The following is a 144,179-nucleotide window of genomic DNA, read 5'->3' on the forward strand; positions in this document are numbered from 1 at the left end:
TAATAAAGAACCAACGAACAAAACAAAAACAAATCATGAACACAAAACACCCACAAACAAAATAAACACCTAGCTCTGTACGAGCACTAACTAACACACAGGAACACCCTGACTACACGTGGGACAGCTAGGCTGTTTCCCCACTAAAAATACACAAAAACCACACAGGTTGAATACAGCACTTTTATTTTTTTTTCTCTCACGACTGCCAGGACGCAGAGTACCACTTTCTGCTCCCTTCTTCTCAGCAGTCCTGAGCAAACTAACTGCTTCTCTTAAGTACCCTGCACCTGGTCCTAATTTACAATTGTTTCCAGGTGCCGGGAATAACTAACAATTAAACAATAATACAATTAACAAAACCATCAAACAAACAATACCATTTAACAAAACCACACATTCTACTGCAGGGATGATTCCACCCCATCCCCATTGTGCTACAATATATATATATATATATATATATATATATATATATATATATATATATATATATATATATATAATGTACACACACACACACAAGATATTCCATTGGTTTGTATACAATGTCCGTGCTGACATCTTTTGAAAACAAGCCATGACAGCCCCATAAGCATTGTACTCATTGTGTTCCAGGCTTTAGAAAACAGTAAGATCCATAACAAGCATAGAAACACAGTATACAGCATGCAAAGCTTTAAGACAATATGGCAGATCATACTAGCAGCACTTACAATGGCTTATACTTGTCTAGGCTGTTTTGTTTGCTGCTTAGTTTGCATCTTCTCTTATTCCCAGCACACCTCCACTCTGGCACGCACTTACCGATTCTTCCTGAGCAACATCCGAAGAATCCGACCCTTCCTCACCAACTACGCCACCCAGGCCTTGGTACTCTCCCGCCTAGACTACTGCAACTCCCTCCTGGCTGGCCTCCCTGCGTCCGCCACCCGTCCGCTCCAGCTCATCCAGAACTCCGCTGCCCGCCTGGTGTTCTCTCTGCCTCGCTTCTCCCACGCAACTCCACTACTCCGCTCACTCCACTGGCTCCCGATCACCGCTCGCATCCAGTTCAAGACTCTTGTACTAGCCTACAGATGCCTTGACCAGACTGCACCCAGCTACCTCCAGACCCTCATCTCTCCCTACACCCCCACTCGACCTCTCTGCTCCTCCTGCACTAGAAGACTGGCTCTACCTCCTCTACGCTCCCCTGCCTCCAGAGCCCGCTCCTTCTCCACCCTCGCTCCGCAGTGGTGGAATGACCTTCCTACAGATGTCAGGACAGCCCAATCCCTGACCACATTCCGGCGCCTCCTTAAGACTCACCTCTTCAGACAGCACTTGTAGAACTCCTCTGTTTTTCCCCTGGGACACTATCACCCTTCCCTAAATGCGCTTTATTTGCTCTTATCTGCCCCCTATTTTACTGCATTTAATCCTGTACTTCAGAGTACTGTAATTTGCCAAGTGTTTAATCTGTAGTATTTTGTAGTTAATCATATCCTGATATAACTATCACTGTCACTGTTATCTGCTGTATTATTGAATTGTACTGTCACACTTGTACGTGCTTGAACAAAAGTCATTGTATTTATCTTGCTCTTATTGTATTATTACTTGTACTGTAACACTTGAAATGTATTTGCTTACAATTGTAAGTCGCCCTGGATAAGGGCGTCTGCTAAGAAATAAATAATAATAATAATAATAATCTTTGCTTTCATAACCATGACATCACCACAAGACACACTGAAGACCAACACAGCAACAGTGGTAGCCATTCAAAAGTTACAAGTTGCCTACGGGATCCCACACAAGGAGGAAAGTTTAATGCTGTACTGTATCTGGTAAGTGGTGCCACATTTTTTACATTGCAAAGTTCAGACTGCATATTGTTTGCTCTATGAATTGGAATTTTACCCTCTCAGATAAATTAGACAGTTAGGTGATAAGGGGGAAATATTGTAAGAAAGCATAAATCTATAAAAGTGTTCTCCCAAGTGTTAGCTCCCAGATTCCAGTATGGTGAGGGAAGAAGTCTACTTCCGCGTCCTGCAGAGGTACTTTTGACTTCACTCCTTTGTACTCTGAGGTCCTAGTGGGAAGAGCCTTCTGGCCACTGTTGGTCCTGTCATGAATGGGGAGGTCCAGGATTCTGTTCAAGCTGAGCAGTTTCCTCATTTTAAAATCAGGGGTGAGAACTTGTACTGTGTGGTGAGAAGGGCAAGAAGGGAGATTGTATGTCAATTATTGAGGCCCATAGATTTATGGTATTGCAGTGTCCTTGAGAAATACTTGTTTCTACAATTGCAAATTAATGAATACAAAGTGTCTTAGGTTTCAGTATCCCCACTGAAATTCTCAGAACCAGAGTACAAATTTTACTTCCTGGCTGTTCAAGATGTGTAAACTGTTGCAGGTAAAAAACTCAGTGTACCAGCCCGAAACAGACGATCTTTGTAGACTCAAATGGTTGTCTCTGGGACACGTTACTCCCATACCTACTGCTTGCCATCAGAGAAGTACCACAGTCTTCCAGTGGGTTTTCTGTTCCTCGTTAAAGAGGACCTGCAAAGACGCATCAATTTGGTTGGGGCTTTTTCCCAGGAAAATCTGAATGCAGCTCAGCGAAAGCAGGAGCGCCATTACAACAGACACGCTTGTCAGATGGTTTACCAACCCAGTGGCAGGGTGCTGTTGTTGCTTACGACAACTGCAAGCAAAGTATTGGCAACATGGTAGGGACCGTTTGATATCAAGCACAGAGCGGGCAATGTGAATCATGAACTGTTCCATCCTGACAAAAGAAAAGAAACACAAATTTATCGTGTGAACTTAATGAAACCCTGGAACACGAGAGAGACCTTTTTAGTTCACCCTGTCAGTGCCGAGCTAGATTTGGGCCCACGGGTCGCCGGGCCTGACTCAGATGTCCAGCTGCGAATGGAACAGCTCTCTACCTTGCAGAAAAAACAATTAACACAATTGATAGTCCTTTCAGGATGTGTACTCACAGGTTCTGGGCAGAAAACATCTTGTTGAGCACCCGATAATTACAGAACCCAGGTTTGTTATCAGGCAAAAGCCGCACCAGATCCCTGAACACATGCAGGATACTGTCTGGCAAGAGGGAGGGAAGGGAGTTCACTTTTGAAGAACAAAAAAAACAACCCTGCAGCCTAGGGGGGTAGCCATAGCATCTTGCAACATTTTAATGCTAACCACTGTAAATCCCACTTTGTCACACAAATCTTGGTAGTTTATTGACTCATCCTCTTGTCTATAGCAGTGTTTTTCTAAAAGCCTATCCACACAGTTTCTGGTCTGGTGGAACCAGAATTAGATGCCCAGAGTTTTGTAAGTTGAACTGAGTTTCATGATGGCAGATATGCAGTACCTCGCTCATGTTTAAAAGCACTTTCCCCTATCCATATAATAAATTGCATTACTTGTATGCCACTATTTCTAGTACTACTTAAATAGAATGATCAGAATAATGATACAAAATAAATAAACTAGAAAAATTGATGTATTATTTTATCTTAGCTACTACATAAAAGGTTCAGACAGAATATTAAATCCTATCTTACAATTCACTAGCCTGGAGCAATAATTCTGTATCAGTCTAGAGTGGACTTGGTGAGGGGCAGCACAGCAGGACTTCCAAGGCAGGACTTCACCTGCCCCAATAGGGAGACACCATTTCAGAAGTTATGAAGGGAAAGATGGCGAAGCACAGACAAATGTGAATGTTCAAGCCAGGTTTAAATAGGGGCTACCACTGATTGATGGGGAGATATTAAAATAACTCACTGCACCTGTATTGTTTAAGAGATTTTATTAAGGGTAGTAGAAAGGATTGGCTAGTTTTGTTTGGGATTTGTTCACCTCTGTGCAATAAAAGAAGATATTTTTATTTTTATTTTACAGGACCACATTTTAATGTGTTTAATTAAGAATCAGAAATGCATTGTTGATATGTCATGTATGTACTGCACAGTGTTTTATATAAAGGTGAATGAAAAGTAATACAGTTGCTGTTCCCTTTGGTTGCAGATGCCATAGCAAAGGGATTAGGCTATCAATAGCCAGTTGTTATGTCATTAATTTATTATGAAACACAGCTGAAGCTTTAAAGGTCGTTTCTGTTTGTTTAAATATGAAGGTACTCCAGTGTGCCTTTAATGAATTTCTAAGCAAAGACAAATGGTACAATGATATAGACTGTAACTCTTTGTGTGCCTGTATCAAAGATTCACAGCCTTGTTATGGATGAAATAGGATTTAAATCAACAGGACTAATTTACGAAGAAATTAGCTTATGGTTTGCATACTTTATAATGTAAGACTCGTTTAGTCTTTGCACTCTGTTGGTAATGTTGTCTGTCATGACAAATGTTTAAGTTTAAGAGGTTCAGTACACAATCAAATTCTCATTGTACATAAAAATGGTAATCACATTGGATGCAATAAAATGATAGGAAATGGATTTTTAATAAAGTTGTGTGTCACAACACTGTAAAAAGGTTGGTTAACATAATTGACGAGATTGAATGCATCCTTTATTTCAGAGTATTTACCACATTACTAGCTTTGCAAGTGCACCTCAATTGGTAATGCTAAATTCTATACTGGTGACCTCAGCTAGATTGTGTAGCATAATCCAATAAATTAAATTAAAGTACATTACTTTGACAATATAAATAAAAGTAAGACATGGTTTAGTATTGTACTGCTGATGACCAGCGTTCCGCATTTCTGGTTTATTTCTGATTTTTTTTTTAACTGAACGTTGGTTTTTACTGATTTATACCCGATTTTTAGTCTACTATTCAGTATTTTCCCTGTACTATTTTCTAGGAAATACACTATATTTTTTTATTTTGACTCCGACATTGTAATAGGCAGCCCTACACTGACCTAGAATACAGTAGGTACATTTAGACGTCAGAGGATCAAATAATGTTCAAACATCGCACGTGGTTATATGTTGCTTCACAAACAATTATCACCTGATTCTGTTGGCCAATGGTCAATCAAAGTCCGATTATTGTGGCAAGTGCTGGGCGTAGTAACTAGCTTGATCAAAAACTAAACTGAAATACTTACACGAAAATATAATATTTTGAGTGTATGAGGAATGGGGAGAAAACGTAAATCAGTTTATGAATATTTAAAAGAAAATTAATGTTTCGAAGTATACAAAAAGCGAAATGAGCCAGATGAGGCAGAGGGTGCTGTCTCATGCATTTTTATAATGCTCACAGTTTAAGTGTTTGTTAATATGTAAATTGATTTGGATTGCATTTTTTTTTTAGATCAAAGCTGTCACTCCCAGGTATGTTTGCTATTATTTATTTTATTCTTAGCAGACACCCTTATCCAGGGCGACTTACAATTGTTACAAGATATCACATTATTTTTACATACAATTACCCATTTATACAGATTGGTTTTTACTGGAGCAATCTAGGTAAAGTACCTTGCTCAAGGGTACAGCAGCAGTGTCCCCCACCTGGGATTGAACCCACGACCCTCCAGTCAGAGAGTCCAGTGCCCTAACCACTACTCCACACTACTGCCCTACTACTCGACACTGTTAACAACAGATTCAGAGTTTAAACTATAGATTTATTTGTACATCTCGGATCATTGTTGGGATACATGAAATTGGCAGAACCTGATTATGTATATGGGGCAGGGCAAATAAATGTATTGTGGTGTATTGTATTTATTTAAAATAATTGTGGTTTATTGTTGTTATTATTGTATGTATTGTCTGTGGTTATGTAGCACGGGTGACTTAATGTAGTATTGTGTGGTTTAAATGGGGTCTAGAAGAGGCGGTTTTAATGGCTTGTGAGAATGCGTGGTCGGCAGCCAATGACTATTAACAAACTGGCTGTTGGCCACACAAATTAAAAACTCTCCTGCAGAATGTGCCTGGGCTTGATTGAACAATTAATAAGCAATCGAGCTCAGGCACAGGTGGATAAAAGAGCGGATCAGCTGCTCCTCAGGGTTGTTCAGAGGAGGAACGTTACAAGTAAGAACTTACAAATATATATGAGAAACAACTGCTACTGAGCTAATCGCTGTAACTGCAAGGTATTTGTTTTGTGTCTGTACTAGTGTTTGTTTATTTTGGCCCTTGTGCTGTTTGCTGTGTTTCGTGGTTAAAAGTGGTTCTGTTTTGTTTCAATATTTATTTTATAATAAATACGCACACCAGCACTTCATCACCCGCAGTATTGTTGTCATTCTCTTCCTGTGTGACAGTATGACAATGGAATCAACAGATAATCTTTATTGATCAGCGGTTCCCAACCGTTTAGGGATTTTCCCATGGACAAAAAAATAATTATTCTACAAACAAGTATACAAATGCTATTACATCAAGTATTGTTTTTGAAGAAATATTTAGCAAAAATGTCATACTTGTCATGGATGATAGTACCAACTAGGATGTTAGGAGGCACTGAATTTGTTTATTGACATTCTGTGTTATGTGTGTTGTTATTAGTATATGTGTTATGGTTCATGTGTAAAATTGGTAAATCTATAGATGGTAAATCTACACATATACTGGTTATTTTATAGATTGACCTCTGAGCTGGTAAATCTACACATTTACCGGTTAATCTATAAATTTACCGATTTTTACACATGAACCGTAAAATATGTTCTTGTAATGTAGTTCTATTAGGTTTTACAATGTTGTTATGTGACCACATTATAGCTGGCAAGGCAAGTGTAAGCACAATGAGATACAAGAGAACCAAAGCAACTGAACATAAACTTATAATTAGACAATTCATAGAGAATCTCCTTTTTTCCACCATATGGATAATTGCTAATGTTGGTGGTCATTGGCTTGTATGTGCTGCTGCAGCATGTCTAACATTACTCCAGGGAATTTTATGTATTGGAGATTCCATTGTTGTTGCGTTTCAAATAGTTGCAAATAGCAAAGGAAACAGGTCTAAGTAAGAAAAAAAGAATATGCAGGTCATTCCTATGGGTGGTCTATTTTGATTCAGTATGTCAGCCTTACTGTAATTTGGATTTTAATTTAAGACAACCTGTGTGGCCCAACAGAAAGAAACATAATAGGCTGCACAAGTACAAACGGTGGAAAAAAAAGGATATAATTGCAGTTCATTAGCAGCTACTGGCATGCATAATCATGAACAGTTAAAGTTAATTAAAAACTACATGTATAATGATAACTGTACATTAACATTCTCAGTACTCTACATTACTCCTGAATCAGCTTTTGCCTATACATTTAACATATTTAATGCACCAAGTACTGTAAACTAATTGAAGGAACAATGTTTTACAAAATGCAATAGTTCCTGTCATTGCCTGTAATCAGTGCTTTATTCTGCTGTGAAATCCCCATTTCAATCCATGCTCCCATGTAATCGCATCAAAACAAACAACTTCCTTTGTCCATTATCTATTCAGGGATACCAATATATTTAATAAACCAGGTGTCTGAGGGCTGTTAAAAGACAATAAACATCCCACCCCAAGTAGACTGTTACTTCTAGTAAATGGTTAACATTTTGAGATACCACTGCTCTTGTGAAATAGATTGCTCATTGAAATCATTTACACATTTTTGAAAAGCTGACGATTGTATATTTAGGGATCGCAAGATATTTAGCCTGAGTTAAGTAAAACGAGGCAACAAATGTCACACCTTAAACACTAGGGGTGTTCTGATTCATTCATTTGCATGATGAACCGTGATATTTTTCTTGATCATACAATTATCTATACAGTGACCCCTGTATCGGTACACTGCCATATATATATATACAGTACACTATATATATTTTTTTATGTTAACCACTTCAACACCATGACGTATGCAGGTACGTCAATTGAAAACCCACGTATGTCATGTTTCCCATTCTATTCTATGATCAGTTTCTCAGTCTAGCGTTTCAGGTTTCATTCTCTAAATCAGTGCTAGTACTGTGGAATGTGCAATGAAAGTTGGGGGAGGGTCAGGTGACATTTTTATCCAATTGTGTGTCATGTAGCGATTAGAAGGCTGGGATATATTGCAGGAAGCCATTGAGCTTTTACAAGTATATATATATATATATATATATATATATATATATATATATATATATATATATATATATATATAGTGTTTTAAATTATCATTTTTTAATTATTATTTGTTTTACTTGTTTAGTTATAGTTTATATACAGTAGTTTTTAGCGAAAGCTAAACATGGCAACGTACGTGGTCTTTCTATAATGAGCAACGGTAGTGAAGTTGATTTGGAGGATTTCGATACCAGCGACAGTGATGCTGACTTCATCACTCAGCGATTATGATGACGAGGATGTGAAGCCAGCTGCAAACGGGAAGCTGTTTAGTTTGAAATGGCAGTGCTGTGACGAAATACTATCAAAACACATCGCTGGGTGCAGGCAATGCGGCAGCCAGATCCATCACAATGCCTGCGCAAAGTAGCTGTGTACATGCATTTGTGACTATCCCTCCAACACAAGCGAAGCAGACAGGGTCTTCTACGAAAATGAAAACAAAAGAAAACACGCATGAAAAATGTGCAGTGGTTGCGAAGGCAATCCCGGGTTCTGTTGTATTGAACATTTCAATAAATGGCACAGAGCAAGTCGATACTGGCGATAATGTTTTGATGTTGTTTGATTTTTACATCTTTTTTTACATCTGGAGTTGAAGTGGTTAAATGTGAGGCTGCACGCAAAAAAAATGGTGCTCTGCAAACAGTGATGTTGATGCCTAGATTTAGTTTTACTGTCTGTATTGAAAATCAGAAAATAAAATGTATTATTAAGTATTCTAGCAAACTCACCCTTTATGTAAAGGATGTTATTGTCAAAACCGCTGGAGGCAAACCGGAGAACTAAGCAGAGGTGGGTTATTGTTGATAATCGCAGTTCATTTAATGATGGAAGGCAACACAGAAAAATGCAACATGTATGTGTGGCCTAAATTATTATTATTATTATTATTATTATTATTATTATTATTATTATTATTTTTTATTTATTTTTTTTGTATCAGGACTTATGTTAAGAGTAAGTAGTGGAGTTCTGAGGAAATATAGCATTATATGTCCACACGTGTTGCTACAATTGTTTAATTAACGTACCTGTCATTTTTCTTTTCATTGTTAACATTCTGACAACTTTTAACACATATAACTTTATAGTCTGTGTCAGCAACTGTTTCCAGTGATCAGTGGTTTATTTAATTTAATTCACTAATTAGTAGATTGACACAATAATTGGTTTTGATTTACGTGTATTGTTTAATTTGTTTGTGTATTATGATTTGTTGTGCACCACTAATTTCTTTTCTTTTCTTACTTGTCTTGAAGCCCAGGTGTTAAATCTGGAAGAAAAAAACAACGCAGAATCAATACTGGTCAGAATAATGGACAAAAATTCAGTGGGCATGCTATAGACCGCCAAATTCAGACACCGAGCAAAATAATCTGTTATACAATTACATTAGAAATGTGTGTAACAAAGGAGAAGCCATACTAATGGAGATTTCAACATCCCCCATATAAAATGGGAAAACCCACTGGGGAGCACAACAGACGAAATTAAAATGGTGGAAATGACAAATGACCGCTTCCTAACGCAATTTGTCAAGGCACTGACTAGAGGAGAGGCATGATTGATTTAGTCTTTTCAAATAATGAAGACAGAATAACTAAAACGGAGGTCAGAGAACCATTGGCAAACTCAGATCACAACATGATCTCATTTGAAGTGCTTTTTAAAACCACAAAAGTAATGACTAAAGCTAAGGTTTACAATTTTAAAAAAGCTAAATATGAGGGAATTAAGCAGAGACTAACAGAAGTAGACTGGAGCAAAATAGAGAACACATCCACAGAAAAAAGCATGGCTGCTTGGATGTAAAAAAAACAGAAATTAAACATGTTATTTTGTTCAGGCGACAAGTATTTGTGTTACTTGATAACCCAGACAAAAACTTAGATGTAGAATGGTGGTTTAATATAGAGGGCAGGGACTATGTTGTTTTTGCCAGCACAGACCGGAGCCGGCGAAACCTGAACCGCTGCCCCAGAGAAAGAGAGCGGAGTTGCCAGGAACCAGCGAGGCTGCAAATTAAACTCTTCTGTCAACAATACACACAAAATGTCACCAAGTCAGTGGACACAGTGGTCAGTGAGCTGGAGAGAGAGATTGTTGAGTTTGAGAGCCAGCTGGTCAGCGAAAGCATGAGGGGGCGTATTGGGGTCTGCGGGAGAGGAGGCAGCTCCTGAGCAGACGAAGGTGAAGGGCTTTCTGCTCAGAGCCCGCTTCACTGAACTTAAAGATATGGACGCCCCCACAGCCGCCTTCTTTGGCCTGGAGAGGAAGACAGTGGAGTGCAAGGCAATGTGCTATCTGTTTCGTATTTTAAAAGCGTTTGGTTTTGGCCCTGTTTTTATTTATTTTATAAGACTCCTTTCTAGCAATGTTTTTAGTGTTCTGAAAATCAATAACAGCCTGACTGTCCCCTTCCCTGTGCAGAGGGGGATATGGCAGGGCTGTGCTCTCGAAGGGATGGTCTCTCACAGCTCTCCTTCAGGGGTAGGGTCCTTATTATTAACAATCTAGTTGCCTCCATGCTCTGGCATAGGTTGGTGTGCTTGGACCCTCCCCTGGGTTTGTTAAATGAGATACAGTTATTCTGCAGCGGGCATCACTCTCTGTGCCCAGCTGTCCTGTATCTCCCCCGTGAGGAGGGAGGGCAGGGGCTCATTGATATCCCCGGATGGCAGCATTTAGACTGCAGGCTGCACAGAGGCTGCTGTACACCCCAGGAGGAGTCTGGCAAGCTGCTCTTGCTGAGAAAGGTCACTGAGGTGGCTTTCCACACAATCGAGAGACACTGTATGAAATCTGTGTGAAAATCAGACATTTTAATAAATTGAAAGACCTGGTGGACACAAAGTGTAGGGCTCACCTCGGTGTCCCTGACAATGAAGCTCCTGTCTGGAGGGTTCTGTATAAGCTTTCCTTGCCCAAGCGCTCTGGAGACCTGCAGTGGAGAGTGCTGCATGGCATTTTTGCCACAAACTGGTACTTCTCTGAAAGACTGAGATCTCATTGAACTGAAACTTTTGAAACTGGACTGAGAGATGTTGGATCTGTTATGTTTTTTTTTTCTTTTTTGTTAAAGTGGCTTTTTAAGTTTTTTATATTGTATTCTAATTTATAGAATAAAGGGATTTAAAAGTCAAAGTCTCTCTCTCTCTCTCTCTCTCTCTCTCTCTCTCTCTCTCTCTCTCTCTCTCTCTCTCTCTCTCTCTCTCTCTCTCTCTCTCTCTCTCTCTCTCTCTCTCTCTCTCTCTCTCTCTCTCTCTCTCTCTCTCTCTCTCTCTCTCTCTCTCTCTCTCTCTCTCTCTAGCATCTGGAGGCGCTGCGACCAGGGCGGAGAGTACTGTGAGTCAAGGGAGACGTGTCATACACCCTGTGGGATTTCTGTTCACTTTCTGAACCAAAGGGATTTCGAAACTGGAACTGAGTGAGACTCTGCTCAAAGCCGTAAGGACCTGGACATCGAGACTTTATTTTATAAATAATTTTTATTGGTTTAAATTGTTCTTACTGTTTTAGATATCACATTTTGGTGTTATGGTTTTTATGAATAGTATTTGCACAATTGAAACCTTGGTGGCAATGGGAAATGTTAACTGTATAAAATACGCTGTATAAAAATAAACTTTGTATTTTTGCACTTCCCTGGTCTACTTGCCTTTGTTGTGTGTGGTCCTTGGTGGTACCCTGTAATCCAAAATTACCTGTGTAACACAAAAAGAAAGAAACAAAGGTCAATAAATTATAGCATTAGTTTATTGTACTGCCCATTTCAAAGGTTGAAATCGGTTTCAAAGATCTTTTCAAAATGTCCGCTCTAGTGCACTGGGGTTTGAGATTTCTATATCACTGCAGGAAGAGTGATTTAAAAAAAAAAAAGTTTGGAGTTTGTTATTCTTGTGGAGCTAAGTAAAGTCCTTGTTTCTTTCGTGACAGCATAGATGGGTTGTTGTGCATAAAGGGCACAACCTTCTTGCTTTAATTAATTGCACAGTTTATTTAGTTATTTCAGATCGATATATTTTAGGAGCTAGACTCTGGCCAAATCCACTTGTGGCGTTATTTATTGGAAATTCAGATGTGCTCCATGCCTCCTTCTCAGAGTTGTATGTGTGTTTATTTACTGGTTTGCTCACCTATATTTTATTTTGATACTGCACATTATTGATTTGTATTTGTTGTGTTTCTTTGCACTTTGTGTTGTTGATTTGTGTTTTTATTATATATTTTTACTGTGGGCTGAAGGAATGCTTGTTCATTGTGCTAAATAAAGCCGACTGGAACTGCATTACAGTGTATTTGTTTTCTTAGGGGAGATATTTGAATATATATATATTCACTTCTTAACTCTCTAGGGCCCGTCTAATGTTAAATATCCCGCTGGTGACCTGACCCTTTAACTCCTTTTACTCAGGCAATGTAGAGACAGCCCTGCTTGCAATATGTCATTGGAAAGAGGAGATTCAGAGCTGTAAAACGAGATCCTATTTGTGTATTTCTGGTAGATAACCACATTAGGAGATAAACAAACAACTTCACACAAAATAAGAGAAATGGCAACACTGAAGACACAAGGACCTATTTTCCGATAAATATATATTTTTATGTAAACCTAGAAAGATGTATTTTATGGACCCTCACATGCTTGGTATCACCAGAAGTAAGCCAATGTTTGTGTGTATGTGCTAGACTTATATGGCATGCCAAATGATCATTTAGAGATATCTCGAAATGCATTTCAAGATATCTTAAATTGAATTGCTGATCTCAAACTAACTCGATTTCAAGAGAGAGATTTCAGAGTTTTCTAGCAACAGAATGACAGTATGAATGACCACCAAAGACAGTATTTACCTGCAAGATGCTTTCAAAACAAGACAAATTTGACTGAAAAACTGCCAATCTGGCAGCACTGACTGGGGAGTAGCCTATAAAAGTCGTATGCGAGGCACATGCATTACCTATTAAATGTTACCTCAAGCTCAATGAACAAATAAAACGGGAATGTGTATCATTTTTGTTTAAATCTATATTTTGTTGGTGTTCCGGCACGTTTGGATTTAGGACTGCACCACTGCCTGACATAGCAGTTCAAGAAAGATTACACCATTTAGGGCCGCTAAAAAAACTTCTGCATCAGTCCTTAACTTCAGCGATGATCAGAATCTTGCCAATTCTGAATCAAAGATCAGCAGCAGCCTGTGTTGTGACTATATAATAATGGCCAAGGCAAAGCTGCTTAGTTTAGTCTCACAACAAAGGTTAAGATGTGGGTCAGTTTTCACATCCTAATGTAACATGAAAGTTACAAAAGATATACCAATTGAAAAATTTGGTAGAAATTAATAAATACAAAAACTGAAATATTATAACCTTAATAATAATGTCACTGTTTCCTCTGACAAAATATTAATAAAACAGCTGACATTTCCTATTAATATGGGGAACAGAAATAGGGCTAGTGGGGCAGCAGTGTGGAGTAGTGGTTAGGGCGCTGGACTCTTGACCGGAGGGTTGTGGGTTCAATCCCCAGTGGGGGACACTGCTGTTGTACCCTTGAGCAAGGTACTTTACCTAGATTGCTCCAGTAAAAAAACCCAACTGTATAAATGGGTAATTGTATGTAAAAATAATGTGATATCTGTATAATGTGAAATAATGTATAATGTGATATCTTGTAACAATTGTAAGTCGCCCTGGATAAGGGCGTCTGCTAAGAAATAAATAATAATAATAATAATAATAGTTTTGTGCATTTGAATGTTTAGAAGACTTTAATGAGTCTATTATTTAAACTGTGTGGACCGTTCTTTTGCAATAAAAGAACCCCCTACAAGGCTGCTGATTGGCTGATGGTCTTTTCTTGTGTTATAATGTCAGATAAGGACCTGTGGGTTGTTGAATGCCCTCAGCGCCCCCTCCAGATCCTCCATGTTGGTCATTAATGCTTAATTATGGTGGTGCTATCCTTATTTTATAATGTAATGTTAAACCTAGAGTTTAAGTTAAAAGAAGCTACTCAGCACTATATACAGAGCGCCATTCATCTAAAGTGTATTGAGTACTGAAAATAAACTCAGCTCAAGTATCCTCATATTTCTGAGTGTTATTTTTATCACTCACTCAGAACAAGGAAGTTTAAAAACACTGGTATGTTGTTAAATTACAGGTGAAGGATTCGTGTCTGTGAATTCATTCTGTTATGTTCTATCTAAATCTTGAACAAAGATCCTGAACAACAAATATGTGGAAATATTATCCCTTTTAAAATTTAAATGTCAAATGATTGGAATTTGTTTTAATGAAATGCATCTTATACTGAACTGTTGATATCTTTGAAATTGATCCTGCTGAAAAAAAACACTGTCCCTCTCTTCCTGCCATGTAACTGTTTTGTATATCAAACTAAGTATGACAAAACTGCTTTAATTGAGTTGCAATAAGCAACCATAACTGCTAAATGCTTTTAAAACTTAATGCAGTTGATTTTTTGGGGGGGGTTTCAGTGTTGAATCCATTTTTGTTATTTTGTTGAGATTGAGGATGTGATGTAAGTATAGGCACAGAGCAAATAATTGAGGATGCAAAATTCAAATTACATTATGGTCTATGTAAGCTTAAGAGCAATGCAAATTACTCACAACTAATGATCCACAATTATGATAATGAGGGTCTCAATGAGCACATCGGTCTATTTAGCGGCCGCACTTGAAGATTTAGGAATACATAGAGCAGTAGTCACTGTATGAGATTTGTGGAGCACAAAAATAAAAAGCAAAAAAAAATATGTCAGAGGAAGGGCAGCAAAGTCTTCTTGGCGCATGGAAAAAAAAGAAAAGTTTTCTGAGAAGGAGCTGAGAGTCCTTATGGCTGAGGTCACTCAGCATGAAACGGAGTTGTTTGGAAAAGCCTGAGCCAACATCAGTTATCCTTAGGAAATGAAATGTATTGGCCTGCCCTTTTCAGCATGACATCCAAAAATCTGCCTAGCACTCTGGAAAAGGTGGAATGGGCAATCCCTCCAGACATTCCAACTGTGGCCTGAAAGGAGGCTAAGTAGTGCAGAGAACACAGCACTTTCACATGGATAGCGGTCTTGACGCTAGGGTCTAGCTCATCCATCAATTCAGCTATTAGGTCGAGGATGACCTGCGGAGTGAGACGATAACGCTTTAGCATCGCATCATCTGGCATCCCAAACAAAGTGACCCTGGGATTGAATATGCAGGGTCTTCTTCGTCTTGCCCTTCTCCTCCGAACATGTTCCTGCCTTTCCTCAACAAAAGCCAAGTGTTGCTGCATGAGGCAGTGTACCACAGCAGCCACCCTGAAGCCAAAGACAGGTCTCTGCAGGTGTGTGCTTTTATACAGTTCTTAGTTACTGTCTTCTACAATGGTTTGCACCTTGTAAGAAGAGGTGTAAAGTTTTTGGAGGGTCAGCAATTGCCTAAGTGCAAGGTGTAGCGTCAGAGAGGGTCATAATAGCATTCTGTTTATGAAATTAACAGAATTGTAATATATAGAGGGGGGTCCTAAGCCATTTTCTGTGTCTACTTGGTTTCTTGTATAAGACTCACCCACTGACAAAGAATGCTTTTAAAAGAGTCATAAACTAAATACTGGACAAGTGGTTTATCTTCACCAGCGCTGAATATATCCTGTGGCGCCGGCGGTGTCTTTCAAAAGGTAAAACCAGATGGTTTTGAATGCCTTGACACTACGGAGAGATAACAGGACACCAATTGAGAACAACCAATGGGAAACACCCCACGTGGACTCGGGCACAGCCCAAAATAAACAAACTATCCAATCACAGGGATGAAGAGAGAATTACAAAAACACTGGCGCAACTTTCAAACAGGGCTTCCGACATGAAACCCCAAGGCTCTTGATACACAAACAATTCTCTGAAGACCCAGCCTGCGACTGGCTTGAAGAGAGATACCATTTTCGGAAAATCTTATACAAGATAACTACTCTAGTGTGTGCCTTGGTGTGGGAGTCCGCAGAATAAGACATCTAAAATCCTAAAAGTACTTGTAATCAAATCTCTAACTTAGCCCTGATTGATCACCGGAGAAAGAGTTGGATGAACATTTGAAGTTAACAGAGATTGAAATATATTCAGTCTTGTATTAGCAAACAGTGTGGTGGAATATCACAGACATAACCGGATGAAGAGTGCTCATATTGGTGGAGGAATTGCTGTTTCAGTGGAATACCTAAATAGTTAACGACTACAGGAACCGGAATCTGAACTTTCCCTTCGCATACAGGAGCACCTTTGAGTACCTGTTTTGTTGAAGACACGGATCAGCTGAAGGAAGAGCGAAAATTCGTTAAGTAATCAACATTTAGTGTTTTATGAACTTGAGAATAAGTCAACCTTAGAGTAAAATTAACATTTTGTTTGAGGTAGAATGTAAGAAAAGTGTTAGTGCTTTCAATTCATGCTTTGAGTTAATGAACACTGTAGTAATTGTTTCTATGTGATTTATACAAATTGATGTGGGTTTTACAAGGCAATTATCATTCTGCGTTTAAAGCTAGAATCCAAATTTAGCTGTCTTGATAAATAGATAATTCTCATATATATGAGACTGATTTAACAATGTTTTGATTATCAAATATTAACGAAAGTAAATATTTGTGTTACTAACGATACCCCTGCTAAGGTTAGGGGCCTTGGTTAGGGGCAGATTCTCCTTTGCAGAAAAGCAACCAAGTTTACAATTCTGTATTACTTTAGTTTAGTTGTTGCACCTTTTTCCTTTATTTAGTTTTATTTCTAATAAAACTGTTCCTTTATATTCATTAGAAGCGTTGTCCAGTCTGATTATTTCAATAGAGGTGGGTCCTACGTGATTTCGAATTCAAATAAGGTATTATATGATTATAACTTAAGCTAGTCCAAATACAAATATACCTTGCACACTACAAACGCAAAATCCTTACATAACATTATAATGTTTGCGCCCGCATTTTATTATTATTATTATTATTATTATTATTATTATTATTATTATTATTATTATTATTTATTTCTTAGCAGACACCCTTATCCAGGGCGACTTACAATTGTTACAAGATATAACATTATTTTTTTTATATACAATTACATTATTTTTTACACATTATTTTTACATACAATTACCCATTTATACAGTTGGGTTTTTACTGGTGCAATCTAGGTAAAGTACCTTGCTCAATGGTACAGCAGCAGTGTCCCCCACCTGGACCCATGACCCTCTGGTCAAGAGTCCAGAGCCCTAACCACTACTCCACACTGCTGCCCTATCCAGAACTTAGTATCCAGATCTTGCCCAAATCCATACTCTTTTCTTCATCTGAATGCATTTCAATAATATTTTAATCGATTGAACATGCAGAACACCATGTGAATACCATTCTTTACATATGCCGCATTACCGCGACCAGTAAAATCTGACTTTAGGGCTGCTAAACACGATTTACAGCAGCATTATGGGGGTTTTACACCCGCAAATCACTTTGCGTGTATCCATATATCACCCCCTGAATGTGGTGCCCTGGGGCACAAATATTATTTATTTATTTATTTATTTATTTGGCAGACACCTTTGTCCAAGGCGACTTACAGGTGTTACAGGGCAGTACAGGTTACAATGCTAGTTCAATATTTAAATACAGTATAGTTCACAGTAAGTGCAAATGATACTACTAAAATACACTATGAAATAAGATGCAACAAGTTAGGATTACAACAAATTATGTCTACAATGACATAGTAGTCCAGCAATAGTACAAGGATAGTGCATCCGCTGAGGATCCAATAATGTGGTGCTTAGGTAAGGCAAATACAGTACACAGTTGGTGGAGTAGATCAAATGCAGTCTTGAGATGATGGAAGGCAGAGAGAGGCGGAGCAGTCCTGAAGTTCTCCAGCAGCTGTTTACACAACAGCGGGGCTAGGGAAGAGAAGGAGTGGGCACAGGAGGATGGAGAGCAGAGGGAAGGCACCATCAGTCAGCCAGTAGAGGAGGAGCGGAGAGGGAGAGCGGTTTAGGGAGACAGAAGGGACTGGAGGTAGGAAGGGGCGGTGTGGTGATGAGAGCGGTAGGCAAGAACAAGGGTCTTGATTTGAATGTGAGCATAGATAGTCAATGGAGGGTGTACAGCAGAGGGGTATGTAGCGAGGTTGGGAGACTACAAGCAAAATCATTTATATATATATATATATATATATATATATATATATATACTGTAATATAGTGGGTTGTGAGAGACGGCAGGGAGGGGGTTAAAACCTCTCTGCAGTAAAAACATGTGCGGAATGCACATTTGTCTGGGTTAATTGTTTTCTGTTAATTGTTTTATTGTTAATTATCACCTGCACCTGGCTATGATTGTAAATTAGAGCCAGGTGCAGGGTTTATAAGGAGAACAGTCAGTCTGCTCTACGCTGCTGAGTAGCGCTTAAAACTCCATTTCATTGTTCTGGGTCGTATTTTTAAAGGGGCACGAACCTGAGTGAGTTGTGCTTTGTCACATATGGTGGAGAATGTGGGCATCCCTACGACCCAGAGGGGAGGCGAAGAGCCAAAATAAAAAGACAAACAAAACGGATTAACACTAAACAAAACAGTGGACGGACAGACAAACGAAACACGGTGAGTCAAACAACTATCAATTATTATTTTAGTTTATTTTCGTTAATTTTACATCCTTCTCCACACCCGTTCTCCACTCACCGAACACACAACCCAGAGTGAATGAAATGTGCATCTATATATACTGTTGTGCCGGGATTCAATTACTCATTAATTATTCACTTGAATCCCAGCACGTGAATTAATTATGTGCAACCTCGTGCTCGCATATTAATTACTCTAAATGCACGTGAAGTGATGTGCAATCCTCGTGCTTAAATACAATTATACATTTTTAAACACATGTGAAACACAGACCCGTTTATATCCTGTGTACCAATGCCTATACACCAATATTAACACAGCACACGTAACATGCAACACAGAAATGCACACAGGGGCGGGGCAGATTGCCACAAGCAAACAAGTTGTTTCTCCATTTTTCATCAGCAACAGAACTCATAAAAAATATATAATTTGGTTTGCAGAAGGCTACTTTTGGATAGCCAAAAAGCTACTTAGGTATTGCACCCATATGCATTTTTTTTAACATTCTCATTAAGATTTTAAAAACCCACAAATTTAGACCATCTGTCCTCTAAATGTTTCTTAGCATAGTCTAAACTACATAAAGATGAAAAGCTGTTTTAACTTTTTGATATAAGTTGTCATCAAACCAAACAGAAAACCAGAGCAAAGCAAATATTGTTTCATGTCTTACATGCTTTCCAACCGTGACGGATAATCTTTTATTTTTGATGTGTTTTTGGAATAAATGATTGGAAAAATGGCCTCAAGACATATGTGCACATAGCAACAAACAAATATGGTGCGACCATATTTAGTGAAATACAAAAGGGAAGTCCAAGGCATTGGGGCAGTTTCCATGGAAAAAGAAAAATAAGTCTCACATTTTTCTCACGCTATTTTGGTAGTACTTTCGGGTAGTGTGCGTTTTCATGTAGTTTAATTTTAGACAGAGAAATTCTCCTTCCAAATGCAAATGACCTAATTAATATTAAAATATGGGAGGCATGTTTAAATGTTTATGTCCGAGTTCCAATTTGGCCTTTCGTGAAGACTGATATCATACAGCTTTCTTAAACTGGGTTTCCACTAAGTTTTTAGGTTGTGTTGAAGCACAGCAAGTGCAGCTTGTCTCATTTGAAAAGCCATAGCATTACACAAATAAAAAAATAATAATAATAAAAACATTCCACAAGAAAGTGCTGTGTACTAGTAATAGTATGGCTTTTGTACAGCGATTTATGACTTTCGATTTTAAACTTTTGAGTTAAAAAAAAAAGCAAATAACTAAAATAATAATATGTCGTATAGTTATCAATTTCTGGAAACACTTTAGATTAAGGATGTGTAATAAACAATCAACAATGCAGCTGTAGATGTGTAAAAAAAGGTGTTTTTTAATTATAATAATTAAAAATAAATAATTAAAAATATACAGTTATAACAGGTTATAGCAGCAGTGTTCTACAAACATGCAACTGAAGCATTTATTGCATCAAAAATCTTAGAATTACTATAACATTCCATGAAGGTTTACACTAGTGATGCAGCATTAAACTATTATTGTGAAACACTTCATAAATGTTTTTTATAAATAGATGTGTAACTAAAATGTGACCCAATGCCTGGTTAGGTTGTATTTGTAGCCCCAGACTTCAGCAGCAAATAATCCAAACAATGGGTTGAGTGCCAGTTGTGCAACCATATATAAAAAAAATAAAATCAAAGTAAATGAATATGTAAAGTTGTAGTAAAGCATAAGGTATATCAGAAAACTATACTGTAGGAATTTCAAACATCAGTGTCTGGTTAGTTTCTTAGTTCAAATGTAACAGAAAGGCAAGAAGGCTTCAAAGAGGAAGGAATTTGAATGCCTGCAGCTGAAACTGCCTTTAAAGAATGCCAAGCCAACAAGGTCTGGTTAGTGATGAAGCTAGAGTACACAAAAGAGTAAGCTATGGAATAAAGTAGTAAGCAGGCTATGATTGTGAAAATATCACTTATTAGTAGTGGAATTAATAAAAACTACAGTAGGAGTGTCAGTGACGACTGGTCATTTCACACACAGAGGAAGCACACTGTAAGGGAGTTGGGCTTTTATACTGTGTGTGTATATATATATATATATATATATATATATATATATATATATATATATCCTTCTAATTACAAAACTTTAACAGTTAATAGACTTGCTTTCCTAAGATTTTTAAACATTTTTTTAAATTACAACTGTAAAAAAATAAAATTTGAAACAAAACAGTGATACAAAACATCAAAAACATTTTTAAATAAAGATATGACACCTGGTGGTAGACCATGACAGCACATAAGTCACACAAACCACATAAAACCATAAACAAAGTACCATAAACTTAACATACAAACGCATTGCAACTAATATACTGGCGGAAATGGGTTTTCATACTTGTAAACACAATTACGGTATCAAAATAGTTAATAATAGAAAGATAGCACAAATAGCAAATTCACAATCCACATACAATCTTGCAAAGAGAACAAGTTTAGTGCATGTCACATCACCATATGTTTCAAAACAATCAATGTATGTAAAAATGACTTATAATTGAATTCCCAATATATTACTGTAACAGGGGAGATCTGTGCTGACTCTTCTGGCGTGTTCATAGTGCTGCAGGGAGAGGGCAGCAGCTCGTCAATATCTGCCTGTCAGTCATGGCAGTGACACGGAGAGGGGAAAGAGTGGGTGTGCGGACTTTCCTTCTCTCTGAGTGGCTGGGAGGCGGGTCTTGGGGGGATTGCTGACCCTATAAGTTTCATTCTGCTGTTCCCTCAGGTCTGCCCACGGAGACGTAAGCCGGCGTGCGGAAGCGCTGGAGAAAAATCAGCCCGGACGAAAAATCCCGGCGAGACAAACAAAACCAAAAGAAAGAAAGATTTAGCAGTAGCGGGGGAAAAGAAAACTCTTGGGCAGCCCCCGACAAAGTGGATAGCAGGCTGAGGGAGCCGCTAGAGTAGGACGGAGACCCGGGCCGTACGGATAGCGACGGTTGGGGAGAAGCTGCCGAGTGCAGCACTTTTTATTTTGTAGTTTTGTTTACTGTGTTTTGTTTTCTCTGTTTCTTTTGCCTTTTGATTAGTGTTCTTTTTGTTCTCACTTCTGTACCCTGTACCGCTCCGGTATAGTGGTGGCTCTGTCGCTACCATAGTTGGTACGGCAGGCCACCGACAACAGCGCCCTCTGCGGGCTGAACCCAAAATAAGTTTCTAATAAAACTGGGCACCTGTGCGGTGTTTTCAGCCTCATTTCTGTCTCCTGTGTCAGTGAATTACCCACCACCCTTCCACACGTGGTGTCAGAGTGGGATTCACTGGCACTGCCCCCTTCAAGCAGTGCACACCAGCATGGATGCTTCCCAGTTTGCGGAGATGATGAATCTCCTGCGCCAGACCCTGACGGCAGCGGTGCAAGGGCCGGCTAGACCGGCGGGACCTGACCCCCGGTTGATGAGACCAACCAAGATGACGGCAGAGGATCGACCCGAAGCCTACCTGGAGGTGTTCGAGGCGCTGGCGACCTCTGCCGGGTGGGATCAGGCCCAATGGGCCAGTTACCTCTTGCCCCAGTTAACGGGGGAGGCGCAAGCGGCAGCGAGGACGCTGTCTCCCGACCGGATGATGGACTACCCCACGCTAAAAGCTACCATCCTGAATCGCGTGGGGGCCACACCGGAGGGCTATCGGAGGAGGTTTCGGGAGGAGCGCTTCCCGCCCGAGGAGCACCCTAGAACCATAGCGCATCGTTTAAATGAGTATGCCATGGGGTGGTTGCGGCCAGATGCGACCACGAAAGCGAGGCTGGTGGAGGTGATTGTGGTGGAGCGCTTTCTGGAGTGTCTAGCTCCGGAACCACGGCTGTGGGTACAGCGGCAGGCACCCGCCACCATGGATCAGGCGGTCGCCCTGGCAGAGCAGTACCGGGCAGCCGAACCAACGCCAGCCAGGCTGCCGGGGAGAAGCACTGCGGCATCATTGGCTCCACCGGCCCCGGATAGGGCGAAGGGACTGGGGGGAAGGGGTGTACAAGGTTTTGGGCGGGGGGGGGGCTGTGCGAGCTCCCGGCCCGGGGACCGGGGCAGCGTGGGGTTCCCCGCGGGCTGCTGCGGGGTCGGACCAGGGTCTCGCACGGTTTCCTTACCGTCGAGCCCCTTTGATGGCTCCGGTGTTTCCACCTCTTGCCGAGGCTCCAGGGCGAGAAACTAGCCCACTGCGGTGTTGGACGTGCCGGGAGGTGGGACACCTCGCGCGGGATTGCCCCGTGATGGAGTGTGACCTCAGCCGACCAGGTAAGCCTGTTCAATTACCTCAGTCACTTCAGCAGACGGGTTTTGTTATTCCTGTGACAGTGGATGGTACAAAAACCCAGGCGCTCCTGGATTCAGGGTGTGGTCAGTCCCTAATACAGGATAGCCTAATCTCACTGGGGCATAAACGGTTATTGGGACAGGTGCATATCAAATGTATTCATGGGGATGTACGCTCCTACCCTAAGATAAGTGTGAATATAACGATTGGCCAGCAGGGGACGCAGGTGCATGTAGGGTTATGTCCTCGATTGCCAGTACCAGTAGTTCTGGGGCGGGACTGTGGGCAGTTTAAGGATTGGTTAGCTGCTCTGACAGCCCCGCCCACCCTATTGGCCAAGAAGGAGGAAGTAATTGGAGAGATCTTCCCCTTCTGTGACCCGAATTGGTTTTGCCAGAGATTTAGACCCCGAAAAACTAAACGGGAACGTCGGGCCGCTAAGAATGAGGGCTGGCGATGGAAGGAGTCCGAGAGGTTTCAGGTGGGGGCGGTTGGTGAAGAGTCGGGGGGGGAGGCTGCAGAGCCGGCACAAGCGTCCGGCTCGGCTGCCTCCGCTCCGGACCGACCCGACCCCGAGCTGGAAGCCATGGGAGCTGATTTTTTAGCTCGTTCCCGTGACTTCCGACTCGAGCAAGGGCGTGACGACGTGCTGGGCAGGCTCTTTGACCAGGCAGCGGTGGTTAATGGTCGGGTGGTCGAGCCCAGACGCGCCGCCACGTACCCTCACTTTGAGATTAATCGAGACCTGCTGTATCGTGTTGACAAATTACCCCAGACGGGGGAGGTGCGTCATCAGTTGCTCATCCCTCAGCCCTTTAAGGAGGATTTGTTGCAGCTTGCTCACGCTATTCCCCTGTCTGGTCACTTAGGAAGGGACAAAACCAAAGCGAGGCTGGTGACACGGTTCTATTGGCTGGGGCTGGATGGTGACGTCAGACGGTTTTGTGAACGGTGTGGGGAGTGTCAGAAAGCTAGCCCTAGAGCCGTCCCGCGAGCCCCACTGGTGCCATTGCCCCTAGTGGAAGCTCCGTTTGAGCGTATTGGGATGGACATAATCGGGCCATTGGAAAGGAGTGCGGCGGGATACACACACCTATTAGTCATTTTGGATTACGCGACGCGTTATCCAGAGGCTATACCCCTCCGATCTATGTCCGCTAAGTCTGTTGCCGACGAGCTCGTGAAGGTTTTCTCCCGGGTGGGGATCCCCAAGGAGATACTGACCGACCAAGGCACTAACTTTATGTCCCGGCTAATCCGCGGGACATGTAAACTTTTGGGGATTAAGACCATTAGGACATCGGTGTTTCATCCTCAGACCGATGGGCTTGTGGAGCGCTTTAATAAGACCCTTAAGAACATGTTGCGCAGATTTATTAGTAGTGATGTGCGTTACTGGGACCAGCTGATTCCTCCCCTTCTCTTTGCGATCAGAGAGGTACCCCAGGCTTCCACGGGGTTTTCTCCATTCGAGCTGCTGTATGGGCGAAGACCCCGGGGTGTGCTCGATCTGGTCAGAGAGATGTGGGAGGAACAGCAGGATAATTCGACGAATGCCGTCCGGTATGTGTTGGACCTGCGCAAACGTCTGGAGTCTGTTGGAAAATGGGCGCAGGATAATTTGCAGCAGGCACAACACAGACAGGAGACCCAATACAATAGAGGAGCCCGGTTGCGCACATTTCAGCCGGGGGATAAAGTGCTTCTATTATTACCCAGTTCCGAGTCAAAACTCCTGGCTAAGTGGCAAGGACCCTTCGAGGTTACACGCCGGGTTGGGGCGGTGGATTATGAGATCTGCCAGCCGGAGCGGCGGAGAGAGAAACACATTTATCATGTTAACCTCCTGAAGCCCTGGCTGCAACCGGAGGCATTGATAGTGGCGCAGGCAGATGACGTCACCGACCTGGGACCTGATCTTTCTGTGTTGGCGAAAACAGGGTCGGTACAGATTGCAGAGAATCTGACACCAACACAGAAATGTCAGGCTCGGGCGCTGGTGACGAAATTTCCTGATGTGTTTTCTCCCGTCCCGGGGCGGACTCGAGTAGCCCATCATCACATTGAAGTTGAGCCGGGGACGCTAGTTCGCCAGAGGCCATACCGTGTACCTGAACGTAAAAGACAGGTAATAAAAACGGAAATTGATGAAATGCTGAGACTGGGGGTAATAGAAGAGTCCCAAAGTGACTGGAATAGTCCAATTGTTTTAGTGGATAAGCCGGACGGGTCAACTCGGTTTTGCATTGACTTCAGGCGAGTTAATGAAAAATCGAAGTTTGACGCTTATCCCATGCCCCGGGTAGATGAATTGCTGGAGCGTCTTGGCACGGCTCATTTTATGACGACACTGGATTTAACGAAGGGGTACTGGCAGATACCCCTGACCCCGAAATCCAAAGAGAGGACGGCGTTTTCGACTCCCTTCGGATTATACCAATTTAGGACCATGCCCTTTAGGTTGCACGGAGCACCAGCCACTTTCCAGCGGATGATGGATCGCATTTTGCGGCCCCATCAGCAGTACGCCGCTGCTTACATAGATGACGTGGTTATCCACAGTGAGGATTGGCCGAGTCATCTGTGTAAGGTAGCGGCGGTATTGCAATCCTTGCGGGAGGCTGGGCTCACTGCTAACCCAAAGAAATGTGCCATTGGGAAGAGTGAGTCGGAGTATTTGGGGTATCGAGTAGGGGGTGGCCAGATCAGACCGCTGATTGCTAAGGTGAAAGCCTTGGCTGACTGGCCGGTCCCTACGACCAAAACCCAGGTGCGCTCTTTCTTGGGACTAGCGGGCTATTACAGGAAGTTCATTCCGGACTTCGCTACGCTCGCTGCTCCCTTGACAGACCTCACCCGGAAGGCTGCCCCAAATACGGTTCAGTGGACGGAGCCGTGCCAGAGGGCCTTTCTCGCCTTGAAGCGGAGATTGTGTAGTAAGCCAGTGCTATGCAGTCCGGATTTCGGTAAGAGGTTCACCCTGCAGACGGATGCGTCAGAGACAGGTCTCGGGGCAGTGTTGTCTCAGGAGGTGCGGGGAAGCGAGCACCCGGTCCTGTACATCAGCAGGAAGCTCCTTCCCCGCGAGAAGAACTATAGTACCATCGAGAAGGAGTGTCTCGCAGTAAAATGGGCAGTCGAGTCACTCCGGTACTACCTCCTGGGGCGACACTTCACCCTGGTTACAGATCATGCCCCCTTGGCATGGCTTCACCGGATGAAGGATAACAACGCCAGAATCACGCGATGGTACTTGGCCCTGCAGCCCTATGCCTTCAGGGTTGTCCACCGAGCAGGGAAACTGCATCAAAACGCAGATTTTTTCTCTCGGGAAGGCATGGGGTTGTAGGATTTTCGAATGGACCGGTGGTGCCATTCTAAGGGGGAGGATATGTAACAGGGGAGATCTGTGCTGACTCTTCTGGCGTGTTCATAGTGCTGCAGGGAGAGGGCAGCAGCTCGTCAATATCTGCCTGTCAGTCATGGCAGTGACACGGAGAGGGGAAAGAGTGGGTGTGCGGACTTTCCTTCTCTCTGAGTGGCTGGGAGGCGGGTCTTGGGGGGATTGCTGACCCTATAAGTTTCATTCTGCTGTTCCCTCAGGTCTGCCCACGGAGACGTAAGCCGGCGTGCGGAAGCGCTGGAGAAAAATCAGCCCGGACGAAAAATCCCGGCGAGACAAACAAAACCAAAAGAAAGAAAGATTTAGCAGTAGCGGGGGAAAAGAAAACTCTTGGGCAGCCCCCGACAAAGTGGATAGCAGGCTGAGGGAGCCGCTAGAGTAGGACGGAGACCCGGGCCGTACGGATAGCGACGGTTGGGGAGAAGCTGCCGAGTGCAGCACTTTTTATTTTGTAGTTTTGTTTACTGTGTTTTGTTTTCTCTGTTTCTTTTGCCTTTTGATTAGTGTTCTTTTTGTTCTCACTTCTGTACCCTGTACCGCTCCGGTATAGTGGTGGCTCTGTCGCTACCATAGTTGGTACGGCAGGCCACCGACAACAGCGCCCTCTGCGGGCTGAACCCAAAATAAGTTTCTAATAAAACTGGGCACCTGTGCGGTGTTTTCAGCCTCATTTCTGTCTCCTGTGTCAGTGAATTACCCACCACCCTTCCACAATTACATATTACATTTACTATGGATGGTGAAAAAGATTAAAGCTGTCAGTCCAACAGCTGTCTTACCTTTACTTGTAAATAAAGTCTGCCCTTCTCTCTTTCTGAGATGCGAAATGGTCAATCACATGGTCATGCCAGCGGGGATTTTTCTCCAGGCCCTTCATGATTCCCTTCTCAATAGACAGAATAGGCAAGTTCTTTAGTCATTCTTGTCCCATTGTGTTTTGGTATAACATTTTAGTCTCTTGAGACATGAGAAGCTCCTTTCCACACCATCTGAAGTTGCACCTCAGAATTGAGGTGCTCATTTGATTTGGCATGCCGTTTCACTGCACTGTAAAATCAGCATATCCGTATTTTATCCATGTATGTGTAGATGAAGAGATATTAAAAAGTAAACATGGCCAACAATACAGGCGATTTGTAACAGAGCTGCCAGTAAGCCAATCTACTATCATGCCAATTAAATTGAAATAACCTACTCTTTTCCAGAATCTTCTTGTACTGCATTTAGTTTAGGTTGAGGCCTACCTGCACATTTCATGGAAAACTTCTCTGTGTACTCCAGCATTCTAAATGGATTCTCTAACAATCGATCTACCACGTTCTCCATTTTGCTTTAAATAACTGTTTTCAATAACACTGTTTGGTATCTAAATACTGTATTTCACTATTGACTTCTTACAAAAGTTTCTGCAGTTGGGCAGGATGTTGTCTGAGACACTAGCTATCCCATGACTTTCACACATGCTCAGCACAAGCATCATTACATGACAGTACACCGAAGGCAGCGGAAAGGAATATCCACTAGAAACTGTCCTCAGGGCATCAGAATATTCTAGGACATTTGCCAAGCACTCCCACCTTTCACTTCCCGAGCTTGTCACCTCTCCAACATCAACCAACCCTGACCCTAACCCAACCCCAACCCTAACCTTAAGCAACCCCAGCCCTAAAACCTAACCCTAACCCAATAGCTAACCCTAAACCTAACCATTAAGAATCAACTGATGTCCTGAAGAGAGTTTCTAGTGGATATTCCTTTGTGCTGCACACCGGAGACACAGGGGAGGCTGGCCTCCTCTATGAAAAAAAAAAAAAGTGATTCATCCAATAAAAACCTGTTTCTAGGGTCAGGTTACTGTTGGCAACTATTATTATTATTATTATTATTATTATTATTATTATTATACATACAATAATGATGATGATGATGGCAATGAAGATTATGATAATAATATTTTTGGGGAGGCAGTGCCTCCCTTGTCTCCTCTAAGGAGCCTCTATGAGTTCCAGTTTTCAACTTTATTTTTTTGTCCCAGTCGGAAACATTACAATTGTTAAATAATTCCAGTTCTTCTGTTGTATTCACTTTTTTTTTGAAGTACAAACCTGTAGCAGTGTGTTCAGCGGTGGCGACTCCAGGATTCTGGCTCTGGCCCTGTTTGCAAACGTATAGCCCCTGAACTGTAGTGCGTGCCTGATGACGTCATATCTACCACCCTAGCGTGAAGGCATTTCCCCTTCCCAAAACACAGAGGCGGAAGTGTTTAAATCAATAACAAGCTTATTATTTGTGTCACTTCTACTTCAAGGTCGTTCAGTGCTAATTAAGATTTATTGCTATCAGAAATGGAATGAAGCATTGAAAACGTCCATATCGGACATTTAAAGAAACAGGTGTTATTGTATACATTTACACATCAGTCTGAAAACTCTTCTTACATGTAAATGTAAACAATAACTATTTTTCTTAGCCATGAAAAATACTTAATTTTGCTATTCAAAAAAAGCTAAACTCATTCCTTTAATAGTTAAAAAGAAACGTCTGCGACTTTCAATTGTGTCCGTTCTCTCCCCAGAACTCAACTTTATTTACCATAAACTAACAACGCATCACAGTACTACTGGTGATACAATTCCAAAAAGATATAAAAATATTTCCTTCTAGGTGGGGAATACTGCCCTTTGTTTAAAAGTAAAGTGCTTTTGGACCTGAAGCTTGTGCTTATACATATATTCACATCTAGGGTTACCAGATTTACAAAGTGAAAAACTTGGACAATTCGTCAATTCACTGATGGCATTGAAATAACAGTATTGTAGCATTTGCAGGAAAAAAGGCAGGCTCACACAATGTTTTCAGTGTTCTCGGTTTGTTTTGCCACTTGTTTGATACAATCCCGTCTTTAAAAATGTCTGTGGACGAGGTGAAACAGAAGATAGCGCAGAGTTTATATCATGTAGTGGATAATAGTTTGAGAGGTAAATCTGAAGTGTGGAATTCTTTTGGAATCATAGCGAATGAAAATATGACTGGATTTGTTGCTTGTAGAACCTGTCATCATCACCACCACAAAACTGGTACATCATCTTTGCAAAAGCACTGGTGTAGCACCCTTCCAACTGGTAGCATGAAAGGAATAAACGGTATAGTAAAATTTATAGTAAAGTAAACAAGAGATAGTTAATATGTTAGTATGTTAAAATATATCCAGACCACTAGAGTGAGCTACCACGCTGCATAGCCTATTATATCAATCCATGTAGCATGGTAGAGATATCTGTGTGTGAATGGGAGAGTGTGAGAGAGTCAGTTGGCGCAGGCAGTAGGTAAAGGACAAACATTTGCAGGTTCGGGTCGGGTTGCAGGTCTTATTAAAGCGGGTCGGGTCACAGGTAAGAAGACGGTGTTGCAGCAGGCTGCGGGTTCGGGTCAGGTACTGTAGTAGCGGGTCTGGGTCGGAAGTTGGTCGTAAAAATCGGACCAGCACAGGTCTCTGTTACACAGCTCCCCCTTAAGGCCCCTCATCCCAGAGGGGACCAACAAAGTCCCAAAAACGACGTGGGGGTCTGCATTGGCATCTGGGTTTTGGCTGCCCAGGTGACCCAAGGCTCCCTGCATCTGCAGGTGGTGGTCTGTTGAGTCCAGGTGGAGGGGGACTGTCAGGCAGGGCAGGGCCAGGGCTGAAGTGTGGTAGAACAGGACTGTCACGTAAAGTGGAGGCAAGTACTGTCGTGCCAGGCTGCACATGGTCCCATCCTTGGTAGTGAGTGAGCTGATCCCAGCTGGATCCTATAGAAGACCTCCCCGATGCGCTCCAAGATCTGGCAAGGTCCTGTATGTTTATGCTTCGGTTGTTCAGATGTTTGTGATGTACTCAATACAAAAAAATAATAATAATTACATCCGACTGTTTCTCCTTTCGCTATACGATTTACAGTGTTTTGAATACAACCGTCAGAAAGACAGCTGCGGGGCTTCTAGCTATGAGTATATCTCTGGTCTTTCTAGTGTTAACTGAAGTGAAGTAATTTCTGAATTTCTTTTCCTACAAAGTAAAGTTGAAATTTGCTTCTGAAAGTGGTCCAAAATGGCTCAGAATGTATCTGAGAGCATGTACAACCCCAGAGCTTCTAGGTAGTCCCCAGACCCCTGGCCAAAGATTGGTTTTGCCCCAGTAATTTCAGTCAAAATTATCATTGGCCACTTTCACCCATAAGTACTTGTACACATATACGAACAGAACCTACGCGTTCTAAATACCGATCCACATTCTGCACCAAACTCGTCCAGTGTCATCAGCGTTTTTATTAACCCCTTTCCAGTGCATAAATGAAGAAGCACTATATAATACAAACATTGCACATAGCAGCTGGGTTTCTTACAAACACGTGTGTCTGTTCTACAAGGTTGTTTATCGGCTTGGTGGCACTTTTTTTTAATTGTGATATGACCCAGACTCTGCAAATCATTACTTAAATGGGGCCTGTTAAGATGTTAACACAACCCCATGGACTAGCTTACAAGCTCACAAAACAAAACAAAAAATAAATAAAAAATCCATAACTTTAAAACAGTTATGTTTAATATTATAGGGACCTTTCTTACTACCAGGTGGTACAAGTAGCAGGTCCAGGTTTGTTCCTTTCTCATTCATGTACTCACACTTCACCCAAAAGTCACTACTGACAATGAGTCTGAGTAGCTTTGAAATGTTTTACTCTGAGTGGCTGTAAAGGTAAGAGGGCTAACCAGAGATTGGATAATGTTTTGTTGGGTGGATTTTTTCTCATGTATGGTTGCCTACTATTAGTGAATAAAGACATGGTATCCTGTCTTTATTCACTAATTTTTTGTACGTTTAAGATGACATTGGAAAGAAAACAATGAATTGTTATGACCTGCAATAAATACACCCAATGTTTAACTTTATAATTATCATTATGTTATTATATTCTGTTATTTTAACTGCTTCAGAGCTGCTCTGGCATTAAAGAATTGAAGAAAAAAATGTCCTAGTTTATATATATATATATATATATATATATATATATATATATACACTACCGGTCAAAAGTTTTAGAACACCTCAATTTTTCCAGTTTTTATTGAAATTTACGCAGTTTAATGTCTCAATGTACTCTGAAATTAAAGCATAGAACAAATAAACAATTGGAGACAAAAAAGAAATCATGGAATCGTTTTGTTTAACAAAATTTAATCAAAATTTTTGACTCATTAAAGTAGCCACCTTTTGCAGATATAACAGCCGAACACACTCGTGGCATTCTTTCTACAATGGAAATCAAATATTTTTCGGAAAGTTCTTCCCAACACTGTTGCAGAAGTTCCTACAAATGTGTTGCACTTGTAGGTTGCTTTGCTTTCACCCTTCTGTCCAGTTCATCCCAAACCAGCTCGATGGGGTTTAAGTCTGGAGACTGTGCTGGCCATGCCATGATTTGAAGCCTACCGTCTTGTTCTTTTCTTCTAAGGTAGTTCTGACATAGCCTGGAGGTATGTTTTGGGTCATTATCTTGCTGTAGGATGAACCCCTGACCAACTAGGCGTATACCAGAGGGTATTGCATGGTGCTGCAAAATGCTGTGGTAGCAGTTTTGGTTCAGGGTGCCACTCACTCTGTGCAAGTCACCGACTCTGGATCCAGCAAAAGAGCCCCAGACCATCATGCTTCCTCCTCCATGTTTGACAGTTGGTGTCACACACCGAGGAACCATCCTTTCGCCTACTCGACGGCGTACAAAAACCCTGCCTGATGAACCGAAGATTTCAAATTTTGATTAATCGGTCCATAAGACCTTCTTCCAGTCTTCAGTAGTCCACTGGCGGTGCCTCCTGGCCCAGGCAAGCCTCTTTTTCTTATTTTGCCATCTTAGCAATGGCTTTCTTACTGCCACTCGACCTGTCAAACCTGCAGCTCGAAGTCTTCTCTTCACAGTTGAAACTGAGACTTGCTTACTTCGACCAGTGTTAAGCTGTGCTTGAAGCTGTTGTCCTGTGAGCCGCCTATCACGCAAGCTGTTGACTCTCAGAAACTTGTGCCTTTTGATGGTGTAGGAAACTGTACTCACTGACACCTTGGCTTTCTTTGCAATTTCTCTAAAGGAAAGACCTACACTTTTAAGGGTTATAATGGTCTGTCTGTCTTCCTTTGTTAATTGCCTTTTTCTCGCCATTATGAGAGCAATATACTACTTCCTGCAGTACAATACTGTCCAAATAATGCTTAAGAGGGTGTAGTAACACAGTCTGTTCCAACACTGCTTTTATACAGACAGAGGGTTTGTAAGTAATCAACAAAAGTTGGGACACCTGTAGGAATTGTTAGCATCAACTTTCAAGGCTTAATTTACTTCCATTGCTGCAGAACAGCTGTAAGTTGTTAACCCATTACTTGTTCCCTGAAAAGGCCTTTTTGTATAACTCTGAAATGTACATTATTTTTCAGTTTTTGGTAACGTAAACTTTTTTTTTTTAACCTCTGGCAGTTTACCGCTTACCTTTGTACCATTTCAGGTTATTCACTGGACTTGAACTGCTTAAATTTCAATAAAAACTGGAAAAATGGGGGTGTTCTAAAACTTTTGACTGATAGTGTGTGTATATATATATATATATATATATATATATATATATATATATATATATATATATATATATGAGGAGAAACAGTCCTTCTAACCATATTTATTTTACATGTTATTCTGTAGATTATCTCTAGATTCCCAGGACATACTATCATAGCACTAAATAAGTAATGTTATCCAAATACGGAAACAATTTTTTGTGTGGCATTGATTGCTTGTCTAGTACTTGGCTTAAAGGGCCACACTGAAGTTTTTTAAAAAGATTATTAACTGAAGTCAGTTTTTTTTAAACATATACATAACATGCTTAGGAAAGTTTTTTTTTTTTTCAGCACCAAGGGGCCTAGGCCTGTGTGGAATTAGAAAACCCCCTTTAAACATGGACATCTGTCTTAATTCACCAACTGTTTATTCAAACAGCTCTTGGAAAAGAGTAGTAACTGATCTCAGGAAAGGTAGTCAATTGAGTAGGGGAGCACATTTTCAATTGCCCATAGTTCACAAAAAGGTTATGCAGCTTTGGTACTAAGAACTGGGAATGGTTAGTGAAACAAAAATCAGCCATACACAGGCAAAATAGAAGGTACAAATTCTTGGCTGCATTTCAGGCCTTGATTAACAGCGTTATATGAGGAGCAGCTGTAGATTAACACAAAGTAATCAGAGACAGCAGGAAACCTGTTAAGGTCATACTGCAGAGTTAGCCCCAATGTCCTTTGAAACGTACAAGTTTATGAGGTGTTTGCGATCTAAAAGGCAAGAAGCAATGCTTACCAACAAGCCTCCTTTTTTTAGCATGTAAAGGGTTTATTAACACTACCATTTTGTAGATAGTTTTGAAAAATAGTCAGGGATGATTGACAATGCAAAATCTTATTATTATTATTATTATTATTATTATTATTATTATTATTTATTTATTTCTTAGCAGACGCCCGTATCCAGGGCGACTTACAATCGTAAGCAAATACATTTCAAGTGTTACAATACAAGAAATACAATAAGAGCAAGATAAATATAATGACTTTGTTCAAGCAAAGTACAAGTGTGACAAAATACAATTCAATAATACAGCAGATAACAGTGATAGTTACATCAGGATATGATTAAATACAAAATACTACAGATTAAACACTTGGCAGATTACAGTATTCTAAAGTACAGGATTAAATGCAGTAAAATGGGGGGCAGATAAGAGCAAATAAAGCGCATTTAAGGAAGGGTGATAGTGTCCCAGGATAAAAACAGAGGAGTTCTACAGGTGCTGTTTGAAGAGGTGAGTCTTAAGGAGGCGCCGGAATGTGGTCAGGGACTGGGCAGTCCTGACATCTGTAGGAAGGTCATTCCACCACTGCGGAGCAAGGGTGGAGAAGGAGCAGACTCCTTCTTTAGGCACCCCTTTAGTTTTGGTACATAGTACTTCTGCTTTTAATAAGAACAGTGAGCTGATGTGACCTTGTTGTATAACACATGAAGTTGTTTTTCAACATGTTTAGATATTTATGGAAATGTAAACATTATATTATATTTATGAAGGCATTAGCCCATATCTAAACATGACTCAACCAAAAAACAGAAATGTCCAGGTGATGACTTTTATCTTAAGCCAGAAACTCAATGAACCACATTTGACAAATTAACTGTGAAGTTCCACAGCTCCCAGAGTCTTGATTACCTGTACAATAAATCAGCTATTGATGTCAGTTCTAAGAACAGGTGGATCATGCCCATCTTTGTATACATAATTTGGATGCATTTAAATTTTACATTATACAGTATACAGTATATATTTTTAGAGTCAAATGATCAGTATCCATTCTTGGACCCACTCAATAATTGAAATGCCAGATCTGTCTTTTGGGGATTTTTAAAGCATCCCACAACAACAGCTGCTTCTGCTGCTTCGTCTTCCTGAATTTTATTCTTGGAAAGTTGGCTGTCCATGTGGTTTTCTTTGAAAAGTTGTTGAAAGGTTCCTGGAGAAGTACAAATTAAAAAATGGTTCAAGAAATTTTTCCAGTGTTTACCGGCCTTGAATAATAAATACAAATTTTAATCACAAGCACAGGCTGTTTCTCCAATAACTCATAGCTGGCAAACCTTAGCCTTCAAAATGTTACATGCATGTCAGATATGAATTAGAAAAAGTTGTGTTCATCAGCAGATTGCAAATGTAAATAATTGTAATCCCCAGATGAACAACGTGAAACACGTTTTAGCACACAAGCTGTCCATCCAGAACTGAAATGGAAATAATTATTTAAAGAATCGGAATCCAACAAAATGAAGCTCAAAAAAATATTTCTTCTTTATATAAATCGTCAATCTACATTGCTAAAAATCTGTAACTTCAAACATTCAATCACCTTCCTCATTTGGTATACAACACTTTGTTCATTTGTCTCCGACTAGATTATCAGAAATCAATTTACTATACAGCATTTTCACAATTTGTGTCCAAAGTGCACCTGCCCAGTTGGCACGGAAGTAGTCCTGACTCATCTCTATATGGACAAAAACATCCCTTATTCAAGGCAACTTGTCATTTGCATTGCTTGTTGTCTAAATGCATTGGCAAGAAGTCAATCAATCACTCAACCTTTATTTAATATAGCGCCTTTCACAAAAGCAATGCCTCAAAGCGCTTTACATGGCTAAAACAGAAAATACAAGCAGGAAATACAATAATCACAGTAAATGAAAATACATGAGCAGGAGAGTAAATGCATAAATAAACAGATAAAACAGAAGTAAATAAAAACAAGATCAATACAATAATAAGAATGAAGTAAAATTAAATTAAATGCATAAATAAGTAGAAAAACATACTGTATAAATAAAAAAAGATCAGCAAAACAAATGTGTCTTCAGTCTTTTTTCAAAAGCTGCAGTCGTTGGTGCTTCCCTTACAGAAATGGGCAAATCATTAATAACCCCAATATTAGTAATCATAACCCCAATTCTAGTTTAAAATTTTGGGAATAGTGAGCAGCCTGACATCCTGGGATCAGAGAGACCGCCTAGGAACATATGGAATTAGAAGATCATTCAGTTAAGATGGAGCCAGATCATTATTATTATTTATTTCTTAGCAGACGCCCAATTGTTACAAGATATGACATTATTTTTACATACAGTTACCCATTTATACAGTTGGGTGTTTACTGGAGCAATCTAAGTAAAGTACCTTGCTCAAGGGGACAGCAACAGTGTCCCCCACCTGGGATTGAACCAACAACCCTCCAGTCCAGAGTCCAGAGACACTGCTGCCCTAGTTTATCGATAATAAGTGCCACACTTCCACCTCTCCTTATGTCACCTTTATAGGTTATGAGCAGTTCAAAAAAAAGCCTAGGTTCTCTAAGCCAGCGATTCAGAGAGAAAAGTCTTCACTTCCTCTCCTAACTACTAATTATAATTATATTGTTACATAGTTTTTTTTTTTGCTTTTAGACAGAGTGATTTAAAATGATCCTTAACCCTTTGAGTAGTGAGTTCTAAAATGCACTGCCGGTCCTACGGGAGTGAGTTTTTTTTTTTCGGTCATCTGCATGGGCTTGATTATTACGAGTGCAGTGTACAAACAAGCTGAAAGCTACATGTTTGTATGTATGTAATGAATACTGACGAAATATACACAAATAATTTTTACCGTAAATAAATAAAATAAATAAATATATACTTTTTTATTTAGTCATAGGGAAAGGTTTGGACAAAAAAATAACATGTAGGCAATAAACAATAAATAACGGGGTGGAACAACCACAACAACACGTCCTTACAAAAAAAAAGGACGAGAGAGAGCGAGAGAGAGAGAGAGACATGAATAAATCATATCCGGGTAAACAGGTTCTGGGGACAGAGTAAGAGTGTCTAATGAAGCATGGAGCAACACACAGAGCTTGGCGGCACCTCTTCGCTGTCACTTGATGTTGATGGTAAATATTCTTCGCTTATGTCTTCACTGACACACTCGCTAACATCCGATTCAGTGGAAAAATTGTATGTATTATTATTTGTATGTATTATTACTAATACTTCTTTCTCACTGAGTGATTTTCACCGGTTTAAAAACACTGACATTTTTGTGACTGGGATAATTATATGTAATTCAGTCAATATCTGGCAGAGGGCGCAAGAGACCAATAAAAGGTGTTACAGAAACCTAGTGTTACAATATTATGTGATCAGGGGTTTTGTAGGCTCAGTAATTCAAGTTTAAAGTTGCAGAATGTACCGGTACGTTTGTACTCCCTGGGGACCAGGCAGCAGTGAACGTACCGGTACATTCGTACTACTCAAAGGGTTAAGAATCTCAGATTTTCTAAATCTAATATCGTTTGTCCCCACTTGAATAATCAGCCCAGATACTTGACCATGGTTACCAACCAGATTTTCAAATTTAGGAGCAAATCTGGAACCAGGACAGCATTCTACAGATTCCCTTCAGCATGCCACACTTAGCATACACACAGATCTGAATGACGTGTTAAGGATTGCTTAATGTTATTTCAGCATTCATTTCCGAAGCGCCCAGGGAAACTGAGCACAGATGGTCCTATTTTGGAGTGAATGCAAAGGCAAATTTTCTGAGATGATTAAATCAACTACCATGATATAAAACTTGCAAAAAACTATTTGCAAATGGTTTCCATTTGAAGACCCCATTGCAGCAATATTTCAGTGTTGTTATATACATGTGAGTATAAAGGGCCTGGAGTAGAAACTAGAACAATCTGATATTGTAAGGACAGCTAGGAAGGCACTGCAAAGGTGTTTAAATTGTTCCAGGAATATGTTGCCCCTCTTCACTGATTATTGCCTCTAATTACTGGGTGTAAGTCGTAAGTCTGCAGTGAAGTCTCTGTTCACTTTTGAGACTATTCCTTGTGAAACATCTGTAACTTTGCAGTCTTGTATACAGAAGCACTTGTCACTATTTGTATAACAAATCAGTCATATAAGGGAAAGCCCTTTTATACAAAAATGTTTTTTTTATACAAATAGTATATTGTAAATGTTCACTGGTATCAACAACATCTGGAATTAACATTGGTTTACAATTTAGTTCCTAAGGGTAGTTGGTCTAAAATCGAAGGTAGTAAATAACCCAGCTGGATTTGGAGTACATTGTGCTACTGGTTTTCATTTACGATTAACAAACGCCTTAATGATGAAACCAATCTTACCTAATACATTCTTTAAAAAAGGAACATTTGCAATTAATTATAGTGGACCTAATTTAGATTGTATTGTAATTTTCTACATGTGGGGACAAATCAATGTAATGTAATGTGTTGCGACACAGGAAAACTAAACAGTGTGATTACTTGATGGTCCAATAGTTAAAACATCTGCAATTAATACCTATTATGCGCACATTCAGAGTAATGGGTTTGTTTTTAATTTTTTTTTTTTTTGTGATTTAATAACTGTTGCCAGGCTTTAAAATGTTTAGATGGCGACAGTTAATATAATGTTAAAACTGTAGATATTAGATAAATGCATTGTTTCCTTTCCAACACAACTACAATAGAGAACACATGTTTATTTATAGAAATGATAGTAAAACAAATGATTAGGATCTTTTGCTTATTTAAAATATATAATAGATGGCATTTTTCTAAATTTTAAATTTTCTAAATTTCTAAACTTCCAACCTGGTAAACATAAGAACATAAGAACATAAGGCATGTCTGCGTGCTGTGCATACAGTCAAGGGAGTGCAGGTTTTCATCCTTGCTGTGCAACAGTTTCAGTGATGTACAGTGCAGGCTCAGTGAATCATAACCACAAACTATTCTCATGAATGACCGAATAACCTTACAAACTATTAAGTGGTTAGCCTGTTATAGTTTTACCATCATTCATTCATTAACTGGCAACAGAATTGTATTATTGAGTAATCATCAAAATACCTTAGTAGCGACCAAATTTAATTAAACAAACTGTAATGCAAAGTCCAAAGCATTTGCATTGTGTTGTGCAATCTCCCCAATGTTGTGATTTTTGAGTTAGCACTGGCCGTTGACACAAATCGGATGACTACAATCTATGAAAAGTGGACAGGTCAAAGTCGGATTACTCCAGTTTACCCACTCAGCAGCCCATACTTAGACACTACCAACTGTTTCATTAGTACCGTGCCCTGTGATAACACTTATGATCAGCTTTCTGAGGTCTTAGTGTAGTTATCAGCACTGAATGAAAAGCAGCTTTTCTTTTCAAATCACTGTTTTATTAAATATACTTAACAGTAATGTTACTCGAGTTGTGTAGCAATGTGTTAAGTAAAATGATATCAAGAAGAAGGTGACAAACCAACCCAAGTTTGTGATTTAATCCAATAAGCAAACTTGTGAGTAACAAATTAAAGATGACAATATATAGGATTAAAAATACAAATTATAGGGATAGACGTCTTAATTTAAGACCATGCTCATGCTTAATGCATGATGCCTTTCAACATTCTTAAAAGTAATTTTTACAATATGCCTGTACAATAACATATGTATAGAAATCTGGTTTAACGGTGTGAAGTGTTGACTTGTTCTTTGGGAGTAGTTAAAGAGGTACTGTATAGGACAAGTGTTCCTAAAAGGAACCATGTCTTGCCAGTGGTTGTTAATGTAACATCTGGTGTGTGTTTCCTGATTATTGAGGTTTCTCAGGTAATATCCAGCCCCTATCCCAACCTACAGGGGGTGGTTCTGATATTGTACGGTTTCCAATGTCTTACTCAATCTGAAGCACATTGCATCTGCTTCAACTTGCAGAGCATTTTTAAAGGTTGTCCTCCATAAACTGCTAAAACACGCTGATGTTCACACAAGGGACACTGCAAATTGCCATATACGCTTGAAAAATGGGCAAGTCTTGACTGACTGCTCTTATCCAAATAACCGCTCTGATTTATTGCCAAAAAGTTAATAAGCACCCTGCAACACATGATATCATTTAGAAATTGTCACTGAAAATGAAAATTTCTACTCAACTGACTTACCTGCTTAAATAAAGGATTGATTGATTGATTGACTGAAGAGCCCTCATGCTATTTGTTTGTAACACTACCCTTGCTTATTGCCAAAAACTAGAATACTATAGGTTTCCCCTTGCTTTTACTATGGTAAACGTTCATAAGGGTCCTCTTATTTATTGTCCCTAAATAGAGTTACTTTACTACAACATGTGCTAAATCCAACATGGATCATAATTTAAAAAAAAAGTCAATTGAAAATGTATTTTACTGATGATGACAATAACTCTCAAAATCCTTATGACAGCCTTACATTTTTTAGAACTGATACTGCAGCAGCAATCATACCAGCCAAGCCATAACTTACCCGTTTTATCTACAGTATGCAATGTAGAAACAGCAAAATGAAACACAGATTTTGTTTGGTAAGTTTTCAGTTATCATTTATGCTGTGCTCCTTGGATCCCCTGTTCCCAACCCCAAGACTTTACTGCTACAGTAATAAAGAAACATACACTGCAGGTCCAGATATTTAGTAAAACATGACATTTTACAAATGCAATTCTACCTTGTCTGGTTTTATCATTGTTTGGCCTTTGGGGAATGCATGTTAAGTTACAAAAGAGCTCCAGTGTTGAAGTGAATTATCTAGGAAATCATTCTTTATCTAGGAAATCATTCTTCTTTAAGGTTGCAAATAATCTGGCAGGACTAAATGTTTTCAACCAGAAACACTACCAAAGTATGATATTTTGCAAAATGAGGAAGATACATTAGTAGGGAACGTGATGGCAGAAAGGTGAGGGTAAGTGATCAAGGATATATATAAAAAAATGTGATGCACCTAAAGAGAAACAACTCATTATCTGAGCTAGTATGTTATTAATACTATAGGTGCACCTACTCTAAGTACTTCCCTTGCTGATACATGCAAGTGGTGCTATCCAAAGTGAGTTATCCACCATCCACTACTACTCATCTGAGTGAAAACTGACAGAGAGGCTGAGTTGCTACTGTTCATATTTGAAAACTCCTTTACTCTTCCAATGTGCTTTGTTTGTTCACAGCTGAGGCTTCAATGAAAAGAAAGATTATCAGGAAAGGACCATCTTTGCCATTTTTACACAAAGAATGTTCTGTTGCCTCAACAGTGGTTGTCCTGTTTCAGGGAGGTTTACACTGTTCCAAAGGCGTATTTCATGGAACAGTTAACAGGGTCAATGCAGCTCATCAGCTAATGTGATACTAAACAAAACAGGGCCCAGTAGAGGGCTGTCCTCTCCTTTTACCACAGTTCAGGGGTTGTTAATCGTAAAACAACCTCTCACTGTTTTACAAGTGTTCATCCACAAACATAACAGATTCACACACTTTGGTTGACCAGGAACTAAGAAGGGAGTACAAAAACCCTGCAGGTCCGAAATACAAGCACTCAGTTTGAAATCTTGAAAGGAAACCATTTAGCTTATGAGAAGCCTCACAAAAGGTCCTTTTTGCAGCATTTAATAAACAAAAACCACAACCCTAAAAAAGGGAGTATCAGGTGCCTGAATTCAAAGATTAAACTCCATTGATGACATGGTGTAAGTAATCCTTTGTTCTATTTATTTTTTTCCACAAATGTGCACATAAATGAGCCCATTATAAAAGCAGTGGTAAATGCACCATTTTAAGAGTTTACAGAGATTGTTTATTTAAAGTACTTGAACTACTAGGTCGGCAGGGTAGTCTTTCACTGTAAAATAAACAGCCGCCCATTTGACAACCATTAACGTGCGGCACTTTAAAGACAAGGCTTTCGTGTAAAAAGGTTAACATCCTCCTAATTAAAAAGTAAGAAAGATATAGTGTATTTTTTGTCTGCATTCCTGGGTAACTAAATATTGCCTATTATTGCTTTAGCTCTGTGTTAGAATTATTTACCACCACATCCAAGATTGTGGCCCTGTGCCCCAATAGTTGCTTGAGGGTAGGGCGTAACAATTATTTGTCGAAGGTGCTAAAGCTACTTAACTTATGCTGGGGCTTTTTGTCCCCATATTAGTTCTATTTCTTAGCCTAGGGATAATTTTCCAAATACCTTTGGGTCAATTCAATTGATCTAAAATGATGCAATTGTTAAATATAAAAAAACCTGGAATTGTACTTACTAAAAAGACAAAAAATTACACAACTGAGACATACACACTGTTAGAGATGTTGGTTTTTATAATCTCTGCTTCTTTAATGATTTAAACACATATCTGTTTTATAACTCAAGTTTCAAGGATAAAAATAACATCTATTCAAATTTTGTTTCCATTACCCTCATACAAGTTTTTTTTGCACTGTATTTTTGCACTTTTACCAATGCTTTTTCCATGGTATACCATGCATTAACCATAATTTACCCTGGTTTACCATGTTTATTAATATGCTTTACCATACCTCACTGTTCTTTACATTGTTTGCTATGCTTTACCATGCTTTCACTATGCTTAATACGCTTTGCTATGCTTTTCCTATTGTAAATTTTCATAAGGGTAGATTTGTATAAATATTTATGGAAACTCAATAATCCCTCTTTCAATATCTGTCAAATTTAGTTTTGTTCATTGTTGCTGAAACTACAGAGAGTGTATTACAGAATAAATGGCAGGGAGGTTATCTGCATATCACAATTATATCACTATTATGACATATATAAGGAATATCTAATTTTGCTGTATTTACAGTGTTGTTTGGTCTACATTGTGCTGCTGTATTGCTGTATGCTACTGAAGACTGCAGTGTAAACAAATACCAAAACAAACATGGCTTTATTTTTCAATTAAACTAAAGCATGGTATAACACAGGAAGAAACAACACAAACTAATTAATTTAGTTTAAATAAAAACAAAACAAACATGGTATTCATAAATACTAAAAAGGCACTTTAATGACAAACATTTTGAGTAAAAATCTTTCTCAATGTGTTAAAGACCATAGTACACCACACTATATATATGTTAAATAATTTCAAAGGACTGCTCTCACAATGACCTGCAGCAATGTAACAGAACAAGGAAGTTTTAAAAAGGAATATGAAAGTTTCTGGCTCAAAGTGTCAGCTAAACCTTCCCATGACTGCAGATTAATATGAGAAAGCACTGCTGCACCTAGAATACACAATAGATGTTTGCACGAATATCACCCATGTAATAAATACATAAATAATAAATACACACAAACATTTTAAAACCAAGTTAAATAATACAGATTTTTCTGCCTGAAATTCTGTCTATCATGCAACAATACAAAGCACTTGTAGTCCACAGGATATGCTGCACACCCATGTCAATTTTTTGTGTTATATAAATGTAAGTAAGGGCCTACTGATTGCATTTCCAAAATCATCTGTTTGCCATTCTAAAGGGAAACGTAAGTAGCCACATTCTTCCTAGAATTGTAGGATAATGCCTTGTGTCAGAACAAACCAGCAGATGCCTAGGATGGTATCCCACCTTTGGCACAAGGGCAAAATAAGGTAATACATGAAGTAATGTCAGTGCTATTAACCTGTGAAAAGATCATGGTAAAGTATAATGAAGCTAAGCATAGCTAATCGCAGACAAGAAGGCAATGTAAAAACATTTTTCAACATGAATTCAGTATGGTGAACTGCAAAATTACCATGGTAATTTTTTTTATAAGGGAAGTCTAGCTGTGGTGTTGGGAGTTACTGCAGTGGCCACTCACAATATGTTAAGTCCTATTGATAATAGTGGAAAAGAACAAATACCTGATCTTGGGGAAGCTTGGGGAACCAAACTGCATTTTCAGGAGATTGTTTACAGAGACTAACTGCAACTTTCTGTGTCATCTCTGGTTGAGAAGTACTGTGCAAAGACGAATTGTACTGAGTGTCTATATACGTTAAAATACATGAGGCAACTCACCTAAGGACAGGTACAGTATGAAGTGCTGGTAGCAATGGCAGTAGCCGTAGTGGACGCAGAGGTAATTGGAGCAAAACAAAAGCCTATGATGATCATCAAGCTCAATGTGCTAGTACATCATTAAGGCCATGATCTTTCTTCCAGATCTTTCTTAACTTTAAAGCAAAAAAAAATATATCAAAATACAGCATAAATGAAAAACAATGACAACAAAAACACCAGACAAATAAATGGGTAAGAAAAGACACATCAAAGCGATGTACTTCCAGGCTTTTCAAAGACAATTACTAATCTTCTGAGGCAAACACTGGCATTTCCTGTGCAGATTTCAACTGGCCAAGGGAATATGTCATTTGTATACCTTTTGTAGGAACTTAAACCATGCATTAGTGCTTTTATTTAGACATAATTTTAGGGTTTGAATATAGCTTCATTTCAAAAATTGCTTGAAGGTTGTTTTTTGTTTTGTTTTTTGTTTGTTTTCAGGATTAAATTATCAAATTACTAACAAATGCTGAAAATAATTTCCTGAATTGTACCAAAGTTCTTAACATAAATCAGAACTTGACTAACTTCCTCCCAACTCATGCTTAATTCTCACTCTTTGAAAATGGATCTCATATCTTTATACAGTGCACGCAATGAAGCAATGGTGTTACTTTTTCCTAGAATTTTGGTTTGGAACTAACATTATGTTGAATAAAAATTCAGAATGCACAGACTTTCGGACATCAATCATGCAGCTCGGATAGTTGGTTTCAATTAAATAATAACACAGAGAAGGATTTGTATATAAGCTTGTGCTTGTTTCATATGTTATACTTTTGGTTAAGACTAAAGAGCATAAAAGGAAAAGTTGGCGTTATTGGATATGTAACTGATCGAGAAGAAGCCACATTTGCACTTTGACCCACAGAGAATTTCACAGATTTTATCCAGATTTATTTTGACTTTGGTATGCTGCAGAACTAAAAGCAGAAGGAACTTATTTTGTTAATTTATTTTTTTCCCAAAACTAATCGAGACATTGAACAAGTATTGAAACCCATTGGCATGGCTCCACATATCTCTGACATAAGAACATTTTAGAACCCATTGAATACAAATTATTAGCATTCCCCAATGCCACAATTAATTTATATGTTTTATTAGATGCTATTTTGTTAATTGTACCTAATACCATGATATTATATTTAGTAACTAACATATGGCAGTAAAGTTTCTGTTGTCATCTAAGTCCTTGGTTTTCTTGTATTTACAGAATTTTAATATTTATATGTAAAATAAAATTCTGCAGCTGCTGCATTATATTTAGTACCTAAATACAATGAGTCTGAGGGAAAACTCCTGTTGATACTTGGGTTATCAGGAAAGAGTACTCTACAAAGGAATATATATATATATATATATATATATATATATATATATATATATATATATATATATATATATACACACACACACACACACACACACACACAGGGGATTAATGATGGCTGTCTAAAATCTGACATTTCTACAGGTGTTTCAAGTGACCTTTTGAAAGCCAGATGAAATAATAAACAGTACCGTTCCTTTTTCCCATAGACTTTCCATTGTTGTAACCAGAGTTGCTCTTTGAGTCTTTCTTTGGAGTTCATTCATGTTCAATTTGGCTGGGCCGCCACAGATATAAGGACAAATGAGAAGCGGGTACAAAAGAAAAAGAATCCTCAACACAGGAGATTGGTGAATAAAAACTGTTATATTGATGCTGTCAAGTTCAAGTGTGAAAGGCACTGCACCTGGACGAGAGGAAAAAAGGATGCATTCATAGGCAGTCCCTCATGTGTGGAAAGTCTGATAACTTAAAGTTTACGATGTCAAGAACCAAATTCATCAGTCTTCACTTACTGTAGATTCATAATGTGACTAGGACATGAGTAAAGAATATCTTGATGTATCTATCTTTCTCTCCCTCTTGAAAATAGGAGTATATCAGTATTTGCAGGACACTGGTGCTGAAAGGCCTGAGACCATCTGTGGGATGAATCACTGCAGCCGGATGTAGATCAGTTAGCTACATTTAGGCCACTGCAAGCCCTGAAAAGGTGTCTAATTGAGTGGACTGTACCAGTGCCAGGAAACAAGATGAAACTGACTGGGGTCCCATAATTAATTGCTGTTTTGACCCAGTGCAGCTTAATTTATAAATGTGTGCTGACAGGATGTGACATTTTGTAGTTCTTTGATAATTAATAACACCCCCACCATGCACAAACATGCTTTATTAGACACTGAAGCTATAGTTTCAATCCACACACCCCGATCACTGCTAGTGGGTTATGAAAGATTGTATGGTATATGAAATAAGTGAATGTAAATCAAATAATGAGCCTAGTAAGCAACATAACTTATATAAGTAAAAATATTTATGACAGTAGATTTGGCAGCCTTCGTTTTGTCTAGTTTTTTTAAATGTAAAAAACAAAAGTGTTTATAAAAAAACACTGTGCTTTCCTCAAATAACACTTCATAGTTGTCTTTGTTTTTGAATGTGTCACGGGCCATTTAAAAAAAAAAAATTGTAAATATTTATGCAACTCAAAAAGTTAAGGATATTGTTACTGTAGTACATTCCAGGATAGTCAAATCAATGTAAATGAAAACACATACTTCCATAACACAGTCAAACAGAGTATAGTGTACAATTGTACCAGTAATACTGGTAATATTTAAAATATTGAAGCATATTTTATGCATATTCTAATATCCTTAAAATGAATATAACACAAACATTTTATATAACACAAAAAGTCCAGACTTTTTTTTGGAGAAACCACAGGAATTATCTATTCAAATTTTAGATTCAAATTTAATATTTAACAGTGGCAATATTTAAATCTGCTACTGTTAAGATTAAATAGAGAATATCTACATATAACTATAAAGGTAATATCAGTATGCTTTTAGTCTGATTTGATGTTACGCTATCCTAGTTTTAACAAAATAATGGGACCCCTATGAGTGCCTCTCCTTTAACTAAACTTTATTTCCTGACCCTTTATGGCACGATGCTCATCAGTTTCAATGATGCTTGTTAATTTAAATGACCAGACCATTTGATTGGAATGCCAACTTCCTGGTCTTCTGCATCAATCCTTTGGTTTAGGTTATCAAATCAGATTAGGGCAGTTTGCATCTGACACAGGGTTTACATCATTGTGTTCCCACAAGAACAGCAATTTCAGTTTTAGGGGCCTGTGAGTTAGATGGCTGGTGGACGACATCACAGACCTGGAAGGAACACACAGACAGGCAGTACTGGGATTGAACGGCGCTCAGCTTTTTAGTAAATAAAATAAAGCTTTTACACAGAACATAAAACAAAAGGGCATGTTGGCTAAACAAACAATAATTGTAACAAATATTGTGCTGGCTGTTCCAATTATACATAGGGGCAGGACTTCCCGTCACATATGCCCCCCTGCCCCCCCGGCTCCCTTGGACTATCAGAATTTCTGGCATCGCAAATGCTGCTACTGGATTCAACAATGCCCCAGGTGATGACAGGCAGGCATTCCCAGGTGGATTTGTGCAGGCATCCCCAGGCGATGGCAAGCAGGCCTCCCCAGGCAACGTCAAGCAGGCCTCCCCAGGCGACGGCAAGCTGGCCTCCCCAGGCAGATGGTGAACAGGCCTCCCAGACGATGGTGAACAGGCCTCCCAGGCGATGGCGAACAAGCATGCCCAGGCGTTGCAGGCTCGGCAGCCCTAGGCATTGCAGGCTCGGCAGCCCTAAGCGATGCAGGCTCTGCAACCCTAGGCGTTGCAGGCTCGGCAGCCCTAGGCGTTGCAGGCTCGGCAGCCCTAGGCGTTGCAGGCTCGGCAGCCCTAAGCGATGCGGGCTCTGCAGCCCTAAGCGATGCAGGCTCTGCAGCCCTAGGAATTGCAGGCTAGGCAGAGAATACGTGCAAGTGAGGCTTTCTTCCAACTGTCTCGACAGTTCAGTGAGCTGAACCTGACAACTTGTGGTACCCCCAGGCTCAAGTTAAACCAAAGGACTGCTTACCTACTGGTGCAGAACATAACAAAGGGGGTGTCAGGATCCCTGCTCACACAGACATGGGTTTCCTAATAGACGGTGCCTTCCACTATTTTGAATTGACCATTCTGGTAGTTGGCCAACTACCCAGGTCTTGGTGGAGGAAGGAGGTAATGAACATGTGTACTTCACCTACCCCAGCGGAATGATAGCGGTCGCCCCAACTGAAGCTTTCCACAACAGTGAAGTGTGTAGGGTAGATTTAAGCAATGAGAATGAGATGGTCGTGCATGTGGTCACCTCTGTGGCTCAAGATCCTCCCATGCAGGACGCTGGTGAGAACCTGCCCCCTTCTGAACCCTATCCATGGTTCAAAGAGCTGGTGCAGCAACAGCTGGCTAAGGCTGATGCTTTAGAAACAGCTGAGCAAAAGTAACAGCAATTACAGAACCTGGGGGTAACACTGCAGGGCACGGTACTCACTGTTAACATTCACTCCCCCATGTTGAACCACACTCTTCATACCATAGGTAGAATCACTGATGTAATTGGCTGGGTTGTGACAGGTGTAGTAATCTGGGTGCTGGTCATGCGTATCAGGGTGTTGCAAGAAGTAGCGAGAAATTGTCAAGGTGTGGTGAATTACCAGAAGAGCAAACCAGTTCAAATCAGGTTCCTGCCCACCCTAAACATCCTAGATACTGACAGTGAGGATTATGGAACCAATGAGGCCGAATAATCTGACACCTCATATGTTAGGTAAGCCCTCTGGTAAATAACCTGGTGTGTATAACCAGCAACCAGGTTCATTAACTCAGGTATATTGGGTACCAGTTCTCCGGATGGAGGTTGGTGTATTACTAACTATGCATATCATTGTGTTATGTTTTGTAATCTATGTTTTTATACAAAGGGAATCTAATTTGTGTTCATATATATACAAATAATCGTTTCTTTTTTTTTTCTCATTATTCTTGAGATCATAGGTGATGAATGCTGCACGTCGATGCTTAACTTGCTATGACAATGAAATTACCCTGCTTAATGACTTTTTCATGTCTTGACGGGTGACAACGTCTCGGGACCTCGTCGCCCTCAAGAAGGGGGGAATGTACGTCAGCACATAAAACAAAAAGGCACGCTGGCCAAACAACCAAACAACCAAATAATTGTAACAAATATCGTGCTGGCTGTTCCAGCACGAGTAGCAGCTGTTATTTTTATATTTTATTCTTTTACCTTCTCTCTCACGACTACCATTCTCCACTCTGAACCTACTCTCCTTGTGCAGCCAAACTGCAGGTCTTTTATATTCTGGGTTAAGTAGTGATTAATTATCTTATTACCCCTCGGCCAGAGTCTGCACGAGTTTATTAATTCTGCATGACTCTCAGCTAGTTAAATAAACTGTCACTGACAGTCACGCAGTCTCATGAGGTAATTCTAAACAAAAACACAAAACAATAGCATGGTGAACAGCACCTCGCTCGTCCTTGCCAGACAATAAATCAAAACATGGCTTTTCGCAGTCTCATATATATATATATATATATATATATATATATATATATATATATATATATATATATATATATTGTGACAGACAAGTAAGTGGGGGAGACCAAAAACCGGAGATCCAGACAGGAGTTTTTCAAAGAGTGGACTGTATGGTCCAGGCAAGTTTATTATTTACACAAAATAAACAAACAACTAAAAATAATATGCCTAGCCCTGTTCGGGCCTAACTGGCTTTCTTCTTTGTCCCTCTCTACACAGTGAAACAAACACAGTGAAATAAACAAACACCGCTTGAGTCTGTAGGCAAGTATTTCCAGAGTTCACCAATTGGGCAGTAAGGAAGGTTCTGTAAGGTGAGTGGAGACTCCGTCGCACTACGTGCGCAACAGACCTACAGTTCTTTTCTTGTTTCTCCTTTTTTTATTCCCTCTTTATTCCTTTTATTACAGCTCCGAGTGGTTCGCCTTCAGGTAAGTATCAGGAAACTTTGGGTGAAACCGCTCCACAAGGTCCAACACTTCCTGCGTTGCCGAGATGACCGATCCAGACCTCCCAGATGTGAAGAAGGCGGGCTTTCTGGTTTCCATCGGTAGCCACTCTGACCTTTCGTGGAGTCGAGATCAGCACCCTAGACGATATTCTCTATATCAGAGGTTTTCAACCTTTTTTTGAAACTGAACCCCTTCTGTCGGGAGGTTTCAGCTAAAGTACCCTTTACAATTTTCACTCACTGATTAACACATTTCTTTTTTATTTAATATATAATTTTTCACAACAGCCTGGGACTAACAAGCTGCTGGGCTAAGACAGAATAGCAAACAGTAGGCTTCATTCTTAAAAAATTACATGTCTTTGGATGCACAAAATGAAAAGACAGTATTTAGGAATCTCTTTGGAAACACTCGCATTCACTTTCTATTTGGAAAAGTAATTATAAATAATACAGAATAGTCTGCACTGTAAATGTTTATCATGTTACCATTTACTTCCCATCTCAGCATAAATGTTTACAATATCAAAAATATTAACCTGAAGATAAAACTATAATAACTAACAATGGCTTGGTTTACATGCATGTGAAAATCGACACTATATTCATGACTGTGTGACGTTGTCACGCGAATACATCGTGAAACAGCAAAAGGACGTCCTTTTGGCAGCGTGACTTTAAGCGCAGGGTCACTCGCTTTCTCCCGATAAAAAGAGCGTAAAAAACCCATGTAAACTGGAGCAGGAATCGTGCTTGTGGCTCACGAGGTTTCAGCAGTCAAGATCCAGTTCTTCTGAGTTAATCTCACGTAATCTTCAGTAGAAGTATTAAAATGAGAGGCAAACTATCAGATACAACTCAAAAGTTTTATTCAAGCACATCATATCAAACATCTGCACAGCCAAAACGCTGTATTTAAATGAACAATTAAACATAAAAGGGTTTATTTTCTAACTTATCACATATAATGCAGTACTTCAAAAAATGAAAAAACTATAATAAAATAAACATTTAAATAAGAAATAAAAAAAAAACTGGTGTGTAAACAGGTTTATGTACATACAAAACTGTAAAAACAAAAGTAGTTTTTAATCTAAAACAAAAGTGTCACTTGCAGCACAGAATCCAGGTTGAGGTGCTGCAGCCTGCTGCTTTACACTTTTCTGATCGAAATGTTTCTGCTGAAGCGCTGTGACTAGCTTCAAGATGAAATCTCTCCTACTGATATTTTCCCTGGTGCATTCTTGTACAAAATGAAGGAATTGATGGCTGCCAGGTCCAGCAGAGATAACAACAGGCTTGTATATATATATATATATATATATATATATATATATATATATATATATATATATATATATATATATATAAAAGAATATTGTAGGTTATATTCAAAATAAAAACATGTATTGTAAAAGGCGGTTCTAGTGTTAATGAAATTTAACTTTTCCACAAACACACACATAAATATAAATTCTAAGTAGTAAAACTTGTACTTCGTAGAAATTATATTTTATGTAATTGTGTGCGTGTGCATGAGTATGTGTATTGGAAAGGTAACCAGACAAACAAGTAGCTAATGCGCGGTGTAATTCAGAATGTGCGCGACAACACGTGAATTTATTTCTCTTGTTGAATGTTTTTATCTTCATGGCAACGCATGAAGCTCTCCTCACGATATTCAGAGTCGTTCTTTTCCTACTTAGTAAGCAGACATTTAAATATCCCCTCCCCTAAATGACTATGAATTGAGTAATCTGCATTGTACAGCCGATTATTTTTCCTTAATCAGAACTGCATGAAAAGTACAGCATACACGTTGTGAAGAAAACTGCATTACTTGTGCATGTAAACGCCGCCAATGATAAACTTTTTTTTTATTAAAGCCAGCATAACATTTTGTCGCTTTGCACTTTCTATAGACTCTTGTGTTTTGTTCCTTTGTTTTTCTTTTGCAAGTAAGAAATGTATCCATTTCAAACACCGAAAACATTCAACCAGGCGCGATTGCTGTTATTAAAATGCAGCCGCGTAATAAATAAAACAAAAACCGTCAAAGTATGAGTATTGTGATTACTATTTATGTTTACCGGAGCATTTATACTTCTAAAAAACGCAGAAACTGTGCTTCACTGATACAACAAGTTGAAAACACAAAGATTATGAGCAGCACAGAGCACTCTCAATAGGCACAATCGGCAGACGCCTGCTTCACCTACATGTATATCATAGTGGAAATCCACTCAATCAAAATCGTGAATGCGTACAGGTGGAAAATGTAGACGTGATAGATTCTGTGTATGTTTTTTTTCATCTGCAGTTCACTTTAAGGTGCTAAACAAAGATTAAATAATTATACACAGTGGTTTAGAGAATATGCAATACTGTTAAAAAATCCATCATTATTTTATTTTACTTTCATTTTTATTTGTGCATTTCGAGTCATCTTGGGTACCCCCTATGACCCTTAGGCGTACCCCTGGTTAAAACCCCCTGCTCTGTATAATACAGTAGACCCTGATATTGATGTGTTACAGCCATCTGAAATGGCTTTGTATCAGATCGTTTTTACAGTATCAGATGGAATTGACATCACGTTAAGATTTACAATGTTCGATTTACAATGTATTTTTCTCTGATGTGTCTAGTGAGTTATATTATGTTTATTTTTTAGCTGCAAGAATCCACGTACACATTAAGCTATTTTAGTTTTTACTAGTTATATGGGAGACATAAAGAATTTGCATGATATAAAATGAACGATATGTGCTGAATTTGTTGTAATTAAAAATGTTTTAAAAATGTAAAACTTCCCTAAATCTTCCCTATTTGAAAAGATTAAGATGTAAGTGTTGATTCTAACAGGTAGTGTTCCGATGAAGAAATGAATGGACAAGCAGTACTGTCATAACAAATAGGCCCTGTCACTCTGCATTTGCTACTTTCAGAAGAAATCAATTTTCACTGCAGACTGCCAAGTCCAAATGAGCTCCATAATGCACCTGCAGATCTGCGGCAAGCAATTATTGCACTATCTTGCCTAAAAACAAAAAAGGATATGCCCTTTAAAAACCTTTGACATTTTCCAGCTAACATAAACTAATTATATTTTTTACGCAGAAAAACCTTTCTGCAGTCGTGAATGGGAATCGTCACACATGGTTTAATAAGCATTCACAGATCTGGAGCATGTAATTTCAAATAGGCTATTCTTCTAAATAACCCCTCATTATCTCACAGTTTCAAGGGAGTGCGGTGGCTTAAATGCTTAAAAAGATACAACAGGGGTCTCATATTTATCTCAAATAAAATCTCATCGACTGAAGCTATGAGAACAGCTCTTCTACCCATGTCGCCCATTTAGCAACTGTACAAGGGTGCCATTGTTCATTGTCACTTAGCAGCAATTACAGCCCGTCAAAACAGTTTTTGTTTTACCACAACGTGTTAATGGGTCCACGGTTGGGTGTGAGAAGTAACCCAAGCCCCATGCACTGAACCAAGGTTAGAGGTTAACTGAGATTATCTGAGGCAGCGCATGAGATTTTTGCAACCTTTTGCTGAAAGGGAAATGGGAAACAAAAAGGAGATAATGTGATACAATTAGTTGGAAAGCAAGAGGGTCAACATTTCAAGATGAAACAGGAAAACTGGCCAAGTAAATTGGACCAGATGGGCCACCTGTACCCCAATGGGTGCCAAAAATAGCTGCAGTCATTTGTACACAGCAGGAGGCATTAGGTGTTGTGTCAGTCAAGAACGGTCAACGTTTTTAGAAATGCCGCTGTTTTTTTATTTGAATTCCATATTCAGTTTTTGTATTCAATTAACATATTATCAATTATTCTGCCTCCTACAAATTACTTTTCAGCCCTTACTCAAAAGAGACTTAAAACTAGTGGTGGGCAACGATATGAACGTTTTATATCGATATTGTGCATGTATTTCGATATCGATAATATCGAAATCTTCCAAAACATATAATCACACAATTGCAATATCAAATACTGTATATACATTCAATTATAAACATGAACATAACACAGACGTTAACAGATATTTACATATGAAAAGCACTAACTTACTAACTTTATCTTTGAGGTGCTTTGCTTCGTAATAGCCATGGAGAAAGGTCTTGTTATGTTTTACGATTCCATCATCATCCACCTCAAAACCATAATCCAAAATGGAAAATTACCTATATGGTAACAATATCCTGGGAGACAGTCAGCATGGTTTTAGGAAAGGGAGATTGTGTCTAACTAACCTGCTTGACTTTTTTGAGGATGCAACATTGAAAATGGATAATTGCAAAGCATACTACATGGTTTATTTAGATTTCCAGAAAGCTTTTGACAAAGTCCTGCATAAAAGATTAATTCTCAAACTGAACACAGTAGGGATTCAAGAAAATGCATGCACATGGATTAGGGAGTGGTTAACAGGTAGAAAAGAAAAAGTACTGATTAGGGGAGAAACCTCAAAATGGAGCGAGGTAACCAGTGGTGTACCACAAGGATCAGTATTAGGTCCTCTGCTATTCCTAATCTACATTAATGATTTAGATTCTGGTATAGTAAGCAAACTCATTAAATTTGCAGACGACACAAAAATAGGAGGAGTGGCAAACACTGTTGCAGCAGCAAAGGTCATTCAAAATGATCTAGACAGCATTCAGAACTGGGCAGACACAATGCAAATGAAATTTAATAGAGAAAAGTGTAAAGTATTGCATGCAGGCAATAAAAATGTGCATTATAAATATCATATGGGAGATACTGAAATTGAAGTAGGGAACTATGAAAAAGACCTAGGAGTTTATGTTGACTCAGAAATGTCTTCATTTAGTCAATGTGGGGAAGCTATAAAAAAAGGCCAACAAGATGCTCGGATATATTGTGAGAAGTGTTGAATTTAAATCAAGGGAAGTAATGTTAAAACTTTACAATGCATTAGTAAGACCTCACCTAGAATACTGTGTTCAGTTCTGGGCACCTCGTTACAAAAAGAATATTGCTGCTGTAGAAAGAGTGCAAAGAAGAGCAACCAGAATTATCCCGGGTTTAAAAGGCATGTTGTATGCAGACAGGCTAAAAGAATTGAATCTATTCAGTCTTGAACAAAGAAGACTATGCGACGATCTGATTCAAACATTCAAAATCCTAAAAGGTATAGACAATGTCGACCCAGGGGACTTCTTTGACCTGAAAAAAGAAACAAGGACCAGGGGTCACAAATGGAGATTAGATAAAGGGGCATTCAGAACAGAAAATAGGAGGCACTTTTTTACACAGAGAATTGTGAGGGTCTGGAACCAACTCCCCAGTAATGTTGTTGAAGCTGACACCCTGGGATCCTTCAAGAAGCTGCTTGATGAGATTCTGGGATCAATAAGCTACTAACAACCAAACGAGCAAGATGGGCTGAATGGCCTCCTCTCGTTTGTAAACTTTCTTATGTTCTTATAATATTTCCATACTTCACTGCGCACAGACTTCGGGGTTGTTCATTTTCTGGCCACTCTGGAAGTAATTGAATCTGAAGCTGTTCCGTTTAAATGCTGGCTCACGACACCTCTAAAAGTATTAAATATGGTGTCATACTGAATTTTGCATTATTTTGAGATGTGTTTTGATGTTTTTATACTGTTTTAGTATCTAAAAAGTGCATCTCGCTTTTAATAATAATAATATATTTATTTTTATATAGCGCCTTTCATAGTGGGCCACCATCACAAAGCACTTTACAGAGGTAGGCTGTGAATTGTGCATTATATGCAGAGTCACTTACAATAGGACATTGATTTAACATCTCATCCACAGGATGGAGCACAAGGAGGTTAAGTGACTTGCTCAGGGTCACACAGTGAGTCAGTCATTGGCAGAGGTGGGATTTGAACCAGTGACCTTCTGGTTACAAGCCCTGGACTTTAACCACTGGAACACATTGCCTCCTTATAATACCGAAACTTCACCGCCACCGCTTTTGAATAATGAAAAACGAAAAACGAACTGGTTTTTTTTTTCTGTTTTTTTAGCTTTTGAATGAGGAAACATGAACAAGGTCCTAGTTTGTTATTCAGCTTTTTTATTCATGTTTCCTAATTCAAAAGATGAAAAAACAAAAACAGAACCAGTTCGGTTTTTGTTTTTCAAAAGCTGAATAACAAACTGGCACCTTATGCATGTCTCCTCATTCAAAAACTCTCTGGGGCAGCGCAGGACACTCTCTCGCTGGCTGCTGAGGGGTGGAGATTATTCAAAAAACAAACAACGAACAACAAACTTGGATCTAACTTCAGCCTCCCAACTTCATGGCGTTGAATAAATGAATACTAGCATAAGTAAACACACAGACAAAATTAAATGGACCGTTGACGCATGCGCATTTTTCAAAATAAGGCAGGGTGCAAAATTCGTCACAGCCCTGTCAACACTTTAAGGACAGTGAATTATGCCAGCATGCAAATAACGCTTGGTACCTAAATGCAAATCAATGGAATAAAATGGTTAACTAATTCTTGTGTGTGTGTAATTCTAAGTGTGTGTGTTTTTTCTTTGCTTACGAGATGATATCATATAAAAATACCGATATTGGTACCCATCACTACTTATTTGTTATTTTGTTTATTTAGCAGACGCCTTTATCCAAGGCGACTTACAGAGACTAGGGTGTGTGAACTATGCATCAGCTGCAAAGTCACTTACAATTACGTCTCAGCCGAAAGACGGAGCACAAGGAGGTTAAGTGACTTGCTCAGGGTCACACAATGAGTCAGTGGCTGAGGTGGGATTTGAACCGGGGACCTCCTGGTTACAAGCCCCTTTCTTTAACCACTGGATCACACAGCCTCCTACTTAAAACTCACCATAGCAGTCTGCAGCTAAACATACATTAACAACTATAAATGTTCTTTCAGGACAATTAATTATAATCTTCTTTAAACCAGAACAATTAACCATGGTTATAAAGCATAGTTTATTCCTTTAGGGTTTTACACACAATTTGCAGGCCTTTTTTATTTGTCTAAAATTCACTGTTTCTACACTATTTCACATACAAAATGTTGCATTTGCTATAAAAAGAGTTTTATATTTGTTACATAAACGACTGAAACATGCATCTGAATGTGTTTCATAGTATTTAAAAACATCTTTATGAACGCATTGAAAAAGGGTGACACTGAAAGGCAGCCTGAAAAAATAATGTAAGTGGAATGCAATTTACAGAAACCTCTTTTTAAACAGGGAAGTTCTGAAATGCTGAGATGGGTGATTAAATGTGGGGAGGTTACCACTTGCAAATCTCTAACCTGCTAAATTGAAAAAACAGATGTGTGTACAGTAAAGGATTTAATATATGAAAAGCAGAGCTTCTACACGAAAGCAACACAGTGAATGGGAAAATGTCAGGGGAGAGATGGCAGATGAGGTGTAAATCTTCAGGAGCAATCAAAGGTAAGGGCCAAAAGGCAAGATTTTGAACACGCACAAGCAACTGCGCTTTAGTGGGGTGCAAACCCAACATTCCCATTTTTTTTTTACCCCGTATCCATAACCAAATGAAATCATACCTGTGTAGTTAATGTGAGAAAAAAATCAATACTAGGAAAAGTGTTTACTTTGATATCCTTCAAGATTTATTTAGTATTTTCCAATGTGAGGTTCATTATTACCATTTTGTTTTATTGCATGTTTTATAAGTGTCCACTTATACATTTTAATATTAGTGCATTTATAATTACAGTTTTTTTACACAAATAAAGCAACTGGTAATTTACAATAAAGATCTATTAGAGTACTGGGGCACTACACATTTTGAGTACTTGAATGCTAATCCAATAACAGGCAGAGAAAAACGTGCATTATTCAGTGTTCATTTGTAATTTAGTTTGTATAAAGAACAGGCTGCAATTTATAAAAAATACTCAAAGAACTACTTAATAAGGTCAATCATTAAACAAGCAAACACTTTCAACTGGTGATTTGTGCAGAACCATTCCCCCCAAAGAAATACCTCCTGTTAATTGCTTGACAAATTTATTGAATCAATTACTGCTAAGTAACAAATATTTATTACAGTACATTAAGAATGATTGAATTTCAAATAAGTTACTTATTTAAAGGTCACTAGATTAAGTTATTGCCGGTATGTATTGTTACAATTAAATACACAGTAAGTTAATGTGGGATATGTATTAAGAATAGCATAAATGATGGTACATTTGATCCTTCTCTGCACCAAAATGAGAAACTGAGAAACTAGTAAGTCTGTTTTTCTTTCTCACGGCTATACTGTAGAGATGCAGTGTTCATAGGCACCTCAGCTGTTCAGTCCTTCTGCACACAGCACTACATGGTTGGAAAAAAAATGTTTAATGCCAAGAGCTGTCAGTGTTTGTTTAAAACAAAGTAATTTTCGGTTTGTAGTAGTATTAATCTTTTCCTGGTAGTAATTTCCCTTTTGTCTAATGTTAATGTATCTTTGTCTTGTGGCATTAACTGACACAGTGGTCATATTAGTAGTACAGTATTAGTAGTAACTATAATAGTAAAATATTATTCATAAATAAATATTATTTCATCATGAACATGTGCACTTTCTTAACAGTGCATATTATATTATAACTTGACTAGAGGGTCGTGGGTTCAATCCCACATGGGGGACACTGCTGCTATACCCTTGAGCAAGGTACTTTACCTGGATTGCTCCAGTAAAAACCCAACTGTATAAATGGATAATTGTATGTAAAAAACAATGTGTAAAAAATAATGTAATTGTATGTAAAAATAATGTGATATCTTGTAACAATTGTAAGTCGCCCTGGATAAGGGCGTCTGCTAAGAAATAACTAATAACAGCCTGCAGTAGCTCCTCAATGTACTTCTAGTGCTGCCAGTATATTGCACAATTACCATAGCATTAGTTTAAAGAAAAAAAGACATTAGTATCCAAAATACCAGTAACAGATGTTTTGGATAGGCTTGTATGACTTAAATAACACATCTAAATGCATGTGTTTTTTGTACCCAGTATGAAAATGTGCAGATTTGATACCAGTTTCAACCCTTTAATCAAGTGAAGGACTGTAGGAGTACTGTTGGTGGTCTTTGATGTTTTCTTTCTTAAAAGATAACCCACATTTATTTTTAGTTTGTAGCTTACAAAAAACAGGGTTGTTTTGAGTACATCAAATCAGGCTATTTTCATGGCAGGGCCTTTTCTTTTTAACTTTCCAGTATGTGTTTCAATTGCATTATTTAGTCTTTGCTATTCGATTTTTTTCCAACAAAACACTTGTTACCTGTGAGCTTCATATAGGAAACCCCCTAGGTAAGAAATACATGGTGATGTCAAAGCATAAAACACCCATTATTACCTAACATCCACAGATGTGCCACCTGGAATAGGGCTTGCACCTGGTGGACAGGTGTTGACTTCATCATCAACAATGTTTACAATCAAAATGGAGGTAGCACGTTACGATAGTCGCACTATTATTTCTGACAAAAAATACACTTGACCTTTTTTTTTACCACGACATGGCATTTTGTACCTAGAAACTGATGCATTTTTGGAAAGGCAGTGTTTTTACAAAATCTAGAAAAATATAGTACAATGATGATATGATGACTAGCTAACATAAGTACTGAAAGAACTAATGTTTTATTTTTAAAGGTGATAATTTATACCATATTTGGAATACATAATTTGGAGCCCCTTTGTACAACTTTTGCTAAATATGTAACTTTAGCAGTTTGTTTTTCCTTCTTATGAGAAATGTTTCTGGCACGCCACTTTCACTTGTTGACATGGCCTGTGAGCTGCTTAAACAATCTAGCACAGAAATGTTTTTTCCAACCCAGTGTTTTTCTAATGGGAGGAGGTAAAATATTTTAAGGGAAATGAAATGTTGGTGCATGTTTTGCCTTTAAAACTTTCTTAACTTGCAAGTACCTGTTTTGTAGCTATACATTGAACCCCCTTGGGTTTGCCGATACTGAATCTAATACCGAGGTCATCCTGTTGACTTTGTCTTCAGTTTATAGCAGGTTCTAAATCTATCAGGCAAAAAATGTCACGTAATTTAAATCCTCCCAAGGTATTCAGTGGGTCATAAAACAAAATTGCCTTTATGGTAGTTTTAAAGTGGAAGTTCAAGTGAAAAGGTTCCTTGTTTATACAGTCTTTTTTTCTGGAAATGTATGGGCTACCATACCAACATGAGAGCAAAATGTCATTAAAACAGGAATTAACAGCACTAATTTGGAAAATACCATTTAACCAAAGTTTTGGAATACCCAGGCTGGTAAATCTTTCCTATATGGAGGATGCAAGTGCGCATCTCAAAAGTTGCGGGCTATGTATTAACTGCAGAGTGTTGAAAACTGCACCTGTGCATCTGAATGTGGGCCGGAGTAATTAAATGAAGTGAATGTGCCGTACATCAGAACAGCGTAGGCTCTGGATTTGGCTGAAGGGGGAATTGTGTGGCTGTTGCTTGAAATCCTGGCACCGTGTCCAATACCCCTTTCACACACAAATGCTGCTACTAAGCCATCTCAGGGATGTTTAAAAAATTAATTATGCAATTTCGTTCACACAGAACAACACCCTGCAACACAAATGCATTATATTTCATAATGTGTATAATTTCAAACAACTATGAAGGTTTTGATAGGAGCACCTTGTTTAATTTACAACTATGTATGCATTTTCATTACCATTGTTAAACCATCTCAATTACTGTACATCATGAATAGCAGACGATGTTAAAATAATTCTAGCTATACATTCCTTGAATAAAACTGTTTGCTTTCCTCTCCCTGTAAGGAAGATGTAGTCACTACAGAACAGTACACACAACTTGTTTGAGAAAATAGATACATTCTACTTGGAGTCGCACTCTTTTTAAGATTAGCAAATGACAAAAATGCAGAATTAGCAAAAAGTAGTAGCAACATTTTTTATAGTTCCATAGAGATTATAGTAGTATGATCTTGTGCTTTATCTGTCTCTCTATCATATTGTGCGTTTTTCTGTTTTAACCCTTATGGAAAAAACATAGATTTTTAATATATGGTAGAAAAGTATGATCGTTATATTTTTTATATAAAGAAATTGGCCCCATTTTTATATATTTAAAATATATTTTAGTCTGTAATCCATATATTTATTTTATATGTTGAAAATATATGGTGCACCATATATTTTCATTAGTCTGTAATCCATATAAAATAAATATATGGATTTTTTCCATAAGGGAACCATCCTATTAAACAATTATTGAAAAATGAAACAAATACAAAACAGAAGCAGTCATCACTAGTGACTACTGGGCTGATTTTTTCTTTGTCACTGTCAAAAAACATTAGTAATTGGCGAGAGTGACGAGCGACAGCGAAAACACTGACCGCATTACAATAAAATATACAATTTACATATCGCACTTCACAAACGAATTAAGCCACACAAATGCAGGCACAAAAGCATGTGTTTAAAACTAAATTAAATACATATATACAGTGTGTTACTGATGTATGCATTCTTGGTATAAACAAGATCTCATTAAAGGCCATGACATACAGCATTTTTATGATATTGCCGCATCTGCCCATAACAGAAATACCGTATGTCATGGCTTCTCTCTGTCTGGAGAACACACTCACATAAGCACACCTTTTTAAAGCTCCATCACATAATATAAGTTCTAAGTGGCGCAAAGTTAAGCATGTGCAAGTAATGGAGCGATTAGATGCTCACTTTAGTACATACCATTATGCACAGGCGCATCTGGTCCGCATACATAATCAGAGGTCAATGAGATGCTAATGACCTATCTCCATTGTCCATGGAATATCTTGCTGCGGAGGTGTAAAGTTGCCCTCACGAATTTGCGCATGCACATTTTTTTAGATGCACTGGGCATTTCCCTTCAGTAGATATGTCGCAATTTTGTCCATTTGCAAAACATATTATCGCATGCACAACTTTTAGTACATAGGCCCCTTAGTAATTTATGGTAGCACAGACTTTCCTGATACACTTTTGAATTCCTAACTGTCCTTGTCTGACTCCGGTAATGGGGTTATTCCTTGTTCAAGGTGTACGTGGTACATTTTCAGGATGCATATGCAACCCTTTCCACCTTCTGAGGGTTACAAAAATAGAAATCTTTCAAGTAGTACAACCACAGCTCCTGCTTATTGGCAGAATGGACTGTTGAATGTTGCGGGAGAACGAGGGGTGTTGAAACAGTGTATCACTTCTAAAATGATTGATTTAGTCCTACAGATTCATTTTTTTAGCCCTATGTGTGTATAATATATAAGGTTTCAGCATGTATTCGATTACTGCATTCTTTACAGTACACTGCTTATTAATACTAAATCTTTCAATAGTTTCAGTAACCAAGCTCAAATAGTTCTTCAGGCCCAGACCGGGCTAGCTCTATAGTCATGTCTTGTCTGGCAAAACATTACATAGTAGTCTGAACAGCAAATATAGGTTTGGGTCTGGCACCAACACCATAATAACTATCTAAACAGCAAAATGGAAATTAAATGGTAGGCAAAGTTATTTAGGCTCACTGGACCAATGGCCTGCCACATAGATAGTGCTTAGGTGATGTTATGACTATTTCTTTAAAAAGGTGTCACCTGTCTTTGCATGGGAATATGATACAAACTTCTGAATTGTTACTCATGCTTCTAGATAATTGTAAAAGGGAGTTTTGTTACGTGTGTGAGTCGTCACTGAATAATAATGAGTCAGACACAGAGCAGTGGGTACTGACATGTCACACAGGCGCGCAGATTTAATAACAACACAGACTGTCACTAGGGTACCAACAATGGTAGCCCTAGTGTCAGATTTAACCCTTTGCGGTCCATTGTCGGACTGGGTCCGACATTGCAATTATTCCTCACAGGTCCTTTGTCGGACTGGGTCCGACATCATTATAGCAACGCAATAAACGGGTGTTTAGTCATTAATTTATCTATGGAAAAAGCCGAGAAAACCATTCAATGGCCGAGTGGGAGCGACAGGAGCCGAGACAAGCCGAAAAAAAAAAAAAAACAAGGCCGTATCTCATGAATAGTCATACTTGCCCCTGGCATCAGATAGGGGCGGTCATAAGGAAACAAGCTGGGTGGTCCTGCATCAGCGCTCAGAGAATATCACTGACATTTGCAGAGCTTTTTTCAGATGTTATAGTAATAAAATAATGACTTGGATCGCATTATTAGTGATCAGATGATTGATCGGTATGTACGACTATTATTATTATTTATTTCTTAGCATATGTGAAAGCGATAGTGAACGAAAGGGTGGGGCGGGGCTGGAGATGCCTAGTGAGTGTTTTGTTGATATGCAGGGCCTTTTAAACCCGTTTGACTGTGGAAAAAAAATACTTAAACAGCGCGTCTAAAATTAACTGTGCGTGTGAAAATAAATTGCGCCTGACGCGCACTTAATAAATTGACTCCAAAGGGTTAAAACATGCTTAATATTGAATGTTTATTCAATACAGAACTGTTCAAATAATATTATAAACCAGTTTCTTGTCTTGTTTTGCTTTAAATTAGTTAACCACATTTATGTATGTGGGGTGTATTTGCACTGCTTTCTGATTCCGCATGAGCTCAATTATTACCACTGATAAAGGGTTAATCTGTGGGAAAAATACTGAAATTAATACTAAATCTTTCAATAGTTTCAGTATCCTGTTAACCAAGCTCAAATAGTGTGGAAGCGACATCGTGGGAGAAGTACGAGGGGATAAGTACAACGCAGTTAGAAGCAGAAAGGAGGAATTACATCTTTAATATCTGGAGTTGCTTTAATCAGAAAACATTGCAGCTTAAAGCCTTGCAGATGCGTGTATTTTTATTATAACAAGCTGAAACTCGGAACAGCTGATTCAAATCCTGCGGTGTTCTGGGACACGGGGGAGGGGCGGAGCCCCCAGCAAAAACAAACAAAGCCAGCCAGTGTTCACAGCGACAGCGTGTGGAAGCGACATCGTGGGAGAAGTACGAGGGGAGAAGTACAACGCAGTTAGAAGGAGTTGAAAGCAGGTTGACAGCTGCAGAAGCTGAACTAAACTTCCAAAAAAACAAAAAAAATGGCCTTCAAACCAGTAATCTGTGACAACTGCATGATGTGGGAAATCCGAGAAAACCCAACAGAGCTCAACCAAGTTTGTGTAAAGTGCCGCACGATCCAGGACTTGCTTCAGCAATTAAGCCTGCTAGAAATGGAGCTGCAGGAAATGAGACAGCAACAGGAGCTTGAGGAGCTGGCACACCCACAATTCATGGAAGTCTGCACCCCTAATAGACTGAAAGACACCAGGGAGATGGAAGAGAGTCGAAACAGCTGGGTTCAGATAGGCAGAAGCAGGGAAACACAACCACCTGAAATCCAGACATCCAACAAATTTGAGCCACTTCAACATTTAGATGATCAAAACCAACATCAAGACAATGAAAGGAACAACATCCAGGACCTTATGAACAGTGCTGGCCAGGCAGCAAAAAGAAGGGAAGTCATGATTGTTGGGGACTCCATATTGAGAAACACAGCAAGCTCAGTTCGCAGTTTGGACCCCCTTACTACAACAGTGTGCTGCCTTCCAGGAGCCTCAGTCAAGCACATCACTGAGAATGTGAACAGGCTCCTAGAACGAACAGGAGACGACCCGGTAGTAGTCGTCCACATCGGTACAAACAACATTGGAAGAGACAGGCCAAGATCCCTGCAAAACATATTCAGAGAGCTAGGAAGGAAATTAAAAGACAAGACCAAAACTGTGGTATTTTCTGGGATACTGCTGGCGCCCTGCAAAGGACCATATGGACAGCTGGAAATACAAAATCAAAATGCATGGCTGAAATCGTGGTGCACACAGGAAGGCTTCACCTTTCTTGAACACTGGACCACGTTCTACAACAAGGACTATCTATACAGGTGGGATGGACTGCACTTAAACAGAAAGGGAACCAATCTACTTGGAGAAAGGATCCTTCAGGAGGTCCAGAAGCATTTAAACTAGAAAGGAAGGGGGGAGAAAACAAAAAAACAGAAGGGAGACCACATCAAAACAAGGGCAACAACTCAGGTAAGACAACTATTAAATGTATTTATCTTAATGCTAGAAGTCTCAGAAACTAAATGTTAGAACTTGAAGCTACTGCACTAACAAGTAACTACGATGTGATAGGTGTTACAGAAACTTGGTTGTTTGAGAGTGATGGAGACGAATATAATATTAGTGGGTACACACTGTATAGGAAAGACAGGCAGGACAGAAGAGGCGGAGGGGTAGCGCTATACATAAGAAATAGTCTTGACGCCCAGGTGTTAAATCTGGACAAAGAGAACAATGCAGAATCAATATGGGTCAGAATAATGGACACAAATTCAAAGGGCATAATAATAGGACCATGCTATAGACCGCCAAATTCAGACGCTGAGCAAAATAATCTGCTATACAATGACATTCGAAATGCATGTAGAAAAGGAGAAGCCATACTAATGGGGGATTTTAACTTCCCCCATATAAAATGGGAAAACCCGATGGGGGCACGACGGACAAAATTGAAATGGTGGAAATGACAAATGACTGCTTCCTAACGCAATTTGTAAAGGAACCGACGAGAGGGGAGACATGCCTTGATTTAGTCTTTTCAAATAATGAAGACAGAATAACTAAAACAGAGGTCAGAGAACCATTGGCAAACTCAGAACACAACATGGTCTCATTTGAAATATTTTTTAAAACCCCAAAAGTAATGACTAAAGCTAAGGTTTATAATTTTAGAAAAGCAAACTATGAAGGTATGAAACAGAGACTAACAGAAGTTGATTGGAGTAAAATAGAGAAAACATCCACAGAAAAAGGATGGCTGTTTTTTAAAAATGTAGTACTAGAGGCTTAAAACAATTACATCCTGTGAGGCGTGTGCGTAATAATGGAATTTCCAGACAGTAATTTACGTGTAAAATAAAAAATTTACTTTATTAATATTTACACGAAAAAATAAACAAACAAAAGAATGATGTGAGGGAGGGAGTGCTGGAGAAACAAAACGAAAGGAACGGAAGCTTCTTAGTCCTCTTCTTGATATGCTGAATAAAAAAGAAAAGAATCAGAACCAAAAGAACAACGTTAGTAAAGCTTCCATCCGTGAAAATAAAAACAAAGAGAACCCGGCACTGCTTCTCTCCCTCCAGCCTTTCCTCCGCCTATACTTTGTGGGACCAACCCCGGACACAGTAGCACGTTCCCTTTAGTATGCAAAGCCCTGCCCCGGTAGTAAGTGGAACACCAATTCCAAACTAACAGGTGTCCTTGAACCTCACGTGACTCCAGTGGCTGGAATTTACATACTCGTACTTCCGCCCCTCACCAAGGTGCCGCCCCTCATAAAGATGACTTTCGTCATGGTCACGAGATCTTGGTAAGGGAAGTCCCAAGTTGGTTTGATGCCTTCTACTGTCGGGAGGCTGAATTACAGACCGAAACCCCTTTGACTCATCACACATCCCAAAAGTAGACAAATCTAAATCTAAAACAAAATGGCCAAAATGGTTTAATAGATCAATTAAAAAAAATATTCAGCGAAAAAAGGCACTTTACAGAGCATTTAAAAGGGACCAAAAACAAAGTACTCAGAAAGAGTACCTGGAACTGCAAACACAAGTCAAAAAGGAAGTTAGAAAGGCCAAGAGAGAGATAGAAATCAATATTGCTAAGGGGGCTAAAACCAATTCCAAAATATTTTTCCAATATTATAACAGCAAGAGAACATTCAAAGAGGAGGTTCAATGTCTAAGAGACACAAATGACAAAATCATAGATGAAGAAAAAAAAATAGCAAATATATTAAATGATTACTTCTCACAAGTTTTTACAAAGGAGGACATGTACAACATGCCCGACATGTCGACCTGTTCCTATCCAATTTTAAATAAATTTAGCATAACAGAGGCAGAAGTGTTAAAGGGACTAGGAGCTCTTAAAATAAACAAATCACCTGGGCCAGATGAGATCCTCCCAATAGTACTCAAAGAAATGAAAGAAGTTATTTACAAACCGCTAACCAAGATCATGCAACAGTCTCTTGACACAGGGGTTGTACCGACCGACTGGAAAATAGCAAACATAATACCGATCCACAAAAAGGGAGACAAAACCGAACCAGGTACAGACCAATAAGCCTGACTTCTATTATATGTAAACTTATGGAAACTATAATAAGATCCAAAATGGAAAATTACCTATATGGTAACAATATCCTGGGAGACAGCCAGCATGGTTTTAGGAAAGGGAGATCGTGTCTAACTAACCTACTTGACTTTTTTGAGGATGCAACATTGAAAACGGATAACTGCAAAGCATACAACATGGTTTATTTAGATTTCCAGAAAGCTTTTGACAAAGTCCTGCATAAAAGATTAATTCTCAAACTGAACGCAGTAGGGATTCAAGGAAATGCATGCACATGGATTAGGGAGTGGTTAACAGGTAGAAAACAGAAAGTACTAATTAGAGGAGAAACCTCAAAATGGAGCAAGGTAACCAGTGGTGTACCACAGGGATCAGTATTAGGTCCTCTGCTATTCCTAATCTACATTAATGATTTGGATTCTGGTATAGTAAGTAAACTCGTTAAATTTGCAGACGACACAAAAATAGGAGGAGTGGCAAACACTGTTGAAGCAGCAAAGGTCATTCAAAATGATCTAGACAGCATTCAGAATTGGGCACACACATGGCAAATGAAATTTAATAGAGAAGTGTAAAGTATTGCATGCAGGCAATAAAAATGTGCATTATAAATATCATATGGGAGATAGTGAAATTGAAGAAGGGAACTATGAAAAAGACCTAGGAGTTTATGTTGACTCAGAAATGTCTTCATCTAGACAATGTGGGGAAGCTATAAAAAAGGCCAACAAGATGCTTGGATATATTGTGAGAAGTGTTGAATTTAAATCAAGGGAAGTAATGTTAAAACTCTACAGTGCATTAGTAAGACCTCACCTAGAATATTGTGTTCAGTTCTGGTCACCTCGTTACAAAAAGAATATTGCTGCTCTAGAAAGAGTGCAAAGAAGAGCAACCAGAATTATCCCGGGTTTAAAAGGCATGTCATATGCAGACATGCTAAAAGAATTGAATCTGTTCAGTCTTGAACAAAGAAGACTACGCGGCGATCTGATTCAAACATTCAAAATCCTAAAAGGTATAGAAAATGTCAACCCAGGGGACTTCTTTGACCTGAAAAAAGAAACAAGGACCAGGGGTCACAAATGGAGATTAGATAAAGGGGCATTCAGAACAGAAAATAGGAGGCACTTTTTTACACAGAGAATTGTGAGGGTCTGGAACCAACTCCCCAGTAATGTTGTTGAAGTTGACACCCTGGCATCCTTCAAGAAGCTGCTTGATGAGATTCTGGGATCAATAAGCTACTAACAACCAAACGAGCAAGATGGGCTGAATGGCCTCCTCTCGTTTGTAAACTTTCTTATGTTCTTATTTTCTTATGTTCTTAACAAGGAGAACAATGCAGCATTTCTAAAAGACATGTCCATATGATCTTGATGTAATAAAACCTTACTAGCAGCTATAAAATATGATTCTTGGACAGGGAAGTGAACTAAATATGGCCAAAAGCCAAGGCCTGTTTACACTCTTAAGCTTCAGTATTGACAATATACAAACACTCACCATATAACTATAATATACTGTTGTACTGTTAATATAACAGTTTTTAAATCCAATTAAACATTTTTCTAATTAAAACAAACCCAAATTTCAAATGGTAATGCCAAAACAAGGTTTTCATTCCTCCTATTATGGTAAATACATAGTGGTTCCAACAACACACTGCAAGCCTGTGGATCAGATGGCAACATTATGTTTCTTTCCAAGTCTGCTTCTATGAAATAGGTTATAGTCTTTAATCAAGGGACAGCACTGGAAGAAAGTCCATAACCAGAAAATAACTTGAAAGTTCTTTGCAGTCAAAGAACAGTTAACTAAAACAGCATTTAATGAACAGAAGTGCTTCAGATAATCCAAAAAATGATATCTCTGAATCTATCACAAATCCCTTTCACAGAGTTATTGCATTAGTCATGGAAATCATGCAAACCCATGACTGTGAGCTAGAAAAGTGTTCAGTAGACCACGTCATCTGCCACAGTTGGCAATCTCTTCAATATGGCAACACCTCCCATATCAACACCAATTACTTGCGTTTTGTTCTGCTGTAATTACAGATTCAAACCTGGTCTTAGTTTATACATGGAAGGCTCATTCTAGCCTTCGAGGTTTCCAAGATTACTCAATGAGAGCCAGAAACATATCTATAATTGTCATCAAAACTCCATGCACGGCAAGTTCCAAGCTTGACTTCTATTCAGAAAACTGTGTATAAATGTATGCTTGTTCACTTGTGTATGATAAGAAAAGCATACAGAGCTGTTTGGTTCACAGCTGCAAGAAGTAGCATGAGCATTATACTGCATGTCTCACCGAATTACAGTAGAAAGCATTTAAAAAAAAAAAAAAAAAAAAGTTTTTTTTTATTGTTTAGCTAAAACCTGATTATGTAACAAACACCAAGGAATACTATCAAATTTGTTGTCATTGTTACATATCACAGGATCCAGACATACCTTTTCTAGAGAGTTATTACCTGTTCTCCAACACCCCAGTTAATGAATTATATTTCAGTATGACATTAAAGATGAATGTGGAACATGAATGATTGAGAACTTTAAAGCTTATGTTATTTCTTATTGTTATGGTGACTCATGTAAAGCTGTTACATCTGTCATGTTTGTAGACACAAAAACAGTATATTCTACTTGTAGATTACTACGATATCGCATATACATGTCTTCGAAAGTGTTAATAAGAATAACACAGTTTAGCATTTTCTTTCAAAGTTTGATAAAAAGTTGTTTTTGTGTTTATTTGTGTAGTTAAACATAATTACACTGATTGAGCAAAACCTCCTGAATTAATAATTTTTCACATTTGTCCTATTAATAAAATGAACCTTTATGGTGTGATGTTCCTAACTGTACATTAGTTTAAATACTGACATTGCTGCACAGAAAGCCAAAGGAAAGCAGCTGTAATTCATCTAGCTTTCTGGCAAGAATGATCACAACATATGGGGTTACAGCTAAGTTTATACAAGTGGTATGCTATAAAACCACCCTTAATAAAAATACAAATATATTTAGATTGCAGTATAATAATAAAGAATCAATAGGTGGTTTACAATTCTGTCATAACAAATATGGCTTGAAGGCCTTTCAGTGTTGAATGAAGTAAACCTGCCCTATACAGCGCACATCTGTGTTTACATAGTGCCATAGTAATACAGTAGTATAAACTGTGCATTATTATAGTATTATAAAATAATAACACCAAAATGTATGACATATGCTTATGCATTTATTTGAACATTTCTGGACTGATTGATTTTGTCACTATCATTTTAGAAAATCTGCCAAAGAATTTTTGCTACGCATGCCAGTTATATCATACAAGATGACAACTTCTATTGTTCAAAATCAGTTTATGCACACACATATATATTTGTACTATTAGCTACAAAACTCACATTTAAAACCTGGCAGTACATAAGTATAATAATACTGCTATAAATAAATAAGCAAATGCACCCATATAAGTAAGAATACCTTAAAATCTGGAAGCTTTCATAGATTAAACAATCTACTATGTGGGAATGTTTAGGTCTAGCCCCTACTTTATATTTCCTGTCTTTGAACAATCATCCATTATCAGATTTTCTTTCTGAATATACTGTGTATTCAGATCAAACCAAGTCACTATTTTCTTGTGTGCTTTAGAGAAAAGGTATGTTGCGTGTGTATGTTTGTGAGTATAAGGGTTGCAACCTCATTGTCACAACCCAACTGGACCAAAAAAACAAAACAAATCAGTGAACTAAATGATCCTATTGCATTCACATGTATGACTGAGTTTGCATGCCATCAACTGTCTTATAGGTGAAGTGCATAAAAATAGTACACGTTAACTTTAAAGTGGAGTTCGGGGTTGGGAGCTGGAGCTGCTCTCCTCCTATTTTCTCCTCCAAACCTATCTGCCTATTTAAGCCACGTCACAATCTATGTTCCTTCTCTTGCGTTTTGCTTTTTGCCCGTATAGAGAGAGAGAGAAAGAGAAAGAGAAAGAATATTAAAATAATTATTGTGAACGAAACCTTGCCTGTCTGACTTCCCTGATTCCAATTTCGAATACTGAACCTGTTTGACTACCCAATCCGGCTTTGACCTTTCTTGTACGACTTCCCAATTTGGCTTTGACCTAGTTCCAGCACGACTACCCGATTTGATTAACGAACCAAGACCGGACCCGACACCGAACATGGAGTTACCTACATTGTCTTCTTCTGAACCTGAAGATTCACTGAACATTTCAGCTTTTTCTGTATCCGCCCCTCCATCCTCCTCAAGTATTTCAGTCTCCGCCCCTCCTGCCATGTCAACTCAGCCAGCCCCTGCTTCAATTCAACCTCGCATCAGCTTCTTCTCAGTCTGCAGCAGCTACTCGCCGCCATGCTCTTTCCCCTCAATTACGCCGTCAAATAATTGAAGGTAAGGATGTTAATCTCGTTGCCATTTTTATTGCATCATCAGAATTCATTGATCATAGAGTTGTTGATCCCCGCCTTTGTTCTCTCTTTCTCTATCTTCTGGGATGTCCTCTGCTCTGCCTATCCTCATCGTCGTTCTGAACTGGATCAGTATCTGTATTACATTGTAGAGTTATCTGTAAGATATGGGGGAATCATGTTTTTTGAATACCATAAAGCATTTTCAGCCAAAGCAGCAGCAAGTCTCTCTACAGATAATGTTATTATCAATTGGTCTTCCCCAGACAATGATCTCTTCATTTGTATTTTCAGTGGCCTTCAGGCTAATGCATGCAGACTCTGCGCCTCTACCATTCACTCAACAGCTCTATGCCCAAAAACAGTGGTTGCCCATTCATCCTCCAGACCTCCAGCTACCCCTCCTAGATCCAGAAACTGCATAACGGCCCCAATTCATTCTCCTTCCCATCAGCAGATCCCAGTCAAAAGATGTTTACGGCCACCCCATCAATTTCTACGAATCCAAACAAATTTGCAATAACTTTAATAATACATTTTGTACTCACCCTCAATGCAGATTCATCCACTCATGCAGCTACTGTGGGGATGCACACTCAAAATCTATTTGTCCAGTCATCCCCAAATGACAATCTGTAAAACTATTGTTAGTTTCTAACCCCATCTATATCCCAGCTCTTGCCAGTGCACAACTGCAGCATCCCGATAAACAATTCATCACCTATCTTATTAATGGCCTCCAGTACAGATTTTCATCCAATCCAATCCATCAAAAACACCCTCCAGCTCAAGCAATTTCCAGTCTTCGAACTCTATTTTCTTCTCTAGGAGTCCCCTTTTTAGAAGATAAATCCATTGGTCCAGTTTCCCGACTCGAGTTTCTTGGAATCACATTAGATACAGTTCAATTTGTAGCCAGCCTTCCTTCTGATAAAATAGCCCACATCTACCATCTCATCAATAAATTTCAAGCAGCAAAATCAAGCTCTAAGTGCAACCTTCTATCTCTTCTGGGACAATTATGCAATCTGTATTATTCCCAAAAGGTAGGACTTTCATTTCTCACCTTCTTGCCCTTTCCTCAACAGCAAAAAGCTTGGATTCCCATGTAAAAAATCTTCCCAGAAGCCAGAAAAGACATAAAAATATGGTCTACTCTTCTGCAACACTGGAACGGACTCTCGCTATTTTGCGATGACTTCATTTCTGCCCCTCACTATGTCTGTATACCGATGCTAATTCCCTAGGATTCGGAGGTGTCCAAGACATGAATGGTTTTACGACAGCTGGCCTCATGAAATTCAAAATCTCTCCCTACATCTGAAATCATCAGCTCTTCTTGAAATCTACCCTATAGTCACAAGCAGCTCATCTCTGGGAGCACTCCTGGTTTAGGAAATTAATTTTATTTTTCAGCGACAATCAATCTACTGTGCATACCATCAATAAAGGCAGGTCCTCCTCCCCCCTCATCATGCAACTTCTCCACTGTCTCATATGAATTTCAGTTTCTTACAACTTTATAATACAAGCTTGTCATCTTTCAGGTATTTTCAATAATGCAGCTGATGCTTTATCTTGTTTACCAAGTTTTGCAGTCTGGTTCCTTCAGCAGCTCCAATCCCTCTTCAGGTTCCCCAGTTCCATCATCTCATATTCAATCAAACACATCACTCTCCAACCTACTCTCATCTGCAGAGAATACATGTCATCAGCACTACCTCCATCTACCAGGTCCTCCTACGCTACAGGTTGGTCGTCATTCTCTTCATTCTGCACCCAGAACCGAATATCCCCTACCCCAGTCAATGAAAATTGGATTGTAGCATTCATCGTCCATGCTCGAGACATTCTTCATCTTTCACCAGCATCCATAAAATCCTATATCTCAGGTATCCAATTTCATTATTGCAGCTTGCCCATCCCCTCACCAACAATTCTCTCTATCCCAGCAGTGCGCCTCACACTCAGAGGAATTTCCAAGAGCCTTCTTCCATCACCTCCATCCAGACTACCCATATCTACAGACATTCCCAAATAATTTCAATTTTGCGATCAGGATGTTTCAACCGATTTGACCACCTGGTGATGGAAGCTATGTGCCTATCAGCTTTCTTTGGATTTCTAAGTGCAGAATTCACAGTACCATCACTATCCAGTTTCCCAGCCATAGGTATTCGTTCTTGTGACCTTCAGTAATTCCTGATAATCATTTTATTCTGTTCCTTCACTCATCCAAGACTGACCAGCTTCATCAAGGACAATTTATTCAATTAGCCAAGATAAACTCCCATCTCTGCCCTTACGCTTCCTTGTCCAGGTTCCTATCTGTCAAAAAACCCTGCAGTCCCCTAGATTGCCTGTTTATTGATTGTTCCCGTAATGTTATTACAAGACACTGGTTCGCAACTCACCTTTCTTCTCTCATCTCCAAAGCAGGTCTCTCTCCCCAGTTCTATACCTCGCACTCATTCAGGATCGGTGTAGCCTCATCAGCAGCAAAAGCCAATGTTGGTCATCACCTTATAAAAACTATGGGTCACTGGACATCAGCAGCAATCCACTCCTACATTCGTTCTCTTCCTACAGACATCTCAGCAGCTCACCAATCAATTGCTAGTATGCCCAGAGTGGGGCACCCCTCTTGCCAGGACCACCAGAGTTTTTTTCCTAACAAAGGGGCTTTTTCCTCTCCAATTCTCCAATTCGCTCTACAATTGTTGGGTTAAGATTCGCCTCAGGGTTAGACATGACCATTTCACACTGCATATTTTCAACCTGTGTTAAACACAGTGGCGGAAGTAAATATCCAACATGGCTCCTGACATGGCTTTCATTTTTTAAAATTATTTTGCGGAGGAGGCGCCGGCAGTGTGTTCTCCGTGCAATACGTAATCTTTTCAGGTTACTACGACAACAATCACAATCCCGGATGCTACTTTTAAGTTTATTTTTGTTCCATCCAGCTGCCGCTGGATATTTTCATTTGCCCAAAGACTGAGCCACTCCTGGACCTCATCATCACTCTTGCCATTTTTATTTTTTTTTATTTATGAACTGCACGCGGATCCGTGAACCTTGCCCCTTGACATTTGTTTTTGGCTACTGCCATGTGCGTTTTCAACCCGAGGCGAGCGCTTCTTCCTGGGTTGAAAATTCTCAACCCTACTTTCTGTCAGGGGTGAGTTCACCCCGGTAAAACAGTTGCGTCTCAGCTTAAAACTGGCAATGTGAAAGCGCTTGCTGTTCCACCCTGGGTCGCCCCGGTTCGAAATGGCTAGTGTGAAAAGCCCTTATGTGTTTTAAAATTTCAAACAAACTGGCAGTGTGTTTAAAAAAAATAACACTGATGCAGACAACACAGGACACAGCAAAGGCAACATAATGCTGTTCTTGTAAACACTGCAGGGCATTCTGTAACACTTGACTATGTAAAAGGATGTTTCTGCTTGTATTAAAGTTTTTTTAAAGAACATGCTTTAGTATTTTTTTTAAATGTCCCCAAATATAAACATCAAAAATTTTACAAATATTTTTTGCACAACTTTACTCCATACAGAAATACAGATTGCCGTACAGTATTATTTGAGAAGAGTATTATTTTTTGGCCGATCACCTGTTTACATTATACATTTACTGGTTGTTTTATAAATGGCCCATTTTTACAAAGTAAGAATAACATATATATTTCAAACAGTTCCCACTTTATAATCCCATATTGAAAATGTGGATTGTAGGTATTTTCAGTAAAAATTATTAGCATATCAAAAACACTATGTCATAAAAAGGTATTACCTTAAGCTTTATCAGAGTGTGCTGTTCACTGGCAGAAGTTTGTTAGTGCTGGCCCAAAAAATAAAAGAAGAGGGAGGCAAAAGAGGTTAGCAAATCAGGAGCATCTGCCATTCCCTTGATGAAAACTGTAGCCCTAGCGATTGCCTTTGCTGTAATCTTGATGAAGACAAAGTTGTTGTAATATTGTAATGAGTGGTCACGCTGATGAGTCTGACATTGAAACTTCCTAAGCCTAGGTGGACAGGTGAAAATATTATGAACGATGAGTGGAATTTTGTCACCACTCTGCTCCGCTCACATTCTCTGGTACTTATCTCTCGACTACAGAGCTTGTTCTTTAGTTGAATGGTAAGACATTCATCTTGAACCATATAGTTTGTGGTTTGAGTCCAATAAATTAAGTTTGTTGTTTTTGACACATAAACATAGTCCACGTAAAGAGATCAATGGCAATTAATGTGTTACTTTATGGACTGCATATGCATACATCGTTATAAATTCAGTTATTTGCCATTTTTAATGTTTTGTTTTGTGTAGTTTTATATTATTTTGATTTCTTGGGACCAAAGGTTGTTAATTCCAAATACTGACTTGTTTTAGCATGATGGTTTATCCTTCTAGGTATGAGTATATCTCTGGTCCTAGTGTTAAAAGGAGACTGGATAGAAGAATTAAACAGAATGTCCTTTGAGGTGGCTGCATTAAATAATGGCATTTCTTTAGATTGTAGATCTTTCATTGACACAGTAAGTGTTGGGTTACATGCAGTATGTCTGCTTTCATAATTGTGAAAAACATTTGCTGTGGGATCTAGCCTCTGACATTAAGCCATCCACATAATAAAAAGAGCTAGAAAGCATTCTAATTTAAAGTACACAGCATGTAAGCTTATGGTACACAACTTTTAAGATTTGTATCTATAGAAGAATTCTCTAAAAATCATCAGCTTCAAAAAAGCACATGCCTTGGAAGAACAAATTCTTCCTGTCTCCGAAAGCAAAGTTTCCAGTTGAAATGGGGAAGTAATTGAAATGAGTAGCCAAATTGGATTAGCTTAATCTGCATGCAGCTACAACTTCCTGTGTTCTTCTGTGTAATGCAGCTGTCTTCATTGTTTTTTTTTATGTTACATTGGATATTTATTTTAAAATGCAGCCCGTCATTACAACGTTGAAAATAGTAGCAAGCTTTTTTAAACAAGAAGTTGTACAAAAATATATAAACATTAGTTGGTCCTTAGTCATTGACATAATTGACCTTGTTCAAATGTAGTCAAGACAAAAGTGATCAAAAACTATTCCAATCACAGCTTCAAGGTCACAAGTTAATGAGGGTGCTGCAGTCTGATTGAAGTCAATGCACATGACAACACAGTGGGTAGGAGAAGGTCCTTTTCACTTCCGACATGTACCTTGCTTTAAAGACATTATTACTGGCTTAAGCTCTTCTGAGTACCAAAAAGTATAACAAGAAACGAGCCTGAAACAAACTGAGAATGCGGACATAAAAACCCATTTTGGCTGAACAGTAAAAGTAATAAAAAAACAGCAGCTTTTCACAAGCGACATTGTTTAGGTAAATGGCCTTTTAGATTACTTTTTATTTGATATATATTTTACAAGGTGCATATTTCATATGCTTCTCTGCCTCACTTCCTCACAATCAGATTCGGGAGTCTATGTGCAATATAAATGTTAAGAGGTTTCAATATACATTAAGTTACATTTTAAAACAGTGATATCTGTAAATTTTAATAACTGGCGTTTGCTTTTAGATTGTTAGCTTTTAGAAAATTAAAGCTGATCAGTAGTTCACTATTTTTCTTTTACAGATATTATAATATCGCTAACATCATTGTGCCTGCTGCCTTTTTTTCTTTGTACACTGCTATTGGATCAAATGGCCTCAACAGCAAAGTGGAACAAATGCTGGAATGAGCGCAATTTTAATCTTGGTAACACACATATTTGACAGCCTAAATGCATCAAAAGGAAGTGATCTGATCAACTTAAATGAAGATGCTGTTAAGGAATACAGAAAGGGGGGTATGGTGGTAACGGGGTTACATAGGTTAATTAAAATCCTGTGGCCTTAGTCAACAAAGTTGATGGAATGTCTCCTCGCATATCAAACTCTGTAGATGTGATGGGACACATCTATTCTACCTTGCTGTCAAGGCCTAATGAGGTTACAGGTTATTTTGCTCAACCTTCTCACAACGAACTCACAGAGTCAGCCCCCAAAGGGATTTAATCTACTGCCATTTCCTGATTCTTGCAGCCTTCTTCTTTTGATCTCATTTGAGTCTGCAACAGAAAACTAAAGCATTCATTGAAGCAACACTGTTTGCTCTTGAACATGTTCCCTCCTAAAATGTAAACACAAACACCACAGGAAAGATAATCTTGCCTGTATATCTTTATATTTATCCACATCTCAATACATTGTCAAGAAAGGCATGAGCCTCAGACTGAATTCAATAGATTATACTCTCCAGAACACTGAGCACAGATCAAAGGATTCATTGAATTAAAGGGATCCTGTATACATGTTTTGATGTGTGTGCAGCTGTAATTTTTACTGCCTGTCTGCAACTGTGAAAACTGTGAAATCACATGTATTGTTTGCCATGCTTGCATTTCACTTTTTATAAAGATGTTCGTTTTGGAAATGCAGAATAAGTTTCATTTTGCTTATCATGTGTACCTAGCAGTGGCATAAGCAAAACTGTCAGTAAACAAATCCATGTAAGAAAGTTTTTAAATGAACCTGAGGGATTAAATGGTGAATCAAAGTATCTTGCTAATTATGCAATAGCTCTACCCACTGAGCTATTTGCCTGTTGGCATGTTTAACTGCACATTCTTCATAGCACTCCTCGTTGCAAAGTTATCCTGTTAAATCATTTTTCTTTCCTCAACTTAACTGTAAAATATGGGTCTTACTTCTATGCTTTTGTTTTCTTCTGAGTTTACTTTATTTTGACTGACATTACCATAAGAATAATATGTGTATAAATAAGGGCAGTTGTTGTTTTAATAATTGTCAAGAAAGGTGTTAATGGCCAAATCACAGAAAATCACGTGTCTGAGGAAGTGCTTGATAGTGCATAACAGGCTACAGAGAATATAAGGCCAACATTTTATCAGCAGTTAGCAAATATGTGTCTGTCTGAAACCTAGAACCCAAACAGAAGATGGTTAGAATATCAAAGTATGGTATGTTTTTAATCACAGCAAAATTTAGGAGGTTTACAAAATGTATGAGTAATAAATCCAGTTTGCTGGTACCAAACGGCTCCCTTTGCAGTACTTTAATGTAACACCTGCCACTTCCTGCTGGTGAAAAATGATATTTTTCCAACCATCCCAATCAGAGGTTCAATGCAGCGTGCAGACACAAGAGGATGATAACATTTTTTTTTTTTTCCAGCCACTAAGAAACCATTTTAACTCTTGTAGACCAATTATATTCAATTTGTGGTTTTGATCTGTGAAAATCCCAGTCTAAAATATGAGGTATTATAGTTATGTCACATGGGACAATTTAACAATTGATGCTGTATTTTTGTGGCCCAGGCCTGCACAGAGGAAAGAACCTCAAAGTGGAGAAAACTCTGCTGCAGTGAATTGGTATTATGATAGAGGGTTTCAAAAACGTTCCTTACACCTGTCAGATAAAAGGTAGAAAATTAGCACAGCAATAAATCAAACATAACACTGTCAAAAAGAATAATGTAAGCCCACACATTATTTAGATAATGTGTGGGCTTAGCTGTCTTGAAAAGAGCAGTGTGAATTGAATTTGCACAGCTTTTGCGGTGTGGTACCCCACAAAGAACCTGTCAACTTACCTCTTTCTTGTTTTTCCATTCATTCTGAGTGGTTCATATTGAAGTTAGTGAAATATTGTGTTTAATTCCCTTTTTGATATACTCCCTGTTACTTTGACCTGTATCTCTCCAGCTCTTTTACCATTGACAAATGTAATACAGGCAAGGTCAGGAAAATGTCTACACAGTTGTATAGGCAACAGGTATAGTCAACAACTATTGCATACTGACAGCAATAAACAAGTACACTTGGTTCACTAGATGTCTCTTAAACACAAGACATTTCAAGACCCGATTGTTTGTTATACATGTCTATGTTTAAACAACGCAGGTCAAATCAAGACAGAGTATAAATGTTTTTTGAATGAAACCCAATATTCTAGTAATTTCAGTTAGAAGCACCTGAATGATCATAAAAAGGTAAGTGGACTTTAAAAAGGGAGAGATGCACATTTTTTAACTTTTTATTATTTTGCCTCGAACTTCTTTTTATGTGTCCCTGCTCTAAATGCTTGAAATTAAGAAGGCAGCTCTGCTAACTCATGTCAGTAGATATTATTTTACCATACTTATCAAAGTATAACACCCATAAATGTATGCATGCTGTGTGTTATATATCAGGTGTGCAATATTATATGTAGCATACGATGGGGTTTTTGCTTGGATTGTATACGGGGGATAAGGGGGGGGTATGCAAGAACCCAGGACTACTCAGCCATGCTTGTTATATGTGAGGCGCGTGTACTATACAGTACTTTTAACTGTGTTGTATAACATTTTAAAACGGCTGCAAGGTAAAAATGAAAATGTAATCTTATCTTTAAAATGACAGGTACAATTAATCTACAAGTCTTCTGGTGTTCAATATTGATTTAAAATTTGCCCTTATGCAACATTTGAAACCTGTAAGAAATGAAGAAATGTCTCTTGAGGGACAACATGCTGAATGGTGAATCAACCAGATCTGAATCTGACAATCTAATAAAGATGTTGTTGTAAAGTTCTGCATTTATATATTAATCCCATATCACTGTGGCCCAACATCTACATGAAAGCACTCAATCATACTCTGTTTTTAATTACACATAAAAAAAAAAAAAACATAAAAGAAAATAAGTGCATCCATCTGTTTAACCTTGCTTCATACTGAGAAACTTGGCATCAATCAAGTTTTACCCGTCCCATGACTCAAGGTCTCCAGAAGTACCATATGGTTTAAGTGTGTAAGGCATCTCTGAATGTAATATTATAAGCAAATTGGTAAACCTGTTCGATAGAATACTTACAAGTACAGCTCAGATACAATAAACTGTCCCTGTATAAAACACTGAGAGTTGTGAACTTTGTTATGCATGCACGTATGATAATACATGCAATTTTATTTTTAATTCAGTACCTCTGGATGTCATCATGGCCTCCCGCTCTTCAAGTAATAAAACATCTGACAAGCAGGTCAAACAGGGCCTGTTTCGAGAATGTTATAAATCAGGGAGCAGCATAACTGAAATGTTGCTTAGTGTTTGTGTGTCATTTAACAGTTTTTGTTGTAAATTCACATTAACAGGACACAAGCTAAAAAAAACGGTATTTAAAACCATAAACATTTAAAGACTTTTTCAGCAAACATATTTTCTCTTTGGTGTCAAGCATTAAAGATAGAGCTCCCTTGCAGAATACTCTCAGTTCTTTTGTGAAAGTGCAAGACAAACCTCAAATCTTAATTTTTTTCCCCTTCAGCCCGACAAAAAAAACATAAGGCCCCAACCTGTCATCAACATGAGGGGATGCCATAGAGCCATGTTTTATTCATACACTGCTAAAAAGGGAACTGGTCAGTTCACTAGACAGTGTATATTTGTAGAATACAGATGCAAAAGCCAGACTGTTTCCTGTTTCTGCCTATTTTGGACTTGCAAAATACATCTTTCCTTTTCTTTTCCCATAGGTTGTTTTATTATGATTTCAGTGGGTCACAGGTTATTTTAATTGAGTGTAAAATGTGTCAAGCTGTATTTCTTAAAATGCATTTTGCACAAGAAACTAGTCAGTGAAAAGCATTTTTGAGGTGCAAGGGATCACTTTTGGAACCTCTTTTTATTTACACATCGAAAAAAGAAAATATATAGGGAAATGTTATAAAATGTTCATCTTTCAACCGTTGCTGTTATTTGATATACTTAAATATATAAGGAATGTGACTGTTTACAAAGAATTACACATTCAAATAAACCAACAATCCTATTGCTAGCAATGCTGGGTAAAAGTGAGTGTCTTAAATATTAAAACCACTATTTAAAGCATAGGCCATGTAATCCTGATTTCCTGTAGTAAATACAACTTCTTTGGTGGCATTTATTAAGGTGAGGCAGCTTAATAAGTTCAATATTAAGGTAAGCCAAATAAACTCAAAGTAATAGATATTTCACAACATTATTTTTCAATTCTGTCAGCTTACTTTTTAAATCCTGGTAATCATGGTTCTTCCTTTTCGGCTTTTCCTAAAACGCATGACCAAATAAAACATTTGAACCACCCCAAGCAATGCAGTTATTATAAATATAAGAGTAAAAGTCACAGAAAAACAAAACTTGTACCCAATTGAGAACAACTGTTTGAAAACAACTGTTTCAGAATAAGGTTCATGTATAGGGTTTTAAATGCAGTCTATTGTAAATGTTAACAGTCAGGGCCAGAAAGTGGTACATTGTCAGAATGTGGTACGTGTACCAAAATGAGACCCGTGTAAGGTCAGGAAATGGTCCTAGCATTTATTATTTAACATACGCATTATTATAATTTTATCTGCTAACTAAATACTTATCCCTGCCTAACTACATGAACCACAAATTATATAACATAATGCATCAGACCTGAACCCGAGCCTCTGTATTGATAAGGAAGAAGCAGAGCTCTGTGCAGGAGTAAGGGATGCGGAACAGTCCTTAGACTGGTGAGGTAGCCTCTTCTCAAGTGTGTGCTTGGAGAAAGGGGTGCACAAATGGCAGAAACTGCGATCTGCCAGTGCTTCCTTGGCATGCTCTGGGCCCAGAAAGCAAGAGCACCTGTCGTGCTTGTCCTCCACATTTGCCTTGTATAGCTCACAGGGGTGAAACCTGGGCATGGTGCAAGGGGGAAGGGGGAGACTGAGCAGGTCAGAAACCCGACTGGAATCAGTTTGGCACCGGTTCGGTGGCTTTGGCAAAGGCGGAGTATCAGTTCGGTCCCGGTCAGTTAGGCACCAGTTAGATGACTTCGGCACCGGGTAGGTGCCTGTGACAGAGATCGAATGAGTCTTAGTGTTAGATCTCCCTTTCGACCTGTGAGAGCACGGTGTACGAGGAACAGAGTACCCTTAATGAAATGGCACGACAATTTATTCCGTAGGGTAGATGGAAGTCGGTCAGTTCGGAAGGGGGCGGAGCTATGGCACCCGAGCTCAGTGACCCAGACGGTAAGCGGCGTGGCATCCGAGGACTGGAGGAGCGGATGCGCTCGTTAACCTCGGGGTCATGGGCAAGGGTATAAATAGGGGGCATGGCTTGAGTGATCTGTTCCTTTGCATATGGTTAAATTATATGACCAAGAAGGAGCCCGTTTGTGAGATCGACCGTGAGTGTTTTGTGTCTGTGTTCTAACACTGTGTGTCTTGTGTGTTGTTGTCTCACTAAAGATTACTGAGCACGATCCGGAGCTGCAGCCGCAGGCCAGCGACAAACCCGGACTTCACCACTCACCTTTTCACTACTGGAACTGTCTTTTGTTTTGCACCTTTTAGCACTTGAATCACGCACTGTCTTTGTGTTTGTGTTTAGTGTGGGTGTCGGAACGGGACTTTGGGGTTGCGGGTCAAACCCGTAGGATTATAACGAGAAGTGATACACGCCGCTGTATCACTTCCAGCATTATTATTAGTTACAGGTTTTGCCTTGAGGCTCTGGACATTTATTAATTTAAATAAACACCCTTGCACCTGTACCAACGTTTGTCTGTGTGATTCTTCTGCACTGCACTCACCTGCACGTCATTACCACTTTGCCACACGTGGTTGTCAGAAGTAAGGATGGACTACGCAACACTGTCGGCGCTGCTGGAGCAGCTGGACAGCAGACGGGAGGTGGAGGAAAGACGGAGAGAGGAGAGGTACACTGCGCTGATCGAGAGGGTCGGGCTGGCAATACCTCCCACAGCATCAGCAGAATGCAGCTTCAGAGCGCCCAAAGCACGGACGCAGAAAATGACGGCGGATGATGATCCAGAGGCATACCTGGTGGCATTTGAGCGGCTGGCTACCACCGCGTCATGGCCCCGACAGTTCTGGGCAAGCCAGCTGGGACCCTGCCTGATTGGGGAAGCGCAGGCAGCCTACCAGGCGATGGGGGATGACGACGCCGCTCAATATGACCTGGTAAAGCTGGCTATTCTCCGCCGTCTTAACATTACGGAGGAAACGCACCGAGTGAGGTTCATGGAGTACAGGAGGTCCCCGAACGTACGCCCCAGGGTGGTCGCGCAGAAGCTCTGTGACCACATGATACACTGGCTCACCCCGGCGCTAAAAACAACTGCCCAGATGGGGGAGGCCATCGTCATTGAGCAGTTTTGTCATGTGGTCGGCGCCGAGACCCAAGGATGGATACGGCGCCACAACCCCGACACCCTGGAACAGGCAGTCAAGCTCGCTGAGGACTTCGAGGACTCCCTGGTATCCGCCCAGACCGGGCTACTCACCCCGCTATCTCAACGGAGCGGCCGAGCCCCACCTCCTCTCTCTGCTCCACCAACCCCACCACCAGGACCGGTTCAACGACCTCCGAGAGCACCAACCCCAATGGGCGACCTTGCCTCCTCTTCATGGAGACCAAGGTTGGCCCCCAGCTGGGGTAGAGGTGCTGCCCCTGCCCCGTTGCCATACCAGCAGCGGGACAGACCATTTAACACTGTGCCCTCCTTTCCCCCTACCTGTTTTAGGTGCCGCCAGCCGGGACATCAGGCTAGGTCATGCCCATCTGCGATGGAGTGTGACGTGGCCGTCTGTAATCTGGCATCTGAAGCGGGTAAGCGAGGGAAAAATGGTCGGGAGGGGCCTTGTATTGTTAAGGTGATTTTTGGAAATGTGAAAACCCATGCATTAGTGGACACAGGGTGTGGTCAGACCTTAATTAGAGCATCTCTCTTAGGCGGTATGGTGTGGCAGCCACAAGGTCAGGTGGCGATCTCCTGTATCCATGGAGACACGGCAACATACCCCACAGTAAAAGCATATTTATCGGTCGGTCCGATGAAACGTTCCCTGGTAGTTGGGGTAGCGGAAAGGTTACCACATCCCATTATTCTGGGTCGGGACTGGCCCAACTATAAAGATTTATTGAAATTAAGGGCAGTCCCGGCCATACACGCAAATGTGGCAGAAAAAGTAGAAGGGGAAATGATTGGTAATGTTTTTCCCTTTCAAGCGGAAATGTTCTCTTCCCTGTTCCGGCCGAAAAAAACAAACAAAGAGAGAAGGCTGCGGAAATGGGAGGGAGCGTTAATGAGACAAGGCTGGGGGCTGGTGGGAGCCTGTTATAACGGTGAAAAACGTCAGTCGAAGGGGGTCGGAACGCAGTGTGACCGAGAGGGCGAGGTTACTGGGCCATCAAGGGCAGATGTTACTCCCGCCGCGCTCAATATACCGGACATGTGGCACTCGAATGTGAACCTAGTGTGGGAGCAGGACAATGACCCATCACTGGTGCACATTCGGGGACAGGTCCGGTCCATTGAAGGTAAGGATGTTGAAGGCGCTGGGGCACTAGTATTTCCACACTTCATTATCAAGGGGCAATTACTATATAGGGTAAACCTGGCCGCGGGCACAGGACATCCTGTAACACAATTATTGGTCCCCCCGTCTTGTCGGCTGGAGGTCATGAGGCTGGCGCATGATATCCCTTTTGCGGGGCACCTCGGAGTTGACAAGACAAGGGAACGGATATTGGCTCGATTCTTTTGGCCAGGTCTTTATAAGGAAGTGTCGAAATATGTAGCCACATGCCCAGACTGCCAGAGAGTAGCGCCGGGTCGAGTGCGCCCCGCCCCTTTGGTCCCACTGCCGATTATTTCCACCCCCTTTGAACGCATCGCAGTGGACATAGTCGGCCCTTTGCTACCTTCTGACTCCGGGTATACGCATATATTAGTGGTGGTAGATTACGCAACGCGATACCCAGAGGCAGTTCCATTGAGGTCCACTAGTGCTGCTGCGATAGCCAAAGAACTAGTGCAGATTATGGCAAGAGTAGGGATCCCCAACGAGATATTGACTGATCATGGAACTAATTTCTTGTCAAATACGCTACAGCAGGTATATAAATTACTAAAAATACGTCCCATCAGAACGTCGGTTTACCATCCACAGACGGACGGTTTGGTGGAACGTTTTAATCAGACTCTAAAGGCGATGCTGAGACGATTTGTGAATCAGGAGCAAAAACATTGGGCATCGCTTCTTCCCTACCTCCTTTTTGCGGTGAGAGAGGTGCCGCAGAGTTCGACAGGGTTCTCCCCCTTCGAGCTCTTGTACGGCCGACAGCCTCGCGGCATTCTCGATCTGTTGAGAGAGGGGTGGGAGGAGCACAAAGGCTCGTCCAAAAATGTAGTGCAGCATGTGCTCCTACTGAGAGATCGCCTAGATTTGGTCGGTCGTTTGGCCCAAGACAATCTCAGATCGGCTCAGCATCGACAACAGCAGCATTACAATCAAAATGCATTAATCCGAACTTTTCGACCTGGAGACAAAGTAATGCTGCTACTTCCCTCAGCGGAATCCAAACTATGTGCTAAATGGCAAGGGCCATATGAGGTGATTCGGGCTATAGGAAAGGTGAATTACGAAATTAAACAGCCCGATCGCCGTAACAAAAAAGAAATTTATCATATAAATTTATTAAAGCCCTGGCAGGCAAGAGAGGTGTTATTTATAGCCCCAGGCAATATAGAGGATGATTTAGGGCCCGAGCTAGAACCCTCTAGCACAAAGAACATTTCGATGGGGGAACAGTTACTTCCTGATCAGCAACGTGAACTACGTAGGTTAATTGAGGAATTTAGCGATGTTTTTTCTAACACGCCCGGTAGAACTAACCTCGCTGAATATGACATTATCTCTCCCCCAGGTGTCACAGTGCGAGAGAGACCTTACCGGATCCCGGAAAGTCGACGGAGTGGCGTTCGCAAAGAGGTATGGGACATGCTCGAACTTGGGGTGATTGAGCCTTCCAGGAGCGAGTGGTGCAGTCCAATTGTGATAGTGGCCAAAAAGGACGGCACCAACCGCTTCTGCGTTGATTTCCGCAAGGTAAACGCTATTGCCAAGTTTGATGCGTATCCCATGCCTCGGGTCGACGAACTCCTAGATAGACTGGGGACGGCGAGGTTCATCTCCACTCTGGATCTGACGAAGGGATATTGGCAGATCCCGTTAACTCGTAGTTCTAGAGAGAAAACCGCATTTTCAACACCAGAGGGGCTGTTTCATTTTACAACCATGCCGTTTGGGTTACATGGTGCGCCTGCTGCCTTCCAGAGACTGATGGACCAGGTTTTACACCCACATCGTGAATATGCGGCAGCGTATATTGATGATGTGGTCATTTACAGCTCCACCTGGCGAGAGCATTTGGCTAGGATCACAGCCGTCCTTCAGTCTCTAAGGGCAGCCCGGCTGACAGCTAACTTGCGAAAATGTGCGTTTGCCAAAAAAGAAACGCAATATTTGGGGTTTGTAATGGGGAATGGCAGGGTGAAACCCGTTGTCTCCAAGGTCCAGGCCTTGGTAGACGCGGCAATCCCCAAAACCAAGGCTCAAGTGCGGTCGCTACTGGGGTTAGCCGGTTATTACCGCCGCTTTATCCCCGAGTATGCCACAGTGGTTAATCCCTTAGTTGACCTCACCAAAAAGAGCGCACCAAATTCAATTAAATGGTCAGAAGAATGTCAGGGGGCGTTTAATACTGTTAAGCAGAGACTTTGCCAGGCCCCTGCTCTCATCACGCCAGACTTCACTAAGAGATTCATCCTCCACACCGATGCTTCGGATGTCGGCTTGGGTGCAGTCCTGTCTCAAATGGTAGGCGGAGTAGAACACCCTGTTCTGTACATAAGTAAAAAAATGCTCCCTCGGGAGCGCAACTACTCCGTCGTCGAAAAAGAGTGTTTGGCCATTAAATGGGCTACTCACTCTTTAAGATATTACCTGCTGGGACACTCATTTGATCTTGTCACTGACCACGCCCCACTCAAGTGGTTAAGCACAATGAAGGACAGCAATGCCCGGATAACTCGGTGGTATCTGGCATTGCAGCCCTTCATGTACCATATGGTACACCGTGCAGGGAAAAACCACCAAAATGCGGATTATTTTTCCCGGGAGGGGGGAGTAATGGGAAAGGTAGGTTTAGCCGAGTGTTCCTTCGGCTCCACTCTGAGCGGTGGGATATGTGACAGAGATCGAATGAGTCTTAGTGTTAGATCTCCCTTTCGACCTGTGAGAGCACGGTGTACGAGGAACAGAGTACCCTTAATGAAATGGCACGACAATTTATTCCGTAGGGTAGATGGAAGTCGGTCAGTTCGGAAGGGGGCGGAGCTATGGCACCCGAGCTCAGTGACCCAGACGGTAAGCGGCGTGGCATCCGAGGACTGGAGGAGCGGATGCGCTCGTTAACCTCGGGGTCATGGGCAAGGGTATAAATAGGGGGCATGGCTTGAGTGATCTGTTCCTTTGCATATGGTTAAATTATATGACCAAGAAGGAGCCCGTTTGTGAGATCGACCGTGAGTGTTTTGTGTCTGTGTTCTAACACTGTGTGTCTTGTGTGTTGTTGTCTCACTAAAGATTACTGAGCACGATCCGGAGCTGCAGCCGCAGGCCAGCGACAAACCCGGACTTCACCACTCACCTTTTCACTACTGGAACTGTCTTTTGTTTTGCACCTTTTAGCACTTGAATCACGCACTGTCTTTGTGTTTGTGTTTAGTGTGGGTGTCGGAACGGGACTTTGGGGTTGCGGGTCAAACCCGTAGGATTATAACGAGAAGTGATACACGCCGCTGTATCACTTCCAGCATTATTATTAGTTACAGGTTTTGCCTTGAGGCTCTGGACATTTATTAATTTAAATAAACACCCTTGCACCTGTACCAACGTTTGTCTGTGTGATTCTTCTGCACTGCACTCACCTGCACGTCATTACCACTTTGCCACAGTGCCTGTTCGGAACTGGGTCGGTTTGTCACCGGTTCGGTCATGTCGGCACCGGGTCAATTTGAACCGGTTCGGAGCTGGGTTAGTATGGAGTCAGTACTGTTTGGTGACTCGGTACAGTACAGTACAGTAACCTCGGTCACGGTTCGGTACCAGGTCAGGATCAGAACTGGGTTGGTGACATCGGTACAGCGTCGGTACAGGTCGGAGCTGGTTCAGTACAGGGTAGACTTCTCCCAGACTGGGGCCGTGTTTCCTGTGTTAATGCTGGGCTGGACCAGGCTGCTACTACAACAGTCCTCCACTGTGGCTACACAGATGTTTTGGTACCCCCTGTAGCTGGTCCTGCTAGCCCCAGGACAGGCCCTCCCGAGTCCGCTGCAACAGCGCCTCCTCCGCATCTTCGGCTGCCGAGGCAGCTGGGGGTTTAGCACAGTCCTTTCCCCCGTTGACAAGATGGTACTCTTGCGGTGGGAGTGTGGAGCGAGGGAGGTTATGTCAGTTGTTTCTGGGAGGGACCGGGTTCTGCCCCTCCAGTCCCAGCGGGCCCTGCTCCTCTTCGTCCGACGCGTTGGTGTGGAGGGTCTTCTTGGCCAGGTTGAGGGTGGCCCCCATCTTAACCAGAAGATCCAGCCCAAGAATACAGCAGTCATGGATCTCGGCCAGCCAGAAGCCATGCTTGTTACATTATCAAAACTTGAGCTTGTTGATGCTAGTGCCTTCTATACTTTCTTGTGCAGGGGAAAGAAAACCTGTTCTAACATTAGAGGATCCTTCTTTTCTCAACCAAAAGTAAAATATCATTAACTGTGACCAAAATGTAATTTCTGATGGTTACAGTTCTTTTTCAGGAAAAGCTTACACTGCCCCTAACCTAACCTCTCACTCGCGTCCAGCACCTATATGTGCAATTATAATTTTTTAAAAACTCAATATTTTGGACAACCTGTCCATCTCCAGACATGTCCCGTAGCCATAATGAGACAGTGTATGCCATTGACGTCTTAGGTAGGGGACACAGCTCATTTGTATACCTCTGACAATTAGTTAGATAAAATCTATGTGTTAAATACAGCCCAGTAATTTTTAACAGCCGGAAATTACTGCCATCTTTTTGTTATTGGTTGTTTTTCTATAAAGCAGAATAGATATTGACATGTAATAATGGGTTGCAGCATGTATGTAGGTATGCACATAAAATGCCAAACAAAAGGGCAGAAAAACAAACGCTTACAATACTATACACTGCTATTCTACAGGCGAAACATCAGCAACCTGCAACATACAATAACAAAACACAACCACACTGAACATGCTCTTTCACAACTGTTCATATTTAAATCCCATTTCCAGATTGAACCATATCCCCCTTTCAGTGCATGGGGCCCCACAACTAAGGCTACAGTAGGCAAGTGTTAGGCCTACATCCTGGACCCACTTCGGGACCAACAGCTGACTGCTAAGGTATCACCTTAGAGACATGTTCTTTGAAAAGAGCATCCTGCTTTGATGGGAATTTTCATTAAGGGAATACTGTTGTACACATTTACAAAAAAACAGGACTCATGCCAGTAATGACTAACTAATGACAAATTTAAATGATATTAAAAAGGCGCACTTTTTTTTTTTGGCATTGGTCGGTGTGGATGAGAAATGCAACTGACAACTATCCAACGAATAACATATTTTCCACATAGTTAGTACAGTGTAAGTTTCCAGAAATATTTCTTTCACTTGACTAAAAAGGATTTCAAGGATTTCAAAGTTTGCACTTAATTATATCATTTCAGCAGCGTTGAAAAAAGTAATTTCTGTAAAAGCAAAATTGGTTTTAGTATGATTTTTAAATATAATCTGCATCTGGCTTTCATTATTTTATTATGATGATAATGTCACAGTGCAGTCTGTACTGAATCCTTGACTTTTTAATTTTAAAAGCAGTTAAAATGGATCACAGATTAATTTCTACAGACACCACTGCTGTCTTGTTGCTGACAATCACACTGACTTCCCGGATGGCCAGTGGATACTATCTGATGGTCTCTTATTAGAGACTACATTAATCATGATTTTATGTTAATCGTTTTTTTTTTTTTTTTTCAGGGCTTTCACTTTTCATATACTCATATACTGTTTTTGGATACTTTCCAAAATGCCTTTTTTTTCTTTCTGTCAAATCATATCATATGTATTGTAGTAACTGGACTGTACTTGCACACTTAAAGTTATAACTTCTTCCTTTGCTGTCTTCCTCAACGAAATCCTTATGGTCACAGGCACATTCTTCTGGGGTTTTTGTATGTAGGCATTTTTTTTACATTTCGCCACAATTTGCAATTCTGTTTTAAATCCTCTGTATCTTAACTGTAATACATCTTTAAATCCTGCGACTAAGCCTCCATTCCTAATTGTAATTTTGTTTTAAATCTTGCAAGCGGAGTCTCTAATAGAAATGTAGGAATTTGCTGCTACTCAGTAGCTGGGGTGGGTTTAAAGTATTCAGAATGTTTTCCGGTGTTTTCCGTTTTTTATTGACTATACACCAATTTATTATTATTTATCTACACCTGCAAAGTCTTTGGGTCCTTTTTTGAATTTAAGATAAACTACCGTCATCTAATATGAATAACACAACTGGCTGTTAAAGATAAATCACAGTCTTTTTTTATTTCAGTAGTATGACAACTGTAGAAAAAACCACATGAATGCTGCATTGGAAATACATTTCACAGTAAATTTGAGGATATTGTTTTCATAACTGTTTAATGAAAAAAAAGTAAGCTGGTATTAGCCTATAGATCCTAGAAATGCAAACCTGATGCCAACACCTTTTCAATATGTATTATACCTGTTTTATACAGTAAATAGTGTTACAGTTTGTAAGATATTAATTTGTAAATTATTATTGAGGACCAGCACAATCCTGACTAAACGGTCTAATCATTCTCCACTACATTAATCTCTTACGTCTATCAAAGCCTTGTCTTAGTCTTTGAATTTATAAAATGTAGTACATTAATAGTTTTCTGCCTGTTATAATGCAGTCATAACATCCGAAAAAATATTTATTTAAAAATTCCTAATATATTTTGACAACTGTTAGAAATATATATATATATATATATATATATATATATATATATATAAATTAGCCTCCAGGAAAAATGGCAGGTGGTAGATGAGGCTGAAAATTGGTAGATTACCGACAGAGGAAGTAAAGGTTTGGCACACATGTTAAAACACTTTTAGTACAAAAATAACCTCAAAGCTGACAATTATGCTGATATTTGGCAAGAGATAGAAAAATGTAGCATATTAATGAGATAAGACTTCTGTGCCGAGGCCTTCTTCAAAGCCTTGTCTGCCAATCCAGGCTCATTATATTGAGTTTTGGGCCCTGTGAGTACATTTTTAAAGACAAATCATTTTAACTTCCGGTACTTTAAAAAAACAAACAAACAAAAAAAAAAACTAAGAATAATAATAACCTCTCTGAGAATTTGACTTTCCAAAACTGGGCCCTTTTGACATCATGAAGGATAAATGCATCCACAGCAAAGGGATGGCATTATTACTTAAATAGTTTACTGGGGAAATGATATAATCATGGGTGATTTTGTGTTTAAGTAGCAGTAGTGACAGTTCAGTTCCCACCGCATTGTACCCGTCTTCAGTACATAAATTAGACCGGTTTGTGGTGCGTGAAAAAAGCGATTGTGAAGGTTCATCTTCATCTAATAAACAAAAAGTTCAGAACTATGAAGAAATGACTTGGTAATTGGATTTACCTTTGTTGGTACTGCAGATGAACCTTGTCCTCAGTGTGTCATCTGTGATGATGTACTGACTAATGACAGACTATTAAAAACAAAAGTGCACCCAGAAAAATGTGTGCTTTTAAAAGTTTGTAGCAATTTCAAAAATATTTTTTTTGAAGAAACTCATGTCAAGCTCATCAAAATTTAAAGAAAGTGAAGTTAATAAGATGCTCCATTTTAAGGGATTTATGGAAGGGATTACATCTGTACCCAGGATAAGATGTACTTATCTTCCTATTTTTTGCTTTGCTCTTTATCTCTACAACTGGACCATCCTTCCTCCATGCTGCAGAGAAGACTCCACTTCCAATATAGACATCACAGGTGTGTGTAAATATACCCAGGTGGGGTTCACTGGCTCTTGTTGTGTGTTGCAGATTGCAGCAACTCCTCCAGTGGCCCTTGTGGGTACTGACCAGAGGGAGTACAGAGGACATATCCAATCATTGCCTGGAAAAGTGAGTGTCCTGGTTGACTCAGCTGAAAAACAACAACAGATGACATGGAGTATATTATAAATAGGGCTCCTGATTTTTGGTGCTTTACCCTGACTTTTCTACACTCCTTTAAGAATTCAATTGATACCTGTTAAGCCATTCGTATATCTCAATCACAACTGAGAAACGTCTTAATAGTAAAATGTATTTAATTTACAGGGTTTTTTTTTCCCGTGAAACAACTAAATTGGCTTTTAAATTGGCCAAGTCTTCATGTTTGATTAACAAGCACAACGTACAAACGAGATCACAACATCTTTATTAAAGCTATAATGAAAAATAAAGTATTTCATGCTGGACACATTTTATTACAATCGTTCTGCGTGACTGTATTTACATTAATAAAGAGGAGTCTCTTCTGCTTGGAAATGAAGTAAGACTTATGATTTAAAAGCCCATTTAGTTGTTTTATTGAAAAACCCTGTAATTAAATCAGTTTCACTATTAACACATTTATCTGTTGTGATTGAGATACATGAAAGGCTTAACAGGTATCAATTGAATTTTTTAAAGAAGAGTAGAAAAGTCAGCAGAAAACACTGAAAATCAGAAGCCCTAATTATAAAGCTGATCTGAGGAAAAATTAAAATCAGCAGTGAAGCTTGGGTGTTTTTATTCTTCCTATCAGATCCCTGTTGCAGAATGACAGTGTTAAATACTTCAAAGATACATATTCTTTTTGCACAAAAAGGAAAACATTCATAAAATGTATATATATATGACAACCTTAAGTCCTTAACTGGGTTTTGAGTTAAACACAATTCTAAAAAAAAGTTAAATATTAAAAAGTATGCTTTACAAATAGTGAATTTTTAGGAAATGTATTTTGGAATGTCACATCTAATATTCTTTGCTGCATTAATATACATTGTGCTGTTTGTCATATTGAGTATAGCTGGATGCAAGTCATGGCACAGTAGGTGGAAAAGTTTGAGACTTTCATAAAACCACATTATAAAGATGTTTTTTTTATATATCTGATTAGTAAGAGGCTTGTCTATTGTATTATTGTTATGATATACTGTTTAGTCTTATTAAAATAAATAACAGCTGAACTATCATACGGTACCAATTAGGTTCTTAATTGGTGGTTATGAAAATTGGTGGGAAAATTAGTTCAAGCCATGCTCATTCAGTCCCAGCATAGGCTTCACAAAACATGCACTGTATGGAGAATAAAATGTTCAAACTTGGGGGTTTAGAACACAGTTAAGAATAAGTGCCTACATTTTATGGTCTTCTCATTTTTACCGGAAATACAATTTAAAAATGAGCATGTCTATAGTAATGGTGCACCAACACAGTGACAAACAAATAATAATAAAAAATAAAAAAAACCTGAATTAACTTATTGGTACTTTATACCCTAAATTAATAAAATGAACTGCACCCATTAGTTTAGCTTGATTTATATTCTGCAATACACAAATATGTGGGGCAGGGGTTGCGATGATTATTAACTCAGTTTTGAACACTTACTGCTACATCCCACTTATTGTTTAGAGGTGATTGTTATGAGCCAATCACCTCTGTTCCCCTCTATTGAGGCTGTACTAATACATTACAAGATGTTATTTTAATAAGCAGTAAAATAAGGCTAGCTCTAGTGACAGAGGTATTCCGATATGATTGTCTCACAAAAAACAACCCTGACACTAACTGTAAATGCCACGAGTGATTGCAGGAAAGTAGGCTTAAAAATGTGATAGTAAATAAACTAAAACTTAATGAGAAACATTTGGACTTTCTCAGTGTCTTCAAATGTTTTAGCTTTTTTTAGTATGTCTTAATTCAGCACTACTGAGTGTTTAATAGTTATGGAATTTTAAATTTCTGTATGAAGAGTGAAAAAAGGAAGGAAATGGATGAAATATAAGTATCATTAATGTTAGGGAGCAGGTGCATACCTGCCAAGTCTCCCGATTTCATTGGGAGACTTCTGGTGAGACTCAATAAACTCCTGATAATTTAGATTGACAATTGTAATGCATTATTACCTTAAGTAAATTTTCTCTAACAAGCTCCCCCCACTTGCAGCCAAGTTTCAGCCTCCTGGCACAGGCAACCAGGTTTTTGGCTAAAATGTCCTGGTACTGGGTAGAGTTCATGATGCCGTTGACCTTAACAAGGGCCCCAGGACCAGTGGAAGCAAAACAGCCCCATAACATCAAAGATCCACCACCATATTTTACAGCAGGTATGAGGTTCTTTTCTGCACACGCATCCTTCTTTTGACGCCAAACCCACCGCTGGTGTGTGTGGCCAAAGAGCTCTATTTTCGTCTCATCTGACCATAGCACCCGGTTCCAATCAAAGTGACAATGCCGTTTAGCAAACTCCAGGCGCTTACGTTTGTTGGTTGCTCTCAATAAAGGCTTTTTTCTGGCAACCCTTCCAAATAGCCTATTGGTATGGAGGTGGCGTCTAATTGTAGATTTGGAGACTTGGTGACCCCAAGATGCAGGACACAAAATAACACACATCTGACTAAAATACAAAATAAAATAAATCCTTCTCCATAATGTACATATAGTGAAGCAAAGATGTAATTTTCTGTGAATTAACCATGCATAAAGCACCACGTAATCAACGCTATATTTTTTACAAAAAAAAAAAAAGGTAACAATTCCCACTCTTTGATCATTTTAATTAGCAATGAATAGCCTGGCTAAATGGCAGTCAGGAGTTCAGTTCAAAGCGACAGACTAGCAGCCCAAGTGGGAGAAAAGTTGTCAAAAGTGCCCAGCCATTTAAAGTGGAGATATAAAAAAAAACAAGCCAAGTTTCAAGAAACCATTGGGGCAACCTTGGCCAGCACAAAGTAAATAGCACAACTGTAAAACCGATGGGGGTCAAGGTTTTTGTTTCAGATTAAATAAACACACAAATTACTGTTCTCATATGAAGATATTCTTTAGTCATACAAACTTATACTGCACTCGGATAAACAAAGAAAGAAGATATATTAGATATAACAGACATTTTAATGTAAAATTTGTAAATAGAAAATGACAAATACAATGTTATATCATATAAAGTATTGTATTATTATTATTATTATTATTATTATTATTATTTATTTCTTAGCAGACGCATTGTACCATCCGTTACTTATGGTAGACAGAAAAACTAGATTAAATGTCTGTACATTGTATTTCAACCGTGGTTATATTTCTTCACAGAGTAGTAGCACAAAGATAGAACCCCCCTCCCCATGTTTCTCTTTAATAACATACATTTATCAGACCCACCCTGGTTATGTTCCTAAGGCCAGTCTACAGGTAGCATTTGTCATGTGATTAGTTATGTCATCAGTGATGTCATTACTGATGTCGTCAGTGATGTCATACATACACATAATGTTGCAGAGTTAAGGTTGCATGTCAGCCTTGACGTGCAATTTCCTTACTTTTGAGGATTTTGCTTTAGTAACCTTACCGTTACTTTAACGCGGTTTTTGCAATATATATATATATATATATATATATATATATATATATATATATATATAAACACTGATCCCCTTACCTCCTTTCTAGTAGTTGCTAGGGGTGAAACAGTTAAGCAATAAGCCACAAGAGCATGCATCAGTGAAATAATTGCATGCCTGAGGGGTAGTTATTTAAGGAACACCAGGGACAACATCCTTTACCAGATTCTAAAAAAACAGGCTAGATTACATAGAAAACTGGAGCATGTCTCTTACTTGACAGGTAATTGGGTCCACAAATTCAAAAACTCACTTTGTACTGCGTCCACAAGAGGGAGCCAGGATGCTTGATGCTGCCATCTAGTGAGAGTCAAGGGAAATACATTTGACTACACAATTACACAAATTGTAATTAGACAAGCTACAAACTTCACCCAGGTCAAACTGGGTTTGCCTTTGTTCAGCTGTTAACAACGGTGATTCGCCCTTTAATCCTTAGGCTTGCAGATTTTATGAGTTATATGACGGAACATTAACCACTTCACTGCCACTGAATGTGCCACACACTGTACAGTACATATTCCTACAAGAAAGAAAAAAGACCTTCTCTGTTAAAATGTAAATAATTATTGAACACATCACTTGAGCATGATTTGTGTAATAGATAAAAAAAATAGTTGACATAAAGTAATCAATTAACTTTTAAAGAAAGAAGGAATTAGCGTGTGGCACAAAATGGGTTAAAATGAATAAAAAGTTGATCCTTCCCAATATTAATTGCTTTCCACATATGTAACCACTGAAGCATGTTTCCCACACCCAAGGTTGAGCCTTCTTAGGCTTATGATTTTTTGTCATTTCATTGGAAAAGAGAAATGTAATTGTTGCATTTGTGTGGTATTTAAACTGGTTACTCGGGTAAAATCAGCCCAGACAATACTTTTAGGTCTACTCTGTAGGCAAAATATGTGACATTGAGGGGCAGGTTAAAATTGTACCTGAGCTAGACCTGCAATCCGCATCATGTCAGCTCTCTACTGTGTGTGGGCACGATGCTGTTAGATTAGTTCTAGCTTATAAAGACAGCATACTAAAAGGTTGATTTATCAATGTTCTATACATGATTTGAATTTCCATGGCAGTTCCCTTGCAAAATATCTCTTAGTATCTTCCTCTTTATTTCTCACCCCAGCTCACCATTTTTACACTGTAGATTACCCTATACACATATAGACAATACAATAATAATTGAGGAGTCTTTAGGATTGTGTAACCGATGACTTACTATTATTAACTTCCAATGTTTTTATGGGATCTTTTTTGGGGAGGGGGGGGTAGAAAGCATACTTCTTATGTTTAGAATCAGGAACTGTGTTCAGAACAGCACCATTATGATGCAACACATAACACATACTGTATTTGCATGCTTTCTTCTGTTTTCTGACATTTTTTTGTACACAGGTGCCTATTGTTTGTTTAAAATTGCTGCACTTACTACTCAAGTGATCTATTGAGTCATCCTCAGAATATGCAGTCAGTTTTGCTTAATTGTTTTACTTGAATGAAACAATAACAAGAGGTGCACCCCATTTCATTTAGTTTAAATGTTAAACTACTAAGTGTGGTTCGGCGGCAGGAGCTAAGCTCCTCCCTATCCTTTGATCTCCTACCATCAATCAAATCTATTTACTATTAGAAGGGCCAGAGATCTACTCATACAGAAAGACTGCTGTGGGGCTTCTAGGTATAACAAAAGGAGAAACAGTCAGATTCTTTTTATTGAGTATGTTACATAAACATCTGAAAAAACAAAGCATATATATACATATATATATATATGAACATTTATTTTAAAAATCAAAACAAGAAAATGTAAATAAATAAACATCTGAACAGACATCGGTTTATAAAAGTCTAATTTATTTTTCTTTTTTCTTTTTTTTCAACAAAATGGTATTCCTTTACCTTGAATCTAAGGCTGTTCACAGTCAATACAGATAATGTGCTTCTCCACGCCGCCTTTCTGCACAAGGCACAGCTGCCCGAAGTTTTATTTTTATTGCACTTGCCAACCTGGCATTGGCGTCTCTTGCGGCTCTCAGTGGGGTTGCCAGCTTCAGCTGTGGGTACATGCTTGGCAGTCTCCCTCTGATCAAAATGCTTCTTGCGAAGTTCCTGTGCTAACTGTAAAATATATTCTCTCCTTGCATTCTTTGTAAAGTACCCAGGAGTTGATGGCTGCTAGGTCCAATACATTGTAAAACATCTGAAAAGGCCACCACCGGGAGACAGCTTTCACGGAATACTTCTGTGCCATCTCATCCAAAACTCTATTTTTTTGCGTAGTAAAACTCCACAGTCTCTGGTATTTATTTTGACTAGTCCGAATGCTAATCGACCAAAACAGCACAGTTGGCAAGCAGGCACCAGCCTTCTCAAGGCTGTTTGAAAAACAATAGACTGTCAGTCATTCACTCAGGCAGATAGTAGAGACTAATCTAATTACAGCTGAGCACATTGCGGACTAGTAAATAAAAATAATAAAGTAGAATACCGTTCTGTATAATCGCAATACAATTGTTTTGTGTGGCCATCAACGTGACTGCTTCCGGGGCTTTTAGGTATAATGTAATATGTCTCCATTATTTCTGCACTCCTGCATTTCATTCTTTGTGAGAATATTTAATACATACAGACAGAAAGGTACATGAAAGCGCAGCCCCATATGTGTTACACGACTGGAGAAAATTACATTTTAAAACCAAAAACCGCCAAAATGACTGCCGCGGGGCTTCTAGTGTTAAACCATTAGTCACACTGTATACTTCGGTCTTGTGTTTTTCATTTGGTTATAAACCTAAGCAGACTGCAAGTTTCTTTCTGTGTAAAGAATTAAAAAAGAACAAATTAAGTATGGCGTACTTACCGCACAACTCTTCCTCAGATTCAGAGGTCTCTGAAGATCACTACTTGTCTGCATCGGAACATTCTCTGACAGCTTCAACCAAGGATATGGTCAGCCCACTACTCTTTCCTCTATCAGGAGTCTCTAACATCTGAACAGGTGCCTCCCAAGCAGGACAGCATACACTACCCACTGTCCAAGGAGTCAATCACCGTTGATCTAAGCAGCTCTGGACCCAGGATACATCTCCAGAGTGACTGTACTTTAAGGACTGGACTCTCAACAAACTCATAAAGATCGTCCTCAAAAACAGCAGTGAGATTCCAGCAGGGAACAATCGGAAATCTCTTTTCATGTTCTATTGTAATTCCATCTCGGCAGAACCAATTTTTCCACCCACGAAAACTCCCCATTTGTGCTCGGCTGTTCAGCAGCCCATGTCAGACAGCAGGCAGTCTGTCTCAGAACAAGCTAACCCCCATAGCCAGCACATCAGGCCAGCAGGCAGCTGTTCTAGTCAGCGAAACTCAGCAGGAACATTCTCAGATTTTTTACGAAATAAAAGCATTCATGCAACCGTTCGTGGATACCTTATCCTCAGTCAATACCAAACTCAGCAACTTGGATAAACAGGTGTCCAACATCGAGCAAAAGAAGCAAGGTTGAGCAGTTACAGTGTTTTCGTCCATTCCTGCAGTAAACTCAGACACTTCTACTGTAGCTACAGTCACTTCCGGTTTAATACCAACCCCAGTCCCTACGGTCGAGCCTCTGATCTACAATCTTGCAACTGCCACAGCATTTGGTTCCGCCTCCACAACCACTGCTCGTCGTCACTCAATATCCTCCGCAGATTCGGCCAAGCATAATTGAAGGTAAAGATGTTAATCTGGTTTCTCTATTGATGGCTACATCTGAATTTCTGGACCATAGAGTCGTGGATTGCGGAGATTTATCAGTAACTCTGAAATTCAGAGAACCACAGATTACTGAAAAATCTAACTCTGGGGGAATTCGTCCTTTCCTTTGCTATATACAGAGATGTGCTATGTTCAGTATACCCAAACCGCAGACAAGAAATTGACTCTTATGAATTCTATATAGTGGAGCTATTTGTCAGATATGGAGGGACCATGTTTTTTGATTACCACAAATCATTTTTAGCTAAAGCAGCAGCTATTTTGGCAACCTATAATCACATCATCGACTGGGCACTACCGGATCTAGACCTATTCAACAGGATTTTCAGCGGTTTCAGAGCTAACACATGTGGGATCTGTGGCTCCACTGGCCACTCGACCTCTCTCTGCCCTAAAGCTGCTATAGTATCAACTTCCAGATCAGCAGTTTGTATCACTCCTCCCCATTTCTTTAACAGAATCTCAATCCCTAACTCCATCCATTCTTCAGCCCCACCTGAGCAATCTACAAGGAAAGATTTGGGCAAAGAATTATGCCTTCTCCTGTCTCCTGGTTCTGGGGGGTCGCGCCCGGAGGATGACCGTTTATGAGCATGCGTAGTTATGATTTTCGGCCAAAATTGTAGCCTAGCATTTCGTTGCTCCTATTAATCCCATTTGGGGTGGCGAATTTAACGCCCAATGGGGAGTCTATGCAGTTACTATCTAGACACACTAGATGGCAGTTTATAAAATATTGCTATATTTATCAAGACAATTAATGTTGTAGCCAAATAGCAGCCTCAGAATAAGAACATTAAACAAGGAGAAAGAGAAGAAGTAGTTTGTAGCTCGCAGCCATTTTGTTAGAAACACATCAAAGAGTTGGGCCCGGATTAGCTAAATATTACAGTAAATCAGCAAAGCAGCGACAGGGGGAAATTGTACAACCGGACGTTCTCCAGAACATGGTACGAGAAAAAGCCCTGGCTGTGTGGGTGTGCAACACGCAACGCGGTGTTCTGCTTTCCATGTCTGCTGTTTCGGACAACTGCTTCGGATTTGGCCTGGACTGACCGAGGGGTGAGCGACATATAGCACATCTCGGAAAAGATGAAAAACCACGAACACGGTAAAACCCATATGCAGAATGTGGTAAAGCTAGTGATGCTGGGCAAAGTTAACATAGCTACCCAACTGAATGAGGGCTATAGAAATGGAATTCGAAAGCACAACTAAGAGGTAGGTTTAGTGGATATGGTGTCAACGTTGGACAGTGCTTTAAAGGAACACCTAGAGACTGCAACTGTGTTTAAGGGCACTTCCAAAACAGTGCAAAACGAACTGCTAGACTGCATGCTCTGGGTAATGAGACAGCACATTGTGGATGAAATAAGTCATGCCGACTTTGTAGCCATTCAGGGCAATGAGACAACCGATGTCTCAACACAGTGCAAATTAGTCCTGGTTTTTCGTTACATGGACAAATTAAACAAAGTGCAAGAGCGTTTTATTGGCTTCCATACATTGGAGAACGCAAGCACGGACTCTATAGCCACGGCCTTGTTGGATCAGCTTAATGTCATATTCCCTGAGCAAGTTCAGAAAAACAAGCTAATTGCTCAGGCATATGATGGGGCTAGCGTGATGCGCGGAGCAACTGGGGGAGTGCAAAAGAAAATCCAGGATTTATACCCGAATGCCCATTATGTGCACTGTTATGCTCATCAGCTGAATCTGGTTATGCAGCGGGTTGCCTCGCAAATTCAGGTGCTTGAAGGCTCTCCTGCTGGCAAGGACAGGTCCAGGTTCCAGGGGTCTGTCTTCCTCGCGTTTTGTCTCCACTTCAGGGTATGAGAGAAATGTCTTTGCAAAGAACTAGAGTCATTAACTATTTAGGTATTCCACTGAACAGCAATTCCTCTACCAAGCACACTCTTCCTCCGGTTATGTCTAGGATATTCCACCGCAAACTCGGGCACTGCTAGCTCTATAAATTGAATATATTTCAATTTATGTCGACTTCAAATGTTCATCCAACTCTTTCTCCGGTGATCAGAGAAGTTAGAGATTTGATTACAAGTACTTTTAGGATTTTAGACCAAGGCAAACACTAGAATAGTTATCTTGTATTAGAGTGTCCGAAAACGGTATGTCTGTTCCAGATGGTCGCAGGCTGGATCTCCAGATTGTCACAGTTCAAAGACTGGTTTGTGTATCAGAACCTTGGACTTCGTGTCAGGAGCCCTTTTTGAGTGTCGCGCTGTGGCAATGTTCACCGCTCGCATCCAGTTCAAGACTCTTGTACTAGCCTACAGATGCCTTGATCAGACTGCACCCAGCTACCTCCAGACCCTCATCTCTCCCTACACCCCCACTCGACCTCTCCGCTCTGCCTGCACTAGAAGACTGGCTCTACCTCCTCTACGCTCCCCTGCCTCCAGAGCCTGCTCCTTCTCCACCCTTGCTCCGCAGTGGTGGAACGACCTTCCTACAGATGTCAGGACTGCCCAGTCCCTGACCACATTCCGGCGCCTCCTTAAGACTCACCTCTTCAAACAGCACCTGTAGAACTCCTCTGTTGTATCCTGGGACACTATCACCCTTCATTTAAATATGCTTTATTTTGCTCTTATCTGCCCCTATTTTACTGCATTTAATCCTGTACCTCAGAATATTGTAATCTGCCAAGTGTTTAATCTGTAGTATTTTGTACTTAATCATATCCTGATGTAACTATCACTATTTAATCATATCCTGATGTAACTTTCACTATTATCTGCTGTATTATTGAATTGTGGTTTGTCACACTTGAGAATTATTGTATTTCTTGTTCTTATTGTATGACTTATATTGTAACACTTGAATGTATTTGTATTTGCTTGCGATTGTAAGTCGCCCTGGATAAGGGCGTCTGCTAAGAAATAAATAATAATAATAATAATAATAATAATAATAATAATAATAATAATAATAATAATAATGTGCCCCGCCCCTGTGTTTATTTGTGTGTTGTATGTTGCGTGTGTTAATGTTGGTGTATTGTAGTTGGTACACGGGATATACTGTGGGTAATGAACACGAGTGTTTAAAATGTATAATTGTATTTAGACACGAGGGTGGCACAAATCACTTAATGTGCAAATTAAAACTGGCCCCTTGTTCTCCATTGGTCCGCTATTCCACTCCCTGTCGCCTGGATTTACAGTGCCTATAGAAAGTCTACCCCTTGAACTTTTTTCACATTTTGTTGTGTCAGTGCCTCAGAGTTTCATGCATTTACATGAGGATTGTTTTCCACTTATCTACACACCATACTCCACACTGTTAAGGGGAAAACGTTTTTATTGAGAAAAACATTATATATTAAAAATACAAAACTGAAAGATCATAATTGGATAAGTCTCCACCCCCCTGAGTTAATACTTGGTGGAATCACCTTTGGCAGCAATTACAGATGAAGATAAACCATTTGTTCTGCAGTTAGTTTATGACTCTTTTTAAAAGCATTCTTTGTCAGTGGGGGAGTTTGTGACCAGAAACCAAGTAGACACAGAGAATGGCTTAAAATCCCCCTCTGTATATTTAAATTCTGTTACTTTCATATACAGAATTATATTATGACACCCTCTGATGCTACAAATTGATCCAGAGCTCTCTTTACATCCCATAACCCTTTGCTCGCAGCGTGACGGAAGTCCCCATAGAGAATCAGTGGAGTTGATTATCTTGGTATATAGAATATCTTTGGTATAGTGTTCAGTCCTTAAGTCTGCTCCGATCAAGATGTAACCGTGTCCATGTTTTCCAGTACTCCATAGCAGGAACTACTGTACAATGCATTCTGAAGCTGGCAATTCACACAGCGTAACTGTGCTTCAAATACACCACTCCCATTTTAATGTCCTATTGTTACTGGCTCACTAGGGTGAGTCTTATTGTGTGGATTAACACAGAGCGATTCGCTTAATACTACGAGTCAGTTTAATACTAATACTTTATTAAACTTAAAATTAGAATGCAATACAAAAACAAAATGCATTCATTGTGCATAATTACTGTTACATAATTATTTTTATACCTAACCTGTGGTTACATCATTCTTCAACAATTCTTTCTTTTACAACTTTTCTCTATTACAGCTTTGGTATCCTCTTAGTCCTTCTAATAAACACAGATATATTACTACAAGAGACTACAAGACACAGGAAGAGTACAAGACAACCTCCATGTGCTTTTCTCAGTAACTTTCCACAAGCTTGACTTTACATTGAATTTAAAGAAATACACAGACAAAGCATAGCAACATATAAAATATTACAAAAACAATACCTTATCTTCTAACACTACCAGTTTGACATGTTAATGAAAGACAACAGTCAGTTTGTCATGGAAGCAAACAGTCTGATGACGTAGGTTATATAAACCTGAATCTACCAAACACACTCTTCTTGCTGTCCTCAGTGACTGGTAATTACCCTCTGTCAACAAAGAATATGAAGGACAGCACCCGTATAATTACTGTGTTTTCTGGCAAGATGTGATTGTGATCTATAAAGAGTGATAGAACTTGTTTGTGTTTGTGCTACTGGGCAAAAGTTGTTACGCATAATCTTAAAATTATATTTCATCCCATATCAAGCATTGCAGTTTTGTACATAAGCCAAAAACTGAAAGTAATTAAATAGGGTAAATTAGCTTCTCGATTGCATTGTAATAAAATAAATAAATGTAGGGAACTATAATTTATGAGAAATATTGTTTTATGTTTAACACTAGAAGGACCGGAGATATACTCATACCTGGAAGCCCCACAGCAGTCTTTCTGACGGCTGTATTCAAAACACTGTAAACAGCATAACGAAAGGAGAAACAGTAATTTGTTTTTTTTTTATTGAGTACGTCACATAAACATCTGAACAGCCGAAGCGCATCATATATATATATATATATATATATATATATATATAATATGAACATTTATTTTACAAAACAAGAAAATGTAAATAAATAAACATCTGAACAGACATCGGTTTACAACATACATATTTATAAAACTGAAACGATAGCTATACATTTTTTACTTTTCAACAGCAATCGGTTTATTATCAGATGAGCAAAAGCAACTGAACCACATAGATAAATAAACTTAGAAAAAAACATTATACAGAAGCGCACAGCACAAGAAGTTATATGAAGTTATAAAAAAAAGGGTATTCCTTTACCTAAAGTTGTTCACAATCAACACAAATAATGCGCTTCTCCACGCCGCCTTTCTGCACAGGGCACAGCTGTCCGAAGTTTTATTTTTATTGCACTTGCCAACCTGGCATTGGCGTCTCTTGCTGCTCTCAGTGGGGTTGCCAGCTTCAGCTGTGGGTACAGGCTTGGCAGTCTCCCTCTGTTCCAAATGCTTCTTGTGAAGTTGCTGTGCCACCTGTAAAATATATTCTCTCCTTGCTAAATTCTTCTTCCTGCATTCTTTGTAAAGTACCCAGGAGTTGATGGCTGCTAGGTCCAATATATTGTAAAACACCTGAACAGACCATCGTCAGGAGTCAGCTTTCACAGAATACTTCCGTGCCACCTGATCCAAAACATCAACTCCATATTTTGTCGCGTTGTAAAACTCCACGGTCTCTGATATTTATTTTCACTAGTCCCGATGCTAATTGACTGACAAAAGCAGTGCAGCTGGCAAGCAGGCGCCAGCCTTCAGAAGGCTGATTGAAAACAGTAGACTGTCAGTCATTCACTCAGGCAGAGAGTAGAGACTAATCTGATTACAGCTAAACACATTGTGGACTGGTAAATAAAAATAATAAAGTAGAATATCGTTCTGTATAATCAAAATACAATTGTTTTCTGTGTGGCCGTCAATGTGACTGTTCTCGGGCTTTTAGGTATAATGTAATATATCTCCTTTATTTCTACACTCCTGTGTTTCATGCTTTGTGAGAATATTTAATACATACGGACAGAAAGGTACACGAACGCACAGCCCCATATGTGTTACACGGCTGGAGAAAATTACATTTTAAAACCAAAAACCGCCCAAATGACTACTGTTAATATTTATTATTTTAGAAATGTCATTTAGGAAGTGCTATTGCAATATTAGTTTGCTGGGGATTTATTACAGCAAGCACAGGTTTTGTTAATGTCAAAAAGACAGGGAAGTTTAGTTCCAATGTATCAAGTACACCTGACCATGGGGACATCACTAATAACTATTGTATTGGATTTGAATCTTATTTTCTTCTGTCTTTTTTTTTTTTTAAATATATTTATTTGTTGACTCTAAAGATGAGAAGGGGAAAGAAAATACCTATAAAAATCACTAGATTTTTCGCTTTACATAATAACTACTAGAAGTGTTCCAAATAACAAGTATAAATGAATATCCATAATGAGTATGCTGCTTTTTTACCGTACAAATAATACACAAGCAAAAGGCTTATTACTTATAATTCTTTAAGATTTTATCCCATCCACTTCCAATGCTAAAAGCATACATTTGGAATTGAAAACAAAATCACTCATAAAATACTAAGAGCTTTATCCTCTTGTTATTATTATTATTATTATTATTATTATTATTATTATTATTATTATTATTATTATCAATATCTTACATTTTTGAATGCCTTGAAAACGCTACTGTTTAAAAATAATAAATAAAATTAAGCCACGTACCTATTTAGAAAAGAAAAGAGCATATTGCATAAGTAACACCTGCTCAACTGCATATTAGCAAATAGCCCTACAAGTAATCTTTGTGAGCAGGATTAAGGAGCCAGCAGAAGGATGGTTTCTAGTCATTGATCATTAATAAGGGAAAGGGTTAATATTTATTACAACCTATTAACTTACAGTTGCCTTTTGTTTGTTATAAGGGAACTCACGCATAAAAAAATGGAAAATGTATCATGTACAATGTGATTTTGTTGTATTTGAAAAAGAGCTTTAATAACAGACTTTGTACACAGCAATACCTGTTTTAAAGTAAAACTATGTGCTGTAATGATAGTTAATTGTATAAAAGGCAATACTTTTTTTCAAATGTGTTCTTTAGTTCAAACGTCAGTGGAAAAACCTCAGTCACGCAAGTTGGCATACCAGATAGATCCAGCTAGCACCTTATTATGACACTAAAACAGAAATCACCTAATGCATTCGCGTCAAACAGACACACACCCTGACCAAACACACTCTAGACTAGTCATATACTGATAAATCTCTTAAGGTCTCTGCAACAACATTCTATCAAAAACAGGTACGTCTTGCTGCCTCCCTGGAAGTAATTACACTAATTTAAAAGCTTTTTTTACTACTCAGCCCCTTGTCAGTGTGTTATAAGAATGATTATCTGTCATTAAAATGGTGCCTCTTTCTAAAAAAGTAAGTGTAGACCACAAAGTAAACAAGCAAGGGGAGATATTGGTGGTGAGAATAAGAATAAATGTAAAAAAGACAGGAATAAACTTCTAAAGCAGAAGCAATGTAACTAGGGGAGGGCAGGAACAGACAAGAAAATGAGGTCGGGAAGGTCATAACATAATCATGGGAGGTAAGGGTTGCTTTTGCAGCTGAAACTAGAGGCCTCTGAAGTTTAACCAGATATAGAAATAGCGAGAAGCATTTCAAAGATCATGCAAGATACAGTACTTTTGAAGACAGAACCACCTCCTCAGAAGCTATAAAAAACAACCCCCTTTTAAGATGACAGATAATGAATGTCTTTTCTTTGTTTAGGTTTAATCACAAGTATACTGCTTCTGAAGTTATGTTTTGGGCAACACTACTAGGCTCACTATGTTAGTCATCTCTGAAGTGTGAGCAAACACTGCTGATGAGGTTTATAGACTATAAAGAAAGGCTGTCGGCTAATAGAATTTCCCCAATGTCCACCGTAAACGCACTACAGTTACAAAGCCAGTCAGTTTCCATCAGCACCTACCAGGTAAACTCATTAGCCGTTACAGAGAATGTTTTTACAGTTTGATATCTTTACAATGTCTCTTTATTAATTTGCATTTATTATGCTGTATATTTAGGGCTTCTGTTTTTAGGGTTTTATTAATTGTATTTTTTGGTGCTTATTTTTAACTATTTTCGAGTTTTATGTAAATCGTTTTTTTCAAGGCTTTCGTTTTTCATATACTCTATGTTTTTGATTACTTTAAAAAATGCTTGAGCATTTTTTTCTGTCAAAATATGTATAGTAGCAACTCGACAGTACTTGCACACTTGAATATTACCTTCTTTCCTTTGCTGTCTTCCACAATGAAATCCTTATGGTCACGGGCACATTCTTCTGGGGTTTTTGTGTGTAGGCATTTTTGTACATTTCGCCACAATTCTGTTTTAAATCCTCTGTACCTTAACTGTAATACAGCTTTAAATCCTGCTAACAAGCCTCTATCCTGATTGTAATCTCGTTTCAAATCTTGCAAGCAGAGTCTCCAATAGAAATGTAGGAATGTGCTGTCACTCAGTAGTTGGGGCTGGTTTAAAGTATTCAGAACAAATCAATGATAGATACAAGCCAGGAAGGCGGGACATTGCCCAGCAGCACTAGGAAATGTATTTTTTTTTTTTTTTTGTAGTAGGTTTTATTTTTTAAAGTCAGCGTGAATTGATTAACCATTTACACCGTTTTTCCGGTGTTATTGGCTATCCACCGATTTAATTTATTTTGTATCGATTTAATTTATTTGGGGTGTTTTATCAGGTTTTATTGGTTAAAACCGAAAATCAGAAGCCCTATGTATATTTAATTAATATAGGAAGGGAAAATAAGCTTGTAATCACTAGAATTGAATTAAATAGTGAGGCAAGGGCTGACCTCGAACTAGTATTATTTATTTCTTAGCAGACGCCCTTATCCAGGGCGACTTACAATTGTTACGAGGTATCACATTATACATTATACAGATATCACATTATTTTTACATACAATTACCCATTCATACAGTTGGGTTTTTGCTGGAGCAATCTAGGTAAAGTACCTTGCTCAAGGGTACAACAGCAGTGTCCCTCACTGGGGATTGAACCCACGACCCTGTGGTTAGGAGTCCAGAGCCCTAACCACTACTCCACATGGTTCAAAGATTAACGTCTTACCATTCAACTAAAAGGCAAGCTGTCTAGTCAAGAGATAAGTATCTGTCTTGTGCTACTGTCATTATTATAAACTCATGAGCCACTTGGAGGAGATCCACTGCAAGCTGATGTCAGAACATTAATTATCCTTAAGTGCTGTACATATACTATGCATTTTGGAAAAGCTTTCTAAATGTTTTGCTATCACTCAGTACTATGTGCTGAAACTAGAGCTTATATTCCTAGAAGTTTTAACAAACAGTTACGATTTGTAAATTGGTTCCTGACTGGGTCCTACCTCATAAGTGAGATTGAACTCCTACTACACCACAAATGATACTGACAGAGGTAACAGCAATATCTTATATTGATACCTTGCACCGCTATCTTGCTTGTAAAGAAACCTCTGCTGCTATGACAACCATTCAGATTTATACCTTCGATTTAAATCTGTTTCAAAGCAAATATTGTTACTTCTGAGAAATTATGTAGTATGCTCTGCTGTACAGAATGTAATTATAATAAGGAATGAATCTGGGAACCCTCTCCTCCATTTGTTTTTAAACGTAGCAGCATTTGCAATTCCAATGTTTTCTGACAATTCCATTTCAGGAGTGGTCATGTACAAATATAAGTAGTCAAAAAAGCCTTTATTCCAAGTTATGGTAATTGAATAATAAAGGGGAATTGTGAAACTGGTGAGACAATGTAAGTTGTAATTTCATCAGAACAAAGGATCAGTTTAAAGTATAGTCAGTGGTGATTTATCATCTTTATATATTAGATTTCAAGTGATTGAACTCAATTGAAGCATAAGAAGTGTAAGAAAAAGAAAGAGAGATCGTAAAAGGATGAAATACGTTTTGGATTAAAACATTTAAAAAAAAAAAAAAAAACATACTTTGAATGCCAGACTTTTGCTAAACATGCCAGAACCTAACAAGTACAACCTGCTGTGTCTGGCAGGAATCCTACAAGGTGACTAATTTCAATGTTTGATGTGGCTGCAGGTAAATTATACTAATTTGGTAATGTGAGTCGCGACACATTACCAAATTAGTATAAGAAAAAAATGTAAATAATTGTCATATGCCTTTAAAAAGGACCACGTGACTCATGGAGGTAGTATCTTTAATGCCTGACCAAGGTATGGTTTGTGTCTCACTTTATTTCTGTCTACAAAAAAAAAAAAAAAAAATACCTAGTTACTGGTTCTGACAACATCTAAGCTAAATAATTTGTAACACTGCAGTGATTATGTGACCTTCCTTATTTCATTGTTCAAATTTGGCATACTTGTGTTGGTCTCTTGTTGGGAGTGTCCTTTTATACCTGGATTAGAAGTCTTTAACCCTTCATCAGTGGCAAGCCTAGCAGGCTTAAGATGAACACATCTCATAATTGTTTAAAGATCCTGGGATATCCTTACATGTGAATTAACGTTAATTGATTACCTTTACTTTGATACCAAGCATTTATTTTCATACCTCCTTGTATGTCTCCCAAGGGTTACAAAACATATACATTTTTTTCACATGCCACAATCAGAGCTCCTGCTTACTGGCAGAATAGATTGTTGAGAATTGCGGGAGAGATGTAGAAACAATGTATTGCTTAAAAACTCAACAGTGCATGGGAACACAGAACAAGAAACTGGTGTATAGATAGGAGTAGTGAAATGAAACATTAGAAATATTAGCCAGCCCATATCCAGTATCCAGTTGATTCAGTGTCAATTAATACATTTGAATTAGCTTTTTTGGAGTTTTGCCAAAAAATTGCTGAAATAAATCATTGTAGACATCTATTTCTTGTAACCTTTTTTTTTCCTTATCCAAAAAAGCAAAATTTTTGCTACAAAAGATTTTTCCTATAATTATTTGTTTGAGAAATTTTTATAAATTATACATTTCCATTGGGGTATGTAAACTTTTGACTACAATTGTGTGTGTGTGTGTGTATATATATATATATATATATATATATATATATATATAGTAAACTGGGCTTCCTCTCCGCGGTTTATTTGCACCTTTTAATCAGACCCAGACATAGGAACTTGAGGTTTTGAAGTGCTTACGTGCTACATTTTTAATAAACAAAAACCGAACTTCGTTTTGGAGCACTTACTAACACAGGCACACCCTGACTACCAAACAGGACAGCTAAGCTGTTTACCTGTTAAAAACAAAACAATACAAAACAGACAGTTTTTTACAAATGACAAAAAGGCTTTACACAATACCTTTTATTATTTATGATTGAGCACACCTTCAATTGGGCTCCTTCACACAGCAGCAGCCTCGAGCAGATTGCTTGCTCTCTATAAATACCCTGCACCTGGCTCTAATTTACAATGGTAGCCAGGTGCAGGTGATAATTAAAGAATAAATAATTAAACAATAACAAAAACAATTAAACACATGCGTGTAGAGTGAGAGCTGTGTGGAATGGTCCGTGAAGGTAGCGTGAAGTTTGAGTGTTGGCAGGCATTGAGAGGGGCACTATGCAGCACTGGCACCACAGCTAATTATTGTACAGCACTTCTCTATAGAGTGTCACTTCAGCAGCAATTTTTTCTTTTAATCTTTTAAACCCATTGCATGCCTGCGTACTCGCACGCCTATGCTCCGTTTGAAAATGAATCTTTTCTTAATATTACAGAAAGAAACGTATTTTGAAAGGTTATGAGTTTAGCACAAGAATGCGTGTTACAATACAATTAATCTTCGTTATTTTCACAGATCAAAAAGGGTTGTTCGCTTGAGAGGTGTAGTGGCAAAAAGAAAAAGGTAACACTAACAACAGCAAAGTCTGATGCAATATTGTAAGTGTAACACATTAGTCTACACGAAACAATTGGACAATGTACTATCTTATATACATTAGTATATTTATAACCAGGGCTTATTTCATATAACTAACCTCTCCAGTAAAGCATTGCACCTGTACAGCCAGGCGGCAGAACATTATAGCTGGGAGCGCTTAATAAACTTCTTTTCGATGTTCTACATTTTTTGAATGCAACTGTTCATTTTAACAATTTTTTTTTACACAACAGTACTTGTCACAAGTGACGGTTTTTAACTGCCTGTATTTTTGTTGTGTGTTTTATTAGTGAATCTGTTGTTTCTAAACTGCTGCTAATTCTCCTGTGCACTGTGACTGACGTTTGGGTTATGCACTTCCCCCACAGTCGATTGGAAGTCCTGCCTTACCTGCCAGTCCAGCCAATGGTAGTCATGGGCTGACTATAAAAAGGGAGGAACAGGGACCAGGAAGGGAGAGAAGTGTTTTGGGAAGAAGCACACAACATGTCTGGAAGAATAGTGAGGAGACAGCAGTATTGGAAAGGAACAGCAGCACTCTTGGGAGCAGTCTAAGGTTGACTGCAGGAACAAAGGAACGGGTTTGGAGTTTTTTTTTTTTTTCTATTTGGGACTTTGTTGCAGCATGTCCCGCAGCCCGTTGGAGACCACCACCTGCCCATGGCCATCTCTCTCCATTGTCACTGTAAGACGCCACCCTGGACTCCAAGTTCAGCCCACTGGGACCACAGCGCCTTCGTGGCCATCTATTCCAAGGCCACCTTCTCCACAGGAAGCCATCACTGGTCCATCAGCCATTGCAGCACCGTCCTCCTCCTGCCGACGCCTTCACTCTTCGGCCCCCACCGTGGTCAGTTCCCTGCTAGCAACCGTCTCCACCCTCATCGGGACCTCCTTCTAGCCCTGCTCCCGGTTGGGGTCAACTCCGGTCCAGGCCAACGTCAGCTCTCTCTCTCTCTAGCTTCAGTCCACGAGCAGTGGGTACAGTTGTCCTCGGCGCAGGGGTGGTGGGACAGGGTGTCCGCATTGGAGTGGCGAGCTCCAGCCCGGTGCTGGATGGTGTACTGGAAGGAGTACAGCTGCTCAATCCAGTGGGTGACCTGTCAATAACAATGTATCTCTTCATGTTTATCTTGCTTGTCTTCATTGCCATTTCAGAATCAAATGGTGAAGGTTGCTGTGTGACGTACTGTCTTGTTCCCAATATGCAACAGACACGTGGTCACAGCTGGCCTATCAGGCAGCTTTTTTAATATGTGCTCAGGTCATGTGACACAAGGGTAATTCCCCAACTCGTAATGGTTGACATTTCTTTTTCAGGGAACCAGGGTTACAATTCGTAACCTAACGTTTAATCCGGTGGGCTGGATCTAAATCCATTTAACCCTTACAACACACAGGGTCAGCAAAATAAAGACTATTTAAGCAACATTTTTCTTATTACTGTAAACAAGCCATTATTATATGTATATTTTAAACATATATCCAGTGTAGTGCTGGAGATGAATAAGAGTGGGGTGTGTTTTATGGTGGTCTGCCAGATTTGTGTAGTGTAATTGATCACATAGGGGGGTGTTTGTGGCGGTGCAGTTATGTTTAAAGATTTAACTTCCATAGCGAGCTGGAACACAGTGCTAGTCATACTGTGATTCCACACATGTTTTACCACAGTACAGAAATATCCAACTGCATTTTAATAGTTCTTGTAATCTCATCTCATTCTTGGACTTGCTACTAAGGCAGCCTCTGTTACGATACTGTATATGTTGGCTGTCTAACAGATATGTCTTTCCTTCTGTTGCCAGCAGGGTCAATATCAACTACATTACTATATCTTCTATAAGATACTTTTTCTAAGTATTTTTTACTCATGGAATTTAAATTTAAAGAATTGTATTTTTTTTAACTGTTCAATTGTAAAAAAAACAAACTCTTACAACTTACAATTGTTATATTACAAAACAACGGGAAAAACAAGGAACGCAGAACTAAATTGTGCCCTAAAAGCCTTGTGTCTGATGGGTGTTGAGTAATATGCATAATAGCTTATTAGTATTCAGTTAACAAAGATAAAGGGGCCACATTCCTGGAAATGATTTTTGAAGTTCTCTGATTGAGTGATTTTTAAAATTCAACATTAAGCAGTATCACACAGTGCCATATGGATCCTGTCAGACAATAGTTAACCAATCTTTTGAAACAAGTCTGGTTCATTCATTTACCTTAGTATAAGGATGCGCTATGTATAATTTAATGCACATTATAGGTTGGATTCAGTATGAGGCTAACTAAAGCTTTATTAAACTAATCAATCCGTTTAGCTAGATAGTCACTAAAATGTAAATCTTTTTTTATAGTAAAGAAATGCAATGGAAATAGCCTACCAAAGAATTTTCTTAGTGTATTTATGTATGTCTTGTGAATAACCTTAGCCCCGCCCATGACATCATCACGTTGACCAGTTTATACTCCTGAAATATGCTTTAGTGGAAACTCATTTTTTTGCTGTTAATGTGCACAGTGTTTGTCGAATTATAGATGCACATAAACGTTTATTTTCTTCGACATTTCAATGAAATCATAGCCACTGAGAGTAGCAACTTCTCAGACTGTAATATTAATTTTATTATTAAGGAAGGATAAAGAAGGAGTAAATAAGACCAAGTTTTTGTACAGTAGTCCAAATTAACATTACAGTTTATTGGAAATATTGACAATATGTGTGACTTCAAGGTAATGTTGCATTCTACTCACCCAAAATATAGTTTACGCACATAAGGTCTATTCTTAAAAGTACTTACCAATTGTCCTAGTTAATTACATTTTGTTTAAAACTAACGAAAGTTATTGTGACAGAGATCGAATGATTCTTGGTGTTAGATCTCCCTCTCGACCTGTGAGGACACTGTATAAAAGGAACAGAGTACCCTTAACTAAATGGCATGACAATTTATTTCTTATGGTAGGTGGAAGTCGGTCATTTAGGAAAGGGGTGAAGCTACGGTACCCAAACTCAATGACCCAGACGGTAAACGGCGTGGCATCTGAGGATTGGAGGAGCGGATGCGCTCGTTAATCTAGGGGTCATGAGCAAGGGTATAAATAGGGGACATAGTGTAAGTGATCTGTTCCTTTGTACATGGTTAGAACAAACCTAGGAGTATCCTGTGTTGCTAAAAACGTGTGTTGTGTTTTAGTTGTCTGAGTAAAAACTGTTTGTTATTTTAGACTGCTACTAAAGATCCGGAGCTGTCGCTGTTCAGCCAGCATCAAACCCAGACACCAACACTTTCCCTCTGTTCATGGAGAACTGTCTTGCACCACGAGCACTAATAATCACTCACTGGTAACCGTGTTTGTGTTTTGTGTGTTTCATGTGGGTGTAATAGAACTTGGACTTTTGTTATTTGGTTTCGGGTGAGACCCAAGGATTACAAATGAAGTGATACATGCTGTTGTCTGCAGCGTGTCTAGATTATTGTTATATATTTTTTTTTAGCAGTGGGCGATTGTAAAGGAGTTTATGATTCAACATTTTATGAGGTTGTGATAAAGAGAGAAAGGATCAATGCTGTAAATCTCCCTCCCAACTAGAAAGGGTGCTGTGTAAAGGTGAGGGTATGCTGCCTCCTAGATTTGCCACCTCGGTGGTAGGTGGAAACCGGAAGGTGACCATATTAGGAGGGGTGCGTAGCTGCAAGTACTCCGGACGATTCCATTGCAGTCAGCTGCGGGGCAGCCCTCTATTGGAGAAATCATGGTGACGCGTTGACTGCAGGGAGGAGTTTGCTGGGTACAAAGGGGAAGCAGCTACGTCAGTACCTGGGCTTTTGCGCTGAAAGAAATGAGCCACCAGCCGGAGCTGTTCTCGTTTTGTTTGGTGTTACGTGCTGTCTGTGTTTGTCTTTACAGCAGAGGAGTAGGAGCGAGGGGCTGCAGCCACTGAGCCAGCACAATCCCCGGAGCACTTCCCTCACAGCACGGCACCCATCACTCACCACAATCCCTGGAATTACAGAGCACAGTTTTAGTGCACGGAGGATCGTGGATTAGGAATGTTTTTCTTTTGTTATTTTGTTTCATAAACTGTATTAAATAACTCACAGACATTTTGGGAGAATTTGGTTTGGACATTGTACTTATTGCACCACGTAAATCGCATCCTGTCACAGAAGTTAATAAAGGAAATCAGTTCTAGCCTAAATTAGAAACATCGCCCCCACCCCACAAAAAAAAGTAGAAATAAATGCAGTTACATTCTCCAGGATATTTAAATAAATAAGCAGATGTTTGTATAAAAATCTGCTTTGTTTGGTTAATTTTTTTCCCCCACTATGTAAGAATACATTTATTATGTGAGTTCTTTCTGCATGACATTATCTGGTATAACGGGTGCTGCTGCTGGCACTGCTGTGTCATGTTCTGTGAGGTAACACTGATGCAGTACAACCATTTATTAGGCGGTGTTAATCTTGGGGACAGCAAATTGTGTAACAGTACACAGCAGTCTAATAATAAAATATTATAATTTTTCTTTGGGGAGGTGGTTTATTTAAACAACAAATTGGGGGAGGACTTTTTTTGTTTTGTTTTTTTAATTTAGTAGTCGGCAATTCGTTTTTTGTTGTTTTCTCCCCAATTTAATAGTGTCCAATTATTTTTGTTTAGCTCAGCTCACCGCTACCACCCCCCACGCTGACTCGGGAGCGGCGAAGACTTTTTTTTCACACTGCAGACTCATCATACAGCCACCCAGAGCTACAGCGTCGGAGGACAACTCAGCTCTGGGCAGCTTACAGGCAAGCCCGTAGGCGCCCGGCCAGACTACAGGGGTCGCTGGTGCACGGTGAGCTGAGAACACCCTGGCCGACCTAACCCTCCCTCCCCCCGGGCGGCGTTCGGCCAATTGTGGGTCGCCCCCTGGAAGCTCCTGTCCTTGGTCGGCAAAGGAATAGCCTGGACTCGAACCGACGATGTCCAATAATGCCTAGTCGACAGCATGTTGTTCAGGTTTATAATTAGCAGATTGACGTTCAGAACCGATGAAAACATTATGCTAATGAGGTATTTGTTAATTATCATCTCAATTTGTTTCAAATAATACTTCAGGAACGAATGTCCTTGGGGCTTAATGACACTTCAGTTGTCCCTTATGAATAGCAATGGTTGTTAAATAAGCGGCTATGGTCGAAATCTGATCATGTACTCCTGTTTTCCCCTTAAGACAGTTGTTAACCCTTAATGAGTAGACCCCATGGTGTTTAAATTGAAGAGTACATTACTTAATGACCCAAAAGCTTATCTAGAGTGCTGATCATGGGTACCGACTAAAAGCAAAAAAAGGCACGTTGTACCCCAAAATATATTTAATGACCATAACTGGGAATTCGTGTCAGTGGTCTCCTATATTATTGTTGTCGGTTATCGACCTCAGCACCAGGCTTTAATGACTATGTATAGAGTTGAAGTCAAATCTCTTAAACCACATTTGATATGGGGCTTAATATCAGCGTTCTGCAAGAATTATAAAACAGAAGTGTGACCGTGTAGCGTCGGCAATGAGGCTCAGACCAGAACTTTGCAGTTTAAGCACTCTTGCGCATTTTATTCATTTATACATATCCAAAACAATAAAACTAACACCCATGATCACCCTTTTTATACATCTGTGGCCTAATTAATAATTGTTGATTTAATACCAATATTTTGAAAATGTACTCTACTAAAAATATGGACTGGATATTTCTTATATATATATATATATATATATATATATATATATATATATATATATATATATATATATATAATTAACGTAAAGTGCTGGATTTTAACTCCATTTGTAGACTACCATAAAGATCAGAATTGTTGAAGCTATCTTTCTGTAGGAAACATTGTATGTATAAAATATGTAAATGCAGTCAGATGTTTAGCAAATAATGCATGGATAGTGCAAGGTGCTCTCTTATAGAATGTTGGTATTTTTATTTATTTTTTGGTATCTGGGTAACGATATGTCTGTGTTTTTGTTTAGTTTCATTTTTTTGTTGTTGTTGGTGGCCAAATGAGGCAGGCTGCACTTGCGGTTCTTCCACACAACACGTCATGTGAACCCAGTTTGAGAAAGCTGCATGATATCAAGGCCAAACTGGAATGCTGTCAGACACATTTAAATATTATTATTATTATTTATTAGCAAACACCCTTATCCAGTTGTTACAAAATATCACATTACAGAATATCAGCAGTTATAAAATAAAGTAAAATCAGTAGAAAATAAGATGATATTCAAATAAGACCAAAATAAAGAATACAGTAAATAATTAGATTTAAGAGTGAATTTGACTAAGAGCATTTAAACTTATAGTAAAAATATTTGCTTATAAAGAGTAAATTCCATTAGGAGCAAATAGTGAGTACAATATGGATAAGAACGATTTCAAGTAAGAACAATTACAAAAAAACATGAATACAGAAACCTATAATAGTAAAATCAAGTATAAGATACAGAAAATAGTTGAGAGCAGTAGTAGAATACGGCAATGTATGGAGCAGCTAAGTGCAAGTACAAGATGATGCAAGTACTGGTACAATTCGGTACCATATGAGAGTTGTGAGTTGTGAGGTTTACAGATGCTGTCTGAACAGGTAAGTCTTGTGGAGGCGCCGGAAGGTGGTCAGCGACTGAGCAGTCCTGATATCCATGGGTAGGTCGTTCCACCACTGAGGGGCAAAGGTGGAGAAGGAGCGGGATCTGGAAGTGGAGGGGGGTACAGCTAATCTGCTGGTGGTGGAGGAGCGAAGGGGGCGAGAGGAGGTTTTGGGAGAAATAATAGTCCAGAGATAGGAGGGAGCAGAAAGGTTGTGAGTTTTGACTTAGATGCGAGTGTCGATAGGGAGCCAGTGGAGGGAGCAGAGCAGCGGTGTAGCATGGAAGAAAGGAGGAAGGGAAAAGGTGGACAGCAGAGTTTTGGATAAGCTGGAGTGGACGGATAGCAGAGGCAGGAAGGCCGGCCAGGAGGAAGTTGCAGTAGTCAAGGTGGGACAGTACCAGGGCCTGAACTAGGAGTTCTGTCAAGTAATCGATGAGGAAGGGGCAAATTCTGCATATTTTGCTGAGGGAGAAGCGACAGGAGCGTGCCAGAGTAGAGATGTGCTAAAAGTAGGAGAGGGAGAGGTCGAGGGTGACACCAAGGTTCTTGGTGGATGAGGAGGGAGAGGGTGGTGGATTTAAGAGGAATAGAGATAGAGATCAGCAGTGGGGGAGGAAGAGGGAGGAAGAAAATGAGGTCTGATTTGGACAGGTTGAGTTTAAGGTGATACAAGTGCATCCAGGAGGAGATGGCCGAGAGACAGTTAGAGATACGTGAGGAACTGTCAGAGTCAGAGGGGGGAAAGGAGAAGAAGATCTGGGCATCATCAGCATAGAAATGATTTGAGAAGCCATGGAAGAGATATGGGGACCCAGGGAGCGGGTGTAGAGAGAAGACAGGAGGGGTCCCAGGACTGAGCCATGCCAGCACACCCGGTACGTGTGATCGGAGAGGTAGGAGGAGAACCAGGCAAGAGCAGTGCCGGAGAGTCCCAGGTCAGCGACGGAGGACAGGAGAATAGAGTGGTTGACTGTGTCAAAGGCAGCAGAGAGGTCGAGGGGAATTAGGACAGAGAGGGAGAGTTAGAGAGTTAGTGACGGAGAAAAGTGCAGTTTCAGTGGAGTGTGCCGGGCGAAAACCGGATTGGAGGGGGTCGAGCAGAGAATGTTTTGACAGGAAAGCAGAGAGCTGGTGACATACCGCTTGGTGATAAAACGAGTGATCCGGAGATGATCGATCGGTATGTACGACTATTATTATTATTATTATTTATTTCTTACATAGGTGAACGCTATAGCAAACGAAAGGGTGGGGCGGGGCTGGAGATGCCTAGTGAGTGCTTTGTTGATATGCAGGGCCATTTAAACCCGTTTGACTGTGAAAAAAAATACTTTTAAACAGCGCGTATAAAATTAACTGCGCGTGTGAAAATTAATTAGACCTGGCGTGCCTGACACGCAATTAATAAATGGACTGCAAAGGGTTAATAGGGTTGCAGAGGGTGATGGGGAGTGAGTGAGCAGAAGATAGGGGGTGGGTGGGTAAGGAGGCGAGATATTGAAGAGTTTGCGGATGTCTGTGATTTTGGAGAAGGAGGCAATCATCAGCTGAGATAGAGGAAGATGGAAGAGGAGGGGGAGGGCTAAGGAGGGAGGAGAAGGTAGAGAAAAGTTTACAGAGATTGTTAGTCAAAGACTGAATGATAGACTGGAAGTAGGAGAGTTTGGCAGGTGAGCGTAGAGAAGGAAGAGAGGAGCGAGCTATAGAGAGCCAAGGCAGTAGGGAGATTTTCTTTCATTTCTTTTCAGCAGAGCACAGTTCGGTACGAGCCGAGCGGAGCATGGAGGAGAGCCAAGGCTGGGGCGGGGAGGGGTGGGCAGGTCGAGAGGTGAGGGGGCAAAGGGAGTCGAGGCAGGATGTGAGGGAGGAGAAGAGGGTAGAGGTAGCTGAGTCTAGAGTTGGGAAAAGGCGTCGATACAGGGGAGGTGTGAGAGAGCAAACAAACAAGATAGCTGCTACTGCATCCAGCGCTCAAAGAATATCACAGACATTTGCAGAGCTTTTTTTAGATGTTATAGTAATAAAATAATGAAATAAACTTGGATTGCATTATTGAGAAGTTTGGTGATAAAACGAGTGATCAGGAGATGATTTATCGATATGCACTACTATGAAGAGGTATGTGAAAAATACAGCGAACAAGGGTGGGGCGGGGCTGGAGATGTGGTACTGAGTGTCCTGTTGATATGCAGTGCCTTTTAAACCTGTTTTACTGTGAAAAAACAGTGCGTCTAAAATAAACTGCGCGTGTGAAAATAAATTGGACCTGACGCGCCTGAGACACGCTGAATAAATGGACCGCTAAGGGTTAACCTTTCGGTTTTCACCATTTATTAGCCTGTCACTGCTTGTGACCCCATACTTCATGGTACGTACTTCTAACACTGACTCTCACAAACACAGGTGAACATAAAGCAGTTTATTTAATATTCATTTAAAAAAAACTGTGTATTTTGTGGTTACGCGCCAATGAGGGCATTTATATTAAACACCGGGGAGAAGTCTCAGTTTTATGTTCGTATTATTATTATTATAATTCAAGTAACTGATTTAACTGTATCACCTGAGTTAAATTTTACACTCAAGTTAAAAGTTGTTTTTTAGGACAGTTCCAGTCAGTGGCTGCTCGTGACTTTGACAGGTGAGGCACAAATCACCCCCCACCCAGTGGCTAACGTACTAAAAGTAAATTGACTTTCAAATAACAAACTGCAGTCGCTATGTAAAATATAGCCCCATCAATTAAAAAAGCAACCTTGGCACTTTAAACAGCACACAACTTACAGAATTGCGGATACAAGTTTTCATAATCAATTGGCAAATCAGAACCTTAAAATCACATATTATTTAGTTCTACAAGTCATTACGTGACACCAGTTCGCTATAAAAATACAATATCACATAATCATTAATTAAAAATGAACAAGGCAGTTTGTAATGTCGCAGCAGGAAATTGACAGTTTTACGTCCGTTAAAAGAGACCTTATTTACAGTGAAGATCAATCTGTGCAAAGTGTGCAATCACATCATCGTACCAGTTTGGTTGCTTCTCAATGAATATTGTGGCCAGCACACTGAGACCCTGATCCATAGTATTCAAGAATGTATTGATGCACTTAAGTCAAGAAAAGCTTGATCTGAATGCTCAGAACTCTTATCCTGTGACAGGATAAGAATTATGGTGGCAATTAAGCATTTCATTCAGCACCTCATGGAGCCCAGATGCATTGATTAAAAGCAGAATGTCACTAACCGAACAGTTCTGAAACTGACCATCTTTGAAGATGACACCAAATTCATTCTTGAGACGATCTAAATCAAAGTAGCTGCCATAAGAGTTGGAGAGTGAGGTAAATGCATTTGTGGGGAACTGCTTGTTGAAAGCTGGAAATCTTGATGAGTCCAACAACTCAAGGAAGTGGAGGGCCTTGATGTCTGCAAACCTGAGCAAAAGCTGAATGTCGATGTTATCAATTATTTCAATGTATAGTAGAAAATACATTTTCTGACCATCTTCAGAGGATCCGTCTTCCAGTTCCAGTCTACACTTTTTTTGGAGGTGAAGGAAAGTCACCAAGGGCAGAATTAAACACCTCTTTGAACTGCTGTTCTTTACACAGATGCCCAATCCTTGTGATTGTCAACTGAACTTGCAAATTGTAGTAATTTACATCAACTGCCTTTTTCTGAAGAACATTGTAGAGAATGTCAGTAATGCTGAAGATGCTACGGTAGGAGTATGCCAAGAAGATGTTGGAAGTTGTTTAGTTTTGCAACTACCCTATATCTTGTCTCCAAGATTTTCCATCCCAACCATTGCCATCAATAATCTGAAACACAGTTTGCCTCTTTCTGAGACAATGGAATGTAGGACTCTGCTGTTAGATCACACAGGGAAGGTATCCTTCTGCCCACAATTCAGTCCAGCAGCTCAGTGCATTTGCTTGAGTGTGTAAAAAATGTGGGGAAGCCCTGCAAAGTTTCAATAAAGCAATGTGTTTGTTTAATACACTGTGCCCCTTGCTGGATAATTTGATTTACTCTGTGGGCAAAACCGTACACAATCAGAGCTTGAGGAGCATCTTTTTAAATTAGAGCTTGAAGACATCCCAGCTCACCAGCCATCACTACGACTGAAACACAAGTTTTCTTTTGTAGTCATATTTTCGAGATCTTTGAATCCACAACCTGCTTCAAAGCAACAGCTGTTTGATCTGCGCTGACATCTTTAAAACCCATAAACCTTTCCTGTATGTTCCGCTTCTTGTCCACATAGTGTAACACAAGTAAAAGCTGACTTAACTGAGAAATGTTGTTTCGTCTATTTCGCAAGCAAAAAAGCTGCACTCTTCGACCTCACAGTCAATGTACAATGTTATTTCTTCAAAATGCATTTTTCTGCCAGTAACCCTTCAACTCCTCGTCGTGACAAAAAAAAATAATAATCAAAACGTTCCCTGAAATGAACCTGGTTATCAGATTCCTCTGTCTCATGGTGGCCACGGAAAGTAATTTCTTGACAAGATAAAATAATTGAAATATAAGTTAGTCACTTCAAAATCTTTCCTGACTTTCTCGTTGTGCTCTAAGATAGCAATGCTAAACAACACCTCTTTAGGAGTGCATTAATTTGTGACAGATTTTTCCAGCCACAGTAACTTTCATTAGCCCAAATCGTTTTAAGTAAACATGACCAACAATGTAGTTTGTTACAAAAAAACACCAACTGCAATTATTAGAGCCAGTTTCACATCCATACGAGTTATAACAATACCTGTAAAATGTATTGGACCTTGCTGTCATAGGCGGCACATGAGTTTTTCATTTGGGGAGGTGTGATAAAAAAGAGAAAGGGTCAATTTTGTAAATCTCCCTCCCGATCAGAAAGGACGCTGTTTAAGGATGGAGGTATGCTGCCTCCTAGATGGACTGCCTTGATGGTAGGTGGAAACTGGAAGGTGACCATATTAGGGGGAGCGCGTAGTTGCATGTACCCGGAAAGACTCTATTGCGCTCAGCTGCGAGATGGCCCTCTATTGGAGAAACCATGCCGACGGGTTGATTGCAGGGAGGGCCTTGTGGGTACAAAGGGGAAGCAGCTACATCAGTGCGCCGCCTTGAGCTGACGTGTACAGACAGATGGTCGGAGTCTGTACTGTTTATTATTTTGTTTTCTTGGTTTGTGTGTGTTTTCATTGCAGAGGAGGAGTGAGCCCGCAGAGCTATTACCACCGATCCAGCAGTCACGAGAGCACTTCCCTGCACAGCACCACATTCACTGGCACCACGCTTCCCAGGAGCCGAGCACGCACACTTCCGTGCACGGAGGATGGGAGACGGACAAAGTCCATTGTATTTGTTTTGTTTTTGGGTCTGAAAGCTGCCATGTACCCCCAGTACCATTGTTGGTAAAGGGGCGGATTGCTTTATTATTATTATTATTATTATTATTATTATTAATAATAATAATAAAATACACAGACTGTTTTGGGGAGAAATATTGCCTGGTCATTCTTTTCATTCACTACACCACTTACACCTGACGACAGGAGTAAAATTAAGGAGTAAAATTAATTTATATATATAAAATTAAGACTTGCATTATTTTTTAATTACTCTGTTACTAGCGAGTCTGAATACTAAGTTTCATTCATTGTGTTGAGTTTGAAAAATAGTTGGACTGACGGACACAAATAAAAGCTGTAAACCGGATTCATTCTACTCCGTCATTTTGAGAACTTGTACTGTATAATAATTTATAGCACAAAATGGACCTTGAAACCACTCAGGGATGCTACATATATATTTTACATTGTTTTTTTTATTTTCACCATAAGGCAGCCAAATAAATTAAGTTTAAAATAGCACTAGCTTGTAATTTAAAACATGTTATGCCTATTTAATCAAATTAGAAAAACAGTAAGGATAACAAGCTGCACTGTTTTTTAAAACCTTTAAATCTGTTAACCTGTTAAATCTGTTGTTCTGCAGTCCTACAGTACCTAAAGCAATTTCAAACACCATTTCACTTCACACCAATTTAAATCAATTATTAATAATGACTATTAAGCTTCTAAACACGCATTTACTATTGTACTTATAATCACGGGGCATTCAATGTATTTCATAAGGTATATTTGCAAAAAAAAAGTATCTGCAATTCCAAAATAAATGCAACATTGTTTCAGTGGAGTCCTTACAGAATGAGCAGCTCAGGTTGATACTATGTTTCAGTTTCTTTAAATAGTTTTTAACAGGATAACATTTATGTATTATTTTATAAGAAACTTCTTTAACTTTGTTAGTTAATAAGTACTTGTTGGATAAAATCCAAACTTTTTTCCAGTCAATACCTTCAATAAACCCGTCCCAATATGAAATAACGTAAGGGATGGATACTAGATCATTTTGGAAAAGAGATCTTATACGCTTATTATTTGTAGAATGATCTATTAAACAATATTTTCCAATAAAAGTTTCACAAGGGTCTATGGAAGGTAGAGGGCAAGATAATACTTTCAAATCATTTTTCAGTAAAGTGATCACTCCTCTAGGGAGAGCATCAAAAATAATGGCAAACTCATTTGCTGTAATAGGTAATTTAAAGGTGGACAAGAATTCTGTATAGTTAAGAAGATTACCATTACATTCAAATAATTGAGTAACTAATATGATGCCATTATTAAACCAATTGGGGAAAAATAAGGACTTATGCTTATAGCAAATATCCTTATTATTCCAAATGAAATATTTGTGTGGAGAAAAGTTATGTTTATAAATTAAAGACCAAGAAAGAAGCATTTGTTTATGAAAATTTGATAACTTGATGGGAATTTTTTCAATATTGTAATTACACATTAATAGAAAGCTTAGACCACCAAGATTATTAAAAATATATGCAGGAATAAAGTTCCAAGTCGAAGATGGATTTTTAATAAACTGTTTAATCCAATTTATTTTAAAGGTATTGTTTAAGGTAGAAAAATCAAGAAAGTTAAGTCCTCCAGATTCATGATTGTTCATTATTACTGATGTTCTAATATAATGAGTTTTGTTCTTCCAGATAAAGTTAAATAAGATTCTATCAACCATACTACTGATGTCTTTTGATACACCCAGAGAAAGAGCTGCATAAGTCAGCCTAGAAATACCTTCAGCCTTAGTAAGCAAAATCTGACCTTTCAGAGACAAATCTCTTTGCAACCATAGATTTAATTGATGTTGTGTCTTTTCAATAAGAGGATTAAAATTTAGAGAGCACCTAGTTTTTTTTATCTTTATTTATAATAATTCCTAAATAGTTTATTTCATTTTTAAACGAATATAAACGAATCAGTACAATTTTTGATAGGTAATAATTCACATTTTTTTATATTTAAGTGTAAACCTGAAGCTTTTGAGAATGAATTAATTATGTTAATAGCTATTGGTATCTGAGATTTATTTTTCAGAAAAAGAGTTGTCTCATCTGCCAATTGACTTATAATTATTTGTTTCTCTGCGATGGAAATACCCTGCAAACCACTATTAATGATATGGACTGCCAGGAGCTGCATTGCAAGTAGAAACAAATAAGGTGAAATAGGGCAACCCTGTCGGATGCCACGTTGTATAGTAAATCTTTGCGAGGTACCATGACCTAATTTAATTTAAGTGCTATTTTTATAAAGAGTTTTAATTACTTTAATAAAAAAAACTCCAAAGCCAAATTTTTCAAGAGCATTAACGATGAAAAGGTGTTCAACTGTGTCGAAAGCCTTGTAAAAATCAAGAAAGAATAAAACTTTCTTCCAATACCAAGTCGGAATAATCTAAGATATCTAATACTAATCTAATATTATTTGTAATATGTCTATTTTTCATAAAACCTGATTGTGTTTCATCTATTATTGTATTAAGAACTGTTTTTATTCTTTTGGCAAAAATCAAAGCTAAAATTTTATAATCGCTGTTGAGAAGACTTATGGGCCTCCAATTATCAAGTAAGAGAAGGTCTTTTTTTAGGTTTAGGTATTAAGGTAATTAGTCCCTGGTTCATGGTTTGTGGTAGAGAGTCTACATTTATACTTTCTAAATATACCTTGTATAAAAGAATGGATACCTGTTTTACAAACATTTTATAAAATTCAGCGGTAATACCATCATTTCCTGGTGATTTATTATTTTTAAGATTTGCAATGGAGTCAACAATTTCTTGTATAAGAATGGGCCCATCACAAAAACTTTTTTCATCTGCATTAATAGTTTTAACATTACCTATTAATTAAAAAAAATCTCTAGTAGAATCTTCACAGACATTAGATTTATATAAGTTCTGATAGAAATTTGCACAATGTGCGGCTATTTTCTTTGGGTTATTTGTGATACTGCCATCCACAACAAGTTGAATAATCGAGTTGCTCTGGAAGTGGTGTTTTTCCATTCTAAAGAGAAAAGAAGAATTTGTTTCTCCTTCTTCTAACCATTTTTGTCTTGACCTAATGAAAGCCCCTTTTGCCCTGAATTTATATAAATCATCTAATTTATTCTGTAGTTTGTTCATTTTAAGTCTCTCTTCATCAGAATCATGCTCAGTTTTTTTTGGAAGAGCAATAATTTTAGCTATTACCTCTTCTTCTTCCTTTTGTCTCATTTTAGCTTGCTTACCACCAAGTTTCATAACAAATTTTCTAATTTCAAATTTTAGGAGCTCCCAATTCTTCCCAAAGATATTCTCATGTAAGGCTTTATTCCAATAAACGTCAATTAAATTACTTATATTTTTCTTAACCTTTTCATTTTCTAATAAAGAGATATTTAGTTTCCAATATGAAGCTTTGATATTTTTTGTTATTTGAGTTGTTGAAAAATCTAAATGTATATATATTGTTTTGTGATCAGTTAAGGGGGTTGGAAGAATTTCTACCTTAATGCTATTCTCATTTATAGATCTTGAGACTAACCAATAATCAATGCGTGACTGTTGTGAACATGCTTTGTTACTCCAGGTAAACATTTTATCAATAGGGAATTTTTTCCTCCAAATATCAATTATATCAAATTTTTCAGTGAAAAGAACAAAAGTGTTATTGATATTAGGAGATCTTTTTGGTGGCCATCTATCCAAAGTATCATCTTGGGTTACATTAAAATCCCCTCCAATAATAAGTTTAGAATTTGGATATTTTGTTTGGCAAAGAGAAATTTTATCTTCTAAAGTTCCAAACAGAAAATCGTTTTTAGTTTGAGAATTGTAACCATAGATATTAATTAATACTAAAATATGATCGTTGAGTTTAACAGTGAGAATAATATAGCGACCATTAAGATCACTTTCTGATTGAAGAATCTTCCCATCAAATTTATATTTCAAAATAGCAACTCCAGCGGAATGACCCGAACCGTGTGATAACCAGATATCATGACCCCACTGAGATCTCCAGAACCTCTTGTCATCCTCACAAGAGTGAGACTCTTGTATAAAACAAAAATCAGCGTTACATTTTTTTGCTTAAAAAAATAAAGCTTTGCGTTTAACATTGTTTCTTAACCCCCTGGCATTAAAAGAAATAATAGATAATGATGAGATTTTAAACTTGTAAAGATTTAAACGTTACTAACAGAAATAGTAATTTTCACTAATTAAAGAGTATTGCTCATCGTAAACTGAGAACATCTGACATTTTTATAAATTCAGAACATACACATATACATATGTATTTGTACATTAAATATACCTATACACAAATGTATACATATATACATACATATAGACTAAATACACATATAACGTTAAGTGTGAGAGAGGCAACTAAATAGAAACTAGCAGTTCCATAACTATAGCTTAGAATGACAAATTATCTTGTAGACGTTGTTATTACCTAACATATTTATATATTTAATTTGTACAACACTAAACTTGAATCATGTACCACAGACCTGCGTAGAGATTCTTCAGGTTGTGTTAAAAGGTGATCAAACTTCAACCCCATCTATAAATGCTCGAGCCCCGACAAAGTATGCGCGTTTTCCTTCGTTGCGCGCCTTCTCAATGGTAGGCCAGAGCTGACGTCGGGTTTCTCTGTCTGCCGGAGACAAATCTTCTGTAAAACGGTATCCTTGTTCCTTTAGAAATGTTGACTTTTTGGCAGCTTTCCAGATCATATCCCTGTAGTGCCGCAGAGAGAACTGTAAAATATTCCCTCTGGGACGGATGTTGAGCAACTGTTTTTTCCCAAGTCTATGAACAGTGTCAATGACATCGGGTATTTTCATTTTGGCATCCGGAATGAGACTTTGACAAATCTGAATAACTTCCAATCTTATGTTTTCGTTATCGTTTTCTGGTACACCATATAGTTTCAGGTCCCAACGCCTTTTGTATCTTTCAACTTCGGATATTATGCTTTCGCATGCATCCAGCCTTCCTTCTGTTTTGTTTATGCGACGTTCAACTTGCTTAATTTTGTTTTGCATTTCCTTGACTTCAGCACATACAAAGTCCACAGTTTTTTTAAGGCCTTCAATTTTTATTGCGTTTTCTCCGATCAGTTTTTCAAGAACATCCGCCCTATCGTTAATAACTCGTTTTAATTCAGTAATAATATTAATTTCCATGTTAGGACCGGAGTCTGGTTGAGTGTCAATCTTACCTCGTTTAGGAGCAGGACTCTTGATAGGGGTACCCGGTAGAATATCAAATCCAGAAAGTTCCTCAACTTCAGTCACTTCATTGTTAGAATCTCCAGAGGAACACGTGTAGTCATGAGCAGTTAAAGCAACGGTAACATTAGCTCCTTCTTCTATCAGTACTGTATTTTCAAAATCCAAATTCGGTTTAGATCCATTTTTTGTCTTTGTACATGACAGCCTGTCGTAATTTACTTTTTCCGTTTGATTTCTTCCTTTTGCCTTCTTTGGACATGTGTACATTCAGAAGTCAGGCATTTAAGTTTGAAATAAATTCAGGTGCGGCTTGTTTTCCTTCAGGTGGAATGCTAATTATAAATTTAGTTTCTAATTTTGTTTTGTACTTGTTCTAAATGTTTCGAAGTGATTTTATCTTTCCATAGAGTACTTCAGAATATATGTTTCAGTTCCAGTGTCGTATTATAGTGTGTATTTATTTATTTAAAATTCCGGTCAGACGGAGCTCAGCAAAGTTATGTCCTTCTACGCCGCCATCTTGGCCGATCCCCCATTTCGTGAAATGTGTGAGTCCTTTGAAAACAAATTGGTCTTATTTTTAAGTTACCTGAGGCTACCCAGCAGGAGGCATCTCTCTGAAATGGGAAAATAAGAGAATGGTAAAACACAGCACAAAAAAACCAAAAAGTTCAGGTAAGGTAAAACTATTTATAATCTAAAAAGAATGCATCCCGTCTATGTGCTACTTTGTAACAATTGTAAGTCGCCCTGGATAAGGGCGTCTGCTAAGAAAAAAATAAAAATAAAATAATAATAATAATAATAATAATAATAATAATAATAATAATATGTGCAGTGTTGGAGTGGGAGTGAAAATAGTAACATATTACCTGTTACTCATTTCTTCAGAAAAAACAAATATAATGTCCTTAATTATTACTTAATAAAAAAGTAGAGTGTTATATTACTTGTTATTTTTATTTCTCTTGTCTTGTCCTGCGAAACAGTTGTTGTGACTCTTGTTTACTATTTAACTGTATGTCTGCTAATTTAAACGTTTGTAGTATAACAAACAAACAATTCTTATTGACTGGATATAGCAAATAGTACATTGTAATCATTACAATTCATGTGACTTGCGTATGTCACAAGGAGTGAAAATAATTAAAGAAACTTAAGTTGCAAAAGGGCTTTTTATAATAGCAGATATAATGTATATACAGTGCTCACACGTTATAACGCACCTCTTTATAGTGCGGAATCGGTTATACCACCGTAGGGTTGTGGCTCCCATTTGCTCCATAATGCCATTACAGTAGCCCTTTTATACTCGTTATAAGGCGGAACTCAAATAGCACGGTCTCGTAACTATGGCTCCCCACTATAGCATTATAAAGGGTGAGCACTGTATATGTGTTAGATAAATTACTTAACGTAATAGATACACATGTATTTTGTAGATACATACTGATGCATCAATTATACTGTAGTATTTTTCATATGCATGCAATTTGAGTTCTTCAAAGCGTACATTCATTCAAACGATTTTAAACGTTTTGTTTATAAATCTAATTAGTCTTTGTTGTATCATATCAAAATGACCTTAAGTTACTGAAGAAGCAGCTATTATGTACCTGTCGAGATCTCTGTTTTGACATTATTAAGCTCTGTACTCAAGCCAGTTAATCCTGATTGTGCACACACTCCCAATGAAAGCTGTGTTCACGGTTTCCATGTGTTAAAGGAAGTGTGGCGTAGTGGTTAGGGCTCTGGACTCTTGACCGGAGGGTTGTGGGTTCCTGCTGCTGTACCCTTGAGCAAGGTACTTTACCTAGATTGCTCCAGTAAAAACCCAACTGTATAAATGGGTAATTGTATGTAAAAATAATGTGATATCTTGTAACAATTGTAAGTCACCCTGGATAAGGGCGTCTGCTAAGAAATAAATAGTAATAATAATAATAAAATAGCAGTTATGTCTTTAGGGACTGCCGTAAGCTGAGTTGTTAGTGTTTCCGGTTTGACATATCATAGTCAAAGAACAGTAATACAAAGTGGTATTACCAGTCTCAAAACAGAGTTTTTCCACAGATATGCACTGCACACTCCAACTTGCTCTCTCTTCCCAAACAGTGATTCCAGCTCTGGTTAAATACCCCAGGTTCTCCTATTTAACAGTTTTCAGCTGCTTGTAATTGTTTGGAAAATGAGCTGCCATCTTGGCTCGGAGTCTCCTGTAGTACAGGGTGAGCCAAGACGACTGCCAACTATGGCAGCCTCCCAGGGACAAAATGTGTGAACTTTCATGTAATTATTTTCTGAGAAAATAGTGCTAATGGAGAAAATAGCTTTGAGAATCTGGCCCAATGTCTTCAAATGACGTCACTTGTAACATTGTTTGTATTAACATTTCACTTACACAATGATTACATGAAGTTAAAATATAGATCCTCGGTTAAAAAACGTAATTATGTAATTTTAAGAGCCCAAACAGGCCATTACTATAATTTCTGTAAGTCTGGAAACAAAATGACTGTACAAACGGTGTATTCTCCAGATTTGAGTCATTGTATTTACCTTATGACAGTCAGTAGTGATTCAGAATAAATAAACTTTACTCCCAATGCTTGGCGATAGGTGCCACCCTCCAATATTTTTTTTATTTTTTAATCCAGGCTGAACTAAAAATATGATTTTATTTAAAAAGCATCACTTACTACTATAACATTATTTATTATTTTATTTGTTCCATACTCTAACTTTAATATTCAAGACTTAAATACATTGTTAATGGGGTATCAATCATGGGAAACATTATGGAAGACTGTTCAATGTGCTTCACAGCATATTATGGCATCACAGCTCTGAGCGATGCATAAGTATCAGAGTGTGGATTTCTTTTACTATATCTATAAAAACAAGACATGGGTAGGGATGTTGTTGACAAAAAGGTGGCAATAGGCACACATTTGTGTTTTATATGTTAAGATCATATTTCATAAAAAAATGTATTTTAGTATTAAAACACAAGAAACTTCTCAGTCTGGTAGACATGCATTTCCAAAGTTCAAAGTATGTGGTATGCCTACCAGAGTTTGATATATGCAGTAGTATGTCTTCTATTATTTTTATTACAAATATCACATTTCCGAAAAGAGTTTGTCACGGCTGTTTTCCAGTCTGGGTGTAAATGAATGTGGTCTTCACTCTCCACACATTATGAGGTGTTAGATACTGTACAGTAGCACACAGACGCATAGAGAATGCTGCCAAATGTTGTAAATAACTTCTCCATCTTTTTGCCAAATTAACCACTTCCTTTGTGAAAACCTACAGACCTTACTTAATGATGAGGGAAATATTGTTTTAAATAATAGGAAAATCCAATGATCCATAATATTCTTCTTGGGCACTTACAATGTTGCTGTGTTTCACTTATGATTTTCAGTATAATTCATTTAACACTCAGAATAACAGTAGTTTATCAATAGGTAGTAGAAGCTGTATAAACTGCCCACTAGACCCTTACTTAATGGAGGACCTTAACAAAACTCCATCATATTAAAAATAATGTTTATTGTGAAACAAATAACATAGAGTACTTCATCCAGTGGAATTATTTCTGCCACCTGTCACAAGTAGTTAAAACACTGGGTTTCCTTTTTTAGAAATCTGAAAACCTTTCCCTAATTATGAGCTGTGAATGGGAGATTTGAGGATCATTGGTTGGCAGGCCCATGGCTATTATGCAAATGAGGGAGCAAGGGAGGGAAATATGGGAGGCAGATTTTCTGTGTTTTTGGGCAGTTTTGTGGCTCAGGGGTCAGAGAGTGTAGGTACAGTATAGAGGCATGATTGACGTGATATAGCAGGTACTGCTATATAAACTATAGCAATTATTAACTAATAACATTTCAAGGTAGATTTCCTAAGATCGGCCAGTCGCAGCAACAATTCGCAAAGTACACATTTTATTGTATGTTCTTCCGGTAAGAGAAAATACGTTAATGAAAAGAGCCGCAATTTACTGATTTTTGTTGCGTCTTCTTAGCGAGAGTTCTAGCATTGCGAGAGTCGACATTGTTCAAATAAATAGCGGGAATTGAGTTGTGGTTTGCTGCAGCAGAGGGTGCCCGAAGGATAATGTCTCTACATGCAAGGGTGCATGAATCAAAATGGCATTGTTTTTGTTAAAAGTAAACGTCATCTGTACAATGCATTCTGTTCTGTCTTCATTTTACCTATAGTAATTCTGTTATGTATACATGATGTCCACAGGTAGCCTAGGTATTCTACCAAACATTGAGTAGAATGGCGCCAGTTGTTTCATGTGTGGTACAGTTGTAAGCATCTGAGGCCACTTTTCCTTAGCTCTGGGTGGCAGTGTATGAAGCATATTGCCTAAAGTTTGGTTGAATCTTTCTGTTTGACCATTACCCATTGGATGGTAGGCTGTGTTGTTCACTCCAGATAATTCCAGCAACTCAGATATTAGTTTGCTTTCAAAATTCAAAGACGCTCAGGAAAGCCATAAACACAAAATAAATTATTCCATAGCTTATGGGCAACTTGCTTGGCAGTTTGGTTCGAGCAGGGGAATGCATGGGCTAACTTGGTGAAATGGTCTGTTATGACAAGCACATCAACACTGTCCCCCTCTATACATTCAGCAGACCAAAAGTCAATGCAGACTAACTCTAATGGAGCGCAAATCTTAAGTTGCTCTAGCTTCAGGCTCTAGCATTTTACTCACAACACAGTGCTTACAGTGGGAGACATACTCTTTCACCTCTGCATCCATCCCAACCTAGAAAAGCCTTTGCCAAACCAAGTGTAGAGTTCTCACTTAACCTTGGTGACCCGCATCATCATGGGTACCTTTCAAAACATCGGCTTTGAGAGACTGAGCTACCACAATCTGATACCTTTTCTTACCAGTGCTATCTTTAGATCTTCTGTACAGGATTCCACTCTTGTATTCTAGCTTTTCGCAATGCTTCATTAACCTCAGTACATGGGTTGGCTCATAGTCTCTCTCACGACGAGACAGACTCTTTTTTCTCTCAACATTGTACACTGCCTGCGTCATGACGCTATCTGCTTGCTGTTTCTCTTGAAAGTCTTTCAACATGATGACTGGAAGCACTGGTTGACCACCCTGTATCAGTCCTTGGGACATCTGTGTCAAAGGAGTGACACGCACAGATACACCAGTATCCTAGTCCAAGCAGGACTCCAGAATAGCTTTTACTTCTTCATTAGAAATCTCAGATGTTTCTACATTAGCTTACTCAGTTGTATAGTCCACACAGAAAAAAAAACACTTCTCAATTTTTCACTGTGCATTTACTGCAAAGAACAGGCAAGATTGTCGACAATATTAAAATAATAAAAAAAAACATGTATTGTAATACATGGGTTAAATTGACCCACATGGCAGTTCTAGGTATAAGTGCTTATAATTATTTTTATTTATTTTTTGCAAATCTTGCGCTCAAACGCTGTCAATATATTTAATTCACATATTTAGAAAAAGTCAAGATCGGACATGCACATAAGATTCACAATGGAAGAGTAATTAAAATTTGAAATCCAAAATGGGTCAAATTGACCCGCATGGCAGTTCTAGTGTTAAACAAAAAAACAAAAAAAGTTTTTCTATCCGTAATTTATTAAGTGCTATTTTATTTTATCTAGCTGAAGAAAAAGTCTGATATAGCTAGTCATTTTCTGATATCGTATCAAAGAAATACGTTGAATAAAAACATACTTGCGACCTAAGATGATACGATTAACTTTCAGTCGTCCCCTGAAAAGAAAGCAATGATGAGCAAATGTTGTAAAAGGAACCTTACTTCACAAACAATGAAGCAAACAAAAGGATCATTTGAAGCAATCTTGCAATCTTCTAGGGGAAAACAGTGTGGAGTCTTTCAGGATTCAGTCAAGATCTTTTTAGAAACCCCACCATGAACACAACAGTGAGTAAAATCTGTTTTATTAACCTCTTGCTGTGCTGTAAATATTCCTGAAGGGGTTTATTTAAAAAAATACACAAACCAGATGTATTGAACCGTGAAGTGAACCTGTGTAGTGCAAAGGCACAGGGAAGGAAGCGGTCCTCTTTATAACCAGTTGCTGTGTGGTTCAGCATTTGTTCACTGGTAGGCCACTGTATTGGGCCACAAATCTTGATTGACTGTGTCACTCGATGGACTGTTTTTATCCAAGTGCAGTTTATAAATAAGTCACTCAAAAGGACTGTTAAAACAAAAGTGTGTGAAAACTAATTGTGCAAGTCCTGCTGCGGAAACAGTTCCCAATGGACTGTGTTTTTTTAAAGGGATACTGCAGCCAGCCGAGAGAAAAATAAACACAACTAAATATTTGTTTTAGAGTTTATTATTTCGGTGGGTGTTTAAAATATGCTACTCCCCTCCAGCTCCACAGACTGTTAAACCTTTGAGTAGTACAAACGTACCGGTACGTTTACTGCTCTCTGGTCACCAGGGAGTACAAACGTACCAGTACGTTCTGCAACTTTAAACTTGAATTACTGAGCCTACGCAACCCCTGATCACATAATATTGTAACAGTAGGTTTCTGCAACACATTTTACTGGTCTCTTGCACCCTCTGCCAGACATTGACTGAATTACATATAATAAACCCATTCACAAAAATGTCAACAGTGTTTGTAAACCGGCGATAATCGCTCAGTGAGAAAGAAGTATTAGTAATAATACTGAATTCAGATTCCGATTTAAATTCAAATACATACAATTCTTAATCGGATGTCAGCGAGTGTGTCAGTGAAGACATAAGCGAAGAATATTTATCATCAGCATCAAGTGACAGCGAAGAGACGGTGCCAAGCTCTGTGCGTTGCTCCATGCTTCAAGGAGTATCATACACTGAATCATTAGACTCTCCCACTCCCTCCGTCCCCACCACCTGTTTACCTGGATATGATTTAATCATCTCTCTCTCTCCCTTTTTTTTGTTAGGATGTGTTGTTGTGGTTGTTCCACCCCGTTGTTTATTGTTTATTGCCTACATGTTATTTTTTATTCAAAACCTTTCCCTATGACTAGGGGCTCCCGAGTGGCATATCCAGTAAAAGCACTTGCGTAGAGTGCCGGATGCGCCCTATAGTCAGGACGGGAGCTCCCAGGGGGCGGCGCTCAATTGGCCGAGCGTCATCCGGGGGGAGGGAGGGTTAGGTCGGCCAGGGGGTCCTCGGCTCACCGCGCACCAGCGACCCCTGTAGTCTGGCCAGGCGCCTGCGGGCTTGCCTGTAAGCTGCCCGTTAGCTGCGTTGTCCTCCGACGCTGTAGCTCTTGGGTGGCTGCATGGTGGGTCCGCAGTGTGAAAAAAAGCGGTCGGCTGACGGCACACGCTTTAGAGGACAGTGTGTGTTCGTTTTCGCCCTCCTGAGTCAGCGCAGGGGTGGTAGCGGTGAGCTGAGCATAATAAAATAATTGGCCATTCCAAATTTGGAGAAAATAATAAAAATAATTGGCTAAATTTAAATTTATAAAAAAAAAAAAAAACTTTCCCTATGACTAAATAAATAAATATATATATTTGTTTTATTTATTTACGGTAAAAATGATTTGTCTTTATTTCGTCAGTATTCATTACATCCATACATATATATTGATTTCAGCTTGTTTGTACGCTGTACTCATATAAATCAAGCGCATGCAGAAGACAGAAGAAAAAAAAAAAAAACGTACTCCCGTAGGACCAGCAGTGCATTTTAGAACTCGCTACTCAAAGGGTTAATCCTGGTTGAAGAAAGACAAAGAACTGAGTGTTACAAACCAACCAAGTGGAATTATAAACTGAAGCAACATACCTGTACTTACCTGGGAGACCTCTGTGCGTGCCCGAAGCAGTCGGCTCCCCCTTTGTCAGCCTTTAACCCCTGTCAGCCCCAATACTGTCCTGTTGGGTCTGCAGTAAAATACTACAATTTACTGCACTTTCTGTTTCCACCTGGTTTTTACCTGTGCGAAGACAAGCTTCGACAGGGGCAGTTAGGGGGAAAAAAACAGTTTAGACAGCGCCTAGCGGGCAGGTTTTCTTTTGTTTTATTTTGGTTATGGGTAAAGTGAATTTTTGTGGGCTCTTTGGAAAGGTAAATTAGCTACCACACATTACTCTGATATATATATTATTGAGATATATATATTATTGAGATACCTGACAGTTCTGAAGTAAGGACAGGAACAAATATGCCAGAAGATGGCTGTTCATTTATGAGTGGTACATGTTTTGAAAATACACTGTGGTGGTAGACAAATATTGCATTTAATGTTGATAGAACAATGCAGTAAACAGAGTTACAACAAAGATTAGTATTAAATGAGGTCTGTGAAATCAGTTGTATAGCATTTAAACAAGGGAATATAGTTTCATTTCTGTGGCAGTTCTAGAACAAAGGAAAAATGCTAAAGAATAAGTAGCTAATTTATACAGTTTAGGAAAGTATGTATTTTAATCAGTTGCTAATGAAAAAAAAAAGTTTATTATCTGTAAACTCATAATCCTACTTATACATGGTCATATTTTCACTGTATGTTAATAAAGGGGGTCAAGAAGTTGTATTTTAAATGTTTTGCTGTTTATATCATTAGCAGTGGCTGGATTTCCATGCAGTTTAGAAACTCCAAATTCTCTCTCCATTGTCTGGACTTAAGCCCAGGGCACACTGCCCGATGCGATCAATAGCGTCAGTCGCATCGGGCCGTGTTCGCAAAGTTTAAGCTTGTTTAATATTTTGCGATGCGATTCCCTCGTGTGTTATACCTACTCAGAAGTCTCAATGTCAGCTACCAATGAGTTCACCGTGTCAGAGACATGCATGCGTTCTCTCTCACTCTCTCTCTCTATATAAATATATACACACCAAATTACATTTTTATTTATAATAAAGGGAAAACATAATACATGTTTTTGCTGACTTTTTAAGCATTTGTGCTGCACAGTATTCCCTTCATCATAAATACAAACATGGTTTGGTATAATTTAATTATAACACTACTAATGAATCATTCAGCATGGTTAGAGCATTAGTTTAAGTTATGTGAATATTTAGTCTAATAGTTAAAAAGTACAATGCTCATATGGGGCTGTCAGTGCTTGTTTTCAAAAGATGTTGGTACGGACATTGTATACAAACCAATGGAATAAGTACCTTATGTGTGTGTCTATATATCTATATTTAATAGAGAGAGAATACATGCATGTCTCCAGTCATATGCGGTTTTCACAATCACATCGCCTTCTAGAAAAAATTGTAGATATTAGTAATGCCATAGCCTTATGTTTTCGCCATTCCAGTTCTGTCAATTTTCTTTTCTTTTTATGATTTCAAGGCAAATAAACCAGGCTTGTTTTGTGCTGATACTATTTCCGTCAGCACAACGATTGCCCAAATGTTCGCAAGGTACCAGCTAACTTGGGAAAATGTGGCTTCGACTTGTACAGATTCTGCTTCATCATACATGCCAGGGACGTTAAACTTAATCAGAAACCAGAAGTGCTATGCATCACATTCCACATGTAAAGTGTGTATACTGAGACCCCCCCCCCCCTGATTTTTACCAATGTTTCAATTAAAAGCAATGTTTTACCGATTTTATCTCTATTTTAATATATGTAAAATAAACTCCAAAAAATTCCTGGGATTTTTTTTTTAAAAGATAAACCACAAAAATGCAGATCACTATCATTAAGTACCAACACAATCTTCTCTGTTCTAGACCAAAGTTTGAAAAAAAAGATACCAAAAATTCTCAATTGGAGTATGTAAGGTTGTACTTCTGTTTAAAAGAAATAACATTTCTGGTTATCTGCCACTTGCTGTAACATCTGTAAAATAATGAATATTCTTTAGCCCATAAATTCAAAGCATTTGCTTTGTTGCATCTAATTATCACAGTCAATTGAGTATGATCACATTGATCACTTAAAAAAAGACATCACCAGAAAGTATGGATTAATATGGAATGAGCTGTATTCTCATACAGGCTGCAAGGTTAAGATAGGGAAGATTACTGTTCAGGAATAAAGAGTAGTACTGTATATTCAGTCCATATGGTTAGTATGTTTTTAAATGGAGTATTATCCACATTTCATCCTATTTCCGGCTAGAGTCGCTGTGGTTTTGTTATAAAGCCAAGACACTCTTATCCAAAGAGTGTCCATTTCCTCTCAAATGAATAGTAGCAGGTGTGCTGGCCTGGTTTTTTTTTGGAGGGGCAACCATAGTGTTATGTTTAGAAAGGGCTTGTCTAAGAGGGTTTCCAGGAGAAATAATAAAAAAAGTGGAAGATGGGCTGCTAAAGATGTCTTAAGTATTGAAAGTAAAGTTACAATGTATTCATTAAGGATATTCCCACAGTTGCATTGAACCATTGTAACTAGATCTGCATGTGCTGTACGTTCCACTGATTGTTGGTTTCTTTATAAATACTGTGATGTGTTCAAGTTTTGGATTAGTTTAAATATTCCTTTCATATTCTGAACTCCTTTCCTATTCCTTTCTGAATCGTCAACATACAGTATATTGCAGACTATATTTAACCCTTTCGTATACACTCATGGCTGTGTTTGACACACATTTTAATTTGTAACTTTTGTACAGAAAACGCATACTCATTCATAAAAGTTATTGTTTTTCTATTATGGAAGTATTACCCTTTTCAATTAAAATCCATAAATGCGCCTGGGGTGGTGATAAAGCCCGAGGCATAAGCCGAGGGCCTTTAACCACCCCAGAAGTGGTATATATCATCGGAACCGCACGACCCGAAGTGGTTTATACCGCTTATAACATGGCTACTTGTCATTTGGGGAATTTAAATAATTAAATTATGAAAAAAAATCATTTTAAATCAAGACAAAACCAGAAACGTATATTGTGTATACATCCGCAGCGTAATATAGTCCCACAATTATTTTAATTTAATTTATTGTTCAATTATTAAAAATAATTGCACATCTCTAGTTATTGTGAATTTATTGCATCTTGAAACTAGAGGTTTGAGCACAAGCTAATGATGTTGATGGTGTGGGCTGAGTTTCAAATAACACTGAGGAAGGCAGGACAGCAGCTGCGATGAATGCTGAAGCCGGATCTTGAGGTGAATTTGTGACCTCGTTGTATGCTAGGCACACATATTCAAGTCCGTTTTCATTTTTTCAGATCTCAAAAGATGTTTTTTGTTAGTTATAGAACACCCTTGTGTCCCCGTCATGCTAGATTAAGTTTAAGAACCAGACTTTACGCACCAATCCGACCCCGGTGTCAGGGGACAGTGCCTCAGTTTCCCGCAGGCGCTTCAAATCCAGGCCGGTAATTCGGGGGGTGGTGTCTATCCTTGTCTACCTGCTTTTCTAAAAGTTCTCATGACTGACTGTAGTACATTATTGCTGGTTTTAAACTCACTGTCAGAAGAGATGTTAACACTTCTACTGTTAAAATGTCTATTTAGTCCAGCTCTCAGCGTTATAAAACTGGAGACTGAATACTGGTCGCCAGTTGAACTTCTTGCACTGACATAAAATCCCTTTTAATGTTAAGATTTTTGGGACTTATTTCCTTAAAATGAATGTCCATATTTTTTTTCTTTAAGCCAGTCTTTAAGTACATTAAAAGACCATGCTTTTTTGTGTTTTTTTCAATCTTAGTTTTCTTCTAATTCATTTAGCTGTTCTTCATCTACTGTTATGTGTCTACTCTTGACAGTTGCTGGTTGTGACAGAAATACAATGATTCTTGGTTGTAAATCTCTCTTCCGACCTGTGGGGGCACTAAGCAGCGAGAACAGAGTTCCCTGGACGGGCTGGCCTTACGGGTTTTTCCCAGGGTATAAGGGAAGTCGGCCAGCTACAAAGGGGGCGAGACTCTGATGCAATAACGCACTGACCCGGCAGATTGGAGAGGCGGTTGCACTCGTTTACCAAGGGGTCATGTGTGACAGCATAAAAGGGGACGGAGAATCGTAATCTGTGCCTTTGTATTGGTTTGTGTTTATGAACCGAGAAGGACTGTGAGAAACCCTGTTACACGTAAAAAAAGTACCGTGAGTGTTTTGTTTGTTTGTCTTGTAATTGTCTTGTCTTGTGCGTTACTAGACGGCTAACACAGTTCCGGAGCTGTCGCCAAGGGCCAGCACTAAACTGGACAGCACTTCACCATTGTCACAAATATAAACTTGTATCACCCACCACAAGAACTACTGCACACACCCTGGACTGGTGACCATGTCTGTATTATTGTGGGGCTGATATTGTTTATTATTTGGGACTGTCTTTCCCATGTTAGTTACCCCGTGCAGTACACATTGGTGTGTATTGCCGGGGATTATTGTTTGGTCGCCAGACCTGGAATGAAAGAAACAAAGTTCCTTTCCAAACAGGATTACAAGGCTCTGTCGTTTTAATTACCGCACTCCATCACTCCTGCACCTGTTTCCACTCAGCCATTTTGCCACACTGGTGTACTTATTTTATTTATTAATTTTTTTCAGGTGGAATGCTGTCTTTACTCAGCAAGTTGGTGTTGTACCAGTTATCTGTTTTCATCCCGAAATATATTAAAGGTTATAGGAGGAACGTCACTCATTTTTGACAGTGGTTTTCTAACTAATAACAAATAAAATGGCATGGAATTTAGAATGTAGTGGTGCGTAGTGATTTATTCAGTGTGAAGCAGCTCATTAATATGCAAGCTATGGTATACGCTATATCTACGCATGGCCATCTGATGCTGTTTAACCAAACGAGTAATATAACACGCTACTTTTTTATTAATAAGTAAGGACATTATATTACTTTGTTCTGAGGAAATGAATGGCGAGTAACAAGTCACTTTTTTCAGTAACGTGCCCAACTCTGGTTATGGTATATCATTGAGTACATGTTAAAATGTTTTGTTTAAATTTTCAACTTGTCTTATGATATCAACATATTAATTGAAATGTCAAAATCCAGAGAGAAAACAATTCCTGGTCTTGACTGTAAACCAATTGAAAATATTGAGTCGTGTAATCTGGACATAAGTTTGAAATGTCAAGATCCATACATGCCTACCAGGGCGATAACCAGAGCTGACATTCTACCGAGGTCAAACTGAGGTTTCAAACTGTAGCTGGCAGTATTTATATGACTGCTTGGTATTTACTATTCAACCTCCAGATATATGTTATATGGCAAACCAACAGAGAATTTCTTTTTTTCTGAGGCCACTTTAATGACGTAATGTAAAAAATATGTAGGCGCTGTCTAATTGACAGTCTGTCAATATTACCATAGCAAGGTAATATTGACAGACTGTCAATCAAAACACAAATCCGCAAATCAGAGCTAACAGACTGTCTCTTTGGTGGCGGGACGCAGAGCGAGAGCTTTGGCAATAGGTCGGTGTTGTTAAGGTCTTGTGATTGCTCTGCTGGCGGATGTGATACTGACCAACGGATGGTAAAAATGTAGTATTTTAAAAAATGTCATGCTTTTGAGATATTCATTTGTTAAGTGTGTTTTTTTTTTTGTATTGAATGCATTTGTACTGTGTGCTAAGTTTGAGATGCAGACATGTTTTTTTTTACTTTCATACTAACTTTTGTACTTGATAACATTAATTTACATAATACATAACTGATTTATTAAAACTTTTGGATATACTATTACTTGATTGATTACTGTCATGTTCAAAGTCTTCTTATAAATGTAGTGAGTATGTTTTGTTGGAAAAGAAAAAAACATATGTTTTTGACCGATTTAAATTTGCTGCTGTATTTATTTTCAAAAGGTTTTCTTTAGGCTGCGCTGCATTTTTTTCTTTCTATTTGTTGGGGTGGGGGGGTTGGCCTACTTCACAGTCTTGCACCAAGGCCTAGTACATCCTAGCGCCGGCACTGGTTGGGACAGTCATAATTTCCTAGCAAATGTCCCACGTCCTGATGCATAGGAAGAAAATCCTGATATTTATCCTTGGAAATTCTTCACAGATCTAGGGTGTTCGCTCTCACGCTGGTAATTATTGTATTTCTCTCTCTCTTTAGCAGCTGCTGACCCTCCTGCGCTGCGTGGCAGGGATTGTGTTCACGTGACCAGATCTCAGTTTATTGACACGTCATATCCAGTCATATTGGAAAAGTGTGTTGTTTCCTCACTGCTGCTGCTGCAATATGATTTGATGTGTATGATTATGTGTAAAATGTGGGAGTCAATGGAACGTGAAGTACTGGAGTTAGCTACACCCTTCATTGTCGTACAGCTTTCGTTGATCACAGGAAGTATAGTAATTGAAGGTTCTGAGATACATATTGCATAAAGTCATCCTGTTAAGTCCCGCAAATGAAAATGGCATCTATCAAGGCAATAAAAAAAGTGTTCATTTAACAGTGACTGGAATAAAAAATATTAATCTATTATGTCCAGTACAGGTAGTGAAAACCACGCATTCTGCCGAAAAAGTAGACGCTGATGTCAGGAGCCAACTAGTAAAAAACACAAAAGAAACTAGAGCATACACTAGTGTGTACCATAATAAGAAACTGACACTGACGCCAAACCAGAGATTAAAAACACACTGTGTGGAATACTAGCTGCAAAAATCTATTTGCTCAAAGACCACAATTGCTACAAATGGTGTCCATCGGACTCGCTTGTCAAGAAAGCAAAACATGTGACATATAAAAACCTTTCATCTCGTGCGGCTGACAAATCTGCTGATCACTAACTTATACAAACGTTTCATTATGTCTATTTTTACTATCCAGATGGTCGTGG

Source organism: Acipenser ruthenus, chromosome 5, assembly GCF_902713425.1.
Source record: "Acipenser ruthenus chromosome 5, fAciRut3.2 maternal haplotype, whole genome shotgun sequence".
In the NCBI taxonomy this organism is placed as follows: Eukaryota; Metazoa; Chordata; class Actinopteri; order Acipenseriformes; family Acipenseridae; genus Acipenser; species Acipenser ruthenus.